Below are 144,179 nucleotides of genomic sequence, written 5' to 3'. Positions count from 1 at the left end.
CTAAAATAAATAAATAAAAAACAAGCTTCTAAAATCGTTAATTTTCTTATTTCCTAATGTGGGACACCACGAATCCTTGTTGGTGCCCATAGGTCCTGTCAGTACTGCCTCACTTCCAAATAGAGTAAATGTACAAAGAATTTTATTTGGATGGCAAGGCAATTTCTTTGTCTTTCCCTAGGGCATTATTTGTGCGCTTCTTGTCTTAAAGCTCTCTAGTCTTGAGTGCCAACTCTTTTCTAATCTCTTAGAATTTCTTTTTCATGGTCCCACCCACAGTCTTTGGCCTGATTAGGAGCCAGGTCCTAACGAATAAAAGTTAATGTTCAACTTTGTGTTTTGTTTATAGTTCCAAGAGACACACCACACTCAGTTTTCATACCTGACCTCTGAGCTCTGCCAGGATACAGGATCCTTGGTCAATTAACATGCAACCGGGACCAACAGAATCCAGAGGATGAGAAAATCAGAGATGGGAATGAGAATGGGAAGGCTTGAACCCCAAATTAGTGCTAGTGGTTAGGACCAACTGAGTGGTCCTTGCTCAAGACTAGGGTTTTAGAGTATCAGCACTATGGGAGGGAAGGAGAGAGACATCCTTGGGCAGGGGCAGGTAGTCTTTTGCTTGCAAATGACCCATTCCAGTTTGCTGATCAGCAGGAGTAGAGGCAGAGGGAGAAGGAAGGGAAATTGTAGTGTCTGGCAGTTGGTGGGAATGCAACTCCATTCAGCAAAGATACTGGTGGTGGGGTTGCCAAAGAGCATTGCAGAGTAGTCACCCAAAGCTTGTCTATGGAATCTGTTTTCTCTCTAGAGCAAGACAACTGTGCCCACAGAGATACCCCCTACTACCTAGTCATAATAGGCTTCTATTTCAAATTTGGGTCTCTGAAAAAGAAAGATTCCAGAAGTTTCTCAGTCTTTCTTCACCCCACTGCTATATTCAGTCCTCCCTTAGGAGGTTTAGACCCCATGGGAAGAAGATTCCTGAAGATGCTCAAGAATTCTCACTGTGTAATTTCATGCATCCTTTCATGAGCACATTGTGTGTGTGTGTGTGTGTGTGTGTGTGTGTGTGTGTGTGTTGGGAGAAAGTATCTCTTCTGAATTCTATTGTTATTTCAACATTGTCTCCCCCCCAATAATACCTATTTTAAAAATGTACTTAATGTGAATAAGAAACTGCAAGGGGATGAACATCAATGTCTTACCCTCCCAAGAAAGTATTATAAATGTTTGGCTTCATGCACTTCTAATTTCTCTACAAAATTTTGTTTTTAATGTCCAGGTAATTCATGAATGAGTTCTCCATCTATAATACTGAAGTAATAAACAGTTAAGTATCCTTAGGGGTGTTTTACTATGTATTTACAAACATACATTTAGAAATCCAAATTTTTATGATTTTGATTATGAAAGTGCTACAAATTACAAAATATAACTACTTATATTTTTACCTTGGTCTTTTAAAATTTCTACAAGTCAGGTGCAATGGCACACGCCTGTAATCCTAGTGCCTCAGAAGACTGAAGCAGGAGGACCACAAGTTTAAAACCAGCCTCAGCAACCTAGACCCTGTCTCATAATAAAAAAATAAAAAGGGCTGAGTATATAGCTCAGTGGTAGAGCACTGCTGGGTTCAATCCCCAGTATCAATAAACTAATAAATAAAACAAAAATAAAAATAAAGTTGCTAAGGAGTATTTCTTTATACAAATATATCAGCTTGACTTAACCATTCTCCTTTCTATTACAAAGGGTTCTACCTTGAAAATGTCCATACCTGCTTCCTTGTACACAAGGACATTTCTCTAGATACTGAGATGAGAATGCTGGTACAGTTTGATAGAAACTGCCAAGTTGACCTTCAAAAGGCTGCACTAATTTTTACTTCCATGTTTTATGAAAATTACCCATTTCCCCATAACTCACCATCCATGAGAGTTATTGTCAAATATAATAGAGAAAAGCCTGGCATCATTTTTACTTAATTTGCCTTACTTACGTTGAACATCTAGTCAGGTTTACCATTAGGGAATAAGTCATTTTCATTGAGGTCAGAAAAATAAGGCTGGCAGATTATTGCCTTTTGTAATTTGTAGTGCCAGGTTCAATATGTCAGTTTGGTAAATACTCTAAGGATGTCTGGAACGGACAATTTTGGAAGCTTGATGATTTAACTTTTAGGATGGGAGTGTATATTCTGCTTTAGAATGCAAGGGAAGGGGGTCTCCCCATGCGCAGCCCATTTCAGCCCCCATTGAGGGTTTAGACCAGACTTGGTCTCCCCTCCTTGTGGCTATTCCAACAAATGGTTGCTAAAGAACTCTGGGGTGACCCTATAAAACTGCTTTGCCCATCAACGAAAAAGGACAAGATGCTGAGAAACCCTACTCTCCAAATTATAGACACTAAAACTTTTGCCATTTGAAACCCTATCAGTGTGAAGGCAGCATCTGCCTCTTGCATGGAGGGTGAGCTTTGAGGGACACTTTGGCCCAGGGAAGCAGCCTCTATTTCCACCTGGTATTACTTGACCCTTCAACTTTAACTTCCAGTTTCCAAGGACACAGGACCCTGGTCCTCTTCTCAGTCAAGACCTAATATTTCCTCCTTCATATGCAAACTTGCTTGGCTTTGGGTTTAACAAAATACTGCTTCATTCAAATTTCACCTAAACTCCACTTTCCTTCAACCCTTGAAAGTCTCAGTCTCTTCCTCAATTTTCTGAGGAGCACCATGATGCCCATGGAGCTCTTTCCCTTGTTTAATACATAACATACAGTCTAGGTGTTACCTATTCTGTTTTGTAATTTCCTCTATTCTATTAGAAATTTTTCACTTCTAGGTTTTTGTTGATGTACATCAAACCCTCCAGCCAGACACAGTGGCACATGCCTGTAATCTCAGTGGCTCAAGAGGTTGAGGCAGGAGAATCAAGAGTTCAAAGCCAGTCTTAAAAATTTAGCAAGGCCCTAAGCAACTTAATGAGACTCTGTCTCTAAATAAAATATAAAAAGGGCTGGGGATGTGGCTTAGTGGTAGAGTGACCCTGGGTTCAATATTTAGTATGGAAAAAAGAAGAAGGAGGATAAAGAGGAGGAGGAGGAAAAGGAATGCTCATAATGCATTTTTTTCTACTTGAAAGAATTATAAGCATCTGAATATGAAATTGGTTAAAGGAAAGGATGGAAAATGATACATCTAGAAAGTATTTTTTAAAAAGATAATTTAATTATTTTAACATTACACAAAATAACTTTTTATGACAAAAACATTTCTAGAGATAGTCACTTCATAAAGATGTAACAATTGGAGAGGATCCAAGATGGCGGGCCAGCGGAAGGCAGCATTCTGTGTCCCTCTGTGACCTGGGACTCAAGTAGTGAGAATACTGCCTCTCTGTGAGCAATATTCCTGCTCCTGCATGCAGGAATCACAGTCCCCTGCCTGTCCAGGGCTCCAGGTCTCAACATCAGAGTAGGTCTTCCAACTACTCATCCATGCAGGATGACCAGGGCAATGACACCAGCTAACAACAGATGACCCCATTGGCATTAGCACCCTCACAAAACTTTCAATCAAACACCAGAGCAGAAATCATGGATGCCGCTCTCACACAGGACACCTAGTAGCTTCCCACAAGTAGGAATTCCAGCTGCCACTCCCGTGTGGACCTCTATCTACTAAATTGGGGCTCCCCCAGTATCCACCATCTTGGGACTCAGCAGCAGTGGAGATACTGCATGCAGTGGCCTGCCTGCACCTGAGAACTTCACACAGGCTCTGAAGTCAGCCAACAGTCATACACTGCACACCACAGAGCTCGTTTCTGAACTCATCATCCAATAACATTACTCGGCTCTCCCCACCTGACTGGACACCCCACCACTGAAAGCAGGTGCATCCATCCTGCATCTTGGGTCACCTTCATCACCATCTTCAGTGGGGGGCAACATCCAGTTTGGAACTCCGGCTGGCCAGGTACCCAGTTTCTAACTATCCCCTCTCCCCAGCAGCTGCTACCCTGGCACAGTGACACCCTAGTTATCTTCACCATCCTGAGGGCAGATATACCAGCTAACAATAGATGACCCCAATTATTGGATGAGAAGGGAAGCAGGAAAGATACTGATTTCTAACCAAAACAATACTGTTTCTTCCTTCAAAAAATTTTTCCCCTCTGCCTCTCTATTCTCCCACCCTCACATCCCCAAGATATGTGAAACCAAGTATTTTGCATGAATTAGGATTTTGAGGACTAGGATGACTAAAGAGTATATTACAGTTGTGTAGTATATTCTTTTTTAAAAAAATTTTATCCCACCAGTTTTTACTATCTTAACATTTTTTATTTTTCTTTTAAATCTGTGTTTGTTTTATGTACTCATACTGTCTCTCCACTTACTTGTCTATCCAAATTACTTCCTCTCTCTTCTCCTGTTACTAATATTCCTCTTTAGATTTCTTTTTCACACTTCCTAAGATATAACAACTCTATATCCTCACCTCCTACCTCCTCAGCATATCATCCCACATCTCACCCCTGGTTTCTTTGTCCCTTTTACAAACCTACTAAATATTTTGTAGATAACAATTAAATGCACCATTTCTTTACATTGTGACCCAAATGTAAAAGTCTTAATAGCAAACATTTGTTTTTAGGGTGTATACTGTTTAATTGGGATCTGGTAACATTGTTCTTCATCTCAAAGAAGTGGTACTGGATCTCTACAGGGGCACAATAAGCCTACAGGGTAAAAATGGTAATGACTTGGATGCACAGAGCTAGAAAGGAAGACACAAAAGCAATATGAAAAGACAAGGAAAAAAAGTGCCCCCAAACATATCAAGATACCACAGTATTAAAATACATGGCCAGCACAGCAGGAGGAATTACAGAGAAGGAGTTCAGGATGTACATGATGAAAATGTTCTGAGGATTAAAGGATGATATAAGAGAGCAAATATAGGCAGCAAAAGATCATTTGACAAAGCGCTACATAAACAAATACAAGTAGCAAAAGATTACTTCAATAGGGAGATAGAGGTTCTTAAAAAAAATCAGAAATCCTTAAAATGAAAAAAAATCCAATAAACAAAATTAAAAGTTCAATTGAAAGCATCACCAATAGATATAATCTTGAAAAGAATGTAGACAACACAGTGAAAATGGTAAGAAACCATGAGCAAAACATTCAAAAAATATGGAATAACATAAAAAGACCAAATTTAAGAGTTATTGGGAGAGAGGAAGGAATAGAGTTCTAAACAAAATGAATGAGCAATCTATTCAATGAAATAATATCAGAAAAATTTCCAAACATGAAGAATGAATTAGAAAACCAAATTCAAGAGGCTTACAGGATGCCAAGTGTACAAAATTACAATAAATCCACACCACATTATGTTGAGGGCCACAGCCAAGTTGGGATGACACATGGCATTTTTTCCCGAAGTAATGGTTGAGAGGTGACGCCAGCGAGGCATTAAGATGATGACTTTTGAGTTCTCACGGAGTTCCCATTGAGTTCTGGTTGAGCTCTCACGGGGATTCCTGAAGAGTTCGAATTGGTTGGGGAAGTGCCAGAGGAGAGATTTTCCGGTGGGTGGTTCCTGGAGGAGCCGTGTGGCAGTCAGGAGAGTTCCCGGGGAGCGTGTGTGGAGTGTGCTGGTGGAGTTCAGAAATAAAGTTTGTTCCTGCTTGAGTGGCTCGTGATTTGTGCCCAGCCAGACTGCGGCAACATTATAATGATGATGCCTAACATACAGAATAAGGAGAGAATATTAAAAGTCATGAGAGAAAGGAATCAGATTACATATAGGGGGAAACCAATTAGATTATGTGCAGATTTTTCAACCCAAACCCTGAAAGCTAAAAGACCCTGGAACATATATCAAGCTCTGAAAGAAAATGGATGCCAACCAAGAATCTTGTATCCAGAAAAATTAAGCTTTAGATTTGATGATGAAATAAAAATCTTCCACGATAAATAAAAGTTAAAGAATTTACAACTCAAAAGCCTATACTACAGAACATTCTCAGCAAAATATTCCATCAAGAGGGATTGACAAACAACAAGGAAAATCAGCAAAAGGAGGTATTACACTAAAGAAAAGACTAATCAAAGGAGAAACCAAGTCAAGTTAAATAATAAAAATAAACAAATGTGACTGGGAATACAAATCATGTCTAAATAATAACCCTGAATATTAATAGCTTAAACTCACCAATCAAAAGACATAGACTGGCAGATTGGATTACAAAAAAAAAAAAAAAAGACCCAAAAATATACTGCCTCCAAGAGACTTATCTCATAAGAAAAGACATCCATAGACAGAAGGTGAAAGGTTGGGAAAAACCATATCACTCACATGGACTGTAGAAGCAAGCAGGGTTTCCATTCTCATATCAAATAAAGTTGACTTCAAGCCAAAGTTAATCAAAAGGGATAAAGAAGGACATTTCATACTGCTTAAGGGAACCATTCATCAACAAGACATAACAATAATAAATTTACATGCCCCAAACAATGGAGTATCTACATTCATCAAACAAACTCTTCTCAAGTTCAAAGTCAAATAGACAACAATACAGTAATTCTGGGTGACTTTAACATACCTCTTTCACCATTGAATAGATCATCCAAACAAAAGCTGAACAAAGAAACTATAGAACTCAATAATACAATAAATAACTTAGATTTAACTGACATATATAGAATATTTCATCCTCAACAAGCAAATTGACAACAAGCAAATACACTTTCTTCTCAGCAGCACATGGATCCTTCTCTAAAATAGACCATATATTATGTCACAAAGCAACTCTTAGCAAATACAAAAAAGTAGAGATTCTACCCTGCATTCTACCAGATCATAATGGAATGATAAAATAAAAAATCAATTATAAATCAATGATAAAATAAAAAATAAAAGTTACTCCAACACCTGCAGACTAAATAATATGCTACTGAATAAAAAGTGGGCTGCAAAAGACATCAAGAAGAAGATTAAAAGATTCTTAGAGGTGAATGAGAACACAGATACAATGTATCAAAATCTCTGGGACATTATGAAGGCAGTACTAAGAGGAAAGTTCATTGCATAGAGTTCATTCCTTAAAAGAAGAAAAAGTCAACAAATAAATGACTTAACATTACATCTCAAAGCCCTAGAAAAAGAACAACAAATCAACATCAAAAGCAGTAGAAGACAGGAAATAATTAAAATCAGAGCTGAAATCAATGAAATTGAAACAAAAGAAACAATTGAAAAAATTGACAAAACAAAAATTGGTTCTTTGAAAAAATAAATAAAATTGACAAACCCTTAGCCATGTTAATGAAGAGAAGGAGAGAGAAAACTCAAATTACTAACCACATGATTAAAAAGGTAATATCACAACAGACACTATAGAAATACAAAGGATAATTAGAAATTGTTTTGAAAACTTGTACTCCAATAAAATAGAAAATATCAAAGGCATTAATAAATTTCTTAAGTCATATGATTTGCCCAAATTGAATCAGGATGATATAAACAATTTAAACAGACCAATATCAAGCAATGAGATAGAAGACACCATCAGAAGCCTACCAACCAAGAAAAGCCCAGGAATGGATGGATACACAGCCGAGTTCTACAAGACCTTTAAGAAGAACTAATACCAATACTCTCCAATTTATTTTGGGAAATAGAAAAAGGGGGAACACTTCCCAACTCATTCTATGAGGCCAATATCAACCTGATTCCAAAACCAGGCAAAGATACACCAAAGAAAGAAAACTTCAGACCAATATCTCTAATGAACATAGATGCAAAAATTCTCAATAAAATTCTGGCAAATTGAATATAAAACATATCAAAAAGATAGTGAACCATGATCAAGTGGGATTCATCCCAGGGTGCAAGGTTGCTTCATCATATGGAAATCAATAAATGTAATTCATCACATCAATAGACTTAAAGACAATAATAATATGATCATCTCAATAGACACAGAAAAAGCATTTGACAAAATACAGTACCCCTTCATGTTTAAAGCAATAGAATAATTAGGAATAAACAGGAACATATCTCAACATCCTAAAGGCTATCTACACTAAGCCCCAGGCCAACATCATTCTAAATGGAGAAAAATTTAAAGCATTCCCTCTAAAAACTGGAACAAGACAGAAATGCTCTCTTTCACCACTTCTGTTTAACATAGTTCTTGAAACACTGGCCAGAGCAATTAGATTAAAGAAATTAAAGGGACACGCATAAGAAAAGAAGAACTCAAATTAGCACTATTTGCTGACAATATGATTCTATACCTAGAAGACCCAAAAAGTTCCACCAGAAAACTTCTAGAACTAATAAATGAATTCAGCAAAGTAGCAGTATATAAAATACACACCCATAAATCAAAGGCATTTCTGTATATCAGTGACAAATCCTCTGAAAGAGATATGAGAAAAACTATCCCATTTACAATAGCCTCAAAAATAAATAAATAAATAAAATACTTGGGAATCAACTTAACAAAAGAGGTGAAAGACCTCTACAATGAGAAATACTAAATGCTAAAGAAAGAAATTAAAGAAGACCTTAAAAGATGGAAAGATTTCCCTTGTTCTTAGATAGGCAGAATTAATATTGTCAAAATGACCATGCCACCAAAAGCAATATACAGATTTAATGCAATTCCAATCAAAATTCCAATGGCATTCCTCATAAAAATAGAAAAAGCATCCATGAAATTTATCTGGAAAAATAAGAGACCCAGAATAGCTAAAGCAATCCTTAGCAGGAAGAGTGAAGCAGGTGGCATCACTATACCAGATCTTAAACTATAATACTGAGCAATAGTAATAAACATCATGGTATTGGCAAAACAGACTGGTAGACCAATGGTACAGAATAGAGGACACACAGACTAACCCAAAAAATTACAATTATCTTATATTAGACAAAGGCACCAAAAATATACTTTGGAGAAAAGATAGCCTCTTCAACAAATGGTGCTGGGAAAACTGGAAATCCACATGCAACAAAATAAAATTAAACCCCTATCTCTCACCATGCACTCAAATCAACTCAAAGTGGAAAAAGTAGGCCCTAATCTCCATCATATTTGGATTTGCCCCCAACTTCCTTAATAAAACTCCTATAGCACAAGAATTAATAAATGGGATGGATTCAAACTAAAAAGTTTCTTCTCAGCAAAAGAGAAAAATCTGTGAGGTGAATAGAGAGTCTACATCTTGGAAGCAAATTTTTACCCCTCACACATCAGATAGAGCACTAATCTCTAGGGTATATAAAGAACTCAAAAAAGCTAAAAACCAAAAAAAACAATCAATAAATAGGCTAAGGACCTGAATTAGACACTTCTCAGAAGATGATATACAATCAATCAACAAATATATGAAAAAATGTTAAACATCTGTAGCAATTAGAGAAATGCAAATCAAAACTACTCTAAGATTTAATCTCACTCCAGTTAGAATGGCAGCTATTAAGAATACAAACAACAATAAGTGATGTGGGGAAAAAGGTACATTTACACATTGCTGGTGGGACTGTAAGTTGGTGCAGCCAGTCTGGAAAGCAGTAATGGAACCACCATTTGACCTATATCCCTTTCCTTGGTCTATACCCAAAGGACTTAAAAGCAGCATACTACAGGACACAGCCACATCAATGTTTATATCAGCACAATTCATAATAGCTAAGCTGTGGAAACAACCTAAATGCCCTTCAGTAGATGAATGGATAAAAAAAATGTGGCATATACACACAATGGAATATTATTTAGCAATAAAAGAGAATAAATCATGGCATTTGCAGGTAAATGGATGGAGTTGGAGATGATAATGCTAAGTGAAGTTAGCCAATCCCCAAAACCCAAATGCCAAATGTTTTCTGTGATATAAGGAGGCTGATTCATAGTGGGATAGGGAGAGGGAGCATGGGAGGAATAGACGAACTCTAGATAGGGCAGAGGGATTGGAGGAGAAGGGAGGGGGCATGGAGTTAGAAATGATGGTGGAATGTGATGGACATCATTATCCAAAGTACATGTATGAAGACATGAATTGGTGTGAATATACTTTGTACACAACCAGAGATATGTGCTCTATATGTGTAATATGAATTGTAATGCATTCCACTGTTATATATTTAAAAATTAATAAAAAAGAGATCGAAATAAATTTTTAAAAAACCTCATTATCTTAACACTTACAAACTGTGCAGCTTACTGTTGGCCTCAATATTGTTTTTAAGTGGAAAAATGGCCTTCTGTGACTTTAAATTAGAGTCCCCACCCCATGGCTATTCCCCTTCCTTATGTCCTGTTTTGCTTTACTTCGTAGCACTTATCACAGTCTATCACAGCATTACATATTGTTTTGGTCACTTTGTGCTGTCTCTATTTCATCCCCACTCCCACCCCAAAACAACCACTATTTGTGCAGAATACTGTGCACCTGCATCTGAGTCTGGTCCATGGCAGATGCTCAGTGAGTATTTGTAAGGTGTTGTCGAATGGATGGCATGACTCCAAGAAGGGAAATGGAGAGCCACACATCTGAAAACAAGAGGCAATTGGACTGTTCATATCCATGTGTTAAATGCAGACCATAAGTATCACACTCAGACAAGGGGGAGAGCATCTAATCCTGAAACTTTAAAGCCAAAGGATATTCAGAGAGACCTGGTTTAGCTCCTCCTTTTATTTATTTTATTTCTGATACAGAAGATTGAACCCACAGGTTCTCTACCACTGAGCTACATCCGCAGCCCTTTTCATTTTTTATTTTGAGACAGTAGGGTCTTACTAAATTGCTGAGGCTACCCTTGAACTTGTGATTCTCCTACTTCAGCCTCCCAAGTAGCTGGAATTACAGGCCTGCCACTGCACCCTGCTAGCTCCTCCTTTTATAGGTAAGGGCAGTGGGATCTGAAGGAGATGAGAGCCTCCATCAAGGGTACACAGAAGCAGGTAGGTTTAGAAGCCAAGACATGTAATTTGGGCCACTAGATAGAGCTCTCAGTTCTTATGCCACTGGAGAAGGGCACCCTTGTATCCCCAGCTTGGCAGTGCTGCTGGATAGGAATGGATGGGATTTCAGAAATGAGACTGATTCTGTGAATTGGACCATCAAAGTCAAGATCATGCTTTACTGATTCTCCTTATACTAGACAGATGGGAAATGCATTTGCTTTGGATTTGGGATCATTTCGTTTACCTTTGGTCATAGGATCAACCACATAGAAAACATTCCTTGTCTTTTGGTATTATTGAATCCCCTACTTTTAAACCATAGGCTAAAGTGCTTTCTGTAAAAGGTAGTTCTCTGATTCTTTTGTTTCATTTTTGAGAGCACTAATTAATTTAAGACATTCTCCTATTATGCTATACTAAATTCTAGAGTGTGAGTAGCTCCCAAATTGTGTACCTACAAGTCAGATAATGACTCATTTTTGTGTAACAAAAGTGCCCAATTCTGTTTCAGTGCTTTTTTTTTTTTTGTATTAGGAATTGAACGTAGGGCACCTCGCATGGTAGTGCTTTACTACTGAGCTACATCCCCAGCCCCGTGTTTTAGTTTTTATTGAAGTTTCTTGAATGATCCTATTTAAATAACCTGTGTTAGGATAAAGAAACACAATAGTTCAGGTGGAAAAAAATAGGGATTTGCAGAATAGTGCAAATCAGGTTTGAAAAATAGAAGAAATTAGAAATGGAGTTTACACACTTCAAACACTAAATTAGTAAAGTATTTCCCCTTCAAATTGACATTACTAAGAAAAACTGGCCACTAGTAGCTTTTAAAATGCATAATTTTTCTATCCCCATCTTCTCCCGTCTCTGTTTTCATCTTTATGATTAGCATTACCTTCAAGAAACTACAAGCTGAGCCCAGGAGACATTATGGGTCCAAATCTTGCCTGATAATGCTTCTAATAGCCTGTAGACTTAATTCAAATTCAGCATCATCAAATGGATGATTTACACTTACTTGCTTAAGCAATGAATGAATAATGAGGCAGGATGGATTACATTTTTCTTTATTTTTTCTTTTTGTAATTGTCATGAACCACACATCCCAATTTTCTAATTTGTGCTTCAGTTAAAATTGCATCAGTCCACTTAGTCACTTCACGTTCTCTAAGAGCCATCCGCTAGTGTTCCCCCTTTTTGATGGCTTCAGTGGCTCTCATCCTACAGACACATTGTATATTTGTGTCTTATGCAAAGCTTTGCTCATAATTGATGCTTATTAAATGTTTGTTAACTGAATCTGTGAAGAGAGAATGCTCCCTGTTTTTTCTCCCTTGAAAACAGGATTTCTAAAATCCTAGAAACAGGTTTGGTATGGTTTTCCTTAAAGACAAATTAAACATCAAGATTAATAATGAGCCAGGCACAGTAGCAAATGTCTGTAATCCCAGTGATTTGGGAGGCTGAGGCAGGAGAATCACAAGTTTGAGGCCAGCCTCAGCAACTTAGTGAGAACTTGTCTCAAAAAAAAAAAAAAATTCAAAGGTCTGGGGATACAGCTCTAGAAGTAAAGCACCTCTGGATTCAGTCCCCAGTTCTAATAATAATAATAATGTCAAACATCCACATTGGTGCCTAACCAACTAGGGTTGTTGAGCCCTACTCCTGACCCTCTTGGTTGGTAAGTGTGTTTCATCAGCCACATGGATAACTTCATGGTTAATGTAAATCCATTTGCAGTCCTGGAAGAACTGCCACTCAAATATGGCTCAGTTGTAGATGGGCAAGTAATTTAATGGTGCATGATGTAAGTACATAAAAGAAACCATGTAAGGTGCAATCTGAAAAGAAAATAAAGGCAGATGGTGGAGAGCTGAGATGATAGACTTTAGGAGTGTGAATTCCATGCTATAGAAATCAGGGCCCAAGGTGTACCTCAGTGGTAGAACACTTTCTAGCATGTTCAAGGACCTTGGTTTGATCACCAGCAACACACACACACACACACACACACACACACACACCCCAAAGCTCCCACAGTTTTTGATGAGGCTATTAAATGTTCTTAATCATGTTTCTATAATCATTGAGCATGATATTTAGGTGAAATGATACAAGCCCTTTGGAAAACCATTTGGCGATTTCTTGCAAAGTTAAATATCCACCTATCATGCAACCCTTATTCCTAGGTATTTGCTTCAAAGAATGAAGATGTGTTACCACAAAAAGACATATATGTGAATGTTTGTAGCACTTTTATTCCAAAAAACGAGGAAGAGCCCAAATATGCATCAATAGGTAAATGGGTAAAGAAATTGTGGTACATCCATATGAGATGCTATAAAGCAATTAAAACAAAAAACTGGGTTGAGAATATATCTCAGTAGTAGAAACTGGGTGAGGTCCTGAGTTGGATCCCCAGCACTGAAGAAAACAAAACAAAACAAAACAAAAAAAAAAAACTAATGATTCACACAGCATAGATGCATTTAAAAAAAATTCTTCTAAGAAGCCAGACAAAAGACTATAAATGGTATGATTTTGCTTATATGAAATTCTTGAAAAAAAAACTGAAGGATCAATGATCGCTCAAAGACATAGATAGGGAGAAAGCTTTTTCCGCAAAGGAGCCCAAGGGACCCTTTTAGGCTATATTTTGATTGTACTGGTGATTCTTAAGTATATACATTTGTCAAACTTATTGAATCCTACAGTTAAAATGGATAGGTTTTAAGCTATGCAAATTATATCTCAATAAAGTTGGTTTTATTTTTTTTAAAGGACCATAATGATGCTTATTAAATGTTTGTTGAATGAATCTGTGAAGAGAGATTCAGCTATACACAAGGTAAAGAGGAGAAAACAGAAGAGACTTTCCACCCTAAGATCTAGGGTGAGGCTAAGGGACTGAGAGATGACACAGAGCCCTGAAATGAAGAACAGATGGCAGAATAAATTAAGTGGCCAAAAAAAGCAAACAGACAATAAGTAGAGACAGAAGGGGAGCAGAAGGGAGGGGGAGAAAGAGAGAGACAGACAGAGGAGGTGAGGAGTGGGACAACTATACCCATCATTTTAGTGAAGGTCTTGTCTCTCTCTTACATTAAGTCCTGTTTCAAGCCATTGGTTCCTTCACAAATGCTTGCTTGACTCCCCACCCACACTAAACTTTTACTTCCTTTGAATTCTTATAGTAAATTCAGTTTATTTATAAATAGTTATGGCCTCTGCTGCCTGAACTGCTATTCAAATTAATAAATTTAGATGTGTTTATCTTTTATCAATCAAGACTAAGTTCCTCAAGAAAGTATTGGACCCTGGGTTCCCATAGTTTCCTTTACAGCTAGGCAATCTTGTAGATAGTCTTGATTCATCTTTTCAGTTCCTGAAGTTGGACTGGGTTATGAATTTTGGGTAAGGATGATGCATCTATAATTCTATTAGGATTCTATTTAGAGACTTGGTAGGGAGATATTGAATCTTATGAACCCCTGAGTAATTCATTCCACTCCTTCTTTAATTGACAGACCATAATTTCTATCATAAAGTCAAGACCCACTTTAGGGATTGTCCTCTCTGAGACAAATTGAAATGGAGTTATATATTTAGTAACCTGGTGATTTCATATCTCAATAATTTTTTTTTTTCCAATCAGGAATTTCAGCCAGGGCGGTCACATTTGTATTCAAAGCCTGCCAACTCTGACCAGAAATCAGGTCTCCGTTTAAGACACACCTTGACAAGTGGATTAGATGTTCTAGTGAAGGCAGATAAATGTCATTCATGTCACTATAAATAAAAGTCTGGGCCTGCTTATCAGCTTGTAAGGTTGAGGTCTTACCTTCAACACTTCACAGAGTGCTTTATACTTTATGATCTTTTAAACAAGGTCTTTTCCATCCAGCTTCTTCCATTTATACTCCCAGAGGGAATTATTACTCTTCAACTCTTTGAAACATACGGCTTCTGTCAAATTTCTGTCTTTTCTTTTAAGAGACGATACAACCTGTGGCCTTAAATGGAAATCTGCCAGAATTTCCTCAAATGTCATAGTAAGTTATGAAATGTAGTGGGATCCTTTCACAGTCCTGGAATAGGATGTCTTGTACCTGTTTTACCAGTGAAAAATATTCTAGAGGCTTTGATTGTTTGAGGTTATGTTTAGAGCATAGGATTTGTGATCTAAGTCCATGTCATAACAAATATAGATTTAGTTCTGTGTTTTTCATCACATCCTGTTCTCTGAAACTTAGGTACGTACATACAGCAGTATGTCAGTAGCAGCATGTAGACATTCTACATGTGCAGCATCATTTCTTAATACATCTGTAGTGCTACTTCTTAAAGTATCTGAGGGATAGGAGGCTTACAACTTTGTAAAAAAAATAAGGATTCTCATGGTTAAGAAATTTAGAGATGGAATAACTAAAAAGGATCTAAGATGTCACAGAAATGCAGTCTGCTTAGCTCAATTCAATGCAGAATTCCTAAAGTTACTTGACCACAAAATCTCATTCTCAAACATTTTGGGGTACAATACTCATTGTTATGTTTTGGGGGCAAAGAATGTTATGTTTTTGATAGATTTAAGATGTGACTACAGACTGAGAAACTTTAGAATTAAATACTATTTCTGACATTATCAGTTTACACTTATTAATGCCTTAAAAATGCATTTTTAAAGGCTGGGGATGTGTGAGGCTCTGGGTTGGATCCCAGGATCGTATAACAAAGTCTTTTAGTTATCTGCATTTCTGTATCTACATTTTTGAGCTAAATATAAAGCCTCTTTGCTTACCAATGCTATGTTCATTTGTATTTGTGAATTACATTTCCTGATAATTATTGCAGAAGGTTTCAGGTAGTAAGGAGCATTTGAGGTCTCAATGTATCAAATCCTAGAGATTTGAAAATTAGCTTTGGATGGGTTCTAGGAACAGAAACTTATAGATTCTATTTCTAGCTTAATGTTCTAAAATAGGCTCTTGAATTTTTTGGTCTCAAAATTCCTTTATACTCTTAAAAATTATTGAAGATTCCTAGGAGCTTTTATTTAGTGGATTAGAACTATTAATATTTACCATTATAGAAATCAAACCTGAGAAAATTTAAAAATACTAATTTAAGGGCTGGGGGTGTAGCTCAGTGATAAAGCATGTGCTTAGCATGCATGAATGGATTCAACATCCAGTGCTACCACCACAAAACAAAACACAAATAAAAAACTCCACTAATTTGTTGGTCCATTTAATAATAGCACAGACAAATAACAATAAGAGATTCATAACATATTATTATAAGTGATATTTTTATGCAAATAACTGCACTTTCTGAAAAAAAAATTATTAGCGAAAAGATTGACGTTGTTTTACATTTTTGGAAAGCTTGTCCATATCTGGCTTGATAGAACACAACTGGATTGTCACATCTGCTTCCAATTCAACTTGTTGCAATATCAAATGTCACAGAGCCTCTGAAAAATTTTACCATACTCTCTCGAAGAATGAGTGAAAAGGGAAAGTAACAACCTAAAAGTATTATGAAAATAGTTTTGACCTCATGGGCCCCCCAAAAGAATGTCTGGAACATACTTTGAGTACCACTTCTCTAAGAATTCAATTCAGTAAAAATACTGAGAATATACCAAAAGCCCACTATAAGATAAATAAAAAGATATATCCCTGACTCAAAAGTCTTCACAGTTTCTTTCCACACAAATTTCACAGGCTGGCCTCAAACTTGCAATCTTCTTGCTTCATCCTCCTGAGGAGCTGGGATTATAAGTATATGCCACTATGCCCACCTTCAACAAGATATTTTCATTGGAGCATTATATATACAATTCTGGGATTCGTTATGCCACATTCATGCATACATTCATTCATGCACATAATTTGATCAATCTCATTTCCTAGTTCCTTCCTTTTCCCTGTTCGCCCCCCTCCTCAACCCCCTTGCTCTACTCTGTCAATTAAATCTTTTTGTGTGTGCCAAAAATTGAACCCAGGGGCACTTACTACTGAGTCACATCCTCAGCCCATTTTATTTTGAGACATGGTCTTGCTAAGTTGCTCAGAGCCTGGCGAAGTTGCTGAGGCTGGCTTTGAACTTTTGATCCTACTGCCTCAGCCTCCCAAGCCACTGGGTTTATAGGCATGTGCCACTGTGCCTGGCCCTCAACTAAATCTTTTTTTTTTAAAAAAAAATATATATATATACATCTTTTCCTAACATGTATTATATATATATATATTATATATATATATATATATATATATATATATAATATATATATATATATACACACAACATCTTTTATTTTTATGTGGTGCTAAGGATCGAACCCAGTGCCCCACACATGCCAGGCGAGTGCGCTACCATTTGAGCCACATCCCCAGCCCAACTTATTTTTTTATATGGTGCTGAGGATCAAACCCAGTGCTTCATATCTGCTAGGCAAGTGCTCTAACACTGAGCCATAACTGTAGCCCAACTAAATCTTAATACTATTCTAAGACTTGGTGATCTTTCCTCCTCCCTATCATATTTTATGATCCCTTTGAATGATAAAGTCTCTACTTTTCCTAAATGTCTGTTATTTATGTGGTTCATTTGAAATTTTAACCAGATACTGTAGTAGAAGACTTTTTTTTTTCTTTACTATTGGTCAAACTGATATGTAACTATTGGTATTTCATTCTGTGGTTATGTCTTGTTCTTGCTTCTGATGAGGGCAATAATTTATTTTTTCCTTATGGTGCCCAAGATATGCAGCAAAGACTATGGATCTCAAATTGATATTTAGTAATTTGCTTTGCAACTAATTGAATGTGACACAGAGAGTATAATTCTATTTTCTTTTCCTACTCTTGAGCAGTTAGGAAAAATATATTTCCCCATCTCTTCTGCGGTTGGCCTGGGGCCATGTGACAGGGATTGAGCTACCACCAAGCCTTCCCCCCTTGAAAAGAACCAGTGTAGTTCTCATTCCCTGTTTCCCTTTGGGTAGTGACTGTGATGGTCATGTGTTAAGCTGGAAGAAACAAAGATGAAATAACAAGATCCCTGAGTCACCATGTGGAGGACACCTTAGAGCCTGACATCACACAGAAGATTTCAACCATTATTTGTTAATGCAACAAATTGTACCTTTTCCTAACATATTTTAGAAAAGAGAAGAGAATGTACATAAATGAAATAGAAAATAACATAAGACATAATATCATGTGTAGAAGAATTAAAGTGATATGCAAGATGAAGGTAGGCAGAAACCAATTTGGTTCATATGCTAGGAGAAGGGAAGAGAGAATGAATAGTATTAAAATTGGCAAAAAGGTGGTGGGAACACTAGCAGGGCACATTCAGTAAGGTGGGAATGAGCAGGAAATACAGGAGAGAGTATGAAGTCAGGCTTGACATTAGAACATTTCCAGCCACATATGATAGCTGGAAAAATGAGGTTCTGCTAGATTATTAAATTGTTCAGAATCTTTAAAAGTGGAACATACTAATTAAATTATGAAATTTCTTCAAGGCAAATAATGCAGAACAGGTAAGCACAAAATGGCTAACACTTTGGTCTTAACATGTTTGGGACTATTCCCCAAGCACTGTATCACTGAAGTGTCACAGAAATTTTATGGTGTCTCTAATCCTCATTTTACAGTTGAAGAAACTGAGAATTAGAATGGTTAAACATCTTGCCAATGTATTAGGGTTCTGAAGAGAAACAGAACCAACGTCATGTAAGAAAGATTCATTTTAAGAAATTGGCTCACATGGTTGTATAGGGTTGGTAAGTCCCAAGTCTAATGTCTCCCTTCCCTGGGGACCAAGGGAATAGTTGCTGTCACAAGTTCAAGGGCAATCTGCTGTCAGTATTTGTCCACTAAGGCCTGTGACTTGATAAGGCCTGCCCACATTATGGAGAGTAATTTATTTAAATGTTAATTTCATTTTTTAAAAAACCACTTCCACAGAAATATATGGAATGATATATACCACCTGGGCACTGCGACCCAGTCAAGTTGACATATAAAATTAAGTATCACATTCAAGACCCCAGGACTAGACCCTGCATTTCTCTAATTCTAAAGCTGAGAGAAACTCCCTAACAGACAAACCTCATTATATATTTAAATCGAGATTATGTTGGCAAATTCCTCAACTTCAAAAAAAGGCAAAGCCATAACGAATAGAGTTCTGCTCCCCACTCTAGACAAAGTGTGAAAAATGTTTTTTTTTAATATATTCATCATGAAGACAAAATACTATCACTAAGAAGTTGAAAGTGAGAAAATTATGTGACTATAGTCACTTCAGCAGTATACCAAAGAGGTATAAACTGGTAAATTGGAAACAGAACTTTTTTCTTTATTAAAACATTTTCTAGGAGATGAAAATTTTACTAACACATTGTAAGAGAATGACATTAGGCTTTTCATAGTATGACTCAAAAAGGGCAACTTTTAAAATTGATAGGTCTTTATTCAAAAGAATGAAAAGTCATCAATACATTGTAGAAAAAGAGGTAAGGACAAATAATCTATAAATATTAGTCAATAATCTCTTTAGAGGTAGGGTGGAGAGATGGAAAAGCTAAGAATGATGCCAGGCATGGGCCGGAACGTGGTGGTGAAGGTATGGAAAGGCATTATGGGAGGTGGAACCCCCTCCCCTCCTTATTAAAAATAAATTACTTTTGCCTTTCCAGTGGCCCACCCATGGTGGATACTCAACAACGTTCATCAAGTAATGATTGAGTAGCAGCAGTTTATGTGCTGAGAAAAATTCAAAAGACAACATGTAGAGCCTGCCCTGTCTGCCTGAACCTGTGTGGAGAATTGGAATCCACATTTTGTGTGTACTTCAGTTCATTGTGGTATTTTCATTTAGAATTTTGGTTCATTTATCTGTTCTACTGTTAAATAGTGGGGTGATTTTGTTTTAGCTTAGCCACAACAAAAGTGCTATGAATAGTTTTTTTATGCTTCTTTGGCAGTAAATTGCTGGGCACTAAAGTAAGTGTATCTTTAACTTTAGCAGATCACATTTAACTTTTTCAGAGTCCAATTTACATTCCCGCCAGCAGTAAATGAAAATTCCTGTTGCTTCATATCTTTGCCTTCATTTGGTATAGGTGGACTTTCTAGATTCGCCAATCTACTGGAGTGTACATTGTGACTTTCCTTTGAAATTCTTATTGCTTGAGAATTTTTGCACATGTATTGGCCATTTTTATTTCCTCTTTGGTGAAGCTTTTGTTGATATTTTTAGCCTATTCTTCATTTGGGTTTTCTATCAAATTAATTTCTAAGAGTTCTTAAATATTTTGGATATTAGTCCTTTGTCAGTTGAGTGTATTCAAACAGTTTTTATAACTCAGTGGCTGGTCTTTTTATTGTCTTTACCATGCTTTTGTGGAACAGAATTCTTATTACAGTATATCCACTTTACCAGTGTTTCCTGAATGGTTAGTGATTTTTATACCTCCTCCATCTAGACAGTCTATTGTCTTTTAAATGCTTTATAATTTTGCCTTTTATTTAGTACTGTAATCCCATTGGAGGTTGTTTTAAAAAAACTTTTAGGTAGGACATCCAATTTCATTTTTTCCATTTAGATAAGAAATTATTAAAAAGTATCCCTTCCCAGTGCTACATCTGTCATTTTTCAAGTGCTCACATACACAAGTGGGTCTATTTTGGGGCTTGTTTCCCATTGACTCTTTTGTCTATTCCTGCACCAATACTCTGTCTTGATTATTATAACTTAATAAATCTTGTTTCCTAATTTAGATAGCATCTTTGCACAAATAAACTATATTAATTTCTAGGCCCTAAGCTTGTTTAATTTGGATTAAAAATAAAACTTCAAGAGAAAAGGAAAACCTCTTTTTTCAGTTAAAAAAAAATCTGATCTAGAATGGGAAGAAAGTTAACTGGAGGCTTATCTCACATGAAATAATAAAACATACATGACAACTTTCAAATGAATAAAACTATTTTATCAGAGTCTGGCAGAGAGAAAGTTACCTAGATATTAATTATAAGGACTCGGCACACATGATATAAAAGACTGGAAAATCCAGTTCTTCATTGTTAGCTAACAAGATTTGAGACTCAGGAAAGCCAATGGATAGATGAAATCTGGGAGCAACTGTTTGGACAAATCTTTTTTGCTTGGGAGCTATTACTTTTGTCTATTCGGATCTTTCACTTATTTCAAGAGGTCCATCCACATTATGGAAATCATCTACTTTACTGATTAAAAATTTTAATCTTATTTTTAAAATGCCTTTCCATAAATACTCAGAATACTTGACCCAATATCTGAGCACTCCATGATTTAGTCAAGTTGACCCATGAAATACATCAGGTTATATGAATTTTGTGAGGATCAGGAGGGAAAAGAGGCATTTGATAATCCAGAGGACAACAATAGGCAAGAAAATTTAAAAAATTCCTTTCTATTATAGTAGCATTACATGTTAATAATGCCTAAATGTTAATTTATGGATGTTTATGAACATTGTTTTCTATATATATTATACATTTTTCATATTATTCTTCACATTAATATAAATCTGATGTCAGCTGGGGCCTTCTTCTACCTCCTTTAAGTCTAGGCAAAAACGTTTCAAAACCTCTGAGTTCTTAAGCTGCAGAAGTTCAATATTACTACTAATTCTCAACACACATTCTCTCCTCTTCTGCTTCTTGAATTGTTTGTTGGCTAGCCCTGTGATTCTAGACCACAGTGACCTCAACATTAGACAGTCTCTTCTTCAATTTCTTCCTTTTTGAGTGTAAGAGTAGGATTTATTGAAGAATAGAAACAAGAACTCTTACAGTGCAAGAGGGGACCTGATAGCAGGTTTTCTCTCTTCTTTAATTTCTATAATAAGAAAAAAACCTATACCAAGCCTGAATCTGACAGACTTTTACAGGAAACACGGACTGAGGAAGATGTCACAATACTTGGTCCATATACTCCTGCCACCTTTTAGGTTTCTTCTCCTCTCCAACTTTTACCCTCCCTTTTTCTAAGTGCTAAACATTCCAATTTTTGGACCTGTTCAATCTTACCACCTGGTTAAATTGGCTGTGCATGCCCCAAATATGATTAACGGTTTGTTAAGACTCTTTCCTTTGCAAGAGAGTGGAATTTAGTCCAAACCAGCTTAGAGCAAAAGGAGATTTTTTTTTTTTTAATATTTTGCTCATGGAATCAAAGGAAACTTATCAGTCATACTGCTGAAAGACAGGGATTTAGCAAGTCCTCAAAAACCACTGGCACCTGGGACTTAAACCTACTGGTAACAAGTCCAATTCTTATTTTACAGCTGGAAGGGGCTGTCTTACACTCTTTATAACTCAAAATTCAAAAATGCTGGGCAAGAACTTCAAATGGCTCGACTTGGCCTGACCAAGCACCAACTGCCTATGATGTGTGTGTTCTATAAGAACAAAGCACTTCTCAGGGAAACCAAATACTTGAGGAGGGATCTTTTCCAAGTAAAATGAAGAATTTTACCATAGCCATAATACTCTGGAGTAGTTTTCACTACCCTTGAGTAAAACACAAGATAACCACTTCTCTGAGTTCCATACCAGCAGTTTAAACAAAGTGTCATCAGACCACAGAGGAGGGGACAATGATTGCTTGCCGGATAGCACAGAGAAATACTTCCATTGAGGCCTCTTGAGGTGAGCCTTTAGGATTGAGTGTGATTTGTCAAGCCAAGGGAGGATTAGGGGAGAGAGACTTCCAGGCTTGAGCAAATGGACATAAATACCTCCTCTTCCAGAATCTCTCCTTTCATATGTTGGGGAAAAAATATACATGAAGTCATCAGAAAACAAGGGATAAAAGTATCATAGGACAAGGACAGGAGATTAAGCGATCATTCACAAACTGTGTGAACAAACAAGTGATTGAACCTCCCTACAACTTGACTTTCTAATACATGTGACCCAGGATGCTAATGGTATCCTGAGAAGGCTCAAATGATGATTAAATGGGACAATCCCTTAGTCGACGCCTTAGTACATTCTAAGGGCTCAATAAACACTAGAGAGTGATATTAGCAATTTTTTATATACATAAGTGTAGCTGGAAAGCTGTATTGGATACTGTATCCTGGCTAGATTCTATACCTATTTAAAGTGAGTTATTTATGAAGACCAGTCATAATTATTGTGAAGTTCTTTAAAATGTTCCTTTCTATAGTCTGGAGATGTACTGTGGGCACAAAGCCAAAGAAACCACGAAATGGAAATGAGAGTTTAAATGCTTTGATTCAACTCTACATTGAGACGAATTAAAAAGGAGGGTAAAAATAAGGCACGCTTTTACAAAGAAGACCAAGAGTGCAAGGAAGAGGTCCTCCGGAGGCCTGCAGAGCGCGGGGATGCCGTCCCAGCAGAACCCAGGTCAGGGGAAGTGAGATCCCCGCGGAGCCATGGCAAAGGCATTACCAAGAAACCCCGCGATTCAGAGGAGCTAGACCTCGCTTTCCCGGGCAGCGAACACCAAGAACAAGCTCGAGAAGCGAAGCTAGCCGCAGTCTTCACACCACCTCGTCCGCCACCGAATCCGGCCTCCCAAAACCGCCATTACCAAGAGAGCCCGTCAGCTCCTTCACCTAGCTGAGTCCCCTTCCCGGCTTCCTCGGCGCGGTGCAGTGACGTCACTTCCGGTCCCCGGCGCGCACGTGGGAGGAAGTGCCGGTGCCCGCGGCTGCCGCTCCTGTCTCTCTGGTTACGCTGGTCCGCTGGCCCAGCCGCTGACTCCAGGTGCGCTGCTGCTATGGGAGTCCCAGCGTTCTTCCGCTGGCTCAGCCGCAAGTACCCTTCCATCATTGTCAACTGCGTGGAAGAGAAGGTGAGCAGGCGCCAAGCGGCCGCCGCGGTGGAACCCGAAGACTTGGTTTCTCTAGGCCGCGGCCCGCGGGTCCAGCCGCCTGGCCGGGAGCAGCCCTCCGGAGCTCGTGCCACCCTGCCAGCTCCGCGGGCAGCCGCTGTCTGACGCGCGGTTGGTCGCGGGCTCAGGGATTCGGGATTCCTGGGAACAGCCCGAGAGGGGCGGGGGCGGAGCTGGGTCAGAACTCGCGGGAGGGCCGCTCCTCCCCTGTCCGCTTTTCCCGGCACCGGAAGGCTCCGCCCACGGCTTTGTTTCCTCCCGGGACCGCGCATTTTGGGTCTCTGTGGAGGCTCTACAGGCTCAAAAGCTGTTGAGCCACGCTTGTCATTGGTAAGGGTTGCGCGGATGCCGATTCTTGCTTTTAACAACCTTTAAAGTAATTCTGTCAATGATCTTCTTGTTATTTACTATCCGAGAGAGGCCATTTGTTTCTGTTGTTAAATCTTAGGCGAAAAGAAGCATGTGAGAAAGATCTAGGAGGAGACAGAGGTCTTATAAGTGCCGCTTTCTCGGTGTGTGTCTGCTACTGGACAGCTTGCTTGTTGACGTTTTCAAGACTCTTAGATGCACTCGAACAACACATTTTTTTGTTGTTAGTTTGTTAATATGTCGGTGGATTCTGGGCCTTTCTTGAGTTCTGTGTTTAGCGATTCTGTCCGAGTTCGATTTTGTACTTATTTAGAATTTATGGACTGGGAAGGTTCAGGGTCACGGTTATCTCCTCCCGTTCCTGGTTTTTGAAGTCAGCACCTGCCTGTTGCTGTGAATTTCTTTTCCTTATATTGCTGAGATCTTGATTTTTACTTTCTTAGCTTCTAACCCGGTAGAAACGAAAAGCCTTGTTTTGGTGACATTCTCAGTATTTCTTGTGTTTGTTTCCCCCTCACCCCCAAAAGAGAAACTGCTAAACTAAAAGCTTGTTCCCTTTGTAAAACTTTTATCAGACTTTACATTCCCGTGGGCTAAAATAACAACAACAAAACAGTTCCTTGTTCTATGTTTCCCATCCTGTCCTCTCCCGAGGCAGACATGTAACTGTCTCAGTTTGTTTATACTTAATTTTTCAGTTTTAGCTATTTCTAATTAGTTCTGGCCAAGGATAGGAGAGGATTTAGTTACTTATTCAGCCCTCCTTCCCATCCTCCTAATGTAGTAAAGCACTGTCTTTATTTCTTTTGTTGGCAAACTTTGTAACTTCAGGTAATACATCTTAAAAACAAAAAGTCCATCGCCTGTGTAAAGTATCCCTTGAGTTGTTGGTTTCTAAGATTAATATTTCAAGTTTGTCAGCAGCACTTTTTCATTTTTGACTTTAGCTATAAAAGTTTGTTTCTAAAAGCTGAGAGATCTGATTGTACCATTGATTGTTGTTACTGCAGATTCACGTTGTGTACTGTGATTCTGTTTTTATGCTCCTTTTGTCTTTTTCATAGTGCTGCCTTTCTTTTTTTCCACTTTACATCTTTTTCACCCAAAAGTTCTTTTGTTTTTTGCTTTCACTCAAATCCTTTTTCTTGGAAAAGAAGTTTGGAGTTTTATTTCTGTTGCTTTCACATTAGTTTTTCTATAGGCTTGCTGGAAAGCTGCTTCCTGAAATTTTCAGTGGAAGGTACTGTTTTCTGGATTATCTCTCTTTGCTGGATTAAATCCTTTCTTGGTTTTTATTCTCAATTGATTCTTAGGAAAAGCTGTTGTAGGATGTGATTTTTCTGTCAATGTAGTGCCCCACATATCTCCATTCTATCCCATACATGTGAATGATCATGGAAACTAGTTTTCCTCAAAACTTTAAAAGCATTATTCTTTTGTCATTCAGTATCGCTGATAACAAGTTCAATGTTAAAGTGATTTTTATTTATTTAACCAACGCTTATGTAGCATTTACCATAAACCAGGTACTATTCTGAGCACTTTCTAGATATTAACTTGTTAGATCCTTGTAACAACTACATGACTACTGCTACTACCTATGACAAGGGTAAGAAAATGGAAATAGAGGGGATGAGTAACATATTTAAGATCACTCAACTAATAGATGTCAGAGCCAGTGTGTGAAAACCAGGAAGGCCATGTTCTTAATTTTTGTGCACTTCAGCTTTCATTCTCTTTTGATCAATTTTTCTTTCTGAATTTTATATGATTTGAGTTTTTTGGAGGGGGGGGTTGTGGGGGGTCGGAGGTACTGGGGATTGAAACCAGGGATGCTCTACTATTAAGCTACATCCCCAGCTCTTTTTTTTTTTTTTTTGATTTTTTTATTGGTTGTTCAAAACATTACAAAGCTCTTGACATATCATATTTCATACTTTAGATTCAAGTGGGTTATGAACTCCCATTTTTACCCCGTATACAGATTGCAGAATCACATCGGTTACACATCCACATTTTTACATAATGCCATATTAGTAACTGTTGTATTCTACCTTTCCTATCCTCTACTATCCCCTCTACCCTCCCCTCCCCTCTTCTCTCTCTACCCCATCTACTATAATTCATTTCTCCCCCTTGTTTGTTTTTTTTTTCCCTTTCCCCTCACTTCCTCTTGTATGTAATTTTGTATAACCTTGAGGGTCTCCTTCCATTTCCATGCAATTTCCCTTCTCTCTCCCTTTCCCTCCCACCTCTCATCCCTGTTTAATGTTAATCTCCTTCTCATGCTCTTCCTCCCTACTCTGTTCTTAGTTACTCTCCTTATATCAAAGAAGACATTTGGCATTTGTTTTTTAGGGATTGGCTAGCTTCACTTAGCATAATCTGCTCTAATGCCATCCATTTCCCTGCAAATTCTATGATTTTGTCATTTTTTAATGCAGAGTAATACTCCATTGTGTATAAATGCCACATTTTTTTATCCATTCGTCTATTGAAGGGCATCTATCTTACTGTGCCTTTTTAGGAGCTTTTTCAATTTCAATGAATTCTGAAGTCCACACTCGGAGCAGTGTTTAATTTTTATTATACTTAAATCCTTGAAGGCCTGTGTAGAATGGACAAGTGGTCAAAGGAGATATTAGGAAAGAGTGAGTTACTGTCTCTATTTGGGGCCACCATCGCTCTTCTCATGGCTGGGACACTGTTCCTCTTGATGCAGGAAACCTTAAAAATTAATAGTTTCCTTCCCCTTGGGCCAAGCCTGGTTAACTTATGGTTTAAAAATCTGCCTTTTGTCATAGCTGCCATAATTTACTTATTTTTTTCTTTCAGTAAAATAAACTCCAATGAGGTAAAATTTTATAGGCTCAGTAACTATCAATACTCCCTTGAAATTTTGTGCCTGTTATTTGTTATAATCAAATAGTACCTGTGTTGTTTCTCCACGAAAGCAGAAAACCCCTATCACTCTCAGAAAGGACCTAGCAGCTAACCAGTAGTCAAGCTACCATTAAAGTGGGCAACCATGAAGGGAGCTTAAAAGAATTTGTATTATAAAAAGTGCATACACGTGTGTGTGTGTGTGTGCGCGCGCGCGCGCAGACATGCAGACAATAAATGTGACTGTGGGTTGAGTCACTATTTATCCTTCTCCCATTACCTGAAGACATTGGGCTAGGTGCTTAAGGGGAGGGGTGGATTACAAAAATACCTGTAGGCATTCAAATATGCAAAATTTCCAGGCATGGTTCAAATAATAAGCCTCAGGGGGAGAAGGCAAGTTTGCTGCTGCCTGGGAGAACTGGGAACTCAGTGTTGAGGGATGGGTAAGGGACTGCAGGATCCCCAAGGACGCAAGGTGCCTCTGGACTCAGACTCAAAAGATGGTGAAGATATATCTCAAGACAAGGGAGGAGGAGGCAGTAGGGAGCCTTGATACAGGATCAAGGGCACAGAGGCAGGCAAGCTCAGGCCAGGTTCCTAGAATCTGGGCCACTTTTCTGAGCTCCAGAAATGTGTCCAGTGTCCAGCTGGTCTATTGCAGGACATCTAGGTTGGTTCCACAGTCTTGCTATTGTGAATTGTGCTGCTATGAACATCAATGTAGTAGTGTCCAAGTCACCTAGGATCTTGCTAAATTGCTGAAGTTGGCCTTGAACTTTCGATGTCTTGCCTCAGCTCCCAAATTGCTGCGATTACAGACCTGCTGCACTGCACCCTGCTACTTTATTTATTTATTTATTTTAGATGGCATCTCTCTGTTGTCCAGGTTGGCCTCCAACTCGAGGGTTCAAGCAATTCTCCTGCCTCAGCTTCCCAAGTAGTTGGGACTGTAGGCATGCACTACCGCACCTGCCATTTTCTGAATTTTAAACTTTCATGATTATGTACCTAGGTACAGATTTCATTTAAAATTTAAATTCATTTTGATCAGTACTTGGAAAAATCTTTGAGTCTGGAGTCTTGTGTTCTTCAGTTTTAGGGAATGCTCTTTGATTATTTCTAGACCTTTAATGTCCCTTACCAAACTCTGGATATTGGTCCTCCTAATCAGATTTTTCCTCTTCTGTCTCTCCTTCTATAGCTCTCCCCTTTCCTCCTTTTGCAGCTTTATTGAAGTATAATTGACATAAAATAAATACATATTAAAGTGTACATACAATTTAGTATAATGTATGTATACATGAAATCATAACCACAATCAAGACAGCAAACATCATCTCTAAAACATTCCTTCTGTTCCTCTGTGATTCCTCTCTACCCTCCTTGTGGCCCATTTTTTGTCGATCATTGATTTGTTTTCTGACCTTACACAGATAAGTTTTCATTATCTAAAATTTTGTATAAGTGGTATATAGCATATACTCTTTTTTACCTGGTTTACTCACTTTCATGTAGCATTAAGTATTTTGAGATTTGCTCATGTTGTTACATGTATCAGTAGTTCATTTCTTTTTATTTTTGGATAGTATTCTAGGCTGTGAATATATTACATTTTGATTATTTATTTTTCGATTGATGAGCATTTATTGTTTCCAGTTTGTCTATTTTTATAGGCAAATATCTATTTGTGAATATCTGCATACGAGTCTTTGTGTAGACATGTGCTTTTGTTTCCTTGGGGGGGGGAAACTAAGAGTGAAATAATTGAGTTGTATGGTAGATATATGATTATTTAAAAACCTACCAGACTCTTTTTCCAAATTGGTTATGCCATTTTACTTTGACATGAACAACACATGGAAGTTCCAGTTGCTTTACTTCCTTGCCAACACTGGGTGTAACAGTTGCTGTTTCTAGTTTTAGATATTCCAGTATGGTGTTAGCTTATTGTGGTTTTATTTTATTTATTTATTTTTATGTGGTGCTGAGGATTGAACCCAGGTCCTTGCATGTGCTGGGTGAGTATTCTACTGCTAAGCCACAATCCCAGCCCTTATTGTGGTTTTAAACTTGCATTTCCCCAATGTCAGGGGACACTGAGCATCATTTCAGGTAATTTTGTCTTCTCTCTTTTTTGTCCCATTTTCAGTCTGACTAGACTGTTTCTCAAATAACTAGTTTTTGTTTTGTCAATTTTTCTTTATTGTTTTCCTGTTTTTTTTTTTATTTCTTTGACTTCTGGTGTTATTTTTCCTTGTTATATTCACTTTGGATTTAGTTTGGTTTTCAAGCTGAGGTCATTGATTTCAGACTTTACTTCTCTTTCTGTGGAGTGTTATAAATTACCTTCTAGAGGTTGTTTAAACTATGTGCCACAATTATGGGCATGTTTCCATTTCATTGTGTATATATACCTAAGAGTAGATTTCCTGGGTCATGTGGAAAGTCTGTGTTCAATCATCTGAAGAACTTTCAGACTATTTTTCAAAGTGGTTGCACCATTTTACATTCATTCCTTCCAACAGTATATAAGGGTTCCAATTTTTCCACATTCTTGGTGTGTAGCAGTTATACTATGTAGTGGTTACCAGCTTACTTGAGTCTGGTGGAATAGAACATCCTATATAATAAGTCACATGAAGCAGATTTATTATTTACAGACAGGCATTAAGGTACAAGAGAGGCTTAAATTTTGATGTTGATTCATTGTGGGATGATTCCCCAAGACTCAGGAAAACTGCCTAGGGCAAATGAAATCTCAGCTGCCCTACATTCAATGCAGCTGAGGGACCACCTAAAGGCAGACAACCTGGGTTATATACCTCTGGGGTGATGTGACTCACTGTGCAAAAAAACTTTGGCATCTGGCTTCTGGGGGAAAAGAGGAACAAAGCCCAGACTGTCCCTGTCAGTTCTCACTATCTCAAGATGTTCCATTCCCTGGGAGGGACAGGAAAAGCCTTGGCAGTTTCAGCCAGTTCTTTCCTGTTTTAGGATATTGCATTCCCAGTACATACATTTTGCAGTTACTTTGAGACCTCATAAGCAAGAAAAAGTGGGGGCAGAGCAGGTGGTTTGGGAGTGGAATATATTGGTCTAAGGCCACCAGAGAACTGTCATGCTCTTGCAGACACTTGTTAACTGACATTTTGATTCTAGCCTTCCTAGTGGGTGTGTGAAATGATATGTTATAGTTTGACTTACAATTCCCTGATGACTAATGATATGGAACATCTTTTTATATGCTTATGCCATTTGTTTCTTTTTCTTTTCTTTCTTTTGAGGAATGGACTGGGTGAGAGAGAATATTTGTTTCCTTCTGTATGTAAGACCCTTTCTGGATATATGATTTTCTCCCCTTCTGTGAGTTGGCTTCCACCTTTTAAATTTTGGTGATGAAGTCAGTTAATATATTTTTTCTTGTATTGTTTAGGCTTTTGGTGACATATCTAAAAATCCATTGCCAAATCTAAGGTAACAAAGTTTTCATCTAAGAGTTTTATAGTAGTATAGCTCTTAAATTTAGGTTCATGGGAGAAGGGTTCAACTTTATTCTTTTGCATGTGGCTTATTGTCCCACACCATTTCTTGAAAAGACTGTTTTTTCCCCTATTCAATGGTCTTGATACCTTTATAAAAAGTCATTTGACCAAAGGGATATTGATTTATTTCTGGACCCTAAATTGTACTGCAATGATCTATATGTTAACCTCGTGCCACACTGTTTTGATTTATGGTCACTTTGTAGTAAGTTTTGAAGTCAGGAGATAGAAATATTTTTATTTTTTTCTTCTTTTTTAGGATTATATTAACTATTCTCTTTCCCTTGCAATTCTGTTTGAATTTTAAAATGAGTTTGTCAGTTTATATAGAAAAGTTAGGGAGATTCTGATAAGGAGTTCATTAAATTTGTGAATCAGTTTGGGGAGTATTGTGATCTTAATGTAGAGTCTTGTGTTCATGAATGTAGGATATTTTCCCTTTATTTAGAACTTCTTTGATTTAATTCAACAATGTTTTGTACTTTCTAGAATATAGGATTTGCATTTTTTTGTTAAAATTTTTCCTTCTTTGAATACTATTGTGAATAGAATTTTTTTGAATGTTCACTGCAAATTTATAGAAATTCAGTTGATTTTTATATATTGACCTTATTTCCTACAACCTTGTTGAATTCAAATTGGTTCTGAAAGTTTTCTAGTGGACTTTAGGATTTTCGGTTGACAAAAATCATATCATCTGCAAGTATATTTTTATTTCCTTTCCAACATGGATGCCTTTTATTTCTTTTTCTTGCCCATTTACCTTACTAGAATGTGGACTAGGATTAGCAAGACCAGGCATCCTTGTCTTGTTCCAGGTCTTAAAAATAAAGCATCTAGATTACCATTAAGTATGATGTTAACTGAGGTTTTTGGGTTAGATGCCCTTTCTATTGAGGAGCTTCACATACATTGCTGAGTGGTTTTTCTTTTCAATCATGAAAGAGTATTGGATTTTATCAAATACTTTTTTCTATGTGTATTGAGATGATTATGTCATTTTTTTCCTTATACTTTACTAGTGTGCTGTATTGCATTAATTTCATTTTGGATATTAAACCAACTTTGTATACTTGGGATAAATCCTACTTGGTATAATTGGTGTATAATTCTTTTATATATTGCTGTCTTTGAATTGCTAGTATTTTGTCAAGGATTTTTGTATTCATATTCATAGAAGATATGTCTATAATTCTTTCTTATCTACTTTTGTTATGCCTTTGTCTGGTTTTGTATCAGAGTAATAGAAGCCTTAAAATGATTTAGAAAGCCAGGTGTAGTGGTGCATGCCTATAATTCCAGCAGCTCTGTAGGCTGAGGCAGGAGGATCACAAGTTCAAAGCCAGCTTCAGTAACTTAAGGAGGCCCTAAGCAACTTAGTGAGACTCTGTCTCCAAATATAAAAAGGGCTGGGGATGTGGCTCAGTGGTAAAGTACCCCTGGGTTCAATCTCTGGTACCAAAAAAAAAAAGAGCGAGAGAGAGAGTTCAGAAGTGTTGAAAGAGTTTGTGAAGAATTGGCATGAATTTATTCCTTTGTGTGTTTGTTAAAATTCAGAACCATCTGGGCCTGGATTTTATGTAATTTTTTGATGTATGATTATATATAATAATTTTTTAAATAATTCTTTTTGTTTCTGGAAGGTTGGCAATAATGTACTCAGTTCTGTGTCTGATTCTAGTAATGTGAATTTTTGCTTTCTTCTTGGTCAGACTCACTAAAGATTTGTTAGTTTTATTCTTTTTATTATTTTTTCCAGATCTGTACTTTTATTTTAATTTTTTAAAAATTTATTTATTCTAATTTGTTATGCATGGCAGTAGAATGCATTTCAATTCATAGTACACATATGGAGCACAATTTTTCATTTCTCTGTTTGTACACAAAGTAGAGTCACACCATTCCGTATCTTCATACATGTACTTAGGGTAATGATGTTCATCTCATTTTACCATCTTTTCTACCCCCATCCCCTCCCTCCCCTTTGCCCTAAAAAGTTCCTCCATTTCTCCCATGATTCCCCTGCCACCCCATTATGGATCAGCATCCACATATCAGAGAAAACATTAGACCTTTGGGTTTTTTGGGGGATTGGCTTACTTCACTTAGCATTATATGCTCCAACTCCATCCATTTACCTGCAAATGCCGTGATTTTATTCTTTTTCAATGCTGAGTGATGTCCCGTTGTGTATATATACCACAAAATTTCCTTTTTAGGTTTTAATTAGTTATATATGACAGTAGAGTGCATTACAATTCATATTACACATATAGAGCACAATTTTTTATTTCTCTGATTGTACATGATGTAGCATTGCACCATATTTGCAGTCATACATGTTATACATTACCTAGGGTAATGATGTTCATCTCATTCCACCATCTTTCCTCCATCCATGTCCCCTCCCGACTCTCCCCTTTGCCCAATCCAAGTTCCTCCACCCCCCCACCCCCATTATGGATCAGCATCCATTTATAAGAGAAACATCTGGCCTTTGGTTTTTGTGGATTGGCTTACTTTGCTTAGCATGATATTCTCCAAATCCATCCATTTACCTGAAAATGCCATGATTTATTCTCTTTTAAAGCTAAGTAATATTTCATTGTGTATTTATACCACAGTTTAGTTTCTTTATCCGTTCATCCATTGGAGGGCATCTAGGTTAGTTCCACAATTTATCAATTGTGAATTGTGCTACTATAAACATTGATGTGGCTGTGTCACTATAGTATACTGTTTTTAAGTCCTTTGGGTATAAATTGAGGAGTGGGATAGCTGGATCAAATGGTGGTTCCATTCCAAGTTTTCCAAGGAATCTCCATACTGCTTTCCATATTGGTTGCACCAGTTTGCAGTCCCACCAGCAATGTATGAGTGCCTTTTCCTCCACATCCTCACCAACACTTATTTTGTTTGTATTCTTAATAGCTGCCATTCTGACTGGAGTAAGATAAAATCAGAGTAGTTTTGATTTGCATTTCTCTAATTGCTAGAGATATTTAACATTTTTTCATATATTTGTTGATTGATTATATAATCTTCTGAGAAGTATCTGTTCAGTTCCTTAGCCCAATTATTGATTGAGTTATTTGTTTTTTTGGTGGTAAGTTTTTTGAGCTGGAAGGTTGGCAATTTTGTCAAGGATTTTTGTATTCATATTCATAGAAGATATGGTCTCTAATATGTAGAATCTATATATTATATCCTAGAGATTAGTGCTCTATCTGATGTGAGTATGGTAAAAATTTGCTCCCATTCTGTATGCTCTCTCTTCACTTCACTGATTGTTTCTTTTTCTGAGAAGAAGCTTTTCAGTTTGAATCCATCCATTTATTGATTCTTGATTTTATTTTTTTCACTTTAGGAGTCTTGTTAAAGAAGTTGAGACCTAATCCGACATGATGAAGATTTGGGCCTACTTTTTCTTCTATTAGGCTCAGGGTCTCTGGTCTTAATTCCTAGGTCCTTGATCCACTTTGAGTTGAATTTTGTGCATGGTGAGAGATGGGGGTTTAATTTCATTTTGTTGCATGTGGATTTTCAGTTTTCCGAGCACCATTTGTTGAAGAGGCTATCTTTTCTCCAAAGTATGTTTTTGGTGCCTTTGTCTAATATAAGATAATTGTAATTTTGTGGATTAGTCTGTGTGTCCCCTGTTCTGTACTATTGGTCTACCAGTCTGTTTTGGTGCCAATACCATGCTGTTTTTGTTACTATTGCTCTGTAATATAGTTTAAGGTCTGGTATAGTGATGCTACCTGCTTCACTCTTCTTGCTGAGGATTGCTTTGGGTATTCTGGGTCTCTTTATTTTTCCAGATGAATTTCATGGATGCTTTTTCTATTTCTATGAGGAATGCCATTGGGATTTTGATTGGAATTGCATTCAATCTGTATATTGCTTTTGATTTTGACAATATTAGTTCTGCCTATCTAGGAACAAGGGAGATCTTTCCATCTTTTAAGGTCTTTTAAAAATTTTTTTCTTTAGCATTCTGTATTTTTCATTGTAGAGGTCTTTAACCTCTTTCATTGATTCCCAAGTATTTTATTTATTTATTTATTTTTGAGGCTATTGTAAATGGGGTAGTTTTCCGAGTTTCTCTTTCAGAGGATTTGTCACTGATGTACAGAAATGCCTTTGATTTGTGGGTGTTGATTTTATATCCTGCTACTTTGCTGAATTCATTTATTAGTTATAGAAGTTTTCTGGTGGAATTTTTTGGATCCTCTAGAATCATGTCATCTGCAAATAGTGATGGTTTGAGTTCTTTGTTTCCTATGTGTATCCCTTTAATTTCTTTCATCTGTTTGATTGTTCTGACTAGAGTTTGAAGAACTATGTTAAACAGAGTGGTGAAAGAGGGCATCTCTGTCTTGAAGTTTTATTCTTTTTAAAGAACTAGTTTTTGGTTCATTGATATTCTCTTTTTAAAAGTTGTTTTATTAATTACTGCTCTAATCTTGATTTTATTTGTTCTGTTTCATTTAGGTTTAGTTTATTCCTTTTATTCCTTATTTGATATCTTAAAATAGAAGGGTTAGGACATTGATTTGAGGGTTTTGTTTTGTTTTGGTGGTACTGGGAATTGAAGCTGGGGGTACTCTATCACTGAGCCTTCAGCCCTTTTTTTTTTTTTACTTCTTTCTTTTTATTTTAAGACAGGGTCTTTCTAATTTACACAGGCTGGACTCAAAGTTCAGATCTTTTTGCCTCAGCTTCCTGAGTGGTTGCAATTACAGGCATATGCCATTGCTCCTGGCTGAGATAGTTCTTAATTTAGGCCTTTGCAGCTATAAATTTCCCTTTGGAATTTAGATTTATCCCATAAGTGTTGGTATATGTGTCTTCGTTTTATTTATCCCATAAGTGTTGGTATATGTGTCTTCGTTTTCACTGATCTCAAAGTAATTTTTTATTTCCCTTTTGATTTCTTTTTTGACCTGTTGGCTATTTAGGAGTATGTTATTTAACTTCCACATATTTGTGAATTTATCAGATTTCCTTCTGTTGATTTTCTTAATTTAATTTCATTGTGGTTGGAGAATATAATTTCTTATTTTTACGCTTTTAAATTGAGAGACTGTCTCTTGTGCACTTGAATGTACATTGTTCTGTAGATAGATGTCTGTTGGGTCTAGTTTTTGATGTTGTTCAAGTTATTTGTTTCCATATTGATTTTCTGTATCATTGTGCTACCCATATCCATAGTGGATTATTGTCTTCAGCTGTTATTTATTGAATTGTCACATTCATTTATTTTTTATTTCATGTTTTGGTTCACTGTTATTAGTTACAGAAATATTTCCGTTGTTATCTTTTTCATGATGGGTTGTCTTTTTATCATTATAGTATTTCCTTCATGATCTCTAGTAACAGTTTTGTTTTAAAGTTTGTTTTGTCTGATCTCAGTATAGCCATTTCAGAGTTCTCTTGGTTGCTCTTTGCATAATTAACTTTTCCCATCCATTTACTTTCTTACTTTCTTTGTGTGTGTGTGTGGGGGGGGTGCTGGGGATTAAACCCAGGCCCTTCTGCATGAGAGGCAAGCATTCTACCAACTGAGCTATATCCCCATCCCCCATCCATTTACTTTTACTTCCAGTTTTTGAATTTCAAGAGTATGGTCTGTAGAAAATATGTAGTTGGGTCATTTTTTAAAATCCATTTTGATTTTATGCGATTTTGTTGGATTATTTAATTCATTCACACAGTGTAATTACTGATATAGTTGGTTTTACGTCTGCCATATTGCTTTTTGTTTACTCTATCTCAGTCATTTTTCTTTTATTCTTCCTACTTACTTTTGCATTGAGGGAATGAATATTTTCTGATGTACCTTTCTCATTTCAGTAGTGATTTTCTTCATGATTTTTGAGTGTTTTTCAGTCATTGCTCTAGAATTACCATATATACTTACTAGAATCAGCTTCAGATTTATATTTGCTTAAATCCAGCAATTTATAGAACTTTTACTGCTTCATAGCTTGATTCCACTCCCTCTTTTGGTATTGTTGTTATATGTTATATATAATAAGATTACAAGCCAGCAAATACATTGTTGAGAGTTTACCCTCTAGAGTTATTTCCTTACCCATAGCAATTTTACTTCCTTCTACCTCCTTTTGTACTGTTATTGGCGAACACATTACACATAGATTACGTTTTATTAGTAAACCTAACAATATATTGTATAATATTTTATATAGTTTCTTTTTAGTTCAGAGAAGTAAAGAGGAAAAATGTGTAAAATTACTAGAGTTCTTTGAATTTGAATTATCATATGGGTCACTTCCTTTCAGAAGAATTTCCTTTAGGATTTCTTAGATGTTGAGTCTGTTGGCAACATATTTTCTCTCTCTCATCTGAAAAGTATTTTTATTTCACTTTCAGTTTTGAATAATAGCTTTCCTAAGTTTTTTTTTTTTAATTTATTTTTTAGTTGTATCTGGACGAAATACCTTTATTTTTATTTACTTATTTTTATGTGGTGCTGAGGATCAAACCCAGGGCCTTGCACGTTCTAGGCAAATGCTCTACCACTGAGCCACAACCCCAGCCCCTAAGTTTCTAGATTAACAGTTTTTGTTTCTTTTTTCTTGCTTCATTCGTTCCACTGCTTTCTGGCCTCCCCACCCCCACCCCCATCCTTGCCCCAAGTCAGTTATTTATTTATTTATTTATTTTGGTGCCAGGGATTGAACCCAGGAGCACTTAACCACTGAGCGTCATCCCCAGCCCTTTTTTGTATTTTATTTAGAGATAGGGTCTCCCGGAGTTGCTTAAGGCCTTGCTAAATTGCTGAGGCTGGCTTTGAACTCACAATCCTCCTGCCTCGGCCTCCTGAGCTGCTGGGAAGCTATTAATCTTTTGGGGGTTCTCTTTTAAGTGACGCTTCATTTGCTCCTTTGCTCTCTCAGTACTTTCTCCTTGTATTTTAGTTTCAGCATTTTTACTGTTCTGTGTCTGTGGGTCTCATTCTGTTTATCTTACTTGGAGTTCATAGAGCTTCCTGGATTATAGTGATTTTCTTTTAATAAATTTGGGGGGTTTTCAGCTGTTATTTCTTGGAGTGTTTTCCCCCTTTACTCCTTTCTCTTTCTCCTTTACTGGTGCACTGAATTGTGTTCTGTATTTCTTTTCAGCTCTGTTTATTTTTCTTCATTCTTTTTCCTCTGTTTTTTTGGCTTGTATAATTCTTTTGTCAGAGGGTACTAGGGATTGAACTTGGGACGCGGGCACTTGACCATTGAACTACATCCCCATCCCTATTTTGTATTTCATTTAGAGACAGTTCTCATTTAGTTGATAAGTATCTCGCTAATCTACTGAGGCTGGCTTTGACTCATCCTCTTGCCTCAGCCTCCCGAGTAGCTGGGATCACAGGGTTGTGCCACGGCACCCAGCTTCAGTTACTTTTTAACTCTTTCCATTTGGTTCTTTTTGTATATAATTTTAAAATCTGTTGACATTCTCTATTAAATATGAATTTTCGTCATACCTTTGTTTTTGTCTTCAGTCGTCTTTAGTTCTGTATCTAACTAAATGGCTTACAGGTAATACTGGCCAATTTAAAATATCAATTAAGTCTAAGATCTGCTCATGCTCACAGGCAGCTGCTCTTGCTTTTTTTCCCAGTGTATGATTCATACTTTCTTGGTTTTAGCATGCCTGACTATTTTTGGTTGCAAACTGAACATTTCTGTTGGGTATTGGGCTCCCTTCAAATCCTTCTAGGGCTTTTATTTGTTTATTGACTGGCTGGATTATTTTAGTGTACTTGTTTCTCCCTATTATGCCTTTGGTTTTGCTTCTTATGGCGGTGTGATTTTTGGTATGCCTACAGTCACCCTTGGATAACAGTGGCACAGGTAGTGCTTCCTTTTGTTCTGGTCATACCCTATTATTGCTCTGATATTTAACAGAAATTTCTCTACAAACTAGTGAAGTTGGATTATGGCTTGGGATTAGTTTCTGAGATCAGTGTTTTTGCTAAATCCTGGAGGGCTCCTTCCAGTTCTCTTATTCTCCAATTGTCTTCTGTAAACTAGCTGGCCTGTGATCTTGGTTATTTTTCCAGTAGACTCATGGATCTCCTCCCAATTACTTTTTATAGCTTTCACCATTCTTGAGAGTTCCTTTAAGTTTAACTTTGCTGTGCTTTTCTGCAATTGAGATAATTTCCAGTATTTTCATAGGTTTTCTTGATTAGATCACTGTTTTCCCTTAGGAACATTTCCCAAAGTTTGGAATGTTTTTGTTTTTAAAATAATTTTCACCGGGAGCAGGTAAGTGGATCCGCTCCCTCTCATGTTGCAAGTTGATCCCTCCCATATGTTTCAATATCTGGAGAGAAAGGATCATTTTTATACATTTTACATATTTTGTGTTCTCCATAGTACTAGTGTTAGTCCTTGGCACACATAATATTGAATCTAGTGAAATTATGTTAATCAGTTTAGCATAGTGGTCAAGATAACAGATTCTAAGGTCAAACTACTGTATTAAAATCCTAGTTCCTCAATCCAATAGCAATGTTAACTTAGGAAAAGCCACTTAACTGTAAGCATAAGCATTTGTAAGTGGAATACTTCTGATCTCACAGGATTGTTGTGAGCATAAAATAGAATAATCTATGAGTAAAGGCCTTTAAAAGAGGGCTTGTCACATTTTAAGTGCTCTGTAAATGTTAGTGATAATTATTAGTCTTTCTTCACTAACACTGTATAATAATGAAGCTCTAACACAAAACTTGAAAAAATAGTAATCACAGGTATTCAAATGTCCTATTTGGCAATTAAATTAAAACGTATAGTGTAGGACTGAAGATAAAGTTTAGTGGGGAGAGTGCTTGCCTAGCATGTGTGAGGCTATATTCCTAGTACAGCAAAACAAAATTAAACACACACATGCACACACACACATAAATTTATAGTCTTGTTTTCTAAGACAAAATAATAAAATTTGAAACTTTCATTAGCCGTTTGTATATTTCTCCCCAAATACAACCCACATCTTATTTCTTTCCTATAGTTTCTAGCTGCTTTAAGGGAAATCTAAAATGAGTCATACAGTTTGGCATGTGACTCTCATCAGTAGGACACACTCATTACTCTGGAACCTTAAACATGATTCATGATTTTTCTGATGTTGTTAAATCCCATGTAGGCCTAAACAAAAATGCATCTATTCAGCTGTTACTGGCAGTAGTTTCTGTTTATAAAGTTGATTGTAACAGTGAGTTTATGAAATTGATTTTAGTGGTTTACTTCAAAAACTGTGAAATGTATTTTTATACAGTAGTCCTCCTTATTTGCAATTTTCCTTTCCAAGATTTCAGTTACCTGCTGTCAGCTCTGGTTCTAAAATGTTAATGAAAATTTCTGGAAATAAACTTCATAATTTGTATATTGTGTGGTATTCTTAGTAGTATGATGAAATCTTGCACAGTGTTGCACCATCCAGTCTGGAATGTGAGTCATCCTTTGTCTAGTGTGTTTACTCTGTACATGCTACCTGCCTGTTGGTCACTCAGTAGTTATATCAGTTGTCTCATTGATATGTTATTGCAGCATTATTGCAGTTTTTTAAAATTGCTTGTTTCTTGAATTGTCTATTAAACATTTTGGAACCAAAATTGACCACAGGTAACTGAAACGTAGAAAAGTGAAACTGAATGGTGGGGGGGGCTGCTGTGTAAGAATACATCCCACATTGCACTGCCACTGTTCAGGTAACCCTTAGTTTACTTAATAATGGCCCCAGAGTACAAGAAGGGTGATGCAAGCAATTTTGACATGCCAGAGAATAACTAACTATAAAATGCTGTTTTTAACCCAAGGTGAAAGTTCTCAATAAGGAAAGAAAAAAAAAATGTGTTCGGAAGTTATTTGGATCTATAATAATGAAACGCAGTATAGTGTTCAGTACTATCCACACTTTCAGGCATCCATTGGAGAGCTTAGAACATACTCCCTGTGCATAAGGGGGGAAATTACTGCATAGACATCATTATTTATGTATATGTATTATCTTTCTGTAAATACCTTCTTTATTTTAATTTCTTGGAATGTTTGTGCATAGATACATTGATATTTGAACTTTTGGTTTAGGACACATGTGTTTTTTCCTTTTTCCATGAAATAGAGGAGGAGTCAGCTTCTTCCTAAGGCAGAGCTACCTTGACTCCCAGCCATTCTGGATAGGGATGCTCCCTGTTTCTTCATGGAATTGTTTGTCAGTCAGGCATTGTTCTTCCTTCTGACCCAAGCTTCCATATTCTCTGGGAATGCATGTCTCAAGTTATCTTAGACAGTGGGACATGATAGAAAGGAGAGGAGAGGGCAGGGGTTGACCCTCCCAACTGGTTCTATTCTGATGGGTCTTCCAGAAGCTGTCCCTTGAGCTCCCTCTCTGGGCCTGGATCCCTCTTGTTTTCTCCCACCATCAGCAGCATCTCTCCTCTACCATATTGTAGGTATTATACTCTGTCTTCAGTCAGGCTGCTGATTTCCCATATTTCAGGCATCTCTTGTGCTTTCTTGTCCACAGAAGGTTCTGCCTCAGGTTTTCCACCATAGATATGCAATTACTTTGTTCAACTTTTCATATGGTCTTGGGTAAAAAAACTGCAGTGTGTTCTCGGTGTGTCATCTGAAGGCCCCAAAAGGTAATGAAAAGTTATTATATGAAATTAATTGGTTTTAAGATTCAGAGTGACTCTTATTTTAGATGCCCTTTGATTAAGGATCTCTTTTTAACCCAACGGGAAGCATGTTGATACTGTATTTGACAAAGTTTTTGAGGAGTCTGTTCCTTTGTTGACATCAAAATCTCTTGAAAAAAGGAGTTCCAAATTTATGTAGTATGTGTTGAATGTGTTTGCAGTTCTCTTGAGGGGAAAATATATTCAGTTTTCTTATTGGGCTTCTTTTCTCAAGATTGGCATCCTTACATGCCACTTTCCCAATACTGTGTTTTTTTCTGGGTAGTGGAGATAGAAATTCTTGTGCAGCTACATTCAGTATTCATTGAAGAGCTATAATACCTAGTGCTGTGTAAGCACTAGGGTATGAATTAGCCTGCCAGTGACCTGTTTTGTGACTAAAGTTTTATTGGAACACAGCCACACATTCATATATATCTTGTTTTGGCTACTTTCATAATACAAAGGCAGAGATTAGAGTTTGCATCTGAGATCATATGGCCCGGAATAAAATGCTTACTTTGTGAGGCTCAAAAGATGAGTATTGGTTTTCCTGAGTGTGGTAGCTGCTTGTTACAGGAGAAAGGAAGATATGAACTCTGAGGTGTAGGGGTTAGACAGAGAGGTAGATAGCCTCTTGACTGAACAGAACTTGGTTGTTTGGTGTTCTGTCTGTCTGTCTATCTATCTATCTATTTATTTATTTATTTTTGCATAGACTGCCAAGAATTGTCTTCCTGCTTTCCTTGCCACTTACTACCTCCCATGTGCGTGTGTACACACACACACAGTTTCTCATCAAGCCCTTTATGTACCAAATGCTAACAGCTTCTTCTCTGATCTGTCCTTAAATTCCTGTCCATAACCTTTCTTCTGATTATAATACAAATTGAGGTTCCATCTCATGTCCTTCCTCCTTCTCAAAGAGATATCACTCTCCTGAAATTCATTTTTTAAACTTCATTTGCTTTTCTCTGTATTCATCCCTGAATAGTATCTAATATTATTTCATAACTTTGTGTAAATGGTATACTGTATGTAGTCTCTTGTGACTTGCTTTTTTGGCTCAACAGTATATTTATGACCATTCACTCTTTTTTTAGAATATCACTTTTGTCTGGCAATCCAGTATATGAACATATTAGCTTGTTATTTTTGATGTCTTTATTTATTTGTTTATGTTTGATATCAAGGATTGAACCCAGGGGTGCATAACTACTTCTTTATTTTTTATTTTGAGACAGGGTCTTGCTAAGTTCCTAAGGGCCTTAATAAATTGCTGAGGCTGGCTTTTAAGTTAGGCTCTTCCTGCCTCAGTCTCCTGAATTGCTGGAATTAGGCGTGCACCACCACACCCAGCCCTATTATTCTCTTTTGATAGGCTTTTCCTCCCCTAATTAAACTGACTTTTGTTTTTTTATTCTTCTAAAAATAGCTTTATTAAGATTTAATTTATGTATTATGAAATGCACTTGATAGAGTAGTACAGTTATCTAATTATAAACACTTTGATCACAACTAAAGCAATGTTGTGTTTGTTAGAAGTAACTTCCCATCTCCCTCACCTTTCTTTCACCCGAACCTTGAAACAGCATGAATCTACATTCTGTCTATAGATTTGTCTATACTGTCATATAATTAGGATCAATACAATATGTAGTCTTTTGTGATTGGTTTCTTTGATTTCACATAATGTTTTGAGGTTTATCTATAATGTAGCATGTACATGAAGGGCTTTTAAATTGTTTACAGTATTTTTTTGCTAGATTGCTTTGTATGTGTTTAAAGAACTGTTATTTTTTGAACGACTTTCTATTAATAATAGTAAAAACTGGATCTCATGTTCTTAATCTTTTGTTGGAACTCTGGTAGGAAAATATAAAGATAATACCATTTATAAAAATACAGTTGAACAGTGGGTAGGCCTTACCTTTTGAAGAAATCACAGTGTAGTTAGGTTAGAATAAAAGGTTAATTGTACAACTATTGTGCTTACAGAGAGTAAGCACAATTCTAAGGAAATCTTGGAGAAGAAATGCAGTTAATTTCTTCACAGATAGTGTACAGGTGTTATAAAGAAAGTGACATTTAATCTGAGATATGTACAGGTATTATAAAGTAAATGACATTTGATCTGAGTCTAGACCTTGGAAAATTAATAAGATTTCAGGAAGTGAGTGCTGGTAGAGAGGAAGAAGCCTTTCGGAAAGGAGATGTATTAGGAAAGGGCATTGAGAGATGGAAGAGCATTTCCTAGGAACTTTTTGAGAGACCAAGTGTACCTCAACATTATGGCAGCAGGACAGGAGACTAGATCAGGCTCATTGGTTAGCACCTGCTTTGGGAATCATTGGAAAATTAGACAAGATTAAGACAGGCAAATTTATGTTTTAAAAGGAGGACTCTGATAGTATAGCAGGTGGGCTGGAAATCAGAGTCTCCTGGGGAGGCAATCCATAGGAAGGTTGTTGTGACCTTTTAGGTAGGATATGATAACCTAATGTTCCTGGTAGTAGGAATAAAAGAAGATGAAATGGAAAGGCATTTTTTAGGTAAAATTGACAGGACTTATTAATGTGGGTGAAATTAATTCTAAGATGAATACCTTGATCTCTCACTTAGAACAATTTGAGTGATTTGAGAATTTTTATTAAAATCTCCCACATTTGTCAAAATTAACTTGTGTTATAAGCCCTGTACTTTCAATGGATGAGTTTTCTGCTTCAGTTTGTTTTAAGGAATAAAATAAGACAATATCTTATAATTTATTACTTGAAGTGTTTTGTTTCCAGTTCAGAAATGAAACAGGTTCATATTGAGCCTAGGATCTGTCATTTTTAGACCTGAACAAACTACTATTAATTATCACTTCCTCATAGCCAAAAGAATGCAATGGTGTCAAGATTCCAGTTGATGCCAGTAAACCTAATCCAAATGATGTGGAGTTTGATAATCTGTATTTGGATATGAATGGAATCATCCATCCCTGTACTCATCCTGAAGACAAGTACGTAATTCATTTTTGTCACTGGTATCACAAGTCACAAAGGAAGTACCACATTATATTACATTGTTTGCTTATCATTATAGACCAGCACCAAAAAATGAAGATGAGATGATGGTTGCAATTTTTGAGTACATTGACAGACTTTTCAATATTGTAAGACCAAGACGACTTCTCTACATGGCAATAGATGGAGTGGTGAGTGCTAAAATAATTAATTTAGAAGCCTCCTTTTATTTTTGTTGTGTTCCCAGTGCGTAAAATGAAAGTCAGCTAAACAGTGAAACATGTTGATAGAGCCTATTGCTTTAGTCATTCATTCAGGCATTTTTTAGTACTTATTTTGTGCCAGGTACTGTGACATTCTGGGGATATTGGTGAATGCCCTTCTTTTTGAAGGACTTTCCATTAAAAGGAAGGAGACATAGATCCATGAGTGAGTTTAGTTACAGGTACTCAATAATACATGTAAGGTGTTGAGGAAGCCAGGGCTGCTATAGAAATTAGGAGATAGAGAAGACGACTTTTATCCCATTTCTTTAAGGATGAAGAATATTGGAGATTGGTAGCCATTGTGTTGAGGAATGAATGGGAGTTGTGGAAAGGAGGGATGACCTTCCAGATTCTTAAATGTGCTGCTGGGTTAACACACTTTCCATGCCTTTGACTACACTGATACATTTGGATAACTACAAGTAATTTGGATTGAAAAAGGAGGTAGAGCAATAATTCAAGACAGCCTCACATGCCACTCTCAGGAGTTTGGACAGTGAGCAGTAATCTCAGTAATTTAAGAGCAGAGTATCTTACTGACTTATGGTAATTATACCAAGTAGATTAGGTTATAAATGACCGCTAAATTATACATTAAGATATAAGAAAATTAGGGTAAATCATAACCCTAAATTTATTAGCTATAGGCAACTAAATTTTCTTTTAGATTTAGTACATCCTGGTGATTAATAGAATGATTTTGAAAATCCAGAGAACTTGACTCCAAGAAAATTAATATTACTATGGATCTTTTTACTCAGTGAAAACTCTTAGCTTCTTTTTATCTTGCAGTTACAATGGAGTAAGGAGAAAAAAGAACAGGAATACATCTTGTTAAGAGCATATTCCAATTCACATTCAGCTAGACTTCTTGAAGAAAGTCTTTAATTTTACTCCAGTATGCTCTTGCTAAGTCAAGTATAAAATATGTGCATATTTATGTGTATGTATATATGTGCATGTATACATGCATTTTTTTGTTGAAGTGTACATTTAGATCATAGAACTTGTTATATGAGAGGACTATATTAGGTAGTCTTATTTTACAGAAAGAACTTTTTAAAGGAATATTATAAAACTTAGATGTTGTCAAAATATTGCAGAGTTCTTCCAACTTCAAAACTCATCTCAGTAACTTCAAAAAACTTAACAGTCCATTTCACTTCACTTAGGCTTGTTCTGTGATTTAAGTTACATTTGGTTAGAATGATTTAAAAGTACTTTGGGTTAAAACATTGCTCCCTTTCTAATTGTCTTGCTGTATTGAAAAGGAAGATAGTAATTATGAACCTTAATGTGGGAAATACAAAATAGATTAAGGTCCTGCAGGTCAGAAAAAAGTTCTCTATTGCTTTATGGGACATTGTGAATCTGATTTGGAGATTGTCTTTCCTTTTAAGTCTTGGACATAGGAAAGGTCTCCCTGACCCTGGACCTGTAGTAAGTACTCTCTTAATTCTGGCTAGGTCTTATCTACCTTGAAGCACCCTAACCCAGGAGAATTAGCATTAGGCTGTGACCCTTTGCAGTATGAACTATGTGGTTTTATAGAATGTTTGTTCATTTCTCAAATCACTCACTCATCTGATAAAGCTCTGCTTTGAGATTCTTGGTCCAAATTTAAGTTTTCAGGATCTGCTCTCTTATCATGAAAAGATTATTAGACTTGGTACTTACCTTCCATTTTAGTGTGCTCTTTTTATAAGAACGATTGATTGAAAATAATATACAGATCTACTTGTGAACAGTATTATGTGAATATGAAATGAATGTTTTCAGGCACCACGTGCTAAAATGAACCAGCAGCGTTCACGGAGGTTCAGAGCATCAAAAGAAGGAATGGAAGCAGCAGTTGAGAAACAGCGAGTCAGGGAAGAAATATTGGCCAAAGGTAGAAAATTTATATTTTGATGTTGGACTTTTTACTGGTGTTCTACAAAGCCTTGAAATTCCTAGTGGGTACAGAGATAGATGCTGACTAAGTGTCAATGAGGAAGACGGTCAGAGGCAGTTGATGCTAATTGGTTCTCTCCTAACCTGCCGGCCTATGGGTGAGGTGAGGAATGATTGGTGATTTTAGCAGGGTGATTTGTTTGGTGTCTGCTATATAAGACAATGATAACAGATCAGGAAAGCCACAATTTATTTACTCAAGACAATTATACTTTACAGTTGGAAAAAAGATGTCATAGGCCTGCAGTTATAATACATTTTACGTTAATTTGTTGGAAGTGTGCAAATATAGTTACCTTAACCACAGCTTGTAATTAAGACTTAAAACCTGTTTATATTCATGATGGAATGTTTTTCGTTTTAAAGATGTTTTCTTTCTTGAAGATGCTATAGGATATATTATTAAGAAGCAGCTAATCAGAGATACAGAGGAAAAAATTGGATTTTCATATCCTGTTAGCTCATAATTTTATTTCTTACATAAAGCTCTGATAAACTCAAATTTTTAGTTTTATTTTTCTATATCATCTTAAGAACTGTTATCAAAATTAAAACCCTAATCAGGGGTGTGTGTGTGTGCATAAGAGCTTCATAATTTTTATGTTTTAAGTAACAATATAGTATATCTTGTATAGCATATGTTGTTCTACAGTTTTTTGAAAAGCTTAATTTAAATTTCAGGGGAGGAATCTTATTTTCTTCCCCCCAAGAGGAAAATTTTCCTTAGATAACAATGGTTTTTTTTTTTTATTTGAACTTTTCTTGTTGTTCTGCCTTAATATTGATTAATTTATTTCACTTTTTTATGGGGAAAACAAAACATTGCCTCTTTTCTCCAGGTGGCTTTCTTCCTCCAGAAGAAGTAAAAGAAAGATTTGACAGCAACTGTATTACACCAGTAAGTAGTCTTATATTTTGCTAGCTATTGCTAACTCTTAAATGATAGGTTAATTTATTTCCTTCTATCATTTTAGGGAACTGAGTTCATGGACAATCTTGCTAAATGCCTTCGCTATTACATAGCTGATCGTTTAAATAATGACCCAGGGTGGAAAAATTTGACAGTAAGTTTCGCATTTGGGTACTTCAAAAAGATGAGAGTGATCATTGAGACTGCACTTTGATATGACTGATATTATTTATACTTTTTCCCTCCATAAAATGCCCATTGACTATCAGGGAAAAGAAGCATCCAAGGTTATTGGAAATGGGGTGCCTTGCATGGTCAGGTTTTAGATAGCTGAATTTTCTCTCAGTGCCAATTTTGTTCCCTTACTGTCACTGTGGAGCCATAAAAAGGGTTTCATAATTTTTTTTAAAAAGAGTGTGTGTGTGTATGTATAACATGTATGTGTATAAAAATATAGTTTTTAAGTAGAAAGTTCAGTAGTTAGATACTAAAATATAGCCAAATTAAAGTTGTGGAGTTGCCTTTTAAAAATGACTATTCTCATAAGTAAAATGTAAATGAACTTTTTTTCCCTGTAAATGAACTTTTATGTAATTTTAGGTTCATAAATGTGTTTTCCTTGAATTAGAAATGGTGAGCTGTATTTAATTGGTATCTTTTATTGATCATTCTTGGGGTTTGTAAGATTTGGTGCTTTATCCTCTAATAGTAGTGAAAATAATAAGAACTTGTAAACTTATCAGTTTTCCTAAGGCTGTGTTTTACCTAGACATTTCAGTCTTTTCCATTCCATGTAGTAAGTTAATTAAGTAATATATGCACATAATATATGGTGTTTAATATATGCACCTTATTCAGAAAATTTTCCAACTAGAATTACTGTCTTAATGTAATCATCTCAGTTTTTCTTAGTTCTGATTTTGTTGGTGGTAGAAAACAGAATGACCTATTAAAAACTTCCTTTTTTATAGGTTATTTTATCTGATGCTAGTGCTCCTGGTGAAGGAGAACATAAAATCATGGATTACATTAGACGACAAAGAGGTAAAACTCACTTGTAAATATTTGTATATTCTGTGAAGAAAAGATGGGCCAGGCTGCGGTGGGAGAGCATTTGCATATTGGGTGCAAGGTGCTGGGTTCAATCCCTAACATAGCCAAAAAAAAAAAGGAACAGAAAAAGAAAAAAGCTATTGACTATAAAATATTTGGCAAGATGTTAATATTTTGTGGTTTGTAATATGTTTATATAAATATATGTTTCTCTTCTCTTTAGCCCAGCCTAACCATGACCCAAACACACATCATTGTTTATGTGGAGCTGATGGTAAGTTTCTTCTTTAGGGTTTGCTTTTCTTGGGTTAAATCATAGTAATTGATAAGTTGGTGTATAGTAATGGCTTATTTAAGATTGTCGAAAATGCTTGCTTGTTTTAAAATTCAGAAGAACTATTGAGTTGCTGTTTAGTCTGTGATCAGTGATCACCTGTCATTCTTTTCCTTTGGTACTAGTGATTAAACCCAGTGTTTCACAAATGCTAGGCAAGCTCTGTGCCAGAGTTATATCCTCAGTCATTTCTAAAATTTTATTTTAGGACAGGGTCTCACTAAGTTGCCCAGTTGAACTTGCCATCATTCTGTCCATCCTCCTGAGTAGCTAGGATTATAGGTGTATACCAAAATGTGCAGCTTCAACCTTTTGGTATTGTTAGCTACACATACCTCTATAATGAGAAATTCTCCAAGAATTTAATTCATAGTGGTAGTCTGTGTTGTAGATCCACATGTCTGGAGACCCTGTTGACTGGTAACTGCTAGTAAGTTGTAGACTTTTGGCTTTGTTGACTATCTGTACTGATTAGGGATTTTCCTTATGTTGATGTCTTATAATATTTCAATTATAAGAATGTTCTCAGTGTTCACTGTTCAATACTTTTTTTCTCATTAATTGAAAGCTGATCTCATTATGCTTGGCCTTGCTACACATGAACCCAACTTTACCATCATTAGAGAAGAATTCAAACCAAACAAACCCAAACCATGTGGTCTTTGTAATCAGTTTGGACATGAGGTCAAGGATTGTGAAGGTTTGCCAAGAGAAAAGAAGGGAAAGGTAAGAACTTTGATATGGTAGTTTCCTCATTTAATTTTTTTTTTTTTTTTTGGTAAAAATACATAATACAGAATAGAGCATTTTAAGCCTATTTAAGTGTAATATTAAATAGCATTAAATGCATGCAAGCTGCCTCATTTTTAAAATGCTATTCCTCACTGAAATGTATCTTTTAAAGCCTTTTATTTTATTTATTTTTGGTACTAGGGATTGAACCCAGGGGTGCTTAACTACTGAGCCAAATCCTCGGTCCTTTTTATTTCTTATTTTAAGACGGGTCTTGCTAAATTGCTGAGGCTGACCTTGAACTTGAAATCCTCCTGCCTTAGCCTTTTGAACCACTGGGATGTGTGCCGCTGTGCCTGGCCACACTTTTAAACACTTAAACCCACATTCAAAAGCATGCAGACACTCATTTTCTAATATACCCTATATCTAAGTGAGGTAAGTTCTAATAGATAATAAGATACATTACATGTACTTTGTAGAAGTTTCTTGTTTCAAATGATTACTCCTTTTAAAAGTAACTATAAATTAAATATATTAAACTTCTTGATATTTCTAAATTATTCACAGTTTCTGTGTATTTTAGGTTCACTTGCTTATAGCCAGTTCTCTTTAATTGGATTTCTGTTTAAGAATATGGCATGGGGGAAAAGTGAATAAAGGCAGATATATACAGTGTGATTTCAGAGATGCAGTAGAATAAAGGTGGCATATGCGTATCTAGGCACACATTTCACAGAGAAAGGAGTAGAGGTGTTTACATCAGAGTATTAATATTGTTTGGATGTAGATCAGGGATTGGTAAACTACAGTTATCCAGATTTGGTCCAGGAGCTAAGAATGGTTTTTACAGTTTTAAAGGGTTTTAAAACTATAATAAAACATGAAAGAGTACATAGCAGAGATTGTATGAGTCCCTCACCCCCAAGCTAGAATATTTACACTCTGGTTCTTTACAGAAAATAGTTGCTGACCTCTGGTGTAGGTGAGATTGTTTATGGGTAATTTTTATTTTTAAATAATTGGTGAAAAAAAATTTGTACCTGTCATATTAAAATGATCTTGCTTTCAAAAAGCCTTAAAATTTCCTTGGCTAGGAAAAAAATGCAGAATTTGGATTAAACTTTTTTACTCTCTACTCCCATTCTTATAGCACGATGAGCTTGCAGATAGTCTCCCATGTGCTGAAGGAGAGTTCATCTTCCTGCGGCTGAATGTTCTTCGTGAGGTTTGTATCAGTAGTCATTGAAACTGGAGTTCCTAAAACCTTTTGATAGCTTTAATGGCAGCCGTTGCTTTTTGGTTATAGTATTTGGAAAGGGAACTTACCATGGCCAGCCTACCATTCACATTTGATGTGGAGAGGAGCATTGATGATTGGGTCTTTATGTGCTTCTTTGTGGGAAACGACTTCCTTCCTCATTTGCCATCCTTAGAGATTAGGTAAGTGTTTTTTGTGTGTTTTTAAATCCCAAACCACTGTTTTAGTCCTCTTAACTTTACATAGCCTGCTGGTCCTAATGCATAATGTTTGTCTCCTGGTGGCAGGGAAGGTGCAATTGACCGTTTGGTTAACATATACAAAAATGTGGTACACAAAACTGGGGTAAGTTTCACTCTTGAATAATTTCAAATAGAAGTATTTGCTTTTTTAAGAAGATCATTTTTACATGTATTTTATCACTTACAGGGTTACCTTACAGAAAGTGGTTATGTCAATCTGCAGAGAGTACAGATGATCATGTTAGCAGTTGGTGAAGTTGAGGATAGCATTTTTAAAAAGAGAAAGGATGATGAGGTAAAGTGTTTCTATTGTGGTAGCTAAAATTGCTCCTGTATCTAATAGGCTGTGATAATCCTGTTATTGTACTTTTAACATTTTTTAGCATGTTGTTACATTATTATAGTGCAACAACCCTAATGTAATCATAAGCTGTCAGTGCTTTGATTATGTCATAAAGGCTGTGATGCTTGCTATGTGGAACTATGTATTGCACATCATTTGAGTAAAATATTGATTTTTTTTCTCTCCTCATAATCTTAATTAGGATATGAATCCAAATGCCTCTCTAAACAGTAAAACATGGAATTAGGAGTCCAAGCCTTGAATAATGCTGGTGTTGAGCTAGTGACTGCCATGTTTTATAGGGTAGGGAATACTTATGCTCTCTAAGACAGGTCAAGACCTAATAACTTGTATTCTAGGAATAGAATGTAGGGATCTGTCTGGGTTAGATTGTATCAGCTAGGGCAGAGGGCTAGAAGAATTTTAGAATCTGTGGAGGGATACAGCTCTTAAGTAAAAAATTTAAACATAAAGGAAGGAAATAAAATAACAAAGCAGTTGAAATTGTATATAGGATGGGTAAATGCTTAGAGAGTTAGGGGTTTGCTTGTGCCACTCATTGAGATAGTGAGCACTAGGGGTCCAGGGACAAAGCAGGGATTGAATTTCATTTTTGAGATACTTGCTTTTGAGGGGCAACAGATTTCTGAAAGGAAAAATGTATTGAAAAGAGATTTGAGAATTCTTAGTTCATGGGAGGAACTTGAGTCTTTAGTAGGAAATTTCTTGGGAGCTTGTATGAAGTGAAAGTGCCTCCAACAAAAGTCTCAAGAAGCATGGACATTTAAGGAAAAAGGAGTCAGTTCTTGAGAGATGGTAGGAAATCCAGAGGAGAAGCCATTGGTGCTGCCTAAGGGGTCAGAGTGAAATGGTCAGGCAACAAGCCCATGGCCAGGGATTGGGAGGCCCTGGAGAGCTGGTAAAAGTGGAAGGACAGCATCCTGGAGGCAGAGTGGGTCAGAGAGTTATTGGGATAGTAAAGAAAGTCAATAGTGGGCAAAATGAGCACAGTGAAGGAAATTTTTTCACTGACCGATTTTATAAGAAGTCATATGGCTATTTTTAGCAAATAACAACATAATAATGTTCCATTGCTTCATCATCTAATAGATTGAAACATGTCATTAACTCTGACAAGATTTTTTGTTTTCTTCAACTTTGCATATTATAGTCTAGTGGCCTCTTATTTTTAGAACTTTGAATATCATTCTGTGTAACACTGTTGACTGTAAGCATTCTTGTCAAAAGCTGTGAAGACTTTGGCAATATTTTTTCTGTGATGGCAAGAATTTTCACATATAAAATTCAAAGTATAGAAGTAGCTTTAGGAGTATCAAATATCACTGAAGCCACTGTTTAAAATTAAGTTTTCAAAAAATTACAGTGTTTTCATTTGACCTGTTGCCATTTATGCTTATCAGAAACTATACATTCTGTGTTCTACTTGTATAAAAACTGCATGTTAGAGGAGCAATGGCTCACACAGCTGGCTTTATGTGGCTTTAGCAGTCTCTGTACCATTAAATATTGATGATGACTTGGCATTAGAAGGGGAAGTATGGGATTTCAGTACTGTTTCATATTTAGTTAGTATGGTTTCCAACTGACTTAGAGGACAGGAAGTTTTAAAACTTCTTTTTTGGTGTCCCTTAAGTCATATGATGTTCCTCATCATGGTTCTAACACCCTTAGAAATTCAGTATGAGAGCTTGTGAGTGTGTGCGCTTTTCTGGGAAGTGGTCTGTGGCTTTTGACTTGGTTTCTGAAGGAGCTCTTAATACAAAAAAACAATTAAAGATCAATAAGGTCCACACTGGTAGTCTGCTGTTCTGTTTGTGTGTAACTGACACTCTTAGAAATAAATATTTAACAAACCAGCAGAACAGATGGTAGAAAAGGAATGTGTCAATATTTGTTACTAAAACTGAGCAGTTAGGCCAAGCCTGGTGGCACACTCCCATAATCCCAGCTGTTTGAGAGACTGAGGCAGATGGATCACAAGTTCGAGGCCAGTCTGGACAATTTAGCAAGACCCTGTCTCAAAATAAAATAAAGGTGCTGAAGATATAGCTCAGTAGTATAGCATTTCTTTAGCATGCATAAGTACTGTCCCCAGTCCCAACAAAAAAGACCAGTTAGGTCAGAGATATAGTGCTTTTTATATTATGAGTTTTTTTTAAAAATATTTATTTTTAGTGTAGATGGACACAACACAATGCCTTTATTTTTATGTGGTGCTGAGGATCGAACCTGGGTCCTACCCGTGCTAGGCGAGCACTCTGCCGCTGAGCCACAATCCCAGCCCCGATATTATGAGTTTTAATGGTTGCCTTTTATCTTAAAAATGTTGGTTATTTATTATTCAGAAGTTTGTTAAGTGTTAGCCATCTGCCAGTGTTCTGAGTGGTGATGATATAGCAACAAACAAACAAAAATTCCTGCCCTTGTGAAGCTTACATTATTCTTTGGCGAATGGACAGTTAACACAGGAACCAAATAAACCTTGTAATATGTTAGTGATAAATGCTTTGAAGGTGAAGCAGGTGAGGAAGCATCTGGAAAGGTGGCAATGGGGAGATTGCAGTTCTAGAAAAGCTGCCCAGGGAAAGCCTCACTGGCAGATGACTTTGGATAAAAACCTGGAGGATATTCAAGAGGGAGTATGACACACAGATGTTTGAAGGAATGGCACTTCAAACAGAATAACTAGTGCCAAGGCTCTGCAGCAAGTGCACACCCAGAACATTAACAGAATAGCAAGAAGCAGAAGAAGCAAATGGAGGGTAATACAGATGAGATTAGAAAGATGATGGAGGGCCAAATCTGGTAGGACCTTAGAGGTCATTATAAGGATTTGAAATTTTATTGTATATTACTGGATAGTTTTGAGTAGCAAAGTGAGAAGATCTGACACATTATAAAAGGATCACTCCTAACTGTGTGGAGACAAAGGTAGAAAGAGTGCAGCAGAGGCTTTTTTCCCCACGTCCAGTTATCCAGGAGAACCCAGATGATGATAGTAGAGATAAAGGGTTGTTGGATTCTGAACATATTTTGAAAATAGAACCAGAGGGGTTTGCTAATGGACTAAATGCAGGATGTGAGAGAAGTTGTGGTATTAAGAATAATTCTAGGGCATTTTGCCCAAGCAGCTAAAAAATGTATTGAGCAATCCTCATGAGAAAGTCTGTGGGAGGTGCAGAGGTGGGACTGGGGATTCTGTGTTCAGATATCCAGATGAGATGTTGCGTGGGGAGAGGTCCTTTGATTGGAGAATCATCAGGAGATAGATGGTATTTAAAGCCAGGAGACAGGTGATTACCCTCTTGAGAGGAGAGCCATGGAGAGGTCCAAGTACTGGGCTCAGAGCAACACCAGCATCAACAGATTGGGGCATTGAGTACAGGCAGAAAGCAAGAGAGGAGAAGGAAAACCAAGTGAATATAGTGTGCAGGAAGCCAAGGGAAGAGTATGATTCAAAGAGGAAAGAGTCATGGTAAGTTAAGGACTGAAAACTTACTGATGGGTTTCCCAATCTGCAAATTAATCCTTGGTTACCTAGATAAGAGAAGTTTCATTGAAGATGGGGGCAGAAGCTTGATTAAAGATATTGGTGGTTTCCACATCATAGGAGGTTTTAAGGTAGTCAGTCACCTACCTAGGCTCCATTTCAGAAAAGCAGACTTTTTAAAGTCCACTGTTTACCCCTATCCTGACAGCAGCGATTTCACATCTCATTGAAGTATTATATTGCAGTTGACAGGACTGACTTGGAAGTTTCAGCAAATTAGGGTAGCCATTAGTACAGTACCTGCGGGTCCCTGTTTTAGGCCACAACAGCAGCCATGCCCACTTTAGCTGTAATTTCAGTCCTTTGGTACTCAGGGAACCTTTAGTGTTGGCATGTATGACCTTTGTACTGACTTTCCCAGAGTTAGTGGGAAGCAAGATTAACCCCAAATCTTGTCCAGTTGAAATCATGGCTGCACTTTAAAAATGAGTGGAGGGAAAGAATCATTGTGAACTGGACCTCTCTGTGGATTCAGTTGCCCCAGAGTAAAAGTGTATACATCTGAATTTCCCTTTTTCTTACATTGTATTGATTTTTTGGAAGCTAGGTGTTAGTGTTTGCATTGAGTCCCATTTCTCTCTTTTCTGTATTGTGCCATTCATGCTATGGATTTAGAAACTGCCAAGCCTTTAATAATGTAACTGTCTCTTTATTGTCTTGTGGGTTTGTTTTTTTTTAAACAATTATTTATTAACTACACTCAGCTAAAACTTAAGAATTTTTGTTTTCTTGCTATATGGGTTTCCTCCTTATTGACAACCTGTTACATCTAAGGTAAAACCAAGGGTCTTTGTCATGGCTTTTGCAGTTTTCTGAAATGTCAAAAGTATTTAAAGAAAATTAAGAAAAACAATGACCTAAATTCAGTCTTTCTGCTCATCTAAAGTTCTGATAAACAGCACTTTGAACATATAGTCCATTGCCTAGTTTAATCTTATACCTAGATTGTTGGGGTCTTCCTTTAAAATTTAAATGGTCTACGCAATCATTCCTGGTAATGTTTAACTCTGACATTTTGTGTAATTATTTGACAGAATATGTGGATTTTATACTTTTAGGACAGTTTTAGAAGACGTCAGAAGGAAAAAAGAAAGAGAATGAAGGTGAGTTTTAATTTTATGAGGTTGGCAATAGCATAAATTTATACTCTGTGAGAAAAATGTTCATTACAGTAACTTTTTTCCATAGCTACTAGGAGTTGGTCAGAAACATAAATGTCCAATCAGCTGCCTTTTTACATGGAAAAAGAATACCCATGTCAATTTTTCTAAATTCTGGAGTCAGAGGATACAATAAGTCAGGGGATATATGTGACAGGCAGGAGGGAGGCAAGTGACATTTGGCTATTAGAATTGTTTACAATAATCAGATATTGTTTTTGTAATAAAAACAGTCAATTCTCTTTATATCCTTTTGAAAGTCACTACACACTCTTTTTATTCCTACCTCTTTGTCAGGCAAATTTTCCAAGAACATGCTGCTCTAAGCTTTGTTGTTTCCCTATTTGGAAATCACCACTGACTCCCAATCCCTAAGAATCAGCTCTTAGTTGGGCATTCAGAGAACACTATAATCTGGTCCAGTTGTAGGCATTCCGTTTACTTCTTACTGTCTTCTAAATATACCATGTATCTGCTGACTAAAGAGTGTTACCTTCATTTGGTGCCTCCAAATGGATCCCTTTAACCACATCTTATGTTTTCCTCAAGGCCTTACTTGTTAGTTTTGCTCCTAGTACTACAGTCCTTTCTTTTATCTGTGCTGCTTTCTCCCGGTGATACTTGTTTTCTTACTTAATTGCATAATTTTTTTAGTCATTTAACTTCTTTAGCTCTTCTTTTTCTTGTCTTTTCAACTAGATTTTCAAAATTGTAGTGTTTAGAACTGCCTTTTATTATTATGTTGTATTAAAATTGAACAATTTCAGGAAACTCGAAGGGAGAAAAGTTGAGTTGTTTATTATATTTAGTTTCAAAATCATTAATATTGGGAGGGACATTTGATTTCTACTTGATATTATTTTCGTTCAGTATTTTTTATCATTACAGCTGTAATAGCTCTAATTAGTTGAAAATAGAGTTAAGTTATAGCAAGGTGAATTAATAGTTCTTAAGTATAACTCAAACTTTACTTTTTGAACTTTGTTTATATTATTTTCTTTGCCTGAAATCATGTCTTGAATGTTAGATTCTAACATTGTAAACAAAACAGTAGATTGGCATAATGAGACTAGTCAATTCTGTGTGTCAGAACAGTGACAGATGTGTTAAGTATTACAAATTGTTGTTTAAAGTATAAGTAACCATCTAGTCAAAATATAGGCAATGTATGTTAATGGAAATCTATTTAGTCTTTTAGTGCATTTTAATTGTTAAGTGGTTACCATGAGAATTGCTTCTGTTGTCCTTTTCTTCCTGTCACCTGTGATTTTGTAATTTCATTTCTACATTTATTTCCATTTATGTTAAGAGAGATCAACCAGCTTTCACTCCTAGTGGAATTCTAACCCCTCATGCCTTGGGTTCAAGAAATTCACCAGGTTCTCAAGTAGCCAGTAATCCAAGACAAGCAGCCTATGAAATGAGGATGCAGAATAATTCTGTAAGTGGCTTACTTTTATGTGGCATTAAAGTGATGAACATGAGATTCCTCTTACAGCTAGTTGTGTGTGTGTGAATTCTGTTACATGGCCTAGAATTGTTTTGTTTTATAGTTTTTTTTTTCTCCCAATTTCTTTTGCCTTGAGGAAGTTTTAATTATTAAATTCATTTTTATCAATATGAGAATATCTAAATGATGTGAAAGAGAAGTATGTGGGATAGTCCATACATGTGAATTTAGATAGCTAAGTGTCCACAGTTGCTTTTCTCTACCCAAGAACTATGGAGTGGATGGTGCTAGAAGCATGACTGTGACATCCAGATGCCTCACAGATGGATCAAGAAAGGAGGGCAAGTTTTGCTCCAATATTTCCTTTCCTATTTTCTCCTAGGGATCAATTATGGGCATTTGGCAATGTAGTATTTCTTAGGTTATCAAAAACAGATACTCCAACTGCCTAAACCTTTGCTCTCTAATTCAGGGATGGAATTGTTCTTAATAAATACTTTAAGGTAGCACTCACTATCCAAACTCTGGTTACTCCTTGTATGTAAACTTTAAGAACTGCATGAATTTGCCTCGTGGCATCCCTCCTTGCTTGAACTTTGTAATCCAAAACACAGAAATAAATCAGCATACCCCAAAAAGCTGTTTTCTCCTGTCAGCTTCCTATTGTAGTGCCAGTAACCAAAGCTTAGAGCACTGTGTGTGGCAGCAGTAGGGATAGGGAACAGACTGAACTAAGAACCAACAATAGGGGAAGAAAGAATATGGAAGGTTCTGTATTGTATGCATGATTTTGTTATGATACAAGTGCTGATTCTCAGGTATCTTTACAGGGCAACTTTTATGTGGAATTTTTTTTTTTTTAATTTTGTTTTGTTATATATGACAGCCAAATGCATTACAATTCATATTGCACAAATAGAGCACAATTTTTTATGTCTCTGGTTGTATACAAAGTAGAGTCACTTTATGTGGAACTTTGCTATATCGGGGACTTATTCAAATTGTATTCACGTGAATTCACACTTAGAAGATATTAGATTTGGAATTTGAGAAGTAAGATTTTTGCCTGTTCTGAGAGAAGCAGCCTGAGTTTCTGTTGTATTTGTTGTTCTATTTGATTTTTATTCTTTTGTTCCATTAACAGTGGGATGTGGAGGGTCAGGAAAAGTGGTTATAAAGAGATAGCTGAGTTGAACATAAAAAGCTAATGTCTGTCATTCAAGATTATAAGATTACAGTCCCCACAGAGTAAAACTGAGAATGACTGGTATTCTCACATGCCTATTAGAAAGGATGCTTTTTTTCTTAATATTTCTTAAGGGAGGCAGGTAACTTTAGACTTTGCCAGCTGATTGCTTTGATAAAGATTCCTTCCTATATTCGGGCTCCGTAGGACTAATTACCATTTTCCCCATTCTGGGAAAATGGTAATTGGGATCCTGTCTTAACCCCCCTTGACATAATTATTCCTATATAGAAGAGATATGGAATTTTTGGAGTCTTTTCATAACCTTAAGTTATGGTCTTAACTTAAGGAAATCATGAGCCAAATTATCAGTTCATTTAAAAGGAGCCTTTAAGTTTTGGAGTTTTTGCTGCTTTATTTATCCTTAGCTGTAGGAGTTGGTCTGTTGGTGGTAAATATTTGGTCTGTTGATGGTCAACATTGTTAATTTATTAAATAGCTTCTGTTTTCTCATATTTGTGGTTTTAAATTTTGCATTCTGAATTCTGGTTTTATTATATCTGAGGCTATCTTAATAGAATTTGTCTGATTGCAAAAACTATTTTAAAAAGAAAGTTTTTAGAATGAATTTGTATTTGGTATGTTTAGAAAAGAATACATTTATTGGTAGAGGGACAGCAACAGAGATTTAGCATTAAATGGTAGACAACTTTTTATTTTCTTTTCTTGAAAATATGCTATTTTTTGTTATATAAAGATGGAGTTTATATCCAGTTAAGTATCAGTTTGTACTAGGATCGTGGATTTCAAGTTCTGCTGTCAGTAGATACAGTACCTGGGGTCCATTGTACCATAGCTGCAGAGGCATGTGAATGTTCAGCTGAACATGGTGAAAGGAATTCTGGGGCAACACCTTCCAAGGTGGCCCTGGGCAAGCAGCATGTCCTTACACTGTCTTCTCAAAGCAAAATCTTTTAAATGAACTTTTACTTTTACATGCTTGAGCCTAAGATGAGTGAGTTCTGGCCAATTCTTAACATGAACTCAACATATCTTTCCTGTTGTCACTGTACAAAGTATTTGGCTTCTTTTTAGTGGTGCTCATCTCTTCAGCAACCATATCTTCCTTGGCTCCAACTTTCATGAGCTTTTCTGTAATTGTAAGTTTTCAAATCTTTTTGCTAAGCTTTTGTTCGTGATTATTGCAATAAAACTGGCTAAAAGCACGTTTCCCCCCCGCCCCCCAAAATAAGAGAATCTATTTGGGAAAGTTTGCTTCTTATTCAACTTTGTATTTAGACAGTTAATAGCAATGTCATTTCTTATGATTTAATCCAAATGTATTAGTATAGGGTTTAAAAAATAATAATGTAGTAATGATTTGCCAAATGGTTAAAGACATGTGCCAGGCAAGCAGCATGCTAGTTAATAATCTTCCACATATATTGTTTTATTTAATCCTTGCAATAACCAGTAATGAGAGCATTATCATCCCCTTTTAAAATGAGGTTTACAAACGTTAAATTGCCTAAGGCCATGCATTCAATAAAGGGTGAACTTGGTATTTCAGACTCAAATCTGTCTGACTCAATACACGTCTCATTTTCCAAGTACAACAGTGCCTTCCTGGATTAACTTTAATTGTGTGTGCCTTTTATCTTTTGACAATATTGTCTATACATTTTCATGAATAAAACTGACATTATACATTTTTACAAGAAAATTTTTTTGTTTTTTTTTTTAAGCTCTGTGTGAAATGTAACTGCTTTTTTTTTTTTTTTTAAACCTTTGCCTGTGGTATGAACTGCCTTCATGTTTAGGTTTTAGTTCTGGTATCTTTAAAATATCCTAATGGACTCTTAATTTTAAGATATTTGAGTTTACTAAAGATATCTAATATGCTGTGAATAATAGAAGGAAAGCTTTATTGTGAAAATGTTTTCTGCTACTTAGGTTTTTGGTCATTTGATCATTTAACTTAAATAAGTTACGGGTTTTTTTCTAATTTTTAAATTAAATATCAAAATATTTTAGAGCCCTGTTGTCTTAATTTTATTTAGTACAAAGGGGAGCTGATATTAAATTTAAAGTGGCTTCCAGTTCATTGCAATACTAATGTGCATTTATTTCTAAGATGATTAATAGATTTTTATTATCACTGAATTCAAAAACAGTACATAGGAAACAATCTAATCATTATTGGAACAGAGTCTCATTAAACTGTTGCCTTACTATTTAACTACACTCTTGCCAGCATTGACTACTTTACATGGTGTTATATACTATTGTTAAATATGTTATAGATGTAACATACTTTTTTCCCCCTCAAACTTCTGTTATTCGATAAGTTGAAAGTGACTGAATTTATAACATGAGGAAACCACCAAAGGAAAACAAAATCCAAGTCCTATTTTTTAAAAAAATCTATAAAATTGTTTTTCTTTTTTCTTCTGAAACAATTTTTATTCTAATGTTAATTCTTTTGAGTTTAAGCATAGGAAGCTTAGTGTACTCTATTATTATTATTATTTTTTTTTTGAGGAGGAGTGGAATGGGTCAGATAAGTCTCTGTACTTTCTAAATATATTTTCCCGATCTATTTAATCACTTAAAGGTAGTGGTAGTTAGATGTACCTTCTTATGTAAAATGAATAATGAAATCCTTGTTCTGTAATGTCACAATTGTCTGCAGAGTCCTTCAGTATCTCCTAATACAAGTTTCACATCTGATGGCTCCCCATCTCCGATAGGAGGAATTAAGCGAAAAGCAGAAGACAGTGACAGTGAACCTGAGCCAGAGGATAACGTCAGGTGAAGCCATTTTTTGGTAGCACTTTGTTAGCAAATTGCGGAAATAGATGTGGTCTAATTAACTTTATTTAGCTTAGAGCAGTAGTGCCTTCAGATGCTTGTCTGTGATCTTTTTATCCACCAGTAATTAATGTGGAGAGTTAGAATAGTCAGTAAATTCCAGTGAGATGTGTAAGCTATAGCTGTTAAACCCAAGTATCTAGATTAGTATGCGTGCAGGTTTTCATCTTCCAAGCCACTTTCCCCTCTGAGACCAGGCACTAGATCTGCTAGACATGAGGTGTTTAGCTCTGATGGTGTGATCTGAATGTTACTATTTGTAGATTAAATTTTCAAGCTGCTTAACCTAGAAAGTTTAGTTACATTTGGGCAGCAGTATAATTTGTATTAATCTTTCAGTTGAAGAGGTTCTTTCTTAAAGTGAAATGTGCAAAATCTGTTCTAAGGCATAAATATTTTTTTAAAAAAACAACAAACTTGGTCATGTCAGGAGTTTTCGTGTTAGTTGTATACTTAAAATTTATCATAGAAAAATGATTCTTTAATTGATCCAAAAGTTTGGGACTAATATGTAATAAGATTAACAGCCTTTAATATAATTAAGTCCAATTTGGTCCCTGGGCCCTAGGTGCAAAAGACCAATATTTTAGGCCCTGATGATGTAGCTTAATGGCAGAGTATTTCCCTACCATGCATAAACCTTGATTTTGGTCCCCAGAACCACAAAAAACAATAACAAAAGGCCAACAATCTAAAAAATTGTAGCTCATTTAGAATTTAGGAGAATATTTTTCAAAAGTAAATAGGACAGTAATGGCCCACAAATCTTGCTTTTATGGGATGTGAAAGTTTGTGGTTCATGTTAATGTTTATAACTTAACAAGGATCATGTATAATTCTGCATTTTTCTCATATCCTTTGATGTCAGATCCATCGAGGCATGTAATCTAACATTTACCTGCTCTTTATTGCTGTTCACTTCTTTAACTCTGCATTTCCCTCTTAGAGCATTTTTGTGTTTGTTTTGCTTTTTTAAATTTACTTGTAGCCATCATGATCAATGCTAGTTTAATAGGTAACTTGATTTGTTTAATATTTTATTTTTTAATCCTAGTTCTAAGGATAATCAGGGTAAAGATGCTTCTACCAAGAAGTGCTTTGAGCTCTTAGAATTTATTTCATGAACATTTTCTTATAAAACAGTGATAAATCTACATTATGGATAGAGGCTATTACTCATAATTATTTTCTATGACTCCTTTGTGTGGGAGGGGGATTAAAATTATTATGGTATTCTGAAACATGACTGCGATTAACATGTGCAGTCTGACACATGTGGAAAACAGTCCTTAATAGAGAATCATCTTGTTGTTCTTGATCTGTCCTGGCTTTTTAAAGTGTTCTTTTGCTTCTTCATGTTCCTTAAATAAAATGTTAAAATATTTTAGAGAATGAAAAATGGGTACTTAAAAACGTGTTTTGGGTGAAAATGTGGTTCTTCACATTGTCTTTTCAGTGAAAAATGATAATTAATGGATAAATAAACCTGCTTTTAGGTTTTACCAGATCATACATTGTGTGTGTATAGATATATGGAGATGTAGAATGTGTATCTCTCTATATATATCTATCTCCTTCCTTTAAGCCATCAACAACTCTTAGCTGAAAGAGGGATGAGTCTCAAGCAAGGATAGAACAGGTATACACATAATTTCTGCCTGGTACCTAGGATATTTCATAAACTATTTTTTACATTAAAGAATACCTTCTTAAAAGTTTTACTTGCGTAGTTTAAATATGTTTTAACAAACTGAAGAACTTGAACTACATAAAATATATTTAAGTATTTGAATCTTAAGATGTAGTTTTAGAGTTGTTCCACAAAAAACCCTGTAAAGCATTATTAAAATTGAGCAAACAGATGTTCTGAGTGTACTTAACACATGGTTTCTGCCTCTCTCTCTTTTTTAAAATGTAGTGTTATAATGGTTTTTACCAAATTAGTGTTTTGGATTTTATTGTTTGACTGTCTTTAAGTTGATAAATTCTGTGCAAATGGACTTTTTTAGAAGTTACATGAATCTATATTCACATTACTGTTTAACTCATCCACGTTTTCCCTGGGTATTAAATATAAGTTGATTTGGGATATAAATCAGTAGACACAATCTATTATCAAAAAGTGTATTAATTCAATATAAACAGGCTTTCCTTGGTTTTTAGGTTATGGGAAGCTGGTTGGAAGCAGCGGTACTACAAGAACAAGTTTGATGTTGATGCAGCTGATGAGAAATTCCGTCGTAAAGTTGTACAGTCTTACGTTGAGGGACTTTGCTGGGTTCTTCGATATTATTACCAGGTACCAAAAGAAAATTTTTTTTCCTATGTATGTCTAGTTAATCATTTTAGAAAGGTAGTGATTTCTATAATAATGTATAATACTGAATATCCTGAAATAATACCGACTCATTTTTCTAAGCTTTCTATTCAGAAATTTATTACCATAAATAATATTTGTTTGTAAAGACTTCAAAACTACTTGGGTTTATATAAACAATTAGGTTTTGTTGTGGTAAAAGATATTTATCATCAAGTAATGTGGTTAACATACTTTGTCTTTAAGGTGATTAAATAGAGTTTTTAACTGACAATTTAAAAGTAACTGAGTTATTAGTTGACGGTTACTAAATGACTGAACAAAGGATAAAGCCTGGAAAATACCCGTTAGAGTTTGAAAGGAATTTGAATGATACTATTTCTTCCATAATATGATAATGATATTATATGAAGTGAATTCTAATTGAACTGATCTGTATCTTACTTAAACCTTTAATAATTGAGATATCAGATTGGTAAGAGAGTAGATTGACATACTGATGTACACTGGTAATTATCTGGTTTCACGCTCAGAGAGTCAATCAAGTAAAGTTTGGTGTGACCTGGGAATAGATGAAGTTGGTTTTGTTTTGTTTTGTTTTGTTTTTTTAAAGAGAGAGAGAAGAGAAAGAGAGAGAGATTTTTTTTTTTAATATTTATTTTTCAGTTTTCAGTGGACACAACATCTTTATTTTATGTGGTGCTGAGGATCGAACCCAGCGCCCCGCACATGCCAGGCGAGCGCGTTACCGCTTGAGCCACATCCCCAGCCCTAGATGAAGTTTGTTTATAAGTAGAAAGTAACAAGAGTGGACCAAGCATCAAATGTAAAATATTCTCTTTGAATATTTGTTACTCTAAGGATGAGTCAAAAGACATGTCAAAAGGCATCTCTTTCCTATGTATATAACTTGCTTTTGTTTTCTTCTTGGTGTGTTTACTGATTTTTGTAGTTACAAGAAAATTATCACATTAAAACATAATAGTGAGTTGTAAAATGAAATTTGGCTGTTTTACTCTGAACCAGTGTTCCAATGATTTCCCTAGCTACCTACAACTCAGTAAATGTCAGCTACAACTGCTCTTGTTTTTAGTTTGTGTTGACAGCTCTAAAATTGGAAAGAAATGTCACCAAATATATATTCAGGATGAAAATCTTCACCAAATTGTGTTTGTGAATATAAAGTTTGGTGTTAGGTGCTGATTATTGAAGATGCTTTGCAGTATTTTTTAAGTCGGAGAGCCACTGGTATGAAGCAGAAAGTTCAGATTTAATCAAAACAAAATTTGGGATTAATGAGAAAAAATTAATATGTGGAATGTATACCCTAGAAGTCAAGTGTTTTATAAATAGAATATTATAGGCGAACAGTCTTAATTTTTTTTTACTATATCTATCATTAATATGGGTTTTTAATTTTTATTTGTTTTTAATGATTATAGGGCTGTGCTTCCTGGAAGTGGTATTATCCATTCCATTATGCCCCATTTGCTTCAGACTTTGAAGGTATTGCAGACATGCCTTCTGATTTTGAGAAGGGCACTAAACCGGTAAGCCTGACTAATTAGAATCAATAAAATAAATTTTGGATTAGGTAATAATTTGAGGTTTCAACTTTTTCCCCCTTATTTTCTCTCTCTCACAGTTTAAACCCTTGGAACAACTTATGGGAGTTTTTCCTGCTGCAAGTGGTAATTTTCTACCTCCATCTTGGCGGAAACTCATGAGTGATCCTGTGAGTCTTGGTATTTTCAGTGTGTTGGTTTTTTCCTTCCCCTGCTCCCCCACACCCACAATACTGGGAATTGAACCCACGGTCTCATTCGTACTAGGTAGATGCTTTACCACTGAGCTGCATTTTCATCCCTATAACTGGGTTTTTATCATGTTTTTAATTAATATTAGTTGCAGTTACTTTTGCATCTTGTAGTTAAAAAAAAACTTCGCAGAAACTCAAGTATTGAGTTCTTCTGTGTATTTTTCACTACATATATTTCCCCCCAACATATTATTTCCCTGTTTTCCTTATAAATAAGTATCCTATCTAGTAAATAAAATTGGGTGATCCTCAGCCTACCTGTAAGATTTTTATTGTTGTTGTTTCAGCACTGTATGATGGCTTCTGGAAGCTTAAAATCTGGCTTACCTGAAATCACCTCTGAACTTGTTTTGTGTATTAGCTAGAAAAAGTGAGAACCAGCTAGGAAGTAGGAAATAAACCCTTCACTGCCTGCCTGCCTGACAGTTCTAAAATTCTTTTCTCTTCATCTTTTTAGTAAAATTGTTAATTTTGTTTTACTGCACTTGGGATTGATGACCTCATATTTTTACATTTTTAAAAGGGGGTGTATCTCATTTCCTTATCAGGCCTGAAAAATTGAACAAAAATTATATCAAATTCTTTGTAATAGAAGTGTGAGGCTTTTGTTTTGATTCTTTATTTTTTTCTCCCTGATGTAGGATTCTAGTATAATTGACTTCTATCCTGAAGATTTTGCTATTGATTTGAATGGGAAGAAATATGCATGGCAAGGTAACATTTAGACATTATTTCTTTTTGTTAAAGCTTTTTGGTAAAACCGAGCAATCATGACTTATGGGATGAAAGAATTCTTGAAAAGATGTTTTCAGAATTACATATGAAAAAAATGATATTTTTGTCCATCATTTATAATTAGCAAATGATTAATAGTACTTTATTTTATTTTTGGTATTGGGGTTTGAATCCAGGGGTGCTTTACCATTGATACACACACACACACACACATACACACACACACACACACCCATCCCTTTTTATTTTTATTTTTACTTTTGAGACAGGGTCTCACTAATTTGCTGAGGCTTCCTTTAAACTTGGCAATCCTCCTTCCTCAGCCTGTTGAGTCGCTGGGGTTACAATGCCCAGGTGTTAATAGTAATTTTAATAATAAATTCCAATAAACAAATTGAATTGGAATAGGTTAGTAGTTACATCTGTTGTCTCCTTTATGATTAATCAATAACATTTGTTATATTTTATGAGTAGTTCATTATTACCTTTTGAGATTAACAGAGAAAGAAACATGGTAGTGTCCTTTCAGAGTTTCCTTATACTACATGGAAATTTTTTTTAAATATACTAGAAATTTTTATTTTATTTAAATACTTGACATTAGTTATTACTTTACCTATTTTTTTTTGTTGTTGTTGTTCTTTTTATTAACAGATTTTGTAGGAATGACCAGTTTCACTAACTTAGTGAGACCCTGTCTCAAAATAAAAGGGGCTTGGGGTGGAGCTTAGTGGTAAAGCATCTCTGGGTTCAATCCCCAGTGCTGAAAAAGACCAAAATAAATAAATAAATAAGATAAAATATATCTTTGTACTTTTTCAAATTTTAGACTGTGTATACTTATCAGTGTTGTAATTTAATAGCAATATTGTTATTTGTAAAGTTTATTTAGTTTGATATAGGTGTTTTGATTGTTATATATTTGATTGGTAGATATAGGAACAGAAAAGAAAACTTAAGTAATTTGATCAGAGGGTATGACTCTAGATCTCACTTTTGAAGTGACTGTGTTTATCTGAGCATACCCACTATCTGGGCAGTCTCTGGGTGATTGGGAGGATTAGGTGAGGTAATGCATGTAACATAGAACTCAGAGAACAGTAGCTGCTGTTCTCATTTTACTCTCAGCATGCTCTCAAGCACTGTTGATATCACACCTGGAAGTAAGATGTTCCTTTCTACCTGGCCATTAGGGTTGATGTGTTGCTTTTAAACTTTATTGCTCGAAGTGGCACTGTAGGTTGCTTTCTGATTAGCTTCTGAAGTAAATATTGTAAGGAAGCCTTGTTGTAGTAAAATCCTGCAGGTAATTTTTTGTTTTTTAAGATTCTAAGTCCAATGGATAGAAAATAAAAGTTCTGTAATGTTGTTTCTCATTCATGCATTTATCTTAAGTGTTACCAAATAAAGCTTGAACAATTCCTTAAGGGTTTTTCTGTGGGTTAGCAGTAATTGAAATAGCCTTACTCAGATTATTATTACTGTTACTCTTATTGTTGTTATTGCAGTGTTGGAGATTGAACCCAGGGCCTCATGCAGGCTAGGCAAGCTTTTTACCACTGAGACACATTCCCCAGCCCTCTGATATTAATATTTTTTTAATTATTTTTTTTAGTTGTAGATAAACACAATATCTTTTTTTATTTACTTATTTATTTTTGTGTGGTGTTGAGAATTGAATCCAGGGCCTCACACATGCCAGACGAGTGTACTACCACTGAGCCATAGCCCAGCCCTTGATATTAATATTTTTGAAATAATTTTTTAGTCTCTTTAGAATTCATAGTAGAATTAAGTTTCTTTATAACTTTAAAATTTCTCCTTACTAGATAGTAAAATTAAATGTTTTCTTTGAAAATATGGTAGCTAATGGGCTAGGATGTAGCTCAGTGGTAGAGCACTTGTGAGGCCCTGGGTTCAAATCTTTCATACTGCCCCCCAAAACTAACCACCATGTGTGTGTGTGTGTGTGTGTATGTATGTGTATATATGTATGTACATATGTGTGTATGTATGTGTATAAGGAGAGTAACTTAATAATGACAATTTAGGGAAACATTTTTATTCTTCATAATTTTCAAATGCAGCAGTTTTGAATGGCAATAGTTTCAAAATTGTTTGGTTCTGTTTAATATTTGTTTTTGCTCTTTACCTTAAACTTTTATTTAGCCAAAATACTATTTTTTGATCCATAATAGGAGAACATACATATGTTTCAATGACTTTTTAAAATTTTACTGGTAATAGATAATTTATTAGTGGTATGTTTTGCTGAAAATTATGCATATAGATTCAAATAAAGCATTGCCCTTAATTCTGTCATACTCTGGGGAACCATTTTCAGCCCCTAACTGAACAGCCTCTGTTCTGTTTTCCACCTCAAGTTATTTAAGGATGTGTCTAAAGATTTTTGTACATGAATTAATTAATTAGGCTTTAAAAAGCATAAACTTAATACTATAGAAGTTTGGACTGGAAGATGCCTTTCTTATGGTGTAGTTGAATAGAACTTTTGAATATTTTAATTGAATGATCTCATTTTATAGCGGGTGTAATAAAGATTAAATAAATAAATAAATAAAAAACTCAAGTCCTACAATGATTAGGTGGATTGTCTGAGGGCATCTTAGAGAGCAAGGCAAGAGTTTAGTGTCTAGTTGACTATTTCTTCATGAACAATTCCTTAAGGGTTTTTCTGTGGGTATCATATGCCAGGCATGGTGGCACATGCCTGTAATTCCAGGGGTGGCTGATGCCAAAGGATTGCAAGTTTGAGGTCAGCCTGACCAACTGTCTCAAAAAATAAACAGGTTTGGGGTATAGCTCAGTGGTAGAGTGCCCCAGGGTTCAATCCTCAGTCCCTACCCCCAAATAAATAAATAAAAAATAAAAATCATATCACCACAAAGATTCGAAAACCATGATTTTCTATATGAGCCATTTTAAGTATGAGAAATACGGAAAATGTTTTTTTCCCCTGCTACATATAAAATTGTTGCATCTGAGTTTGGCAAAATGACAAAATAGAGTTCAGTTCCAGAATGTCTTTATATCAAGAAGGTATACCACTAGTATGTACTAGATGAAATCATTTATTTGGATCAATAAGTTGGAATTAGGTTATCCTAATAGCTAGGATGGTTTGTTCATTTCCTCAGGTGTTGCTCTGTTGCCATTCGTGGATGAGCGAAGGCTGCGAGCTGCCCTAGAAGAGGTATACCCAGACCTCACTCCGGAAGAAAGTAAGATTTTTACTGCCATTTGGTCAATTTTGAGCCTGTGAAATACAGACTTCACATTTTCTTATAACATTAAACCCCCCATTTGTCATATTTCTTATAAGTGAGCATAAATCACTGATTTTACTTTATATAACATATTAATTTTCTTAATCTATCATCTCTATAAATGAAGTAGTATTTAAGTAACATTTATTAACTTAGAAGTCTTTGTTAAATGTATTAAAAAGTGATACTTCAAGAATATCCTTTGACATTTTGGTTGTTATATGACATGCACTCAAAATAATACTTTTGTCTGGTAGGAAGGTATTACTCATTTCCTCTGTCTTCTCCCTCCATGGCCTCCGAAATAATAACCTTGCTTGAAAGATTAGGGGGAAACAAGCATTTGCCCTTAGAGTGCTAACTTGAAATATTATTTTGCATAAAAGTGGCATTTTTTTAAATTAATACAGTAGAAAGTATTTAAATGGAGAAATTGTAAAGCTTAGCTCTATTGAAAAATGTATGTTTAATACCAGTACAATAAAAGTCTGTTAGAAACAATTTCTCCATCAGGTATCTTTAGAATAATCTTTATCCTCAGATGATACAGTTTGTATTTCCTTATATTAAGAAATTGAGTTCTTTATGATTAAGAAAACCTTGCCAATTATCTTACAATGTATTCAGTTACCTTTCAGTGATATCTTTTTCTGTTACTGATCTTTGAAAACATTGTCAAAATATTTTTTTCTTCCATAGAGACACATCACGCATTTAGGTTTGTCACTTTAAAATTATTTGTCATAAACTTTATACTAGAATTGTTTTTAAAATTTAGATGCTGTTGTTGTGTGCTCACAAAAATGGGTCTAGTAAATATAATTGCTTAATACGTCATTTTACTCTTTTCTAACTTTCCCCTTAGATAAAAGGAACAGCCTTGGAGGTGATGTTTTGTTTGTGGGGAAACATCACCCACTCCATGACTTCATTTCAGAGCTGTATCAGACAGGTTCCACTGAGGTATGGTATACCACTGGTATGTACTAAAATGTACATACCATGAAATTTACCATTTTAACCATATTTTAGTTTAAAATTATGTGACATTAACTATATTTATGGTATTATGTCATCAACATCACTTCATCTCCAGATCCAGAAACTTTCACACACCCATATGGCAGTTCTGCAGGAATTAAACTCTGTCTCCTTTCCCCCATCTCCTATAACTTCTTTCTGTCCCTGGATTTGCCTATTCTTTGTGTCTCATATAAGTGGAATTATACAATATTTGTCCTTTGTGTCTGGCTTATTTCACCGATTATATTTTTAAGGTTCATCCATGTTGTAGTACATTGCAAAATTCCATTCTTTTGTATAGCTGAGTTATTTTCCATTTCCATTTATATGTCTCATTTCCATTTATATGTATATGCCTGTTTGTCTGTTGATGGATCCTTGGGTTATTTCTACCTTTTTTTGACTCTTATAAATAATACTCCAGTGAGTTTTTATGAATAATAGTCCTAAGAACTTAAACATACAAGTATCTGCTTATTTCCTAATTTTTTATTCATTTGGGTATATAATTAGGAATGCTTTTTCCACAGCCAGTGGATGTGCCACCTGAACTTTGTCATGGGATTCAAGGAAAATTTTCTTTGGATGAAGAAGCCATTCTTCCAGATCAGTAAGCATTCATTTGTATATAACTAAGGTGAATGGAAGGAAGTTTAGTTAGCATTTTTCTTGTGTCCTAACATTTTATTCTCTTGTAATAGTGAGAAAATAATACTTAACACAAAGTAAAACCTGCTGGATTAGAAAAGGCTTGGATTCAAAGCCCAGCTCTTTAACATATGGTAGACTGCACATTGTGCGGGGAACTCTGGGGTACCTGAAACCTATTAGGGCACTACAAGATTATAATTATTTTCATAGTGACACTAAGATTGTATGGTATTACTTGTTTTTCTCACTTATTTTTTTCTTTGAGTGCACAGTGGAGTTTTTCAGAAAATAAATGTAGTGTGATATTTTAAGAGGTAGAACCAAAAGCAAAGAAAGTCTGACTTACAGGTACTAAACCAGATACTGAGATTTTCAAAACTGTAAAACAATGATACTCTTCTCATTTATTTTTATTTTGCTCTGTAAAAGGTAGCTGTTTTTCATTAAAATGTTATTTATGTTAACATGTAATAGATTTTTTCATTATCTTTAAAATGTCTTAATTTTTAAAAACTAGTTTTAATTTTTCAATTAATAGTTTTAATTTTCAGTAGGTAAATATTGATAATATAGTGAACATAAGCAAAAGTTCTTGGAGATTCTCAGTAATTTTTAAAATTTTAAACAACAATAATAAAAACTGAGATCAGAGTTTGAGAATAGGAATATACAGGTTTGTATTCAGGAATGGAATTGCTGAGCACAGAATATGTGTGTCTTCATCTTTATTGGATAACTATGTAGTGTTTTTCAGAGTGGTTATATCATATTATAATCCCAGTGGCCATTTGTGAGAAATCAGATTGCTCTGCAGATCCTGGCAAATTCTTGGGACATTGTAACATTTTAATTTTTGTTAGTCTGGTGGCTGCTTATTGACAGTGATTTATAATCACATTTCTCTGATTGCTAATGAGTTTAAATATCAAATGGCTAATCATTTGATTTTTCTCATTTATGAGGTACGTGTTTCGTTTCTTTTTTTTTTTTTTAAGTTAATCTGTTCTCTTTACTGATTTGTAGGGTTTTTTGTTTTAGAAACTGATAAACTTTTGCTCATAATCATTTTTTGTTTAGGAGATGATAAACAAGGAAGACAGGGTCATTTTCTAAAGATACAAATAGTCATAGTGTTTTTGTTTGTTCATTTTAATTAATTTGCTCTTCTATAGCCTAATAAACATATTAACATTTTACTTCCTGTTATCTAAAAGGTTACAGTTTACAAACGGATGGTTCTTTTCTTGTTATTCTTTAGAGTAGTATGTTCTCCTGTTCCCATGTTACGAGATCTGACACAGAACTCTGCAATCAGGTAAGTTTTCCTAAATTCATAGCATTCACCCTGAACACAGCTCTGAACTTGCAAATGAATAAAATTTTAAAAGAGCTCTGATTTCACAAGGAATTGGCAACTGTTAATCCACCAATGCTTTGAGATTGGTGGAGAGTCCCTGTGTTTCAGACCTCAGAGCAGGACCTCTTGACTTTAAATTATGTATATTGTTAAGGTTACTGATTTAACAAGCGTGCTTATCTGTTTTCTGGTTTCCCCTGACAACCTCTAATTCTTCCTGGATTAGGAAAGTGGGAGGTGGAGAGTAGGAGTTTTTGGTAGTTTGCCATATAGAAGCAAACAGGCTTCTACGTCCCAGCAGCTCACACAACTTTACTATATTAATTATTTTTTATAGTTGTGGTCCCGTACAGTTTAAAAACAAAAACGTTATATGATATGTTTTAGTTAAGATGAGACAGAATGTGTTTGTGAAAATTTTTATCACACTGGTGGGCTCAGGGTATAGCTCAGCCATATAACTATTGTCTAGTATACATGAGTCCCTGGATTCAATCCCGAACACTGCAAAATAAATAAATAAAATAAATAAGTAAGTAAGGTTATCCCAAACTTGAGAGCTGATTTCTCCTCTCTGGAAAACTTATTTATCCCTCAGTTCTTCAGCAGTGATAGTACTTTCTACTGAGTAAAAAATAATGTAAAATATGACTGTGTAGAATAAAAATCAATACTTACTACTCATTTGTGTAATATAATTAGTAATCTTGACTGACAGCAGAGTTTACTGTCATTTTCTCCATTATTTAGGCAAAACTAAAACAAATACATCTCAGATATTTAAGAATTTAGTAAAGGCCTTCTAATCTTGATTCTTCCTTTCTTACCCATTTTTTAATCTCTCAGAAAACATTTTAGATTTTGTGCAGATTTTTCAAATATAAGCATGTTTATTTCCTATCTTTAATGGATTTAGGTAGTAAATGTCATTCTAGAAAGCCTTTTATTTATAGAAAGTTAGGAAAAATCTTCCTGAATTGGTTGATTTTGTTTTGTTTTGTTTATTTTTACACATAATTTGTCCTGGTCTTTGTCTTTGTACTCCTTTGTTAAGGGTGAAGTACAGACTTTAAAGCCATGCTCCTAAGCCCATCACAAACAATCTGGCTCTGATAGATTCATGTAGACTCTGTGTATTCACCCTTGGGGTCTCTGACTTGCATTGTCACTTCAGGCTGGTTAATTCCACCAGTTCTCTTTGGATTGTCACATTTTTGCTTGTGCTCCTCAGTTTTTCTGTATCTTTTCAAGGGGCTTCCTGCCCAGCCCTGTAGAAATAGTTAATTCTACTTAAATTTCTAATAAGGATAGAGAGGCTTGTCCAAAGGAGAGTTAAAGAATTAATGGATAGATCCTGGAGTTTTTGTTTGGTTGATGATGATGTTAGTTGGTTGTTTCTATGCTTGAAGGTGATTTTGGTATTTGGTACTCACTATATTTTCATTATTAATTAAATTTATAAAACAAATCCCAGGTCTGTGTGCATATTCAGATGTATGCTTAGAATAATTTCAAAGTACAACTGATTTTGAGTTAATTTCATAAAGATTTGTGAAAGATTAAAGTTAACTTTTACCTTATGAGGTAATTTCAGTGTTTTCTCTGAGGGATAATCTTGAGGACAAGAAGCATTTTATTGCAGGTTTTTTTTTTTTTTTTTTTTTTTGGTGTGTGTGTGTCTGTGTCCCCATCCGTGTATGTCCCTGGACTTGTTGTGCTTCCTGGCATTATATTTGCTTTATAAATGAAAATCTAGAAATGCAGCTTCCATTGTTATTTGTTTTGACTCCTGCCATTCACCCGCCCCTTTCTCTGTTTGAATGCATCCATTCCGTATATTGAGAATTTGTTTCCTTATGCTGGGTTGGTTATTCCCATCATATTTAGTCTAATTTGTAGTACTCAAAAGTATATTATACAAGTTATTAAGCTTTTGTGTCTGTGTGTGGGTGGGGCTGCTGGGGACTGAATCCAGGGCTTTGTGCATGTCAGGCCAAGTACTCTACCACTGAGCTACATTCCCAGCCCCTTTGAACCATTCCAACTGTCTTAAGTTCATAGAAGAACCCTTGGGGAATACAATCAGCTATGACCTGAGAGATCTTTTTCAATTCTGATCTTATGTCATTCACCATATTAATAGTATAACTTGGAATAGAACTAAGCTATCTCCTTTAATTTTCCTCATCCTGGTCTTCTTAGACATAATATTTTTTAACTAGTTCTTTGTTAGCTTTAAATATATAAACCCTTCTGTGTATGACTTTAAAGTTACAGAAAAGTTGTCTTTCCAGTAAAGCAGCACAGTTTTTGTTCCTTTGGAGGGGTAGGTGTATACATGTACTGACATGTATGTACCCTTTTATGTTTTTAAGACCTGTCATAATTTGGCAGAGCCATAGCTCTGTGCCTGCATCTAGTTCTTCAAAGACACCTCCTTTCCACCCAGGCTGGTCCCTTCAGCATTCCTTTGGCCTCTGTGTCTTCCTCCCTTTATTTAAAATACTCTTCCCTTTTTTTCTCTGCCTGTCCCTTTGTTGCTCCCCACTCACAAAACACAGTATATAATTTACATAATTTTGTGCATGTTATTTTTAGCATTGTTAGGTTTTTCTTTTTTCTCTCATGTCATCTAGCATGGTTCTAAACCCTTACAAAGGTTCAGTTGTTTATAGTGTTGGAAGCAGTGTTTACCAGATTCTTCCAAGAGTTACAAACTTTTTTCTCTAGATGAGTGTTTCTCAAACTTTGTTTTCATCTTTGGGTAAATCAGGGAAGGAACAGAACATTTTTTCTTTAAGGAAATTCTTTTTAAAAACTGTGAATATGTGCGGAGATGGAGTTTTTAATGTAACCATTACTGCAGCATTTGTAAGGTTCATTATTGGCAAGCAGCTAATTTGAAATCAGAAATGCCTGACAGAAGTAGAATACATGAAATCAGCAATAAACTTCATGGTGGAAAACACTTTGGAGGGTTTAACCTCCACTGCCTGTAATACTTTGTAGGACACTGAACTGGTTAACCTCTTCTGATAGAATGTCACAATTCTATAAACTCTTTTAAGTGTTTTAAAATGTCAAGTATATGAATTATGAAATTTTCCCTGCTAGAACAGTTTGCATTGGTATGCTGATTTAGCATTAATTACAGAATGTATGAGGGAAAGATAGAGTGAAAATGAAGCCTAGTATTTGGAATTTTCTGCTTTCTTTGTAAAGTGGTGCCACTATTCTTAAATGTTACTAGTACTTGATGTAGCATTCGTAAGGATAATACTTAGAGTGAATTAAATCAGGAAAAGGTATTGTACATTCCTTTACTTTTCTATTGAGACTTTGCTGTGTTTTCTTCTTATGGTAGTACAGATAAAAGCACAGTTCAGTTTCCTTATTTTCAACCATGTTTAGGTTTTAAATTTCTGTTTTGTACTTGGTGAAGTACAACCAGGTAAATGAAAATGTAAGAGAGTATACTTACTAAGGAAGAGATTCACTATATTGCTCTTGGGGCTAACCTGGTGGGTAGAGGCTAATGCTGGGTAAATCAGCAATGTTGTTCCCGTATTTGGAAAAAGTAAAGTGAAAATACTTCTGCAGTGCACAGAATTAGGTAAAATAATATAAATTCAAACACAATTTAGCTGGTCAGCCTGTTGAGTCCTTTAGCTGTTCCAGGGCTTTTTAGTTTTTGTTTTTGTTTGGGGTGGGTGGGATTTGTTTGTTTGTTTGTTTGGCTCTGCTGTGGATCAATCTTGGGACCTCATGCTTTAGGCAAGTGCCTTATCACTGAGCTACATCAGGAAACCCCAAAGACTGTTGTATTAACTGTTTGTTTCTTTCCTTGACTTCTGTGAGACTTTGGGTGCTCCTGGGTGTCTCAGGGTTACTTAATGTTTTCCTTCCACAGGAAAACTCTCCACAATTGATGCTTTAGCCCCAGATGGTGAAAATTGTCAAAGGGTAATCTCTGCTTTTTTTCCCCTATCAATGATCTACTTTTAAGAATTTAAAGTATAAACCAGAAAAATATGAAGGAATTTTGAGAGTTTGAATTCATATAAAAAGTTACCCTTTGGCTCTTCCTTTGTCTGTTTCATTTTTAGGAATTGTTTGAGCTATCACATTGGAAAAGTGCATTCCTAAAAACATAATAGATCCTAGTATACATTCTTAGGAACCAAATAAAATACTAAAAATCTCTTTACCAGGAGAAGTTTAACTAATTTTAGGAGAGTATGATTTCAAATTGTTCTCAAAGACCCAAGGAACAAAAATGCTTTAATCTTCGAGAGCATAAATAGTGTCTTTATTCCTTCAGTGGAGACTTCCAAACTAGGTACCCCTTTTGTCTCTTAATGGTTTGTACTATGTTAAGTATATAAGACTACTTTGTTACATGTGGTTCTCCTGGGGGACAATGTGGGAACTCTTAGAAATTATTTTCTCTTTTCTTTTTTGGGTGCTTGAACTTAGGACCATTCGACCACTGAGCTACATCTCCAGCCCTATTTTGTATTTTATTTAGAGACAGTGTCTCACTCAGTTGCTTAATGCCTTGCCATTGCTGAGGCAGGCTTTGAACTCTGGATCCTCCTGCCTCATTCTCCCAAACCACTGGGATTACAGGAGTATGCCACTATGCCTAGAAAAATTATTTTCTTAATGGCTTGGAAATTTCTTACCTTTTAGAGCATGAACATGAAAAATGGGATTTTTAAAAACAATTTTATTAAATAGTACATACAGTGAATTGCACATATTAAGTGACTAGATGGTTTATTTTCCTGTTGTTAATAACTCCTGTCTTTTGGAAGAGATTATTCTCCCAGTCCTGGAATTATCTATCTTCTCTCCAAGAGCATGTTACCTTGGCTATTTCCTTCATTTTCTTAGTGTCAAGTCTTTCTGTGTATGACTAGCAGATAAAATCTTTATCTTGAACCTTCATCTGAATCTGATCTTCATTCTAGTTCCAATCCTGCCATTCTGTGTGGTTTCCCAATATCCCTCTTTCAAATGTATATTGAAGGCTCTTACCTAGATCACATCTATGACTTCTTTATGGGAGTCTTGTTCTGCCCTCTTTCAAAGTGCTGCTTGCTTGTTCTTTCTGAAATATATCTTTGATCACTTTTATTTCCTTACTGATGACTTGAAATGACTTTAAGTTGTAGTCAAGCCCTTTATGACCATAATCCATAGCCTTTCTTCCTGTCCGTTTCTGTTTCTGCACTTTGCACTCCAGTCTAGCCCATTGCATTTGGGGTTCCACATGAGAATTAAGCCTCAGAGATTAAAGCTTCTGTTGTATGTAACAGGTAAGTTGTGTGTCCTGTGCCTCTAGAATGGTACTTGCTATTTATATTCCTTGGGAGAATTGAGAATATAGTCACTTGAATCGTTTTTATGTTGGGCTTCTTTCTCAGATCTCCACTGAGAAGGACTTCTCTAATTGTGCTTTTCCTTGGTCCTGCAAACAGGACCATATCTTTATTCCTCCCTCTCCCTTCTTCCATTGTCAGGAATCAAAGCCAGAGTCTCACCTATACTAGGCAAGCACTTTACCTCTGACTTACACACACACAACCTCAAATTTAATATTTTTCAGTTGGCATGAAATGTTTTTACTTATGGAATATGGTGTTGTAATTCAATAAATGTAAACAATAAGTAATGATCAAGTGAGCACAATTAGCATTTTTATCTACTTAGATATTATCATTTCTCTGTGTTGAGAATATTCAAACTCTTCTGGTTATTTTGAAATATGTAAAAGTTGTAAGCTGTAGTTGCTTAATTGTGCTGTATAACATCCAAACTGCTTCCCACTATCTGTGTTTTGATTCCCATTATCTACCCTCTTTATCCATCCTCCTTTCCTCCTCTCCTAGTGCTATTTATCTCTTTGTGCTTTCGTATTTCACTATCATATTGTTCTCTAATTCTCTCCATGTTGTCACAAATGACAGGATTTTGTCCCTTTTTATGACTGAATAATATTTCATTGTGTATATATACCACAATTTTCTAATTCACCTGTCAATGAACATCTGTGTTCATTTCGTATCTTGGCTATTTTGAATAGTGCTGCAGTAAACATGGCATACAGGTATCATTTATCACTTTGATGTAATGATTTTGTTTCCTCTGGCCACATATCCAGTACTAGGGCTGGGGTGTAGCTGAGTGTTAGAACACATGCTGAGGTCCTGGGTTCAATTCCCTACACCACAAAAAAATGAACAAACAAAAAATGGATCTATACCCAGTACGCAGTAAGATTGCTGGATTATACAGTAATTCTATTTTCAGTTTTTTAGGAACTTCCTGTTTTTCATAATGACTGAATAATTCTTATAAAACAATAGTGTAAAAGTTTCCTTTCATGCATTCTTTCCAGCATTTTTTATTATTATTATTATTATTATTATTATTATTATTATTATTATTATATGCTGGGATTGAACCCAGGGGCACTTAACCACTGAGCCATATCCCTATCCCTTTTTTATTTTTCATCTTGAGATAGGGTCTCACTAAGTTGCTGCAAGTTTTGATAAGTTACTGAGACTGCCTTGAACTTGCAATCCTCTCTCTCAGCCTCCCAAGTCTGGGATTGCAGGCATGTGCCACCATTCCTGGCTTGTCTTTTTAATTATAGCCATTCTAATGAAGGTTTTTGATTTGAATATGTTGAAGACTTTTTATATATTTGTGTGTCTGTTGAGAAATGTCTGTTCAGATAATTTGCCCATTTTTTACTTGGATTATTTGTGGTGTGTGTTTTTTGCTGTTGAGTTGTTTGAGTTATAATATATTCTGGATATGAATCCCTTATCTGATGAATAATTTACAGAAATTTTCTCCCATTCTGTAGGTTACCTCTTGAGTCTGTTGTTTCCTTTGCTGTGCAGAAACTTCCTACTTTGATATAATCTTATTTGTCTAGCTTTGCTTTTGTTGTCTGTGGGTATTGGATCTTATAAAAAAAAAAATCTTTGCCTATTCTAATATCTTGAAGTGTTTTCCCCTAGTAATTTCATAGTTTGGGGTCTTAAATTTAGGTTCTTAGTCCATTTGAGTTGTTTTTTGTAGAAGTAGGGGTGTAGTTTTATTTTTGTGCATATATCTGTTCAGTTTTTTCAGTATCATTTGTTGAAGGGACTGTCCTTCTCTAGTGTGTGTTTTTGGCCCCTTTATCAAAAGTCAGTTGGCTGTAAACACATGGATTAGTTTCTTTTATTCTGTTCTGTGAGTCTCTGCCTTAAAAAAAAAAAAAAATGCCAGTGTTATGGTGTTTTGATTATCATAGTTTTGTAAAATGTTTTGAAGTCAAGCATTGTGATGCCTCCTTTTTTTTTTTTTTAAATTCTGTGCTGAATGCCATTGGTATTTTGATGGGGAATGCATTGAATCTGTAGATCACTTTGAGTAATATGATCTTTTAACAATATTAATTCCCAGTCCATTAGCATGAAATGTCTTTCCATTTTTTTGTGACCTCTGATTTCTTTCATGAATGTTTTATAAGAGATTTTTTGCTTCCTTGGTTAAATTTACTGCTAGGTATTTTATTGTTTAAAAACATTGGATATTTTGAATGGGACTACTTTTTAAAATTTCTTTTTCAGACAGTTTGTTTTTGGTGTATAAAATGCTATCTTATTTTGATTTTTTTGTTGTTAATTTTGTGTCTTGCAACTTGACTAATTTGTTTATCATTTCTACCAGTTTTTCGGTGGAGTCCTTAGGGTTTTCTTTGTATAAAATTGTGTCATCTGCAAATGGGTATAATTGACTTCTTTTCCAATTTGGATGCCCTTTATTTCTTTATGTTGCTTGATTGCTCTGACTAAGTTTTCTAGTACTGTGTTGAATAAGAGTGATGAAAATGAATATCTTTGCCTTGTTCTAGATCTTTAGAGGAAACACTTTCAGGTTTTCCCCATTTAGTGTGATATTGATTGTGGATTTTTCATATGTAACCTTTATTGTGTTGAGGTATATTCCTTCTGTATCTATTTATTGAACCATTTTTGCATCTCTGGGTTAAATTACAGTTGGTCATGGTTTATGATCTTTTCAATGTGCTGCTGGGTTTGGTTGGTTTGTATTTTGTTGAGAAATTTTGCTTATGTGCTCATTAAGGTTCATCAGAGATATCAGTCTTTTTTTTTTTTTCTTTCTTTCTTTTAATTTTGGTTTTGGTATCAGGGTAATGCTGGCCCTATAGAAAGAGTTTGGCAGAATTCTCCCCTTTTCAACAAAATTTTTTTTAATAGATTGATAATAATTGGTATTAATTCTTTTAAGTGTTTTGTAAAATTCAACTGTATCTTTGTTTCATTTATTTTCTATACCACACTGTAACTATTCTGGTCTCACCTTAAACCACAGCCTTTTTGATGATGGTTTCCTTGGTTGCCAAGTGAAAAAATTCCTTCTGAGATATTTTTTAGTTGCAAGTCCTGTTGTATTATCAGTTTTCTCTTTTTTATATTTGCAAAGCCCTACATGAGCCCAAATCATAGCTACTGTTTTCTCTGTCATGCTCTGAAACCTTTGACAATCACTGCCCTATTTTGCCCTCCCTATGCAACCTTGCTCAGTAGGGAACATTTGAGGTGCAAACAGTTACCAGTAAAGGATAAGTTGTTAGAAGAAATGGTTGAGTGAGTAAAGCGGTGTTCAGTTGTTTTTGAACTTATGTTATTTTTATTATAAAAGTGAAGTTAATTTAGTGCACTTAAAATATACAGTTAAATTCTACTACAAGGAAATTTTCAATGTAACAGAAAAGTTGTTAAAGTGGCATTGTTCAAAAAGAAAAAAAAATCAGCTATGTAAATATGTCAAAAAGTTCAGTAAAATCATATAGATTGGCTATAACTAAAATCTGTAATCATTGGAGAAATTTTGGAAAGTATACAAAATAATTAAAGGAGATGATGATTGTATAAAGTCATTGATAATCTTTCAATGAATATATGTTTAGTACGTTGTATATGTTTTTCTTATATTGTTAAGTATTCTGTTAACTAAATCTTTAAACTACCGCCTGAGGATTCCATTTTTAGAAAGAGCCCTGGTTATCTTTAATAGTCTACTATTATTCATACACTTGGGTTTGCAGTCTTTTTAACATTATGAATAAAAATATTATTGGTAACCTTAAGTATAAATCCAGTGCATAGCTAACTGAGTCACTAGGTCAGAAGGAAGACCTTGTTTGTGCATGTGTCTGCCAACATTAGGAAAGAAGGGTACAGGATTCCAACCAGGAAGTTTAGTAGGTCGTTTTGTTTAGTTTTTTTTTAAATACCCTCATAGGTGTCTTAGCTATTTGTGTGTGTAATATTTATTTATTTATTTTGTGAACCTCTTCAGCATATCTCTAGTATCATACTGAAATATCTCAGGAGTAATGTCCTTATTTCTCTGTGATCATCCACAGTTGGTTTCAACATGGCTTTCCCCACAAAGAAAGTTATAAGAAGGCTGTGTGTTAGGAATAGGAGGCATTATGATGAGGAAGATATTTAGCCATTTGGCAAAATCATTGGCTAAGAAAATTTTTAGAGACTTTAAAATTTTTATTCTGTTGAAACAAAAAGAATGTCAGTTTCCATGGTAATTAAGCCAAGAATTAATTAAATCATTAAACTGTTTATTGTTCTCTTTCAGCATTAATTTTAAAGATCCACAATTTGCTGAAGATTACATTTTTAAAGCTGTAATGCTTCCAGGAGCAAGGTAACAGCAGTAAACTATCTAGGTTTATTTTTTATGGGTGGTATTCATCCTTGTAACTAAATACTGTCTTTTCAAATGGTCAGAAAGCCAGCAGCTGTACTAAAACCGAGTGACTGGGAAAAATCCAGCAATGGACGGCAGTGGAAGCCCCAGCTTGGCTTTAACCGGGACCGGAGGCCTGTCCACCTGGATCAGGCAGCCTTCAGGACTTTGGGGTGAGTGGTAGGTTTTTGTCCCTTGTATAGTTTGCTTTCTTTGAATCATCTGACAAAGCAAGTCAGTATTTTTGATACAGATATCTAAGAGCTCATAAGATACACTGATTTTGTAGATGCTAATGACTTTGATGCTTTTCTGCTTTTCTTCGCTTTTAGAAATCCACATCTGTCTTTGATTTATATATTGCATGAAAATTGTATTGTGTTCTCTAAGATATCTCGGTCCTCGTTCCCGTGTCCTCCCCACCTCCCCACCCCACCCTTGTTGTTTCCCCCCACAGTGCTGGGGATTGAACCCAGGGCCTCAAGCATGCTAGGAAAGTGCTGTACCACTGAGCTACATCTCCAGCCCACTGACACTTATTTTAAAGGAATAAAACATTCTCTTTACCCTCAAAAGTTTCAGCTGAATTAGTGGATGACAGAGAATCCGTATAAAGGGTTAATCAGTACAGTAGTACGTAAATGCAATTGGTCTCTCAAATTTTTGTGTATCCAGTGCTTGAACAGTGGTGTTCATTGTTGCTTGAATTGCATTTTTGATCTACTCAGATTATCTTTTAATATGTATAATTGGCCTTTTTTTTTAATTGGCCATTTATATTTCCTCTTTGTAAATTTCTGATTTTTGTCTTTTGCTCTTATTAGCTACTGAATCATCTTTTTCCCAGCTGTAGAAATGACAATAAATAGAGAGGACTTTGTAACAATTACAGGTAAAGCTAGGATAAAATAAAAACCCAGCAGGCTGGAGGAAATAGTAATGAATTATGATTGAAGAATTAATGATAACTCATAAATAGATATTTCTAATTACTAGAGAAGGAAAGTGCTGTAGCTCAATGGTACAGCACTTTCCTAATAAATTACATCAGCATGTAATTTATTCCCCAAATAATAGGAAAAACGGTGTGGCATAGTGATTAACAGAGTGGGCTTTGAACCCTAAATATTTGGATTCAGTTTCCTTTTTTACCACTTAATATAATTTTAAAAGTTACTGAACCACTCTATGCCTCAGTTTAATTAAATATAAAATGGAGACAATAATTACATCTACCTCATGACATTGTAAGAATTAAGTGAACTAATGTGTGTCGAGCACTTAGAATCCCTAAACACTGTGTAAATAAACATTAGCTGCAACTGTGGTTGTTTTAAGAAAGCCTTCATTCTTAGTATTAAAAGAAACAAATTTAGAATGGTCTTAGAATACCTTGTGGTTGTGTGAAGCACACCTGTAATTCCAGCAAGCTGGGAATCTAAAGCAGGAGGATCATGAGTACAAGGCATACTCAGCAATTTAGCAAGACCCTGTCTCAAAATAAAAAGGGTTAGAGTTATAGCTCAGTGACAGAATACCTCTGAGTTCAGTCCCAGGTCTGGTGGGTGGGGGGGTCATTTCCCATTATTCCAGTTATTCTGGAAAGCCACATAAAAATGCTTTTATTTTAAGCCAGGGTCTTGCTAAGTTGCCAAGGCTGGCTTTGAACTTGGTATCCTTTTGCCTCAGTCTTCTGAGTTGCTTAAATTACACATATATACCACCATGTCCAGCTCTAAAGATACTCTTAATTTTTCATCCATGTTCTTTTTTTTAAATTTATCCTGAGAAAATAATTTTAGAGAAACACAATTATATGTATAAGTATTTGGGTATATTATATCTATAATACTAGTACTAAATAAGAAGAAAGGCTTAAAAATATGAACTCTCATTATAGTGAAGTATTTCATGGTTCTGTAGTGTATGTATATATATATATATATATATATATATATATATATTATAATTGTGAAAATTAAAAATAGAGGGAAATGTTTGATATAGTAAATTGAAAATAGCAAGATGTAGAGGAGTAATGTGTATAGTGATAGCAACAGTATGATCCTAAAGGAAAAAAATGGAAATGTGGAGGGGGGAATGTAAGACATTATTGTTTTGCATATATAATGTTTTATTTAAATGATTACCAGTTAATCTTGGTGTAACAAATGAACATTTGCTATCACCATTACCATTGTATGCAGTTTTAAACTTTAATCATAAATTAAACTTCTTAATTTTCAGCTTATTCGGGTCTAGTAGTAAAGAGACGGCTCCTAGCATTTAATTAATTGTGTCAAATTAGTGTGATGGATATATCTATATTTTTTTCTGATGTGTTGTGGGGGATTCTTTTACAGCCATGTTATGCCACGAGGCTCAGGAACTGGTATTTACAGCAATGCTGCACCACCACCTCCCACTTACCAGGGAAACTTATACAGGCCACTGTTGAGAGGACAAGCCCAAATTCCAAAACTAATGTCAAGTAAGTTTTTACTAATTTGTTATTTTATATTCTAAACTAAATATCAGAGCAGAGGTTGATTTCTAATCCCCATTGCTAAAAAATTCATGTATCGGTGCAAAGGTAAGGACTTTAAAAATATAATTTATGAGAATTTTAAGAGAATACTTTAGGCAAAATCTTTTAAATACGTTTTATCTTCACTGTATAATTAATTAAATAAAATGAACGGGATTTCTTCCTTCACTTCACTTATAAATATGGTTTTTAGTTAACATGCAGAAAGGCATGTGGAGTTGATTGGTGTTCATTCCATTAATGCAAATATTTGGGCAGTTAAATCAGGCAATAGATTGTCAAAAAAACAAAAGTATCTTTTTTTTTTTTTTTTTTTGTAGTGTTGGGGATCAAACCCAGGGCCTTGTGTATGTTAGTCAAGCATTCTACCACTGAGCCACAAAAAGTATCCCTTTTATAAATAAAGCTAGGCATTGCTTTAGGTAGGGATGTTCCTTTAAACTTGTGGTTCTATGAAGACCTTGACTTTCTTTAACCCCTCATAACTTGTGGACAGTTCTGAAAATTTTTTTAATATTTATTTTTTAGTTGTATTTGGATACAGTACCTTTACTTATTTATTTTTATGTGGTGCTGAGGATTGAACCCAGGACCTTGAACATGCTAGGCAAGTGCTCTACCACTGAGCCATAACCCCAGCCCCCAGTTGTGAAATTTTAACTACAGAAATAATTAACATGGTATTTTGATTGCTTTGGGAAAGGTAGAAAGTAGTGTAATGTTAAACTTTATAGATTTTGCACTAACTTTATTTAATGTTAGTTTTTAACTCTATGACTGCACCCGTTTATCAAGGAAGTGTAAGTGATGTGCCAAATTCTCAAAACCACTGTCATCATGAGGATTTTATTTCTGTGTTTCCTGTTATCTGATTGGTACCCAACCAGACAGGCGCAGCATAGCGGGAGAAGAAACAGGGTAGCAAGATGCTAACATTTGTTAAGTGTGAATGTCATGTCATTTGAAAATTTGTTTTCTAAATGTTTGAAATGTTTCATAATTTTTTTAAAAGAGTCTACTGTAATACAGGTTACCTTCAGAGCTCTTTATACCAGATTCATAGTAATTGAATTGCTAGGTTAAATTAATAATTGTTAGAAAATATTTATGCTCTGTGCCTACCACTGTTATAATGCTGAGTAAATTACAAACTACTTTTTAACCTAAAACTCAGTTTTTTCTGGGGATGATACCCAAAGAAAAATATGGGTTCTGAAGGTCTTATTCTCTCAGGGCCCTCTGTTTCCAGGGTATGCTTTCTCTGGTGGTCTGACTTGGAGTAGTCTATGCTTTAATGTCAGTGATTGGAGAATTATGAGAGACTATCTTGAAAACTATGGACTTTAGCAGTTTTATTTAGTGAAATGTAGAAAGAGTGAAGAATTTAATGAGCCTGTGGGGATCTGTATGGTACAGAGGTTAAATAGCTGCTTCCCTCCTAAGATTTAGCAAATAAGATTTCTGACCACTTCCATATATTCAATATCAAGTCATACTTTATATAACAGGAGAGTCTCATGACTTTGAAAGAACTGTTTATGCCTTGAGATTTTTCCTGTAAATGGTAAAAGCATGTCCAACTTAGTTTTAAAGATGGCTGTTGATTGACGCAGTTCTTAATCAGTTCCCTTTTTCTTACGGCTCTTCGGCATTTGCTTTCATCTGTATGCTAGCACAGCTTCCAAATAGGAAAAAGAATCGAGATGCAGAAATTCTGGAGCTGGCATGTCTCAGCTTGTTTAGTTTTATGTATGTCATCTCAAGATGATAATTATGAGGAATTTCTGAGGTTATTGCATTGAGTAACCTTAAAAGATTTGAGTAGCAAAGGTGAAAACATGAGTTTCCCATTAATCAGCTTCCCTCCATTCCACATGTGTTAGTTGATTTTGTATTACTATAATGAAATACATGAGACAGGCTAACCTATAAAGAAAAGAAGTATATTTTGATTCAGAGTTCTGGAGGTGTGAGGTTGAGGGGCCCCATGTGGGGATTGCCTTCTTGCTGGCAGAGTCCTAAAGCAGTACAGGGCATCACATGAGGAGACAAGGAGAGAGAGAGAGAGTGTGTGTGTGTGTGTGTGTGTGTGTGTGTGTGTGTGTGTGATCTCCATTTTATAAAGCCACTAGGATTTAATTATGAGGACTCTACCCATATGACCTTATCTAATCCTAATCATCTCTCAAAGGCCCCATGTTGGACCTTGTAGTCAAATAAAGTTTTGACTCTCTTAATACCTCACAGTGGGAATTAAATTTGAATATATGAAGCCATGAGGGACATTCAAACTATATCCAAATTGTAGTACTATATTCCCTTAGGTATGGTAATCACAGGCCCACTATCACCATGGTCTATCTAAATATTACCTAGCTACTTGCTCATTTATCTTTGCTTAATTTTTTTTAACTCACATTGATTTATTTTCTGCTCTGATATTATTGGTTTGATATGCTTTTTCCCCCCAAATACGTATCAAAAAGAGATGTGGCTCACTGGTAGAGTGCATGTTTAGCATGTATGAGGACATGGGTTCAATCCCCAATACCCATCTTCCCCACAGAAAAAGAAGGAAAACAGGTCAAATACACATTGAAATGAATATATAACCATGTATATAAAAAAATTGTTCACACACTTGTTCCCCCAAATCATCTTGCATATTATTCTTTGAGAAATGTTAGAAATGTTACTCTAGGTTACTGATCCTTAACTTTTGAGGAATCATAGGCCCATAATCTAACATTCATGGACCTAATCTCCAGAAAGTTACTCAGTATGAGGGTATTGTCTTTCAATTTCAGACCACTGGATCTTGCTTGTTCTAAGATGAAAACAAGGGTCTGGGAATGTAGCTCAGTGGTAGAATGCTTGCTAGCATGTGTGAGGCTGGGATCCATCCCTGGCACCACAAAAATAAATAAATAAGCCCGAAGTTTATTTTGTTCATCAGCATCTTCACACCAAAGGTAGGGAATTTTATTCCCTTTAAGGGGCCTGCAGTCCTAAAGTTCTTGGTCTGCTTTTCATGGAAATAGGCAACACTTACTTGCACCTGTGCATTTTATTTCAAGTAGTGAATACTTCAGGTAAATAAATCCTCCTTTGCCATTGTTGTAGCTGTTATTAGATATAATTTACACATACAAAATATTTATTAGGTACATATTTATTTTTATTTTTCCTTTTAGTCCTTTATCTTCTTTGCAGTACTTGAGATCAATCCCAGAGCCTTGTACATTCTAGGCAAGCTCTTTATCACTGAGCTATTCTGCCAACCCTTTGCTTCCTATCCTAATTAGCTGTGTGTAATAATGTCAGTTCTAAACTTTCAAAGTATTGAAAATAGTTTTCAAATTTAATCCTGCCTTCTTGAAACCCTAAGCTTCTGAGCCTTCTGATTGAGAAGCACAGAACTTGAGGTTAGTTCTTACTTGAGGTTAGTCCTTCCGTAAAATAAAAATCACACAAAGCATCACCTCAACCAACAGCATAAGTGTCTGTGAAACTTGGAGGTTGTATACTGTGGTGGAAAGTGACTAAGAACATAACCCATGGCATTACTCTGCCCTGTAATAATCCTTTGACCTCAGCAGATTTTGATCAGTGCCCCAAGTTTCTTATCTCGAAGATGTTACAGAGAATATGAATGTCTATGTCACAGAATATTTATTTAGACTAAGTCAGTTTAGGTTGTTAAATACTTAAAACAGTACCTTACACATAAGTACTATGAAACTATTAAAGGATGAAAGATCAATTTTCCTTTTTATAGAATTTTGAACTTTAAGATTTGATTAGAGATTGTTTTTTTGTAAAATGTAAATCTAAACCATTTAATCTTATTTTACAATGTTTTTAGTTTCCTATTTTCTTCATATAGTGTAAAATTAATACTCAAGAAGGGCCATTTGGTCAAACTGCCAACTCTTTATCAAGTGTCTGCTGCAGGTGTTTCTTATTGTTGGTCTTTGATTTGTCTTTCTTTGATGTGTCAGTTTTTGACTGATGAGTAATTGTCTAGGTATTGATAACTTGTTGGAGTCAAGTGCAGTCCTGAGTACTCAGTATGAATAAGGGATTCAGTTTCTGCAGCCCTTATGAGAACCTGATATGTGACTTCTCTTCATTTCACTCAGTAAACTTGCCAATTAGCTGCATTTGAAAAAGTGATTTTTGATTAGTGCAATCAGTAAACATGGAATCTTTTCTGTGATTGCCATGCTGATTAGGTAAATTGTCACTTGAGAAGCTATTGGTGAAGCCTTGGTTTATGTGGCCTTAGGGCTCTAGAAAAGGAATAAGTTTTTAAAGACCAAAGGAAAAAAATTAACCATCATTTTCCTCTCTCGCTGGTACCTTCTGAAGTGCAATTCACTATCTCAGAATTTTTTTCCTCCCTCTCAAATGGATTTTCTGTTAGAGCCATACAAATGAATGATAATAAGTTTGTTTTACCATCTACTTCATTACTTATCAGCCAGGAAATGTTTCTGCTTAACACTTAAGAGTTATATATATTACTCAGTGCCACATGAAGAAATTTGTTTAAAGGTGCCTTGAAGTTTTTGTTTGATCTTTTCCATTTTTTCTTTGGGGATTGAAAGCAAGGGATGTTTTATATGACAGAATTAAAGATTTTAGAAAATTTGCTTAGTTTTTTTTTTAATTTTTTTTTTTTTTTCCTTTTTTGCACATGTTTTCACTATGGGGAAAAAAATGTCCTGGAGGTGAGAAATAGTAAATGTGAAATAGAGAAAACCTGTATGCTAGCTAGAAGTTATGGAATAGGAACTTTTGCTAGCTTTCTAGAACTTTGTATTCAGGTAAACTGTTGAAGAGTTCTCTTCCTGCCCCTGCTAAACATTTATGTTTAGTGAACCCTAATTTCAGTTCTGCTTGGATATATAGCTTTAATATGTAGCATGTTTAAATCTAATGCATTTGTATAACTGATGGTGATGGCTTTCCCTCTGTTCATTCTATTTCTAGGAAAAAAATGTGAAAGTTTTGTTTTTCATAAGATATTAGGATAAGTATTTTGAAAGATTTTTCTTAAAATAGATTTTTTATTGTCTTCATTTGATCTTAAATTTATTAAGAATCTAGTATGGAAGCTTTTTTTAAAGTACCACAGAGAGTGTATTCCATGATTATGTCATGGAATACATAAAGAGATACCCTGGAACGGAATCACAGAATTGTTTTAATGATTAAAAAAAGTGTGTTATCAGGGTGATCACAGCAATTCTGTGCATGTGAAGTACAATTTAGATAGAGGTCCAAATGAAATTCACTATATTTCTTTTTACTTCTTTTATATTAGCTAAGTTTGTTTATGTAAAGGCACTAAAATAATATCAGGAACATTTGAACTGATTCTAATTTTCATACTCCACACGAATAGACCAGTGGGTTTCAAGTTTAACAAAATAATATTCAGAAAAAGTGGCACAAATGTTGATTTACTTTCCGCAGGTTGCTTTCTCATAAATGATAACTCATTGAAAGTTTTACAATATGCTGAGTAAACCAATCTTAAAATTTCCCATAGAAAGAAAGTACATAATTGAAATGATTGCTGTTTTTTTTAAGAATGTCTGGATTTTCTGGTGGCTTTAAGTCTGTAGTAGTAATTCTTTCTGGGCCTTCTTAAGAGTAAGGAACTGTCTTCTCCCATTTTCTGTGGATTTCGTGGTGATTAGCTTCCCGAACTTCCATTCTAATTTTGAATAGGCACTACCTATCTGATGACCACCATAAAATCTCCTCAGTTTTGTTACTCAGTTTAACTTGTAGTCTTTGGCTTTTAAGAGGTTATTTAAAAAAAAAAAAAAGATTTTAATTCATATCAACTAGACATACCACCTTTTTTCCTATTCAAAAATGGGGAAGCAACGGCTGGTTTTCCCCTTCTTTTCTGAAAGAGTTGCTTCTAGTTTTCCTGCTGGAAACCTCTGCTGGTCATGGACCAAGAGGGCAGTGGGCTCCAGATAGCGAGCCCCTTTCAGGTAGCATGTCCACATTTAGAAAACCCTCCCAGTCTAGCCATCTCAGTCATGTCAAGAGGGGAAGAAAGTCCAGAGCAGAGGTAGCCAGTTATGTCATGATTATGAATAATAAATAATTTACTTATTTCCATATTCTTCTTTGTGGTGTTTTTTAAAACACAGTTCTACTTTTCTCCCCCCTCATCCCTTTTTCTTTTTCACCAAAAACCAGATTGCATTTTTGGGTCTTAACTAGAGATAAGCTTTCATATCTTCCCTCCTTTAAGACAGTAATTTTGAAAAGCATGTTTCTAGTTTGTGTTTCCATTAAAATGTGAGCCTGAATACATTATAGTAAGCCTTGTTGTCCTTGGTCTCGGGACTCTGGAGTAGGTTACTGTCCTCACACAGTGAACTCATTAGACAACTTCTGGAACCAGCTGTTTTAATTAGGTCACAGCAACCCTGCTAAAGGCTGGAGCCAGAAGCTGTGGTTGGTTGATAGCCGGCCCCCTAAACTGCTGAATGCCCTGACTGACCGGGTGTTGGTAGGCTTTTCCTCCCATATAGTGTTTAATTTATATAGAAGAGCATGTTCAGTTTATATAGAAGAGCAGCAGCCATCTATTTGTATCTTATAGTTAGATGTTGCTAGTTCAGTTTTTTTGGAGGGGAGAGGTTTGATTATCAAAAATGAGAGAAAAGTGGGTGGTCCTTCATTGTCATGTCTTCCTGGTTTGTGTTGGAGAGATTGTGCTCTGTGCTTTTATGTCATATCCGTTGACATTTTAGGAGGAAAATTTCAGTGTTTGTTTTAAAATTACTGTTTGTTCAGTCTGCATTTATGAAAAAGACTATAAGACTTTTCATTTTGTACAGCATTTAAAATATAAGTGTTAAAAATATTGTTTATACATGCAGAGGACAAATGATAAAGCAAACATATCAATTGATCCTGTTGGTTACTTTTTATACTTGTGTATATAATTATGATACTAATTTACTTGGTTTATGTTCTCAGATTTTTTAATTATAAAATATGTGGGTAACTGAAAAATGATTACTTAAAAAATTTTTTGTTTTACTCTTCCTTGCTATTTTCCAGATATGAGGCCCCAGGATTCCTGGCGAGGTCCTCCTCCTCTTTTCCAACAGCAAAGATTTGACAGGTAATATTAAAGCAAACATGACTTTTAAGTATTTTTCCACATCAATATTTGGGGTTTATTGGCTTTTTAGAATCTAAAATTTCCATAGTTCAAATATACTTTTTCCTACCAAAAATAATTTTTCTTGTACCTATCCTTTGGGAAAATATATAGTTAACACTTGGAATTAAAATACTCAACTTTATATACTTGGGTTCTTGGCCTTTATTTTATTGAAGTTTTTTGAGATGCCCTGAAAAATGCAACACAGCTTAAAACTGTATTAGGTTTTGGTCAGGCTAAACAAATTTCTTTTTAGAAGGGTTGTGCAACTTAATGAGGCATAACTAATGGTGTTCCACTTTTATCATTTCTGTGTGGGCAACACAGCGTTAGTACAGACCAACCATTGATCCTTGCTACAAACCTCTTGAAGTCCTAATCAGCTTCTTTGGTAAAACTTTTTCAGGGCTGACAAGCCTATTGTAGGGCAGTGTCACTGTAGGTCAGTAGTTATTAGTTGCCACTGAAAACAGTTTCTTTAACTACTTAAGACTGAACTGAATTAAACGCAGAAGGGACTCAGAAGAGGATTATGGGATCTGCAGTCTAATAAGTGCCATGGACTAGGAAGAATGTGACATGGTTTCATAACAAGGGATGTTTGACATGTGTTCCCTCATTGATAAGTTGTGTGCTCCTAAGTAAGGTGGACTCTATACAACAAGACATCTAGGCACGTTATGAATAATTATATTAACATGTAGAATGATTTTTTAAAGGCAGCTTTAAAATGTATGGTTCATGCTAGTTTTGCCAACAGTAAATGCAAAAACAGATGGAGCCCCATCATAATAAGGCTTCCTTTTTTGCATTTTCAGTTCCAATCTGTTTTATTCCCCTCTCCTTTGGTGTTTTAGCAATCTCTAATCTGTTCACATCTGAAGTGAGTAGTGTTTTTATAAATGCTGCTTTTAAGAAAACTATAATTAGACTTCAAATTTTCATTTTATTGTTTTCTTCAAGAAGATAAAAGGAATTGTGTTACCCATTTGATTATTAGTAATACCAACTACTTAGTGCAAGTCACATCTTAAATTTAATGCAACTGGAAGTATGTATACTTATGTTTTATTTTTAGTATAAGTGCTCAAACACAACAGTATATGATACTATTTCCTTATCAACAAAGTAACAACATTTTTATACAAATATGGGGTAAATTTTTCTAAATTATATACTTAGTTTTCCCATTTTATTGCTCACTTCTTCCCCATGTTAATAATAATTGCTAATATTTATTATCTGCTCATGAACTGTCAGCACCATGTTAGCATCCTGTGAAAAACATGATTTTATATATTCCTACCACTAATCTTTTTGCTATTATTTTTACTAATGAAGAAACTGAGGCATATAGTTTAGTAGCTTACCTTAGGTCACTTTTCCATTATTATTATTTACTAGGAAACATTCACTAAAACAAAACTCGTAAGAATATTTACTCTGAGCATAATATAAAGGCCACAGGAACTTCAAAGGAAGTGAAGAATCTACTTCTACTGAGGCATTCTTCAGTCCTAGCAGCTTTCCTTCCTCTGTACAAATTACAAGTTTTCCTAAGATCATCATCATCGTCCTTTTCCTTGCCCTGATGTTTTTACTCTACCCTAACCAAGTACTGGTATTATCCTGACTGACTTTGTGAAATCAGCAAATTAAGGACAAGTTTTAAAGGGTGTTTTGTGCTTTCATTTTAGATAGATACAAGCAAAAGTTAAATGTGAGTTAACTTAAAAGTTAAAAAGAATTCTATTTTATAAGTCTTAAATCCGGTCATTTAAGAAATAGGCCATTTTATTTATAAAGAAAACTAAGTTTGAATTCTGATATGCTAGGTTTTCCATTAGCTGATTAGTAGGTGTATTACATCATTTCATAGTACTTGTCAGTCCAACCATTCAGACCTTATAAGACTTAGAGAGGAGAAACTGTTTTGATTTTGCCAATTTATAGCAACTGGAGTTATAAGAACCAGGTTTTACATAAGGTCCTTAATTTGGTACATTTCCACTGTACTATTTTGAGGGTTTGTTGAGAATCCTTAGAAAAGGGAGTTTTTGGTGTTGTTTTTTTTTTTCCCCTAAACTACACTGTGTTGTCTTTGAATTATTTCCTAGATATTGTCATTTATAATACATATATTCATTTGATTCAGAAATACAATAGGAACATCCCCGTCCCCTACCCCCTCTCTCCACACAAAGACAAGCTGGTGTTCATATTAAGCAAAAATGTCTGGCATTTGAGTTCCCTTTGCCACTTGAGTTCTGCCACATTGTCTGGGTTCTTATTGCTAGAGGAGGCTTGTCTTTTTTCGTCCTATGCAAAGCAGGCATTTAGTTTTTAACCTACGGGTGTTAAGCTCAGATAGTCATGGGAAGTCTTTAAAAACTCTAATTTGCTGTATGTCTAAATTAAAATTACTCAAATTGGTAGGCTTCCATATGCCAGTTACTTTTCAAAGCAGTAATTTGGAAACTTAAGAATAGTATTTCCGCTATGATGCCAAAAATGCCTCAGATAAGCTAGTTTTATAACAGCTAATTTTGAAAAATTAAGTTGTGCCAATTTCAGTGCTCCTATCAGATCTTAAAGATATATTTTCCTAGGCCAATTTTAATTTGTATATGCAAATTTATATGATCAATATAGAAATATGATTGTCTTGAAAAACAAAGGCCTCTCTTGCAATAAACAGCAAAAGAAGGTAGTGGATGTCACTGTTACTTTATTCTTTTTACTTTTAATTAATGATTTTTATCATAAATATCTGTCAAATATTGTTAGTAATAATTTCAAATGAAAAGGAGAATTGTGTATTTTTAATCTGGCTTTGTTCCTAACCTACTTTTCAAACAAAATATTTTTAAACTGCATTTATGATATATATTATCCATGCCAGCCGATTTTCCTGACATAGTTTCATGTGAGTTTTATCGTTGTAAAACTAAAAAGAAAAACTGGTCACAGTAAAATGATATGTGATTTGCATTTTTGGCTTGTGGGTTTTGCACAAATGGCCAAGATTGATGACTCGCCTTGGTCACAGTGCAGTTCTGAGCCCCTCACCTCTGGGAAGACCAGAAGAGACCATTCCTATCTCTGCATATGGAGCTGTTCTTGCTGAAACAGAATAAATATCTTGCTAGAATTTATTTTTTCTAATAATGGACCTAAAAATAATCATAAGCTCCAAACATATGCATTTCTTTCTGAGTTATAGACTTTTAATTTTATTTTGAATCACAGCAAATTATTTTAATGGAGCTCTAGTTTCTAACACTTAACTGTAAAGAATAGATTTGGCCTTCTTTAGAGAGCTGTTATTCTGTTTAAGTGATCACACAAAAATAATTATCTTTGGGTTTGTTTATTTGTTTGTTTGTTTTAAAGAAGGTGAGCTCTAAGTGAAGGGAGAAAGGTAGAATGTAGAGAGGATGGAGTCAGGCTTGAATGGCTATGAGAATACATTACCCGGTGAGCTCAACTTTGGGCTTTGTATCCCTAGGAGTATTTTTTCCCCTAAAAAGGGAAATTTATATGCCAGTATGGTAACAATTAATACCAACTAGTCAGTATTTAAGTGAATGTAAAAGTTAATTCTTCCTTAATATCCTTAATGCCCCAAAGCTTCTAATGTTAAATATACTAGAGAATTTTCCTTTTGTTTATTCTTTGTGTAGTGACTTATAAGAAGTTGAAAGTTATTCAAGGAGAAAGTTTTATATCTTAAATGACAATTGCCTTTAGAAGGTATATGTATGTTACATCATTTACAGCTTTTAATGAAGTTATGATTTAATACCTTATACCTGTTGTTTTGTATCTGCAAAGTTAAAATAGGCACTTGAAGACAATTAAAACATTTCTTTCGACTAGTAATCTGGGACAGCAAACTGGGTTATAATAGCTGTTGAATCTGTGTTCCCATGTAAACTGTACACCAAATGCCAGTCAGCCCATGCCAATTAGTGCTCATGTTGCTAGGTCACCGTGGTCAATTGAAAGCTGCATCAATAGAACTTGAAAAGGTTTCCTCCCGATCAGACCTTCTGACATATTGAGCAGAATAATGGATGGGAAAAAACAGCCAAGTCCCCTACCCTGGATTCAAAATACTCAGCAGTAAGAATTCATTTGCAACCTGCAATTAACTAGAAAGAATGGATTCCAAGAACAAGTCTGGACATTTAAAAAAAATAAAGCCTCATTCTCCTGTCTTGTACATGTCTACTCTTTGGATAGCTTCATCAATGTAACCAACTTGGTGATCTTGGATCTACATCTTCAAATGACTAGAAGGAAATTTTACAATTGGAAATGAACAAATTACTTTTTTAAAGTTAGACCTGACTGAATTTAAAGATTTTGTTAAACAGCTGCTGAAATATATTAGACTGTACTGGATATAAATAAGGGCCATTCTTACACTCTGTATTGCATGTGACAAATCCAGACAGATTGGATTGTCCTAAAATTTGGAGATGATATCTTTTAAGGCTTTGTATAGTGTAAGAGGCTTGACTTCTAATACAGACATGGTACCTTTCCACAGAGGTGCTGGAGCTGAACCTTTACTGCCGTGGAACCGGATGCTCCAAACCCAAAATGCAGCCTTCCAGCCAAACCAGTACCAGATGTTAGCCGGGCCTGGTGGGTATCCACCTAGACGAGATGATCGTGGAGGAAGACAGGTAATACTTCCTGTGGACTGGGTGGAAAGCTTACTGCTCACCTTTTATTTAATCATGCCTTTGAGGACTCTGTACTTTTCAGTATTTCTGGAAACAATATTAGCAGAGTAGGTTTGCCAAACTTGTGTCCTTCATTAAAAATATACCTAAGGTCAGGGCTGGAGGTATAGCTCAGTTGGTAGAGAGCTTGCCTTGCATGAACAAGGCCCTAGGTTCGATCTCCAGCACCACAATAAATGAATGAATGAATAATTTACCCATCTTCTTTTTAAAAAAAAAAAAAAAGTACCTAAGGTAAATAGCCGCCTCACTAACTTGGTAATACCTTGAAAGGTACTTAAGAATTACCAGCCCGGAAGCCCTTTTAATAATAGTTGATAAAGCACAAATACACTCAGTCACCAAAACATTGTTTTTCCTTTAAGATACTGTTCTTTAATAGAAACTCAAATTTTCTTAACAAATGAGAATTTTTTGGAAGTTGAAAGTAAGAATCTGTCTATTCAGTGTTGACTTTATTCTTCTTGGAAATCTCCTTTCTTGATTCATCATTGATATCCTTCTATGTGGAAAAAAAATCTTGAAGATTTTCCACATTCATAAACAAGTTTAGTAGATGTAAGGTTCATTTTTTTTTTCTCTTGATAGCATCTAGTTTTAGTATCATTTAAGATAGAGTTCTGTTTAACATAATTTCTCCTAGCAATTTCATATCCTGGCCAGTATTTACATGTTCTTTAATCAAATTCTTGTTAGAGAACAGGATTGGAATGCTGTGGTGTTCGTGGAGTTTGGCACCTGCAGTGATATGAAGTGGTTTTTAAATTGCTTACCTGGTGTTGCCTGCAGGACTTTTGCAGTGCTTCACATATTAATTTTCTAACTCGGGTTTTTGCTGTGTGTCTCTTTTCATGTAAGATCTCGTTTCTGATAGCTAAGGAAAATCTTTTTTTTATATTTTTTTGTGTATTCTTACAAGTCTCCATCTTTTGAGAAAATAATCACCTTAATTGCAAATATTTAATGCATTTGGAGAATTTGTTATAGTTCAGTAAAATCAGTTCATTTGACTTTGAATTCTTTCAACTCAAAACCTTTAAATAGAGATTGTGCTACTAGAGTCTAAATGTCATTATGCAATTAAAATAATAAGCATTTTAAAATGAGGATATAACTGGAAGAAGCCTTAGAGAATGTTTAGTCCAGTCACCTCATTTTCCAAGTCAGGAACTGAAATCCTTGAACCCCATGCAGTATGGCAGCAGAACTGCCGTGGCTTGATGACTCCAGTTTATCATCTTCCTACTTCCTATAGAGGAGATCTCGTCCCTTTTAGGGTACTCTCTGCTGTTAGAGGAGGTTATTCTTATTTATTTAGAAGATATAAACCAATTGGTAAATTTGTGTTTCATTTTTTTTTCTGTCTTGTTTCCACTGACATAGTTTTTTTTATTAAATCACGATTGTCAAAGTGCTATTAAGTTGCAGAAATTCCTATTACATAGTCATGTCTTTATTATCTTTTTAGTGAAGTTTATGACTGAAAAGGCCTTACACTATGGCCGTCAGGGTCTGCATATACTATAGTTTAAGTTTCCTAAAGTGCTCTGAGTGGCAAAATGGAGGGTGTTCAGTTTTATAACCCTGGAAGCCTAGAAAGGGAATTCTCCCTCCCCCCGCCCCCACACCCGGCCAGTGCTGGGGATCAAACACAGGACTTTACCCATGCTAGGCAAGCATTCCTCTACTGAGCAACACCTCCAGCCCTTAGAAAAGGAATTATGATGGAAGGGTTGTTGAATTTATCTTTTATTATACAGAAATGTTACTTGCAAGCATACTAGATTATATTATGTTACCACTAATTGATTATGTAATAACTTTAATTTATTACTTAATGCTCTACTATTTATAACCAAACAAAAAAAATCCCTAAAATTAATTGCTTATTAGGCCTTAAGCTGACTCAGCAGGCTCTTTTCCTTGGTTATATAAAATTACTTTCTTAGTGTAATATGTCTAAAAATGGTGGGGGCTCCTTACCACAAAGTGACTTGAATTACTACTCGAGATGGTGGGAAAATGAGAACATATTTACCCTAACATTTTACTGTAATTCATTGTATATACTTTGAGGAATTTCTTAAGTGTGGTTGTTGAGGCTTATTTGGTTAGTTTTCAGTGATATCCTTTGTGCTCCAGTCTCCAACTTTGCAACAAGCTTGTGTTAAAGCTCTGGATTCAAAGTACCTGTTTATGGGGACTTTCCATGTGCTGTACCTTAAGACACACTTAGCTTTTTTATGTTGTGTTTTTCCACACAGGCGTAAAATTGATTTCTTTGCAAGGGAATTAATCCAGAAAATAAATTCTCTCTTTGTTTATTTTCAGGGATATCCCAGAGAAGGAAGGAAATACCCTTTGCCACCACCCTCAGGAAGATATAGCTGGAATTAAGCTTTTGTAAAGCTTTCCCAAATCCTTTCATCATTCTACAGTTTTATGCTATTTGTGGAAAGGAGATTTCTTTTCTCAAGTAGTAGTTTTTAATAAAACTACAGTTCTTTGTGTATTTCTTTTAACTGTGTATATTTTTACTGATCTGATCTCACTGTTTTATGTTGCTTTCCAAAGATGTGTTGTTGCATAATACAGTGGATCTGAATTTATTATTGCTTGTAAAACACATTTGATGGAATTAGGAGTACTGGTTTTTCATTATGGTTAAAAATCAAACCAGCTGTGGATTTCAAAACACAGTGTATTCTTATTCTAGATCATCTAAGATCCATGCTGATTTTTAATGCACAAGAATTAGGTGTGAACTCTTGAGCTGGAACCCTCAGCAAACTAGAGTGTATATTGTTCAGTATTTCTTTGGAAACATTTCATTAACATACTTGTCTTACAGAAATTTCTGGACTTTAGTAAAAAAAAATAAAATAAAGTTAAACTTTAAAAACTCTGGTCTCATGTTTTTTTATAGGATTTCAGCTTTGAAAATCTTGACAAAGCATGTTTTTCATAAGTCAACTTTTGCACAAAACAGTTCATTTCTACAATTAGATGTCAGAAACAAGTCAGTGACGAAGCAGATATTAAGAGGATATGGTTAACACAATCGAACAAAAGTTTTTATTTTATAGTATGTTCATTACTGGTAGTCTTTGTAAAAATAAATTATTTACGTTTTTATAAGTTTCACCTAGACTTGTGTTCCAGTTTTAAGGACTTGTTCTGAATCTTTGAGAATAAAAGTTGAAAATTTTAATTCATAGCTAAATAGTCTGTACTAAAGTAACTAACTGTATGTTATTTTACAGATTTCAATTTGTATCATTTATTTTCCTTACTACTAAGCACAGATTTCAATTTGTATCCTTTATTTTTCTTACTTCTAAGCACATTAATTCTTAAATGTATGTTTGGAGCTCACCCACAGTATTTTTCCATGCATTGTTATTTGATTAACAAAACAAACTTACACATGACTCATGTAGACTCTTGTTGCTTTGTCTCAATTTTTTCCATCCTAGCCAAAGCTTATAAGATTTCATTTTGAAATGCCGTCTATTAAACATCTTCCAAACATTCAAAATGTGTAGCCATCTAAATGAAGTATTGCATAATGCAAAGGTGCCACCTAAGTTTCTTAGGAAGTTTTTGCTTTAATACTCAACCAAAGCACCCTTTTTAATCTTAGTTTATGTGAAAAAATTGTTTTCATCTTAACCTTGAATAGGAAGTTATTTTGAAACAATTGAGTTCATTGCTAGTAATGGGTGAATAAAGCAGGATCCTTTTATTAAGTGCAGTAAGAATTGCCAACATAAACATTATGATTTACACTCATTCTACTTTAAAGTGATAACGCTGTCTATTAAATATCCACATTCTACATTAAAGTGATAATGCTATTAAATATCTTCCAAATATTCAAAATGTGTAGCCATCTAAATGAAGTATTGCATATTGCACAGGTGCCACCTAAGTGTCTTAATCCTTCATGAGACTGTCTTATATAATTCAGCTTTTGACTGAATGTTTAAGCCCAAGCAAGAGGCTTGATGGACCAGTAATGATGCTAAGGTTCCCTCTGCAGAAATGGGTGTGCTAGGTCTGCTAGTGGAACCTTCCATTGTTTCACCCTGGCTTCCTTCTCTCCCTTTTTCTTGTCTCTTCTGTCTTGTCCCCACCTTGGACTTTTACAGTTATTTCAAATAAAATGCTTTGTACAGTTTTTAAGTGGAATAGTTACAGCTATAAATGTCTCCTCAAAATTCTAATGTCTAAGTCAAAGGGCCAATTTTAAGTAGTTACACTCCATTATATTTTTAAATAGGGCACCCCCCCCACACACACACACACCGCATTAACAAGTTTTAAAATCTTAGAACCTGCAAACAGCTTAACTATTGTGGCACTAAGGGCCCCTAATGAGCAGCTGTCTTTCCTTTTAAAGATCAAATGGGGTAATATATGTTAAAGTGCACAGCCATCTACAAACTGATATTAGATTGCCATTTAGCGTTACAGAGGCAAATTGGGTGTAATAACCCATAGGCTAATTTTCACAGGTGACGCAGGACGTCAGGAACAAGCCGAGATGGGTGTGGGGTTCTCGCCCTAGCGTTTCCCTGGGCGCCTTGGATGGAGGTCCGGGGCACCTGGGCTGAGCTGAAGGGTACGAAGACGCTGCGACTTCGCAGCCAGAGATGGGGTGGTCCTTAGAGTCCTTGTTCTGGGTAGCTGGCCCCGTTCCACTCCCGCTTATGTCGGGAAGCGCCGAGACACCGCTGCACGTGGGGCGCGTGCCCGCATTCCTTGCCGGGCTTGCGAGTCCCGGCGACCTAGTCTCTTGCCCCGCCGCCTTGGAGCGCTGCAAGCTGGTTGCGTGGAACAGGGTGGGTGCGGGAAAGCTCAGACCCCCGACCCTCAGAGTAGCATTATAGCATTTTCCCTTTGCTCCCGGGATGCGGCGCCGGGCTCCTCAACCTGCCCAGCTTCATTATCTCCCGTCCCTGTATAAATGCAATCGCTGAACCTGTAAGAGAATATCAGAAATGTTCCTGCCCCCGCCCCCTCCGCGAAGCTACCATTTTAAATTCGAAGTCTAAATGTAATCAAACTTAACTTGCTTAGAAATCTAAAATACAGACATCCTTGAAATAAATTCCCCATTTCCAGCCTGCAGAGGCTGTCTGGCTCCGTCCCAAACCTCCTGCCCACCCTAAAAGGATCAGGGAACTGAGATCCCATCAGACTCTTCCTGGTGATCATCTGCTTTATTTCTAACCTGGGGGGGAAAAAAAAAGGTTAGCCAACGAATGAAATAACAAAAGGCCCATTGTGGATGTACGTTGCCGGTGTATGTTGCCTCCACTCACAGTTAAATGGAACACTCTGACTTGTTTCACTATTCTGTATTTATAGAAGGAGGATCAAGAGAGAACACGATTTAATATGTGCGGGTGAAATAGAACTAGAGATGTTCACTGCTGCAATTTAGTTTTTACAACTTAAAATTAGGCAAACATAGTGGTTAAAAATTTATTAGACATCACCTAGACAATTACTGAAATTAAAGGTTGACAGATTTTCTTTCTTTTTCTTTTTTTTTTTTAAAGGGCATTTCATTCGATTTCAGGTAAAATGTTCTAAAACAAAAAGAAAACAAAAAGCCTCTTCCACAAACTTGTTATCGCTAAACTTAAAAATTATATAAATGATCTTGAAATCATAGAGCAATTTCAATACTTGTTGGAGAACGAATTCCTAACGAAATGTGTGGGAGCAGTTCCCAGTCTGGGCATCTTTGAAATATCCCCCAGATGATAATTCTCACTAGCAGTAAAAGGTTACTTATTTATGTTTTATAGAATGTATCCTGGTTCTCTGTCTCCCTAGACTTGGGGGTGGATAAAAACAGCGTTTCAAAAAACTGGACTCAAATGATTAACATACTTTAGTGGAACATACTTTAGTGGTGTTCAACAGCTGGGTAATATCATCCATCCTCTGAACTGCATTTAAAATTTATATTACTACCACATAATTCATTCTTTCCTACTATGCACAAATTCATATCTAAAATTTGTTTTGTACTTCTTTATATAATTATGGTTCTTGAATTTATTTTAAGTCTTCCTAAATCATCACTATTCCATGTAGTTAAAGTGAGTCTATGGAAGGTGTTTGCATTTAGTGAACAGGATTGAATCTCTGATTTGCTTTAAGTTAAAAGTAAACAGTCACTAGCAGAATGGAGTTTGAACACATCTGTGTTGATAGAAGTCTGATTGACTACTTGTTCTGACCTTTAGGTTGTGGTTCTAAGCAAAGCCTTAAATAGAAGACAACTGGGTTACACTCTCTCCCTTCCATATACAAAACACCCTTCTTATGTCCTTCAAAATTGCACACACTCTCATACACAACACTTCAATTTACATCCCAATGCAGATTACAGAAAAGTACCTGCAATCCCTGCCATTCCTCTCCGCAACTTTGATTCTGGGTTTTGATTTCTGTGTCTCTACTGGAAAAGATATGTTAGACCCGCAAAACTGTAGGAAAATGTCAGATTTCCAGAGTTAGCGTTTCTGAAACTGAGGTTTGCTGTGGCCTCTGTTAAACTTCGAGGGGGCTTTGTTCCACTCAGACCCTGTGCCAGTTCTCTCTCTTGGTTGTGAAGACACTTATCCTCCTCTTCAGTTAATGAGTTTCACCTAGTCTGGCCGTTTGTGTTTTTATAAAAGATCTGCAGAGCACTAACTGCAAAAGAAAAAAAGCTCTTGCTTTGCATTAACCAAAAGGTGGAATTCTATAGCAAAAACATTTTCTTTTAATGTTTCAAGAAGCAAACCTTTTCCTAATTTCAGGATGTGCACACATAAACTCAATAAATTTCTGGGTGCAGAATGTTAAGCCTTTTGCAGCAATTCTTGTTTGGGTTTTTAACTACTTAAAGGAATGCTGAAAAGAAAAAAAAAGATATGACTACATTAAATATACTCTTAGAAAATATTGAATAAAAGTGTTTCTTCTTAATGATGACTTTTAAAAAACAGAGTTCACTTTATCAGCCCAAGGGATTCTTTGTTCTAGAAATAAATTGCCAAGGAAAAAACAGTCCAGGAAGATTCTTTTTTCCTTAAAAATGTTATCAAGTGCTCTTAGGCCATAAGCAATTATTGCTTTTGTAGTTACTGCGCTGTTAAAAAATTATATATGTGGATATATATATATATATGCATATGTGTAAATGTATATAGATACACACACATATACATATACTGCAAACCATGTGGACTTTAAAAACATGTATTCTACAACAATATGTATCAAATTGATATAAACAAGCATTTTGAACTTTGACATATCAGTGATAATTTTGCTGGCTTGGTTAACATTTACTTTATTGTCCATCCATTAATATGTTAAAAAAAAGCCCGAAGATTTTTCTGTAGGTTTATTGTACTTTGTCAATACTAATTTGTCTGCTGAAATTATTTCTTCTCATGTAGAAAGTTTCTAAAATTATATCTCATTTTTCAAAATATATTCAGTTCCTTGAAAAAGGAATGATGATCATTTTGCTTCTTTCTACGCCCCAGTGTGACAGAAACTGGGGTTATTAAAAAACAAAAAAGCATATAATATGTAAAATATAGTTTAGAGAAAGTGCAAATTTAACTTCTATAACACCTGCCTATGGATTCACTTTACACATTCAGAAAAATGTTCAAACAATGAAATGAAATATTTCAGGTTCAAACTCTTATTCTGAAACCTTAAAACCCAAAAGAGATTTGGGGTCTTTGATTACTATTTGTTCGATCATTTGTAAATCATGCTTTATCTATGTTCTTTAACTTTCATTAATTTATCAGCTCACATTATTCAGCTATTTCTAAGTATTTTTCCAATACCAGGTATTTAAATCATGAATAAACTGAGTTGTGATGTCACATCATTCCAACTAGTGTCTTAAAAACAAACAAAAAAAAACCCTGTACACTTAATGAAAAAGAAATGACCACTTGACTTTTACGAAAAAAGTACTTCAGGTTCTTTTAAGTTATATTTAAATATCCATTTGAAACATAGGAAATATAAATCAGTATATTAAAGAGTAAATACATTATTATACAATAAAACACCAACAAAATCGGTGCAACTCCTATTAAGTCCTAAATATGATGGAAAATTAAATATTTTAGTTATTTTTCTTTGTATCTTGATTACAATTCGATAAGACACCTTAATCTTTCTTCTTGACATACTTTGAAATAGACTGATGCTAATTTTAGCAATTTACCTTTGTTCTAGTACTTTGTCAAAATTTTCAAATTCAGACAAAAAATGCCCTAAAAAGAGTAAATAACATGCCTATAGAAGATAGGGTGTATTTATTTTATCAGTTGATTTGGAGAAACCAGATTCCATATAAAAAGTAGTTTATAACCTTATGGTGAGCTAGCTGCATCTGGGGATGGGGAGGGGGTGAGAATTCTCTTCTAGGGTAATATACAAACACTGGGGTGCCAGATGGTGATCAGAACATTTTAAAATCAACATTAAATTTAAAAAAGCTATATAGATTCATATAATCAGTACTTTTTGTTGTTGTTTTTTTTTTTTTTTACCCATTGCTCTATTTTACCTAAATGGCAATAATTCCTTTTAAATAATGTTGCTATGTGTACGATCCACCTTGAGCTACAATTCAATTTACTTTCAAACATTAATGCAATTGCACTTGCTGGGGGGTGGGTGGGGTGGGGCTTTAAAAATTCGTCTCCCAAACGTCGCTTCGAAATGGACTCATCGTTAAAGCTGGGTTGACTTTTAGAGCTACAAACACCAACAAAGTTTGCAACTAACTCTTAAGAGCTTTAGTTAGGAACATGGTGAATGAAGACTTAGCCAGATTTTCGTCTAGTTTAGAAGGAGGAAATCACCACCCTTAAACGTGGTGGTACATTATTCTGTCCTGGGGCTGTGGCTGTCTCCCACCCTCCTCAAAGAAGTTCAGAGCTGTCCCTTTCCGTGATTCGTTCGTTTTTTTGATCGCGGTGCACACAAGAGTCAGCTTCCACACGTTTCCCCCATCGGTTCCTGTAGACGATTGCCTCAGGCAAGACCCCTTTCCGGGGCGCCCGCACGGTCACCACGTCCTGCCATAGAGCAGGTTGGCGCCCAGCACGCCTCCGCCGTAGTCCCCGGCGGTCGCGTCCAGGGCTGCCAGGCCACCCCCGGGGCCGTGCAGCGCGGGCGGGCTGGGCGACAGCTCCTCGAGCTCGGGCGCGGGCGTCGGGGCCTGTGGCTGCGAGCCGGCCTGGCCGGGCGTTGGCGTGCCAGCGCCGTTCTGGCACGGCTTGCCGTCCTTGACCAGCACGGGCACGGCCACGCGGCGCGGTGACGGCGGCGGTGGCGGTGGCGGGCCCAGGCCGCCCTCCTGCTGCAGCTGCTGCGCCGCCTTGTCCTTGGCTTGCCTCTTCATCTTATAGCGGTGGTTCTGGAACCAGATCTTGACCTGTGTGGGGGTCAGGTGGATCATGCTGGCCAGGTGCTCGCGCTCAGGCGCCGACAGGTACTTTTGCTGCTTGAAGCGCCGCTCCAGCTCATAGACCTGCGCTTGGGAGAAGAGCACGCGACGCTTCCTTCGCGGCGCCGCCGCTGCGGCCGCGTGCAGGGGCGCCAAGGACTTTGCTGCGTCCGCGATGCCTGTCAGCGACCCCATGCCGGCCACGTTCACGCCCGCCGACGGTCCCATGAACCTGGAGACTGGGGAGGGGGCCGAAGGAGATGACCGATGAGCTCCAGGCCCGCGGGAACCTTTCCCGCCGCCGCTCGCGCTTACTTCACCTCGCAGCAGCCACGACGGCGCGGGGCCTCAGGACAGGTCCCAAGACCCCCTGCGCGCCGCGGCCCCGGCCCCGGCCCCCTCCGCGAGGCCAGGGGCCCCGCACCCCTCGCGCATCCCAGGACCCCCCGCGCGCGCCGGCCGGGAGCTCAAGGACCTCAACCCCCGTGCGCCGCGGACCCGAGCTTCGGTACCCCCAGCTCCCTGGGCTGAGGCGGGAAAAGCCCGCGCCGCCCGCCTGCCCTCAGTCCCGCGATCCTGGCCCCGCTCACTTGACGAATAGCGCGGGTCCGGGTTGGCGCCGTACCAGCCGGTGGCCGCGGCAGCCGCGCCGCCCCTCATGCCGTCCGTGTAGGAGGGCAGCTCGCTCATGTTGCCCAGGCCACCGTTGCAGTAGCCGCCCATGGCGCTGTGCGGGAACTGCGAGACGCCCGGCGGCATGTGGTAGGTGGCAGCCGCGGCGGCGGCCGCCGCTGCCGCCGCCGCAGCCGCCGCGGCATTGTGGCCTGCCATGGCGTGAGGCGGCTGCATGCCCGCCACGGCCGCCGCCTGCGAGGAGGGGCCCGGCGGCGGCGCGCGGTACGCAGCGGCCGCGGCCCCCAGGGGCGCCCCCAGCCCGGGCGGGGCGCCGTCCATGGCACCGCCGAACTTCTTGTAGGTCTCCTCGATGGGGCTCAGGATGTCGGACACGGAGAAGGGCGTCGTGTGCTTGGGGCTCAACGACATGGCTCGGCGGACGGCCAGGTAGGGGGGCCCGGGGGCGGGCGCGGGCGGGACGCGGCGGCCGCTCGTCGCCGCCACCTCGGCAGCGGCGGCAGCGCCTGTGCAGAGTAGTCAGCGGCGCGGCGAGCCCCCGGAGCTGCGGGATCTGGGGTTTATTTTAGTCCGGCGCCAGGTTTACGACAGACTCGGGGGGCGGAGCAACATCCCAAACGAGCAAACAATGGTCATTGACATCTTTTTCTCTCGTCACCCCCTCCCCATAACGCAGGCAAAAAAAGGTAAGGGGGCAGTTGGGTGTTTCTTGAAAAGATCACCCCCCTTTGCTTTCTCCATCCTTGGCGCCTCTGTCCGCGCCAGTTACCCCGGCACCAGAAATAGAAACCGGTGTTGAAGCTAGACGTGAAGGACTCCACACTTGTCCTCATCCACACATAAGTTTTCCTGAAGTGACTTAGTAGCCAAGTCCAGTATAACTGGGGAGGGGGCAACGTGCTGCTAAGTTTGGGAGGGGACGGTTTGCAGGGCTTTTCTTTTCCTTTCTAGCTACCAGCCCCTCACTAGCTCCATCATCTAAAGTGTTAAAAAAAAAAAAAAAAAGGCTCTTGGGTCCCACCAGGAGAGCGCATAAAGAGAAGAGATACAATGACCGTCCTCGGCCATTGTAGGGCTCCCTAATTTATGCATCTTTAGATCCTTAAGCATCATTTTGCGGGCAACCGAACGGACACTTTCCAAATTAGCTCAAAGTATCCAAGTCCAAAGAAGAGAGAAAACAGACACTGACAAATACAAAGATGCTAACTTGTAAGTATTGTGTTTTTACTCTGTGGGGATGTAGGTTGAACAAGGGCACTTTTTTTTTTTTTTTTTTTAATGTTTCATGGTTAGTTTGCATCTGTAAAAAGTTTTTTTTTTTTAACTGTTTTTTCCCCTTTGTTTCCTCTCTCGCTTACCCCCCACCCATAGGATTTATTCCATCACTACACTAATAAAAAAAAAAAAAGTCTCAAGTATTTCTAGTTGTTTAAGGAATATGAAAGTGTAGAGATCAGGTGAAAATAGTTTTTTTTTTTTTTTGAAAAAATAGAAAACCACAGATAAGCTGATTAGAAAATTTTGTTTTGTCATCTTTTGGTTTTCAAATTTACCTGCATGGAAAAGAAGAACTTAGACATTAAGAATTTTCCACTAAATATTGATCAATACAAAGAATAAAACAAAGAAGTGTGCAAAACATATTGACTGAGTTTTGAAAACAGTCTTACAGTTTCAAAAAACATACTGATAACAGGGAAATGAAGATATAATTTTAAGTTTTCCTGAAGATTGGGTTAGGAAAAAGAAAAGCAAGGAGAATGCTTTTAGAAGTAATATTTGTTGTGTTTTTTAAAAAAGAAAGGAAGGATATGTGAAAACTATCAAAGGTTAACCTGAAGGCAAGAACAATGTTACATCTTCCTTTTTATGGTTGCTTTTGGCCCTGAGGTTGCAATCTCCTTCTTGTTTTGTCATTGTTTTAATCATTGTTCTGCTCATTTCAGGTAGTTTGGCAAAGAATCTGTCCTATTTCTAGGGGAGAAAAAGCCACATGGTCACCTATGGGAAGAAAGTGCAACTAGATTAGTGTTTAGAGTAATATTTATAAGTGCATACTGAAGAACAAAATTCAGTGTTATATATGAGTTATTTACAGACATCACTTATTGACTTAGGAAGATTAATATTGTTAAAATTTTTAATATGATGCTACTTTTACAGGTCTTCCCTGAACTTGAAACACCTGGGCTAGGTCTTCATCTTCACCTGTACAGGAATTACCTACTTACTTTTCCTTAATTAATAATACACAAAGAAGCCTTTATGTATGTATTTAAGCAATTACTGGGATCCTTCTGAAAACTCCAGCTTGGCTTTTACATTTTTGTTTTAAATTTATATTGCTTGTATTTATTACCTTAAATAAAAAAATAATAGAAAGTTATTTTAAACTTTCGTCAAAGACAAGGTAAGTAAAAATATTTGTCTTATAACATCTGTGAATGTAAAAGTCACTTGTGAGATATCATATTTTATTTTTCAAGTTTAAACATATTTCATAAATGAAATTGTTATTATAAATTCCATGTTGATTAGTTGTCCAAATTAAAGAGGTATTTACAAATTTTCCAGATGAATATTATTTAGTCTATTTTCAGGCAATACATTTCTTCTCATTTTATTTATAGGACATCAATATAACAATTTATAAGTGGTGACACTACAAGTTGTTGCTTATTTTACTTTTTAACTGTATTGGGTCATATTGCATTAACATCTGGTAGGCTCTCATCTTTAAATAAAAAAGGTGTTTATCATATCTGAAGAATCTCTGCAGAGAGTCACTTTCTGACTGCTTAGGAATACAGTGGACCCAATAGTACTTCTTCATTGGAGGTGAGCAGTTCTAGGGGACAAAATCTATAATTTTCAATGTTTCTTTCTGTATCTATGGAAGTATCTGTATCTATTCTTTTTGTATCTGTGGAAGTTACATATGTTCATCTGGAAAACCTATTTGGATATGTGCAGATGATTTTAAATAGATGTAGTTTGGAGAATATATATGTATATTTAAATACAAAACAATTTGATATTCCATTGAAGCTTTTCACCAAATTTATTTCATCAGATTATTGTCTGCTGAAATTCTGACTGGGAATTTATACTTAGTTTTTAAATTACTATTGACTAAATTGGATTTTACAGGGAATATATTTCTCAGGAATGTTTTCCTGGTGTCTCACTCCTTCCCCTTTAAAAACAATGCTGGCACTCAGAAAGGAAAAAAATAAAAGCCAATATTCTCAAAGGGAATACAATGAAAAGAGAAGGCTCCTCTCCCCTCTCCCCTCCCAGTTCCCTTCTCACACTAATGTTACCTGTTTCTTCTGGGATTGTCTACATATCTTGAAGCATACCATCACTTTATATACGAGGCATAACATGCTCTATATGGTTTGGTACCTTTCTTTTTTAATAGTTAGATTTTTGTGGTTTCACACTTCATACTTAACACTGAAAACTTGGTAAGACAGCCTGTGGCAGATAAAAAGATTCAGTGGTCTTTCTTGGCCTTTTGATTAAATGTGGTATTTATTGAAAACTTCTGATGTATTAATTAACCTTAGGAACAAAAACATTAGGCAAAGAAATTCTGAAAAAAGCTGTCTTCCCAGAGTTTAGATTTGCTATTGACATCTCAGCAAGAGGGGCCTGGGAGGAGCCCAGAAACCTTCTGCTAGATCCTCTTTGAATTGAAGGTCCAGACCAGTACTGAGAGGGTAAATTAGTCTTTCTAGAGTAGCAGATAGATTGTCCTGAATTTCCTCATCAAGATGAACTGTGTTCGACAATATAACTCTGCTTGATACTCAAGAGTGCCTTTTAGAATCCAGACTCTTACTGTATTTGGGGTTAGTTTAAAAAGCATTTGTGAAATAATTCGATTAGTGAAATTTTCACATTGTAGTTTTAAAATATCATCTTTGCAGTTAAGAAGGAAAAAAGATTCATGTCAAAGACACTTGTATTTTGTAGTAAAACTGGAGGTTAGAAAGAGAAAACAAAACTGCTAGGGAGCTGAAATATAAAGTTTATTTTAAAATTTTTGCTAATTTCATCAGTTTCTGAAATCAGGTCCCTCCCCCCTTTTTAGTCCACCTAAGTGCTTTTCTGTTTTCAGTGTTTATTTCAATTATTTTAAATTTATTTTGATAATTTTATGCTTGTGTTAATATGACTTCATTATTTCTCTCTGTATACAGTGATTTTTCACATTTTCTTTACAAAATGCAAAATCCTTGCAATTTAACTACTCTTGAAAATATTTTGACTCATTCTTTCCTAAGATTCAGATGTTTTATATTAAAAATAGTTTTCTGTATTTTGATAAATGAATGTATTCTAAATTAGTACAATTATTAGTACAACCTAAGGATGAATAGTAGTTGTTAAAGACATTACCCTTGTTCAAATCATTGTAGTAATGCAGTCCAATTAAATGATTCCTAAAAACAAACAAACAAAAAAAACCCCAACCCAAACCAAACAAGAAACCACCTCTTTTACAGGAAAGCTATAATATTAGTTTTTATATTCATAGCAGAAAATAACATTAGGTTATAACAGGGAGCAAAAATATGAAAAATTGTTCAGTATATCACAATTCTCTCACCCTAGAATTGTGAGCTTGAATTTTGAATATTTTTTTGTATTTTAGAAGTTATTTTAGAGTGATACATGATATGGAAAAAAACAATGACACCTTTGAAATATAATTTTTATTTCTAAATAAAAAGTTTATTTATGTATCTTGCTTACATAGAGTTTAATTTTTTTAAATTAAGGTATTTCCATTGAACAATATCTTTGACATTTTTTACATATTTTAGAATGTCACTAAATACTTTTTTATAAGAAAAAAGAATCCTTTGACTTTTAAGCAAAATTATGTTTTTATGTACTATTTTGTGTGAGGAGCTTATTATTTAAATATTCACCCTATTACCACACACTGATTAGAATTACTATGTAGAACTTTTTAAAAATATACTTTTATAATCTTTTTCTTATATGCTATCAATTTTTGATGAGAGGTTCAATGATTTTAGATTTTCAATCTAAGAGGTTCAATGATTTTAATGTAAAGTCTTTTTCTCTATTATGTCTTATTAAAGATATATTACTTTACATTTATGAATTAAATTATAGTTGTCAAGGAAGGTATCAACTTTTATGTGTGATTTTTTTATGAAGTAATCAAATTATTTGTTGCCATCACTTTCTTGAAGGAGAACTCCAATTTTTGATACCTTGGCAAGTTTATTAGTAGGTTATTGCATTTGTTAATGAAGTTTCAACATGTACATTTTAGAAGACACAGAACAATATTATTAGAGAATAATTTGTCCAATTTTGTCCTTTTTATGTACTGCTAATGTTGAGGTGATATTTAACGTATAGACAGTTATATATATATATATATATATATATATATATATATATATATATATATGTATATAAAACTGTGTATACACACACATATGTAGATATAGATATCAGGCTGAATTCTAGGTTGAGAATTGTGCTTAAAAGAAAGCAATAAGCTAGTGTTTACCTCATAAATCAGTAGCAGTTTTAATAGATTTTAAGCAGTTTAATTACTGGTTCAATAATTTGCATTACAAAGCCTAACATGAAACAATTTAATTGTTTATTCAGTCTATGAGTGTTACAAGAAGAATCTGATTTATAAAAGTTGCTTCGTTGGAGTTCCTAAAAAATAATATATATACATATATATGTATATGTGTGTGTGTGTGAGTGAAAGAGAGAGAGAGAGAGAGAGAGAGAGAGAGAGAGAAAATGAATGTGTATGTGTGAAGGGGAGTGGTACTGTGGATGCAACCCTGGGCTTTGGGTATGCTAGGCAAATGCCCTACCTCTGAGTTTTACCCCTAGTACAATATAAGAGTCTTAACACCGTATCTTTCAGGTGGATTTGAAAATTTTTGCCCTAAAATATCCACTTTGTGAAGTAGTTTAGTAATGAGTCCTGACTTTTAAGCAAATCTAGTGTTTATTGTAAAGTTTTTGCAGATGAAATGCTAGATATGAAAGACAATTTGATCTTGTCACAGTATAGAGAATTATATTGTAGTAATACTGAAAATCTGATTTGAACTGGTTTTTCCTTTTAGGGGTAACATTGGAAATTTCACATAAGTGCCATAAAGCACAAGCCATTGGAATGTTCAGCCCCAAAATACCATGCCAGAGAAATGACAGTTGCTGGGGAAAAAACTATATCAGCTAAAATAAAAGCAGTTTATTGTTAGTTTGCAATATATCTTTAAAAATGTATAATTATTTAATAGAAAAAAATAAAACATTTGGAATAGATTGCCTCTTCCAAAATACGTTTACAAAAGCAAAACGAAGTCATAAAATGGCAAAACTTGATGAAAATAATTTTAAAATTATATAATAAATAATAAAATAGAAGTTATAATCTTATAAAGTTAACTTTAATGATATAAAAAATGTTAAACTGTAAAGTGTATATTAAGGTTGAATGTTATAAGTTTTTCTAAGATTTATATAATGTAATAATTTATAAGACAATTGTTTTCATACATTCTTTATATGCTTACCATTATTCCGAAAGATTTTAAAGGAAAATATTTCACAGGAAGTTTTACTTTTCTGTAAATAGTCTGCTATGTATGTACTCTAGAGTTGATTCTCATAAATGCAGTATTTCTTTAGGATAATCAGTGGTAGTTCATATATGATTGAGCTACTATTGGCAGATTGCCTTGACAGCTTTTACTAACAATTTGCAGAGATTAAAAGGGTAGTGGAAATGGTAGTTTAGAAATTGCTTTCTAAAGACACTGGAGGATCAAAGAGAAACCTGGGGTTTCTAATGCTCTCTGAAATCATCTCTATATAAAACCCAGTTTAGTAGGTGCAAGTGCCATTTAAGTGCTCTGCTCATGAACAAAAATTTCATGTGGCATAAAGAAATTATTTGGTCATGGATCCTAAATGAACAAATTTGGTGTCTATTCTATACACATGTCATAAAGAGAAATACAGAATGTTTTATATCTTCAGTATATCCTGTGTGATTGTACTTAACTCCATAGGTAACCAATGAATATAGGTAAACACTTATAAAAATCAAACCCTTTTCATGCTACTTAAGCTACTTGAAACTTCCAATTTTTTTGCTGTCCTTATAAAGAAATTATATATGAAACACATATCCAATTGAACAGCAAGTTTGTAAGCTTTGTCCAGATAGCAATCAAAATCATCTAGCAATGAAAGAATATTCTCACTAACAGCAATTACTTAACGATAGCATAAATCTTGATCAGTTGAACCTGTAGAAAGGCAGGAAAGTAGCCATATAAAATTCTCTTTGAGATCTCCTTCTCCTACCTTTTCAGAATACATGTTTATTTGAAATCAATGCTGTAGGTAACCTACATGCAGATCTTTGTATATCGCAGAATAAATTTCTAGAAGTAAAATTTGATCTGAATGTAAGTTCATTGCACATTTGCCAATTGTTTTCCAAAAAACACTGTATCCATTTTTCTGTGGCAATGTATGACTTTTCTCCCCACATCTTTCACTAACACTCAGTAATCACTATAAATTTTAGACAGTCTGTTTCAGTGTTACATAATAAGTATTTTAACATCTCTTTAGTATTTTCCTCTTTACAAAAATACTATTACTCATATAAAACAGCAAAAAGAAAAAAATCATAAGATACATTGTGTGTGTGTGTGTGTGTGTGTGTGTGTGGAAAATCCCCTGAAATAATCTCTGGAAATAACTCTATTAAGTATTCGAACTAAAAATTTTAGCCTAGAATGCTACTACATTTTCATTTTCTTCCTTGTAACTTAAAGAATAGTATAGTGAAAAGCAATTATGCTTTAGAATTAAATGGACTTCAATTGAATCCTACTTTGTTTACCACACTATAAAATTTTGTGGCATATGTAACTTAAGAATTCCGAGTTTTGTTTTTCTTAACTGTGAAAATGGGACAATTTGATGAAATATGTTTGGGTAATAGATGAAATCATCTATCATAGCAGTTCCATAAAATGAGTACTTTATTTCTTCCTTTTACTCTTTTCTTTTATGAGAATAACAAAAAGACATATTTCCTAAAACACCATGTTTTATTGCAGAAGTTGGTGACCAATATGTCAAAGGAGATGGCTAAGAAGTAATGTTAGTACATAAGTGGATCTGCATCTGCACCTGTAGAAAAAGTTATTCCTTGGAGTGCTGAGACATCTTATCATCATCCCATGACACCTCTCTTTCACTTAACTTCCTCTTGTCACATGGAATTCTACAGCCAAAATGTTGAATAATATCTTCCCTATTGGGAAAACATGAATCTTCAGGTACAAAGGAAGTACCTTCTCTTTTTGGAAGAAAATCAACTGGATAATTCTAAAATCAAACAGAACAATTCTGTTCTATACTTTCTTTCTCCCTTTCTCTTTTTTTTTTGGTTGTTGTTGAACTGATAGTTTGAGCCCAGTGGATTCTATCACTGAGATACACCCCAATTCTTTTTTTTTTTTCTTGAGACAGGGTCAGGCTAAGTTGCCCAGGCTGATTTCAAACTTGTGATCCTCCTACCTCAGTCTCCCAAGTTGATGGTATTAGAAGCATGTACCTCCATGCCTGGCAGAAATGTTTCTTAAGCACATACTTTGTGGGAAATTCTATGCTAAAGTAATAATACCTTGAGAGTTTTGTCTTAGAAAACCCTAAATGGAGACTTTATGAATTTCATAGATCGGGTAGTTAGGAGGTGGAAATGATATTCTAGACAGAAGAGCATTAAAACAGCATGCACAGAAGTAAGTAATTTAAGTCAATTAAAATTTAGTGAATGTCTTAGTCCATAGGTATGGTTTGAGTTTTACCCCAAGGGTTCGTGTTCTGGAAGTTTGGTCCCAATGTATTGATATCGAGAGGTAGTAGAACCTTTAAAACCTGGGGGCAGGAACTGGGGATGTAGCTCAGTTATAGAGCGCTTCCCTGACATGCACAAGGTCCTAAGTTCAGTGACCAGCTCTGGAAAAATAAAAAAGTAGGACCTAATAGGATGTAGTTAGGCCATTTGAAGCCCTGTCATTGGAAGGGATCAATGTAGTTCTCTTAGGACCTTAGTTCTCTTTGGAGTGGGTTGTTAAAAAGCAAGGTCACCCAAATTCTTGGCCTCATCTGCATATGGCAATTTCCTTATCATGTTGTAATACAACCAAGGGGGCCCTCCCAGAGGCCAAATAGATCAAACGCTTGATCTTGGACTTCCAGTCTCCAAAACTGAGCTAACTAAACCTCTCTTCTTTTTAAGGACTCAGCTTCAGGTGTTCTGTTATAGCAACAGAAAATGGACTAAGACATTTATCATGTATGGAAGCTTGGACTTGAGAACAGCAAATTGTTATGCATGGCTGCAGCAAAAGATGCATATTGAGAATCAATAGAAGATGGGATTGGAAAGTTTGGCAGGAGCCATATTATGAAGAATCTTGTAAAACATGTTAAATAATTTAGACTTTATCCATAGAGAGCAACATAGAAATATTCATGTTTTGGAAAATCATACTGGCATCAGTGTAGAGAATGAATTAGGAATACTAATGCTGGGGGCAGAACATCCATTTGGGAGTTTATTATAAAAATCCATGCAAGAAATGAGTGACAATCACGAAAATGAAGAAGGAATATGAGAGATACCCAAGAGATGGGATATACAGTTCTAAAAGCTTAGGGAATTGCCATACAGTAATCTCTTTTCCTTTATCACCATTTAACAGTTTTAATTCTCTATAACCCCATGTAGAAATTTAGGCCACCAGTTTGCTTTAAAACCCATGTTATAGCATTCACAGCTGGCTTTGGTTCCAGATTGTAAGAAACTAACTTGAAATGATTCACATGAAAATAGGTATTCATTTAAATGCTCCTGGGACTGGTCTCATAGACCAGAGAATTGTAAGCATGCAACTGGGTGTCAGGGACAGATGGAACTAGAAACCCAAATCCCACTAAGACACTTGTCTCCTCTTATCTCTCTGGATGTTTAATGTCATTTCTTCACTTTAAATGGCTTTTCTCCATATGGCAAGAAGCAGGGCTAGCAATCTATTCTGTGTCCCCCTCTTAGGGTGGCTTCTACTATAATGGACTGTTTGTCTCAGCTTGGAACAAGGGCTCAACCCTGTGAGCACAGTTCTGTGATAGTCAACCATCACTATTACTATTGGGTTGAAGATATGTGCGTATTTGAGAGAGGGTGGATAGAGAACAGCTCCCCCCAAAAAAGGCAGGAGCAGAAGAGACAAAATGAAACAAAACTGCCACACCTCTGTTGTCAGAGGATTTCATTCAGTACACTTCCCTTTGACTTGTCTGCTTTCGCTGCTCCTTACTATCTTGCTTTCTGAAAAACTTTATGGTCTTCTATTACTATTTCTCCTTCTACTTCATGTCCATGGTATGATTCCTTTATTGACTCAGTTTCTTTTCTTGCCCTCTCAGTGAATGATGTTCAAAACTCTGATATTCTGATCAGCAGTAGATCTCAAACTTTGCTGGTGGGGGTGCCAGGAGTTGAACTTTGAGCCTCTTGCATGCTAAGCATGCTGTCACTGAAGTACATACCCAGCTTCTAGATCTCAAACTTGTAGTTGGCTGCAACTATCATGTCCCACAGCTTTTGGATGCTCTTTTGTTTTTCATTCTTTTTTCCTCTTATCATTTCCACTGGAGAAGTTTCTACTGTCATCTCTTCACACCCCTGAGTGGTTTTGATTTATAGCATTTCCTTTTGATTGCCTTAATTTCTATCTCTGCTTACATGTGTTCTGGCATGTTTTCTATTTTTTCCATTAGAGTCCTTAACATAGAATTATTTAAAATTCCCTGCTAGATATTTCCAAAATTTGCACCATATCAAAGTCTGGTTCTGGTATTTTCTTTGTCTCTCAAATGGGCCTCTTTCTTGACTTTTTTAGGGGGGCAGGGATATACTGGGGGTTGAACCCAGGGATGCTTTACCATTGAGCTATGCTTCCAACCCTTTTATTTTTCATTTTGAGACAGTGTCCCATCAGGTTGCCAAGGCTGGCCTTGAACTTGTGATCCTCCTGCCTCAGCCTCCTGAGTGGCTGATATTGTTAGCATGTGCTGCTATAGCCTCTTCCTTTCCCTTTTAATCATTTGTTTGAAAGCCAAACATTATTGGTCAGGTAGTAGAAACTGAGGTAGATTATTAGAGTAAAGTTTGTTAATCTACCTAGGAGTTGGACTATTTTTAATATTTTCTATAGTTGCAGGTGCTAGAGGCTTCAGACTTCTCTAGTGTCCTACTCTTGTCTCTCCTGTTATTTCTGGGCTTCTTAAAGAACTCTTTTTTACATGAAGTATGGGCAGGCATGGTGGTGCACACCTGTAATCCCAGCAGCTCAGGAGGCTGACATGGGAGGATCAAAAGTTCAAAGCCAGCCTCAGCAATTTAACGAGGCCCTAAGCAACTCAGCAAAACCCTAAATAAATAAAATATAAAAAAGGGCTGGGAATGTGGCTTAGTGTCAGGGTGCTTGCCTGGCATATGTGAGGCACTGGGTTTGATCCTTAGCACCACATAAAAATACATACAATAATTTTTAAAATGATCATATTTATGATTATAAAACTCTTAATCCAGTCAGTTAATTTCAATCTTCTAGTGGGTCTGTGTCCCTGTATATGATCTTCACAAGTAAGTCTTGCCTCTCCCATTCTTTGAGTCAGAAAGGCTCACAAATGCTGGGGTTGAAGTGTCCTTCCCTCAGGTCAGTTACATCTTCCCTAAAATGCTTTTTCCCAAAGAGTGGGCATTTGTAGGGGAATGCTCTGAATGTATTTCACAATGGCTGCTTGCCCCTACCCATGGCAGAGCGTTAAAAGACTTTTTACTGCAACAGACTTCTGGGGTTCCTAAAAGTAAAGCCCATGAAAGGAACCCCAATAACCAGGAGTTGCAGGAAGCTATAGCAACCAGGAATTTCCCATTCTTATACTAGTCCACCCTTGGTCCACGTTCTCCCTTTAATTGCTACTCCCAGTTTATGGCTGTAGCTCTTCTACTCCAGGTTAGCAGATCTTGGCTATGAGTCTCTGAATTTGCTTATCTCTCCAGATTGCATGGTGACAGATTTGTGTTCTTAGTTCTCTAACGGTGTTATGATTTGGATCTGTAATGTCCCCTAAAAAACACAGAAGTGTTCAGAGATGAAATGATTAGATTATGTAACCTCAAGAGTGGATTGATCCATTTGATTAATCCATTTGATGTATTAATACCTTGAATGGAATGCTGTAATTGTGAGCAGGTGGGGTATGGCAGGAGGAAGTAGATCACTGGGGGCATAGCCCCTTCTTTTTTCTGCTTCCTGGCTGCCATGAGCTGAGCAACTTTCCTCTGCTATATCCTTCCACCATAATGTTCAGCCTCACTCAGGCCCAGAACAATGGAGATGGCTGACCATGAACTGAACATCTGAAATGGTAAGCCCCCAATACACGTCTTCCTCTAAGGTCTTGTCAGGTGTTTTGGTCACAGAGATGAAAAGCTGACTCTCACAAATGGGTTCAAAAAAAGTCACTAACTTCAGTTTTTTCTTCTTCTTTCTCTTATTTTCTTTCTGTCTTTATCTGTCCCTCTCTATTTCTCTTTCTCTCTCTCCATATTGTAAAGAGGGTATTAATAACTTCCCAGTTTTGGGGTGTGTGTGTTGGAGCTGAAGTGTGCTGAACATTTAGTAGCCACTAAAGAACTGTTTACTAGACACCATAATTTTGTGTCTTTATTTAAGGACTTATTTTTTGTTGTTCTGGGAATTCCCAAACTTAAAGGTACGTGTGTGTGTGTGTGTATTTTAAATATATATATATGATATATATATGTACTATATATTTAAAGTTAAAAATTAAAGATTTTTCAAGCATTTTGAGAGTTATAATATGAAAGCATGATTGGATTAGTTTTATGTAAAAGATCTATTAGTGAAAATTATAAGTAGATCTTAAGATTTTAATCCAGTATAAGAACCTCTAGTAAAATTATTCAACAGTGTTGGACTTGTGGGTTGTACTTTGAAAATTTTTTTTTAAATTATGGGTTGATTTGGGAATTCCACTAACATTTTCATGAACATATGCTGCTTCTTGTTTCCCTGGGTTGAGTATGTGAAAACAGAAGCTAAATGATAACTTCATGTATTTATGGTAAAGATAGACTTTCTGCAATAAGAAGTGGGACTGTTAAACTTCTGCTGTAGAGATTTAAAAAAATTTTTTTTAGTTGTAGATGGACACAATATTTTTATTTATTTAGTTTTATGTGGTGCTGGGGATCAAACCTGGGGTCTTACACCTGTGAGGCAAGTGCTTTACCACTGAGCTACAGCCCCAGCCCTGATGTAGAGACTTTTTTAAAAAAAAAATTATTATTTTTTTTATTTTTATGTGGTGCTGAGGATCAAACCCAGGGCCTCACATGTGCTAGGCAAGCACTCTACTACTGAGCCACACCCCAGCCCCTGGAGACTTTAATTATCAGAAACATGTGATTTTTAAATCTTCCAAAGGAGAAAGAAATCACCTCTGTTTCAAATTTTTGTCTCATTAGAGTTTAAATCCACTTGCCTAAATTAGTGGTGATAGCCTTTGAGACAGCTTATGTAGTCTCCAGAACTGCATTTTAGGTTTACAGCCAGGCTTAGTCATGGAGATCCTACATAGCAGGAGATTATGTCATGCGCATAGAGGGGACTTTGGCAGCAAACTGCATTTCACTGTAGTGCTGGGCGGTAGGGATATTGTTCACAGTATGCCTATGAGGCAAGCAGAAAGAAAGTGCCTTGTGCACAAGATTCTGTGAAGATGGTTTTCCCCCTGCAGGAATTTTTGTGTGGTGAACAGACAGCCCCAAGATGTCTTAGAGTTGATCTTCATTCCTGAGAAAATGCCCTGTGCAGCAAAGTTGCTAAGAATGAAGAGCTTAAGGGTGATAAGGCTAGTTAGTATTGCTTTTTCACTAGAAATTTTATTAATGGTGAAAGAGGGAAGGCCTTGATTAGCTGTTTTACTTTTTATTGTTTTATTCTGAAGAAATATTCATGTTCCCAAATAGTAAAAAGCTTTTAAAAGTTGTTTTCAAGGGCTATGAAATATCATTTTGAAATAATAATGATTCTTAATTTTACATAATTCATAGTTTCTTAATTTTATATAATTTGTTGTTTTCTTTATTCTAATTCACTTGTGATACATTTATGAATATATTTTCATGTTCCAGAGATCACTTATATTGACTTCAATATATTGATGGATAGTGGCAGAATTAACAGGTTTTATGAAAAGTGGTCTTTCCTTATCATTCATAATTTTGAAAAAACTAAATTAAGGTATAATTATATATGTTACAATTCATACTTTTTAATGTTCTTTTCCATGAATTTTATTAAATGTACAGTCATGTAACCACTACCACAATCAAGGTACAAGCTGGGTGTGGTGTCTCACACCTGTAATTTCAGCAACAGGAGACTGAGGAAGGAGGATTACAAGTTCAAAGCCAGCCTCAGCAATTTAGCTGAGCCTTGAGCAACTTAGATTCTATTTCAAAATAATTAAAAAGTCTTGGGGATGTAATTTTGCACTAAAATACTCCTAAATTCAATCCCCAGTACCAAAACAATTAATTTTTAAAAAGACAGTATACTTCAATGAACCCCCAGATTTCACTTGTGTCCTTTTTTCTAGATTTTGCTTTTACCTTTGTGATACATTTTGAACCAATTTTTGTAGGGTGTGAGAAAGTATGGATCTATTTTCTTTTTTTGCCTCTGCCTCCTGCCATCCCTGTTTCCCCCTCTCATTTTGCAAATGTATGTCCAATTCATTGACCACCAATTGTTTAATTGCCTTTTTGTCTTTGTTGAAAATCAATTAACCAGATGTGTATAAATCAAAAATTTCTGAGCTCTCTCTTTTATTTCATTGATCTACTTGTCTATAAATCTCAAAAAATTTAAATTCATTAGTGTGGATGAGACCTAACATTTACTGTCATCAGTATTTCACTGTTTACTTAATCTATAACATGTCAAAAAAGTACAAAGCAAAGCTCTCTCCATAACATATTTTTGACTTCTGAAAATGCATTAGGTAACTGTAACTCATTGACATTTATATCTCAGAGCTAAAATACAATGATTACATTTGGATCAACACTTTCATTACTTACAGCCTGAAACTAATTATGTTGCCAGTATAATGAAATGAAAATGTTAACATGTTTAAATTTGTCATGTGAAAATATGTCAGATGTCACAATGAAACCATTTATTGTCATCCTTGTCACAGTTGCCTCTGGTCCCATAATTACTTTCTAGTTTCTAAAAAAATAGGTTTCAATATTTAAAATATTCAAGAGTAAAATATTGAAAAAGCACAGATGTTTCTTTCCCTGAACTCCTAGTAAAAAATCCTTTTTTAAATTTTAATGTTTTGCCATCATACATGTACTTTTTTTGCATTACAATTTTTAATACAAATATATGCCACAGTTTTTCATATCTCTGTTTGTATATAAGATATGTTGACACCCAATTCATGACTTCATACATGTACTTTGAATAATGATGACCATCACATTCCACCATCCTTGCTGATCCCCTTCCCCCTATCTTTCCCTCATTTTGTCTGTCCTGAGTTTGAGTTGCATGGTATACTTTAAGATTGGGAGGACCTCAGCTTTTCCCTTTCCTACATCCAAAGAGGATTACTTTGTGTATGTATATGCTTTTTTTGTTGTTGTTTTTCTTTTCTCTCTCTCCCTCTCCCTCCCTCCCTCCCTCTCTCCCTCTCTCTCTTTTTGCTTTGTTTGTTTGTTTTTTGGACAAGAGCTGTATTCTACCAGGTATGTGGTTTCTAAAGTATTCCATCTCCCAGTATTCCATCTCTATAGTTAAGTAACTATAGATACATTTTGTCTGTGTGGCAGGGAGCTTGGGTGGGAGCACCCACCACTAAACACTGTGTTTCTCTCTATACCTCCAGGGCTTGGGGTTCTAGATTAGTCACTCCTGGGCATTGTCAGGGCCATGGAGAAGGAGAGGAATGAGAGAGGAAGTTTTTACCTTAATCAGGGGCACCCTGATCTTGTCCATTGTGTACTCCAGCGACTCTTATTCTCAAATTACCATTGGGTTATGCCGCTGGCTGGGCACAAATCACGAGCCACTGAAACAGGAACAAACTTTATTTCTGAACTCCACCAGCACACTCCACATATGCTCCCCGGGAACTCTCCCGAACCCCACGCGGCTCGTCCAGGAACCAGCCACCGGAAATATTTCCTCCGGAAATCCCCCCTCCTGCACTTCCCCAACCAATGGGAACTCTCCAGGAATCCCCGGGAATCCTCACGAGAACTCCAAAGTAGCGGCTGAGGCGGATAGTAATGCCTCGCCTGTCAACCAATACTATTGGCAAAACGCCAGGGGCCATTCCGACTCAGCTGTGGCTCTCAGCAGGGTTACTTTCTGTAGTGTTAGCAACTTTCACTTCTGCCTTGACACTGGATGAATGGGATCATTCACAAACTCTAGCTTCCTCCTACTTTTTATACCATGCACCTGATTCCAGAAATGTTTGCTGTGGACTTATCAGTAAGGATGTTCAATGTACCTGCTGAAGCTTACATGAATTTGCCTCCATTATACTGTGGTGTTTCCTGCTTAGCAAATCTCTGTCCCCCTGTCCTCCAGTTGACAGCTTGTGAGATGTGCCTCTGAAAGGGCTTTATCTCAACACTCTTTGATGACTCCCAGGAGGCAAGTCATTACAATTTTCTTGATGTTATTTCCCTCTTTCCCCAACAAATGAGTAATCTTTCTTATCATCCCCTCTACCTGGGTTAGAGCATAAGTTGTTACACCAAACTTAGGGGTTTACAGAGTTTGTCAGCACTTTGTAACACCCTGCTTTCCCATCCCACCCCAATGTTACAACAGATCTTTTCATCCCTCTTTTCTTGAGGACACAGCAGCCAGGAATAATAAGTAAGCAAGTGGTGCTGAATGAAATGTATCTAACACTCCTGATTCAGCCACTCGTTCTCATGTGCTTGAGGTACCTTATTTATAGAAATTCCTGTAATTGGAGGATATCTCCTGTCCCTTTAAGATTCCAACCCTTGCAGGAGAAGACAGTAGGGCCAGAGGCTGCTCATCCCATCACTCAGTCTTGCTTTCCACCTGTCATTTTCCTAGGGGACACCTGGGCAAACAATTCCAGGGCATTTAGCCATGCCTCGACTCATCCTCTTTCCTAAGACATGACTTTCAGAGTCAGCCATTTAAAGAATAAGGTCTTATTCTTCTAGATTCCTCCATGCATTTCTCTATTTTAACAAATACATGGAGTGATATTATACAGACTATAGGTTTCTTTGTTTATGTACTCCTATGTTGTTGGCCTTTTTGCATGTTTTCTGCTACGTGAGTCCATTGTATAACCATAGCATGGTTCACTTTACCAGACCTTTATTGACTAATGTTCTTGTTAATGCAGTATTCAGATATTGTGAGCAACAGTCCCATGATGTCACTTATATGTATATCTTTGTACACCTCAACCATGATTTCCTTAGAAGTGAAATTGATGGTTTCTATTTTAATATACACTATCCTTATAAAAAGTAGTACTATTTTTTCCCACCAGCAGTATATAAGGGTCGCCTATTCCTTATGTGCTTGCCAGCATTGGCCTTTGCTCTTCTTTTTCATTCATCTCAGACCATATCCATACCAGTAGAAACATGGCATTTTATTGTTTCAGTTTGCATCTCTTTGATTATTCATGTGATTATTCATCATTTTCATATACTTAATAATCATTTGTATTTTTATGTGAATTTCCTGTTCTTGTCTTTACTACTCTAGTGTTCATATTTTGCGTATTGCTTTGTAACCGTCTTTATATAACAACTAACTCTTTGTCTTGCATATATAATGTAGATATTTCACTCAGATTATTTTTTGCCTTTAAGTTTTGATTCTAATATCTCTTGCCAAATGAACTTCAAAATTTTTATGTAGTCATTTTTATTTGTAGCTTCTGGATTTGTATTTTTACCTCACTCAAATCTTATAAAAATATTTAAATGTATTTATTGCTTCTATGATTTTTTAAGACCTTCTAACCACAGAGGCTCTTTCTTGTTATGAGGTTGAACATTGTAGGAAAACTTTCAATGCAGAATGGTATAATGGAGAAGGGTAATATGAAGTCACTTCTTTCTTTCCCCTTCATCCCATCCTCCTTGAAGTCACTTCTTGACAGGTCTGATAACATAGAATTTATGGACACCAAAGAAATTGCTTAAAACCAAGAGCCCAATTTCAAGACATTGGTGTTGTCTACACAGTTGTCTAAACAATTGCCCCAGTGTTTCATAAGTGAGGGGTAGATTTTTTGTTATTGAGTTGAATAAATATTTTGTTGACAGTTTTAACCAAATCTGCACTAGTGTTATAATTTGTAAACCACTAACCAGTTGGCCTAGATAGATGTTTCTGTATCTGGAGGAAAGAAGCCTGGCTAAGCAATGTCATGAATTATTTTTGTAGCCACTCTGAGGAACAGAGTAGTCATCCCCTCAAAATTGGTTTTGGATGTTGATATTGATGACACCACACACATCAAGATGGTATGAAAAGCTTTATTACACATTACATACATGACTAAGGTCTCTATGGAAAGTAGGACAGGTGTCCCAAGTAAGTCTGAAATGGCTCCAGAGAGCCGGGAAAGAAGACTGTTAAGGGGTTTAGTGCTGGATTTGGGACAGGCTTCCATGCATAGGTAAGGGCTTACAAGGTTGGAATCTTCCCCCAGTATCAAAGGAGGGAGCTTCCAGGCCTCTTGTCAGCTAGCCCAGATGTGGAACACTGGAACAGAGGGAGTGAGAAGCTCAAAAACAGGTAGCAATCAAACATCAAAAAACAAAACAAAACAAAAAACAATGAAATAAATAAAACTAAAAAAAAAAACAGAGTTAGACTACTTAGCATATTACCAATCACTGAGCAGGGATGTTCACATATCCTTAGACTTATGCTGAAAGGTGGGAGTACTGGTATATTGAAGAGCCCCCCTCTCCCACTAATAGAGACAACCAAACACCTTTTAAAAATAAAAATATTTGTGTCAGGAACTCTAAATAATCATGATGTAAGTGAGCATTCACCATGCCTAAACCAAGGCACCTGGATAGTTCAAATATTTATGTTGAGAAAGATTTTAAATGACTCAGCCATGAATGTAAAATGACCTTACACTCCTCTGATGATAATATCTTGGTCTTCTGAGGTTTTCCATTACTTGGTGATTTAGTTACTAATGTTCTATGAATCAGATGTCAGCAATGCATTTATTTCTAGAATACTGAGTATCAAAGCTTGGGTAAACTGTGGCTATTTTCCTTTGTGAAAATTCTATTCGTTGATATGTGATTTTCTCATTTCCTCCTGAAATCACTCCATCATTGTCAGTAATTTCATTCTCTCTCTTTGGGCAGCAGTTACTGCCCTTGACTGCTTGCTTTTTAGATTTCTGTCTTTCTTGGTAACCATTTTCAACAGTACAAACTGACATAGTAGAGAATAGTCTGCTTTTGTTGAGAGTATAAGTGGCCATTTGATTTCAGTGGGTTCTTTGATTTAAAAAAAATACATATATATCTATATCTTTGTGAACATATTCAGTTTTGAGATAAATTGGTCTTCATGTTCAATACTAATTTTCAAAGCCTGAATGATTGGTTGAAAAAAAAACCAAAGAATCGAATGTTTCTCATATTTCACCATTAAGTGTTATGCTATGTGATTAATTTTTGCATTCTCTTGTCATATGCCAGGCTCTTAGGTATAAATTCCATTTTTAGTTATTTGTTTTTGAAGAGCTAATAGTCTGTACTTTTGTTTTAATACAGCTACTTTTTATTGTGTATTATTTATTTTGAGGTGGGGGCCTCACTATATTGCCCAGGCTGGTCTTGAATTGGTGGACCTAAGTGATCCCCCACCTCAGCCTTATGAATAGCTGGGACTACAAGTGGGCACCACTGCACCCAACTCTACTACTACATCTTTTAAAATACTTTGATCTGTGCTTCCTACACTGGTTTTTATTATATGTACAAATAACTTGTTTTCTTTTTCAAGGTAACATTCAAGCATCTTTTGCCACAGAGATTCTTTTTATTACATTTATTTGCTTGTCAGAATTCTAAATAAGAAATTTTTGAAAAGTAATGGTAGTTTCACACTTAGGTCAAGTTCATGGAGTTGAGGAATTTCTTTAATAGGCATATTGTTAAGAAAATTCAATATACAAACCTGAAAATTAAAAAGAAATCAATAAATAACATTCCTGGAAACATTGGACAAATTTTCACTTTAAATATGGGTAATAATCCTCTAATCATAAGAGTGACATTGGCTCATTGTACTTAAAAGTAGAATTCAGTAGCAGAATGCAAAGAAATTGTACTAATACATCCACACGAGTTAGATTTGCTTATTAAATCAAATAGAATTAAATCAGTAACCCCTGAACTAAAAAAATTTCCAACAGATACTGTAAATCCTCACAAAACTTGTACTAAACATGACTGATGTCATCATTACAATCTTGTATTACATTCAACATACCTGCATATTGATTATTGAAAGAGAACTGTCTTGTTCTCTATGAAAATAAACATAATACTAATATAATGAAGTAATGCTCTGAGAGTGTAATCGTGATGTTATCAGACATAGGGTCCAAGAATAGGTATCAAAAATGTTAAACCTTAGTCATCCATTTGTCATAGTGGGCAGTGCATCAGTATTATAAAATGTTAAACCTTAATGTAATATGATGATGTTCCAACATTGCTATTTAATGTTCTAGTTTATGCCTAAATTCACAAAGTAGTATGGCAACACCAAATATTATTGCTTCATTTACTGTTAGAATGTTCTTATTATCCAGTAAGAGGTCCCAATAAATCATGGTGACATTTCATGTAGCTGCTATATTAATTTAGTACATATTTCTTTTGATCAGTGAATCAGCTTTCAGCATGTAATTGCATGGTACTTTAAGGTATTTAGAAAGACTAGAATGAATGGTAGAATGATTTTTTTTATTGGTTGTTCAAAACATTACAAAACTCTTGACATATCATATTTCATACATTAGATTCAAGTGGGTTATGAACTCCCATTTTTACCCCAAATACAGATTGCAGAATCATATCAGTTACACATCCACATTTTTACATAATGCCATATTAGTAACTGTTGTATTCTACTACTTTTCCTATCCTCTACTATCCCCCCTCCCCTCCCCTCCCATCTTCTCTCTCTACCCCATCTACTGTAATTCATTTCTCTCCTTGTTTTTTTTCCCATTCCCCTCATAACCTCTTATATGTAATTTTGTATAACAATGAGGGTCTCCTTCCATTTCCATGCAATTTCCCTTTTCTCTACCTTTCCCTCCCACCTCATGTCTCTGTTTAATGTTAATCTTTTCCTCCTTCTCTTCCTCCCTGCTCTGTTCTTAGTTGCTCTCATTATATCAAAGAAGACATTTGGCATTTGTATTTTAGGGATTGGCTAGCTTCACTTAGCATAATCTGCTCTAGTACCATCCATTTCCCTGCAAATTCCATGATTTTGTCATTTTTTAGTGCTGCGTAATACTCCATTGTGTATAAATGCCACATTTTTTTTATCCATTCATCTATTGAAGGGCATCTGGGTTGGTTCCACAGTCTAGCTATTGTGAATTGTGCTGCTATGAACATCGATGTGGCAGTATCCCTGTAATATGCTCTTTTAAGGTCTTCAGGGAATAGTCCGAGAAGGGCAATAGCTGGTTCAAATGGTGGTTCCATTCTCAGCTTTCCCAGGAATCTCCATACTGCTTTCCAAATTGGCCGCACCAATTTGCAGTCCCACCAGCAATGTACAAGAGTACCCTTTTCCCCACATCCTCGCCAGCACTTGTTGTTGTTTGACTTTTCTACTTGTAGAATTTGTACTAAAGATTCTAAAACTCCATGGTGATTAATTTTGTGTGTCAACATGGTTAAACAATGGTGCCAAATTAGTCAAACACCAATATAGGTGTTGCTGCATAGGTTTTGTTTAGATGTGATTAACACTGAAATCAGTGTACATTGAGTTAAGCATGTTACCCTCCATAATGAGAGTGGGTATCAGTCAATCAGTTGAAAGCCTTGAGGGTAAAGAGTTAAGTCTCCAGGGGAAGGAATTCTGCCTCCAGCTGCTCTGCAGATTTCAAACTTTCCAGCTCCCACAGTCATGTGAGCTCACCCCTATATATACAGTCAGCCCTTCAAATCTATGGTTCCACATCTACAGGGTTAACCAATCATGGATTTAAAATATTAAAAGTTCATCTGTATAGAACAAGTACAAATTTTTTTCTTATCATCATTCCTTAAACAATACAGTATAACAACTATTTCCATAAATACCTACATTGTATTAGGATAAAAGTGGTCTAGAGATTATTTAAAATACACGGGAAGGGGGCTGTGAGTGTAACTCAGGGGTAGATTCCTTGCCTATCATGTGCAAGGCCCTGCCCCAGCACTGCAAACAAACAATAAAAACAACAACAACACAAAAAGTAAAGTATATGGGAGGATGCACTTGGGCTATAGGCAAATGCTGTGTCATTTTATACAAGGGACTTGAGCTAAGAGAGGCAGATTTTAGTACCACAGAACTAATCCACTGTAGATACCAAGGGATGACTGTATACATGCATCTCTTTTTGGTTTTGTTTCTCTGGAGAATCCTGACTAATACAACTGTCAATTTAAAATAATCAAGACCCCCCAAACCAAAGGTCAATTGTTTTCTCTGATATGTGGATGCTAACACACAACAAATGGGGGAGGGGAAGAATAGAAGTTCAGTGTATTAGACAAGGGGAATGAAGGGAAGGGAAAGGGGATAGGAAAAGGAAAGGCAGTGGAACAAATCAGACATTTATATATGAATGTACCATAGTGAATCTCCACATCACGTACCTCCATAAGAATGGGATTCTAATTAGAATAAGATATGCTCCATGTATATATAATATGCCAAATATACTCTATTGTCATGTATATCTAAAAAGAACAAATAAAAAAATAAAATGAACTTTAAAACAAGAAAGTAAAAATGAATATTCTAAAACAGTCTCCAACACTGATAGTGGCATTTATCTTCACAATGGTTTTCCTCTAAAATCTACTCAGCTTTTCATTTTAGACTGGAGAATATTTTAGAAATTGGTTACTGTTGGTTCTGTTTCTTCCTGAACAGTTGTTTGTGTTTGGGGACCTACTGGATGTCATGTTCTCGCTGAAGTTAAATGATGATTGTGTGTGTGTGTGGTGACAAACCATAAAAGAATTATGGTACTAATATCCTGTCTGAAAAGATAGATATGACTCCATTTTGAACCTTCTCCATCTTTTGAACACCTAGTTTCATATGTCCCTTGAATGTTCCTATTATACTCGGGCTGAGATACAAGGCATATTTTACTCCTTATGGCTTCTTTCTTTGCTCTTCCCCCTCAGCTATTAATTTTCAAGGTAAAATCCCAGTTAATTTATAAAAAGGAAGAAGTCATAGAAGGGTTACATTGTCTGAAGTTCGAGTGTGGACACGAGAAGACGTAATTGTGTACTTATGGTAGTATTGCAGGTCTAATAGGCTCAAGACATCAGCCAACTCATGCAGTATCCTACAGTCATTCCCATTTGTCACCACCTAATTACCAATTGGTGGAACAGTAGAGGAACCCTTAAAACTAGTGACTTCAGGTGATCTTTCCTTAGGGTTTTAGCCATTCAGTTGAAGATGATATTATCATTAATCAAGTACCTGGTATGTGCCAAGGCTTGTATTAGCAATTGGTGTTGTTCAATACAAGTAAAATACAGTTTTTATTCCTAGAGAGATTTTGTTCTAGTTCATAGTACAGCATGTTCAATACTAGAATCCAAATTTGAAAACATGTACCATAGAAATGACATCCTTTCTCTACTTTTTGTATTGCCTCCAATGTCACAAATGAAATGTATTATATGGGTTTGGATTTCTTTCTGGATTCTCTTCCCAACTATTAATCCATTTGTCTTTCCATGCACCAATGCCACATTGTCTTGTTTCCTGTCACTGTCTAGTATTTTTTATACCTGATTAAGTCTTCCTACTTTGTTCTTTTCCAAGAATGTCTTGACTATTCTTGGCCCTATATATTTTCATATAAATTTTAGAATCACTTTGTTTGCTTCTAAAAAATTTTGGGGGGGGGATTTTGTTTGAAACTAAAATTTTTTTTTATTTTTTAAATTTTTATTGTTGGTTGTTCAAAACATTACATAGTTCTTGATATATCATATTTCACACTTTGATTCAAGTGGGTTATGAACTCCCATTTTTACCCCATAAACAGATTGCAGAATCACATCAGTTACACATCCATTGATTTACATATTGCCATACTAGTGTCTGTTGTATTCTGCTGCCTTTCCTATCCTCTACTATCCCCCTCCCCTCCCCTCCCCTCTTCTCTCTCTACCCCCTCTACTGTCATTCATTTCTCCCCCTTGTATTTTTTCCCCTTTCCCCTCACTTCCTCTTGTATGTAATTTTGTATAACCCTGAGGGTCTCCTTCCATTTCCATGCAATTTCCCTTCTCTCTCCCTTTCCCTCCCACCTCTCATCCCTGTTTAATGTTAATCTTCTTCTCATGCTCTTTGTCCCTACTCTGTTCTTAGTTACTCTCCTTATATCAAAGAAGACATTTGGCATTTGTTTTTTAGGGATTGGCTAGCTTCACTTAGCATAATCTGCTCTAATGCCATCCATTTCCCTGCAAATTCTATGATTTTGTCATTTTTTAATGCAGAGTAATACTCCATTGTGTATAAATGCCACATTTTTTATCCATTCGTCTATTGAAGGTCATCTAGGTTGGTTCCACAGTCTTGCTGTTGTGAATTGTGCTGCTATGAACATCGATGTAGCAGTGTCCCTGTAGCATGCTCTTTTTAGGTCTTTAGGGAATAGACCGAGAAGGGGAATAGCTGGGTCAAATGGTGGTTCCATTCCCAGCTTTCCAAGAAATCTCCATACTGCTTTCCAAATTGGCTGCACCAATTTGCAGTCCCACCAGCAATGTACAAGTGTACCGTTTTCCCCACATCCTCGCCAGCACTTGTTGTTGTTTGACTTCATAATGGCTGCCAATCTTACTGGAGTGAGATGGTATCTTAGGGTGGTTTTGATTTGCATTTCTCTGACTGCTAGAGATGGTGAGCATTTTTTCATGTACTTGTTGATTGATTGTATGTCCTCCTCTGAGAAGTGTCTGTTCAGGTCCTTGGCCCATTTGTTGATTGGGTTATTTGTTATCTTATTGTCTAATTTTTTTTGAGTTCTTTGTATACTCTGGATATTAGGGCTCTATCTGAAGTGTGAGGAGGAAAGATTTGTTCCCAGGATGTAGGCTCCCTATTTACCTCTCTTATTCTTTCTTTTGCTGAGAAAAAAACTTTTTAGTTTGAGTAACTCCCATTTGTTGATTCTAGTTATTAACTCTTGTGCTATGGGTGTCCTATTGAGGAATTTGGAGCCCGACCCCACAGTATGTAGATCGTAGCCAACTTTTTCTTCTATCAGACGCCGTGTCTCTGATTTGATATCAAGCTCCTTGATCCATTTTGAGTTTACTTTGGTTCATGGCGAGAGAAAGGGATTCAGTTTCATTTTGTTGCATATGGATTTCCAGTTTTCCCAGCACCATTTGTTGAAGATGCTATCCTTCCTCCATTGCATGCTTTTAGCCCCTTTATCAAATATAAGATAGTTGTAGTTTTGTGGATTGGTTTCTGTGTCCTCTATTCTGTACCATTGGTCCACCCACCTGTTTTGGTGCCAGTACCATGCTGTTTTTGTTACTATTGCTCTGTAGTATAGTTTGAGGTCTGGTATCGCTATACCGCCTGATTCACACTTCCTGCTTAGAGTTGTTTTTGCTATTCTGGGTCTTTTATTTTTCCATATGAATTTCATGATTGCTTTCTCTATTTCTACAAGAAATGCCGTTGGAATTTTGATTGGCATTGCATTAAACCTATAGAGAACTTTTGGTAATATCGCCATTTTGATGATGTTGGTTCTGCCTATCCATGAACAGGGTATATTTTTCCATCTTCTAAGATCTTCTTCTATTTCTCTCTTTAGGGTTCTGTAGTTTTCATTATATAAGTCTTTCACCTCTTTTGTTAGGTTGATTCCCAAGTATTTTATTTTTTTTGAGGATATTGTGAATGGAGTGGTTGTCCTCATTTCCATTTCAGAGGATTTGTCGCTGATATACAGGAATGCCTTTGATTTATGCGTGTTGATTTTATATCCTGCCACTTTGCTGAATTCATTTATTAGCTCTAATAGTTTCTTTGTAGAGCCTTTTGGGTCTGCTAGGTATAGAATCATGTCATCTGCAAATAGTGATAATTTAAGTTCTTCTTTTCCTATTTTTATGCCTTTAATTTCTTTCGTCTGTGTAATTGCTCTGGCCATTGTTTCGAGAACTATGTTGAACAGAAGTGGTGAGAGAGGGCATCCCTGTCTTGTTCCAGATTTTAGAGGGAATGCCTTCAATTTTTCTCCATTCAGAATGATGCTAGCCTGAGGCTTAGCATAGATTGCTTTTACAATATTGAGGTATGTTCCTGTTATCCCTAGTTTTTCTAGAGTTTTGAACATAAAGGGATGCTGTATTTTGTCGAATGCTTTTTCCGCATCTATCGAGATGATCATATGGTTCTTATTTTTAAGTCTATTGATGTGGTGAATAACATTTATTGACTTCCGTATATTGAACCAGCCTTGCATCCCAGGGATGAATCCTACTTGATCATGGTGCACATTTTTTTTGATATGTTTTTGTATCTGATTCGCCAGAATTTTATTGAGGATTTTTGCATCTAGGTTCATTAGAGATATTGGTCTGTAGTTTTCTTTCTTTGAAGTGTCTTTGTCTGGTTTAGGAATCAGGGTGATGTTGGCCTCATAGAATGCATTTGGAAGTTCTCCCTCTTTTTCTATTTCCTGAAATAGCTTGAAAAGAATTGGTATTAGTTCCTCTTTAAAGGTTTTGTAAAACTCTGCTGTATACCCATCCGGTCCTGGGCTTTTCTTAGTTGGTAGTCTTTTGATGGTTTCTTCTATTTCCTCAATTGATATTGGTCTGTTTAGGTTGTCTATATCCTCCTGACTCAATCTGGGCAGATCATATGACTTAAGAAATTTATCGATGCCTTCACTCTCTTCTATTTTATTGGAGTATAAAGATTCAAAATAATTTCTGATTATCTTCTGTATTTCTGAAGTGTCTGTTTTGATATTGCCTTTTTCATCCTGTATGCTAGTAATTTGAGTTTCTCTTCTTCTCTTCGTTAGCATGGCTAAGGGTCTGTCGATTTTATTTATTTTTTCAAAGAACCAACTTTTAGTTTTGTCAATTTTTTCAATTGTTTCTTTTGTTTTGATTTCATTAATTTCAGCTCTGATTTTAATTATTTCTTGCCTTCTACTTCTTTTGCTGTTGTTTTGCTCTTCTTTTTCTAGGATTTTGAGATGAAGTATGAGATCATTTATTTGTTGGTTTTTTTCTTTTTTTAAGGAATGATCTCCAAGCAATGAATTTTCCTCTTAGAACTGCTTTCAATGTGTTCCATAGATTCCACTATGTTGTGTCTGTGTTTTCATTTATCTCTAAGAATTTTTTAATTTCCTCGTTGATGTCTTCTATAACCCATTGATCATTCAGTAACCTATTGTTCATTCTCCAAGTGATGCATGATTTTTCCTTCCTTCTTTTATTGTTGATTTTCAGTTTCATTCCATTATGATCAGATAAGAAGCATGGTATTATCTCTACTCCTTTATATTGTCTAAGAGTTGCCCTGTGACATAATATATGATCTATTTTTGAGAAGGATCCATGTGCTGCTGAGAAAAAAGTGTAACTGCTTGATGTTGGGTGGTATATTCTATATATGTCAATTAAGTCTAGGTTATTAATTGTGTTATTGAGTTCTATAGTTTCATTATTCAACTTTTGTTTGGAAGATCTGTCCAGTGGCGAGAGAGGTGTGTTGAAGTCTCCCATGATTATTGTATGGTGGTCTATTAGACTCTTGAACTTGAGAAGAGTTTGTTTGATGAACATAGCTCCACCATTGTTTGGGGCATATATATTTATGATTGTTATGTCTTGTTGGTGTATGGTTCCCTTGAGCAGTATGTAGTGTCCCTCTTTATCCCTTTTGATTAACTTTGGCTTGAAATTTATTTTATTTTATATGAGTATGGACACTTCTGCTTGTATCCGAAGTCCATATGAGTGATATGATTTTTCCCAACCTTTCACCTTCAGTCTATGTATGCCTTTTCCTATCAAATGCGTCTCCTGTAGGCAGCATATTGTTGGGTCATGTTTTGTGATCCATTCTACTATCCTGTGTCTCTTAATTGGTGAGTTTAAGCCATTAACATTTAGGGTTATTATTGAGATATGGGTTGTTCTTCCAGCCATATTTGTTTATTTATGTTACTAAACATGGTTTGTTTTCCTCTTTGATTATTTTCCCCCCTTTACTGTACTACCTCCCACTGTTGGTTTTCATTGTTATTTTCCATTTCCTCTTCCTGTAATGTTTTGCCAAGGATGTTTTGAAGAGATGGTTTTCTGCTGCAAATTCTTTTAACTTTTGTTTATCGTGGAAGGTTTTAATTTCATCTTCCATCCTGAAGCTTAATTTCGCTGGATACACAATTCTTGGTTGGAACCCATTTTCTTTCAGTGTTTGAAATATGTTATTCCAGGATCTTCTAGCTTTCAGAGTCTGTGTTGAAAGATCAGCTGTTATCCTGATTGGTTTACCCCTAAATGTAATCTGCTTCCTTTCTCTTGTAGCTTTTAAAATTCTCTCCTTATTCTGTATGTTGGGCATCTTCATTATAATGTGTCTAGGTGTGGATCTCTTATGATTTTGCACATTCAGCGTCCTGTAGGCTTCTAGGATTTGGGATTCTGTCTCATTCTTCAAGTCTGGGAAGTTTTCTCGTATTATTTCATTGAATAGATTGCTCATTCCTTTGGTTTGGACCTCTATACCTTCCTGTATCCCAATGACTCTTAAGTTTGGTCTCTTTATGTTATCCCATATTTCTTGGATGTTCTGCTCATGGTTTCTTAACAGTCTTGCTGAGCTGTCTATGTTCTTTTCAAGTTGAAATACTTTGTCTTCATTGTCTGGTGTTCTATCTTCTAAGTGTTCTACTCTGCTGGTAGTATTCTCAATTGAGTTTTTAAGTTGGTTTATTGCTTCCTGCATTTCTAGGATTTTATAACCTCTATCTCCCTGTATAGTTGATCTTTTGCTTCTTGGATTTGTTTATGTAATTCATTGTCGAAGTGATCTTTCATTGTCTGATTTTGCCGTCTAATGTCTTCCTTGAGACTCCAGATAATCTGAAGCATGTATATCCTGAATTCTTTATCTGACATTCCATCTGCTGCAGCTATTACCTCTTCTAAAGTTGAGTTGAACTGCATTGCTTGTGGTCCTTTCTTTCCTTGTCTTTTCATACTGCTCGCGTTTCTTTCTGCTTGGTGAAACTGTTGTGTTATTGAAATTTTCCCCCTATATATTTATATTGCTCTTGTATTGTTGAAAAGTCTCCCTTGCAGGGGCGGGCGGCGGCTGTGCTCCTCCTCCAATTGGGGTGATCTGTCAACCATGCCCGCGGACTCTGGGCCTGTTCTGCCGGTCGGTCGCAGGTCTGCCTACCTTGCAAGCACGGGCGGCGGCTCTGCTCTGCCCTTACTCCAATTGGGGTGATGTGTCTACCACGCTGGTGGGTCGCTGGGCCTGTTCCGGGCGCGGGCGGCAGCTCTGCTCTGCCCCTACTCCAATTGGGGTGACGTGTCTGCCACGCCAGCAGGCAGCTTGGCCTGTTCCGTCGGTCGGTCACAGGTCTGCCTACCTTGCGGGCGCGGGTGGCGGCTCTGTTCTGCCCCTACTCCAATTGGGGTGACGTGACTACCACGCTGGCGGGCTGCTGGGCTTGTTCCTTGAAACTAAATTTGATTCCATAGATCAATTTGGAAGAATTGACTTATTTATGATGTTGAGTTTTCCAATCCATAAATACAGCATGTCTCTTTATTTGTTTAGTCTCTTTAAGAATATTGTTTAGTTTATTGTATAAAAATCTTATTCCTAGGAATATGATTTTTTAATGCTATTGAAAAATGTATATTTTAATTTCTAATCATTGCTGACATTTACAAATATAGCTATATGGAAATACTTTAAATCCAGTAAATTTGTTCAATTAAGTAGTAATTTATTTGTAGAGTCTTTTGAACTATCTATTCCTACAATCATATTGTCTGTGAAAATTGACAGTTTTAATTTTTCCTTTTCAATTCTTATGAGTCCTTATAATACATCAAATCACTCCCCTGTAGGCTAGTTCAGTGCAAAAGTCAATCAATGTCAGGTGGGCTTGTAGCTCAGTAGTAGAATACTTGCCTATCATGTGCAAGGCCTGGGTTTGATACCCAGCACCACATAAAAATTTCAATGCAATTAACTGACTATATCAACAAATCAAAGAAGAAGAACCATATCATCACTCCAAATAAATGTAGAAAGAGGATTTGACAAAATTTAGCATCCATTATGATAAAACATCCTGAAAACTAGGATTAGAAGAGAACTTCCTCAGTCTGATAAAGGATATCTACAAAAGACCTTCAGCTTACATCGAACTTGACAAAAGACTGCATGATTTCCCCTTAATTTTGGAAACAAGGCAAGGGAGTTCACTCACTCTAGTTATTAATTATTGTGCTGGGCATCCTAATTAGTGCAATAAGGTAAGAAAAAGAAATTCAAAAACTTATGGCTTGGAAAGGAAGAAATACAATCTTTGCACATAGCATAGTTGTCTACGTAGAAAATCTCAAGGAATCCTCAAAAAACCCATTAGAACTAGTAGAACTTTTGGATACAAAGTCAATATACAAAAGCAATTACATTCCTGTACACTAGCAATAAATGATTGAAAATCAGAAATTAAAAGTACCATTTACAATAGCATCCAAGATTAAGTGTTTAAGTATAAATCTAATAAAATATGTGCAGGATCTGTATGCTTAAAACTATATAACACTGATGAAAAAAAATCAAAGACCTTAATAGGCAGAGAGCTGTATCATATTCACCGGAAGACACTATTGCTAAGACATCATTTCTCTCCAACTTGATTCAACACAATTTCAATCAGAATCCCAGCAGGGTTTTCTGTATAAACTGACAAGTTGACTCTGAGAGGCAAATGATTCAGAATAGGCAAAGTGATTTGGAAAAAAAATATCAAATTTGAAAGTCACACTAACTGATTTTAACACTAAAAAGCTACAGTAATCAAGACAATGTGACATCACTTGAAACAACCTTTAAAATTGTATTTACTCACATAGATTTCAAAACTCTGAATTGGACTGGAAAAAGCATGTCAGAACATTCTAGGGGATTTGCATACATTTCACCACTCTTCATACATTCCCATTCTGATCCAATGGTCCTCACTAATTCTGGGCCCTCCTCCCCTTGTTGAGAACAGTCCTGTCATAGTCCTGGTTACTGTTGTGACTATTGGCTCAGAGTCAAATCACTCCCCAGAAATTGTCTTCAGTGGAAAAGTTAAGCTTTCATGGAAGTAGTCTGCATCCAATGACTGAATGGTTGATAGATACAAGAATACAAAGATTGACCCCCCTTGCCTCAGTGGAGACTTTTGTTTTGAAGGGCCATACTCAGAGGCCTTTGTGTGACTGCAGTATGATTCAAGTTCTCTTTGTGCCAATTGCCAGCATTCCGTCACAGAAGTTATTCCCAATAAATCTCTTGTAGGTAACATTTGTCTCAGAATCTGTCTTCAGGAAACCTCACCCATGATAGTTACCTTTATCTGATCTGGCAGAGAGAGAGGAAGAGTCACTGAAAGATTCTTTTCTTGTTCCCATTCTATCTCCTATTGCACCTGCTCATAGGGAAATTTGGTTAATTTATTCTTGCGAATGCTAGATACAAATATATAACTTTTATATATGTTTTGGTGCAATTCTGTTCAGAAAGTACAGGTTCATGAGACTAATTCATTTTGAATTGTATTCTTATCGGCTCTGATACTCTGCCCATTTAAAGTTTGTCTGAAATTCTGGTCTGTTTGTTATTACTTTTGTAATCTGCTTTTGTATTATTTGAATCTGGCAGATAGACACTCAACTGGCCTTTTTGCCTTTTTGATATGACATTGTTAATTAAGCAAGGAATTGTCTTTTAGTGTATTTTAATCTTTATTACAATTATAATTGGCATGTCTTGTCTTGTTCCAGTCATCTTTTCCCCCCTCCTTTATATTTTATTTTTTTGGACTTTCGTAAATAGTTCTGTGCATGCATACCATGTGTGTTTTGCATCCATCTACAGTGATAAAAAAGCATATATCCTGTTTTATTTCATTTTTGTGGTCCTGGGAATGGAACCCAGGACTGCTCTACCACTGACCTATATCCCTAGACCTTTTTATTTTGAGGCAGTGTCTTGTTAAGTTGCTAAGACTGGCCTTGAACTTATGATCCTCCTGCTTCAGGCTCCTGAATGGCGAAGTTACAGGTGTGTGTCACCACACCAAGTTAATGATTACCTTTAAGCTTTCTAGAAACAACATTTAACCCCTATTTCCATAACCTTCAGAGACAAAGGGAAAAATTAGATATTGAAGTCTTTTCTATAAATCAAGAAATTTGGTACAATTTTATTCCTCTCTCTTGCCTCATTCCTGTTTTTGTTTTTATATTTACTGAGTTTTAGATGCAAATAATTGATATGTTTTATATTACATTTTATAATAATTTTTGGAAGGGAGGTGATATAATTTTATTTACATTTATAGTTCAAAATTTATTATTTTTATTTTTTAACTTGTTCTTTTAGTTGTATGTGACAGTAGAGTATATTTTGACATATTTATACAAACATGAAGACTGTCTTATTCTAATTAGGATCCCAGCCTTATGGAGGTACATGATGTGGAGATTCACTGTGATGTATTCATATATGTACATAGGAAAGTCATGTTAGATTCATTCCACTGTCTTTGCTATTTCTGTCTTCTCCTCCTTTCCTTCCATTCTCTTTTGTGTAATCCACTGAACTTCTATTTTACCCCTCCCCCATTGTTATGTGTTAGTATCAACATATTGAAGAGAACATCTTTGGTTTTTTGGGATTGGCTTATTTCACTTAGCATGATAGTCTCCAGACCTTATGACATTTACTAGCAAATGTCATAAAGTCATTAATTTTTATGGCTGAGTAATATTTCATTGTACACATATACCACATTTTCTTTATCCATTCATTTGTTGAAGGGCATTTAAGTTGGTTCCATAGCTTAGCTATTGTGAATTGAGCTACTATAAGCATTGATGTGGCTGTGTCAATGTAGTATGCTGATTTTAAATCCTTTGGATATGTACCAAGGAGTGGGATAACCAGGTCAAATGGTAATTGCATTCCTATTTTTTTTAATATTTATTTTTAGTTGTAGTTGGACACAATACCTTTATTTTATTTACTTATTTTTATGAGGTGCTGAGGATTGAACCCAGGACCTCACACATGCAAGGCGCGTGCTCTACCGCAGAGACACAGCCGCAGCCCCCCATTCCTAGTTTTTTGAGGAATCTCCATAGTGCTTTCACTAATTTGCAGTCCTACCAGCAATGTATAAGTGTACCTTTTCCCCAACATCCTTGCCAACATTTATTGTTGCTTGTATTCTTGTAATTGCCATCCTGTCTGGAGTGAGATGAAATCTCAGTGCAGGTTTTTTTTTTTTTTGTTTGTTTGTTTGTGGTGCTGGGGATTGAACTCCCGGCTTGTGCATGTGAGGCAGTCGCTCTACCAACTGAGCTATATCCCGAACCCCCTAAGTGCAATGTTCATTTGCATTTTCCTAATTGTTACAGAGGTTGAATATTTTTTAATATATTTGTTGACCATTCATATTTCTTCTTCTATGAAGTTGTTTGTTCAGTTCCTTTGCCAGGTTATTTGTTTTTTGTTTTTGTTGTTAATTTTTTTAGTTCTTTGTATATCCTGTAAATTAATGCTTTATCTAAAGTGCAGATGGCAAATATTTCTACCATTCTGTGGGCTCTCTCTTCATGCCCTTGTTTCCTTTGCTGTGAAGAAACTTTTTTTTTTAGTTTGATACTATCCCATTTACCAATTCTTTTTTTTTTTTTTTTTTTTAAAGATTTTTTTTTTTTAAGAGACAGAGAGAGAGAGAGAATTTTAATATTTATTCTTTTAGTTTTTGGCGGACACAACATTTTTGTTTGTATGTGGTGCTCAGGATCGAACCCGGGCCGCACGCATGCCAGACGAGCGCGCTACCACTTGAGCCACATCCCCAGCCCCATTTACCAATTCTTGATTTTACTTCTTGTACTTCAGTAGCCTTGTTGAGGAAGTTGATTCCTGAGCCAATATGTTGGAGTGTTGGGCTTACATTTTCTTGTATTAGATGCAGGGTTTCTGCTCTAATGCCTAGGTCTCTGATCCACTTTGAGTTTTGTGCAGAGTGAGAGGGGTTAAATTTCATCCTATTACATATGAATTTCCACTTTTCCCAGTGCCATTTGTTGAAGAGGCTATCTTTCCTCCAGTGTGTGTTCTTGGCACCTTTGTACCTTTGTACCTTTGTCTAGTATGAGATAACTGTATTTATATGGATTTGTGTTGTGGTTTGGATCTGAGGAATCCCCCAAAGCTCATGTGTGATACAATGCAAGAAGGTTTAGAGAAGAAATGACTGGGTTCTGCAAGACTTAAACCGATCAGTGAATTAATCCCCTGATGGGATTAACTGGGTGGTGACTGAAGATGGGTAGAGTGTGGCTGGAGGAGGTGGGTTATTGGAGGCTTGCCTTTGGGGTATATATTTCGTATCTGGTGAGTGGAATCTCTCTCTCTGCTCTGATCATTATGTGAGCCGCTTCTCTCCACACACTCTTCTGCCATGATGTTCTGCCTCACCTCCAGTCCCAAGGAATGGAACTGTTTATGGACTGAGACCTCTGAAACTGTGAGCCCCCAATAAACTTTCCTCCTCTACAATTGTTCTTGTCAGGTCTTTTAGTCACAGCAGCAAAAAAAGCTAACTGAAATAGTTTGTGTCTTCTATTCTGTTCCATTTGTCTTCACATCTGGTTTGATACCAATAACATACTATTTTTGTTACTATTGCTCTGTAGTATAATTTAAGGTCTGGTATTGTGATGCTTCCTGCTTCACTTTTCTTAATAAGGATTGCTTTGGCTATTCTGGGCCTCTTACTTTTCCAAATGAATTTCATAACTACTTTTTCTATTTCTATGAAAAATGTCATTGGTATTTTCATAGACATTGCATTAAATCTGTATAGCGCTTTTGGTAGTATGGCTATTTTGGTAGTATGGCTATTTCTGCTTATTTAAGAGAATAGAGATCTTTCCATCTTCTAAGGTCTTCTTCAATTTCTTTTTTTTTGGGGGGGAGCGGGTACTGGGGATTGAACTCAGAGGCACTTGACCACAGAGTCACATCCCCAGCCCTATTTTGTATTTTATTTAGAGACAAGGTCTCACTGAATTGCTTAGTGCCTCCCTTTTGTAGAGGCTGGCTTTGAACTTGCAATCCTCCTGCCTCAGGCTCCTGAGCCCCTGAGATTGCAGGCGGGTGTCACCCCACCTGGCAGGTCTTTTATCTTTAGTGTTTTGTAGTTTTCATTGTAGAGGTCTTTTATCTCTTTTGTTAGATTGATTCCCAAATAATTTTTTTAGACTATTATGAATGGGATAGTTTCTCTTTCCATTGATTCATCATTGGTGTACAGGAATGCAATTGATTTGTGAGTGTTAATTTTATATCCTTCTACTTTGTTGAATTTGTTTATAAGTTCTAGAAGATTTTTTTTAATTGGTTGTTCAAAACATTACAAAGCTCATGACATATCATCTTTCATACATTTGATTCAAATGGGTTATGAACTCCCATTTTTACCCCAAATACAAATTGCAGAATCACATCGGTTACACATCCACATTTTTACATAATGCCATATTAGTGACTGTTGTATTCTGCTACCTTTCCTATCCCCTACTATCCCCCCTCCCCTCCCCTCCCATCTTCCCTCTCTACCTCATCTGCTGTTGTTCAATTCTCTCCCTTGTTCCCCCCCACTTTCCCCTCACAACCTCTTATATGTAATTTTGTGTAACAATGAGGGTCTCCTTCCATTTCCATACAATTTCCCTTCTCTCTCCCTTCCCCTCCCACCACTCGTCTCTGTTTAATGTTAATCTTTTCCTCATGCTCTTCCTCCCTGCTCTGTTCTTAGTTGCTCTCCTTATATCAAAGAAGACATTTGGCATTTGTTTTTTAAGGATTGGCTAGCTTCACTTAGCATAATCTGCTCTAATGCCATCCATTTCCCTGCAAATTCCATGATTTTGTCATTTTTTAGTGC

At 36.0% G+C, this 144,179-nt stretch overlaps 2 protein-coding genes across 3 annotated transcripts; one reads left to right on the top strand and one right to left on the bottom strand.

The window, feature by feature from the left end:
* Positions 1–23,706: 23,706 nt before the first annotated feature.
* Xrn2 (5'-3' exoribonuclease 2) lies at positions 23,707–100,160 on the top strand. Of its 2 annotated transcripts, none has more exons than XM_027920015.3 (30): positions 23,707–23,878; positions 44,302–44,429; positions 44,513–44,624; positions 46,479–46,590; positions 47,492–47,550; positions 47,627–47,716; positions 48,534–48,606; positions 48,839–48,889; positions 49,518–49,675; positions 50,835–50,909; positions 50,991–51,124; positions 51,230–51,287; positions 51,372–51,479; positions 56,157–56,201; positions 57,568–57,699; positions 61,587–61,705; positions 63,929–64,064; positions 65,525–65,632; positions 65,728–65,817; positions 66,543–66,615; positions 69,795–69,878; positions 70,789–70,886; positions 71,477–71,556; positions 72,856–72,912; positions 82,642–82,710; positions 82,794–82,925; positions 85,116–85,243; positions 92,399–92,462; positions 97,060–97,198; positions 99,590–100,160. In XM_027920015.3, the coding sequence occupies exons 1-30, from the start codon at positions 23,804–23,806 to the stop codon at positions 99,653–99,655; spliced, it is 2,853 nt and encodes a 950-aa protein (XP_027775816.1). In that variant the 5' UTR covers positions 23,707–23,803; the 3' UTR covers positions 99,656–100,160. The 2 variants fall into 2 exon arrangements, with proteins under 2 accessions (XP_027775816.1, XP_027775824.1); XM_027920023.2 differs by lacking the exon at positions 23,707–23,878 and adding an exon at positions 24,169–24,247.
* A 6,207-nt stretch (positions 100,161–106,367) lies between these two features.
* Positions 106,368–107,804, bottom strand: Nkx2-4 (NK2 homeobox 4). The gene is made up of 2 exons (XM_027953827.1): positions 107,339–107,804; positions 106,368–106,987 (listed from the first exon to the last, which is right to left on the bottom strand). Exons 1-2 carry the CDS (start codon positions 107,790–107,792, stop codon positions 106,368–106,370), a joined length of 1,074 nt encoding a protein of 357 aa, XP_027809628.1. The 5' UTR covers positions 107,793–107,804.
* Between the last annotated feature and the right edge of the window lie 36,375 nt (positions 107,805–144,179).

The sequence above is a fragment of the Marmota flaviventris genome, chromosome 2 (assembly GCF_047511675.1).
Source record: "Marmota flaviventris isolate mMarFla1 chromosome 2, mMarFla1.hap1, whole genome shotgun sequence".
NCBI classification, from domain to species: Eukaryota; Metazoa; Chordata; class Mammalia; order Rodentia; family Sciuridae; genus Marmota; species Marmota flaviventris.
The sequence above is the reverse complement of the archived record's forward strand: the minus strand, read 5'-3'. Positions and strand labels throughout refer to the sequence as shown.

What these genes read in the sequence shown, in the direction of transcription:
- Xrn2 (XM_027920015.3), top strand. Translation starts at nt 23,804, where the DNA reads ATGGGAGTCCCAGCGTTCTTCCGCTGGCTCAGCCGCAAGTACCCTTCC. An exon ending in TTACATTAGACGACAAAGAG is followed by an intron (nt 48,607 to 48,838) that starts GTAAAACTCACT and finishes TCTTCTCTTTAG; the next exon opens with CCCAGCCTAACCATGACCCA. An exon ending in TGAGGATGCAGAATAATTCT is followed by an intron (nt 57,700 to 61,586) that starts GTAAGTGGCTTA and finishes AATTGTCTGCAG; the next exon opens with AGTCCTTCAGTATCTCCTAA.
- Nkx2-4 (XM_027953827.1), bottom strand. Translation starts at nt 107,792, where the DNA reads ATGTCGTTGAGCCCCAAGCACACGACGCCCTTCTCCGTGTCCGACATC. An exon ending in GGACCCGCGCTATTCGTCAA is followed by an intron (nt 106,988 to 107,338) that starts GTGAGCGGGGCC and finishes CCCCCTCCCCAG; the next exon opens with TCTCCAGGTTCATGGGACCG.